Raw genomic sequence first — 144,179 nt, 5'->3', positions numbered from 1 at the left:
CAGAGAGATGGCTGTTTCTCACTCACCCTTCTTAAATCTCAACAGACCTTTCATACAGTATATTTCACTCCCTTGTGCTCACCTCTCTCTCTCTCTCTCTCTCTCTCTCTCTCTCTCTCTCTCTCTCAACTTTTCTTTCCTTCACATTGTAAAGGTAAAAAAGCAGCAAAACTCTCTCTCTCTCTCTCTCTCTCTCTCTCTCTCTCTCTCTCTCTCTCTCAACTTTTCTTTCCTTCACATTGTAAAGGTAAAAAACCTAGTGAAATCTGTCTGTCTGTCTGTCTGTCTCTGTCTGTCTGTCTGTCTGTCTGTCTGTCTCTCTCTCTCTCTCTCTCTCTCTCTCTCTCTCTCTCTCTCTCTCTCTCTCTCAAAATCGTATATAACCTAGTGATATCTGTCTGTCTGTCTGCCTGTCTCTCTCTCTCTCTCTCTCAAAATCGTATATAACCTAGTGAAATTCTCTCTCTCTCTCTCTCTCTCTCTCTCTCCCTCTCAAAATCGTATATAACCTAGTGAAATTCTCTTTCTCTCTCTCTCTCTCTCCCCCCCAGCCAGGAGGCAGGGAGTGCGGGGCGGCCCAGGATGCAAAGAGCAGTGTTAGTTGCAGACAGCCTTGAGAGGAGAAAGAAAAAAATGACAAGGAAGGGGCAATCTTGAGAGTTGAGTGTGTGTGTGTGTGTGTGTGTGTGTGTGAGAGAGAGAGAGAGAGAGAGAGAGAGAAGGATAGTCTTACCTTCTTTACTTCCCTAACCTCCTCCTTTCCTACTAAACTTGAGAGAGAGAGAGAGAGAGAGAGAGAGAGAGAGATTTGTTGCTTTTTTTACCCTTACAATGTGAAGAAAATGAAGATTGAGAGAGAGAGAGGGAGAGAGAGAGAGAGAGAGAGAGAGAGAGAGAGAGAGAGAGAGAGAGAGAGAGAAGGGGGAAGGGGCACAAAGGAAGTAGTGTGCTTATGTTACGAAGGTTGGTGTGGGGTGGAGCAGTCTCTCTCTCATACTTCTTCCATGAGTCACCTCTCTCTCTCTCTCTCTCTCTCTCTCTCTCTCTCTCTCTCTCTCACACACACACACACACACACACACACACACACACACACACACACACACACACACACACACACACACACACACACACACACACACACACACACACACACACAAGTCCAAGATGCAGTGTGGGAGGAGGTCCATCACTCCGATTTACCTAACACATTCTTACCAGCGAATTACTTTACACCCCCAGTAATACGAAAAGGATAGTAATCACGTGCCGTAGGGATGCTGTGGTATTATATGCAAAATGAATCGCTATGAGACAGGTGCTACGGAGCTTCCTATTTGCACACGAGAAAGGCAACGTACCCTAATGTGCTTCCGCGTGGCCCCACACCCACGCCCACGCCCACGCCCACGCCCTGAGACCAGCTGTGTGGTGTGGTGGTATCTGTGGGTGTGGTGTGGCGTAGTGTGGTGTGGTGTGTGGTGTGGTGTGGTGTGGTGTGGTGTGGTGTGGTATTGTGTTTTGTTTTGTGGTGTGATGTGGTGTGGTGTGGTGTGGTGGTGTGATGTGGTGTGATGCAGTGTGTGGTTTGGTGTGGTGGTGTGTGGTGTGATGTGGAATGATGTGGTGGTGTGGTGTAGTGTGTGGTTTGTGATGTGGTGTGGTGTGGTGTGGTATTGTGTTCTGTTTTGTCGTGGTGTGATATGGTGTGGTGTGGTGTGGTGGTGTGTGGTGCGATGTGGTGGTGTGGTGTAGTGTGCGGTTTGTGGCGTGGTGTGGTGTGTGGTACTCGTATTATGTTCTGTTTTGTTGTGGTGTGATATGGTACGGTGTGGTGGTGTGGTGTGGTGTGGTATGGTGTGGTGTAGCGTGGTGTGGTATTGTGTTCTGTACTGTCATGATGTGGTGCACTGTGGTGTGGTGTGGTGTGGTGTGGTGTGTGGTGCAGTGTGGTGTGGTGTGGTGTGGTGTGGTGGAGTGTGGTGTGGTGTGGTGTGGTGTGGTGTGGTGTGGTGCAGTGTGGTGTGGTGTGGTGTGGTGTGGTGTGTGGTGCAGTGTGGTGTGGTGTGGTGTGGTGTGGTGTGGTGTGGTGTAGCGTGGTGTGGTGTGGTGTGGTGTGGTGTGGTGTGGCCTGGTATGCGGGTATATTAACTAAACCATCCCTTCCTTGAGATTACAGGCGTCATCCCAGCTATTGTCTTCCTCATTCAATCCACTATAATTCATTCCACGGCACTTCTTCGTGACTAGCATCAATTTTGAGTTAATCTAATGTAAAAATCCAGCAATGCAGATAAAGAATTGGAAAATTTTAGCCAAGTTTGAGTGAAAAAGGTGTAGGTCTCTCTCTCTCTCTCTCTCTCTCTGCACTTATTCATTTTTTCTTCCTTGCTTTAATTCTCTCTTTCTTCAGTAATTCCTCTCTCTTTCTTTCTCTCTCTCTCTCTCTCTCTCTCTCTCTCTCTGCACTTATTCATTTCCTTTCTTACCATCTTGCTTTAATTCTCTATTTCTTCAGTAATTCATAAAGACAAACCGATTATTTTTGAAGACTAAATCGCACATTATAATTCGCTAGGAAAAAGGAAAACTGGAATACCAATTAAGCCTTTTTCGTGTGTTAAGACAGAAAATATCTTGAAACTATAGACGAAAGCGCTGAGTTCCACTTTTCTTATTTCCTAGTTCCCCAACGCCTCTTTGTAAGCGATTCATTTTGCTTATTCCATCTCATTATCCTCGTCTGTCATAGGGAGCCTTCTAAGATGACCATAGGCTCCATATTTACCCCAGGATATTAACCAACCACGTCCAAAAATAAATCACTAAGGAAGAGGTGTTAGGGAGACTCTTTACCCGACGAGAATAAGTTTTTTTTTAGACTATAGCATCATTCCATTCAAGATAATATAGATAGCATAGGAGAGTTCGTAACACTTCTTCCTAGGCGAGTTATTCTGGGCCGTACTGTAGGCGGCATGGGAGGCTTCCACCTCTTCCTTGGCGTAAAACACCTCCAAGAAAATATTTAGGTTTAATGTGGAAAGTAAATCGCCGAGGAGCAGGTGTTACGAAGCCCAATGCCGAGACGCACTACGGAGACGGAAGTGACTGATCAAGAAGGCATTCCTGTCCAAAAATGGTGCATTGATTAGCCACTTCCGTCGATTTTTTTTTTTTTCACAGCTGACTCACGTACTGCAGTGCTGTATATGCTGCTGCACGCTTTATTGTAAAATACTTTGAGCTTTATTTATTTATTTATTTTTTGTTTAAACCACTGACACCTCCACTAGGCTCCTCTTAGCTAAATAAATTTTGTTTGGCGTCATCTGGCTGAGGATACTAAGGTTAATAGTAACGGTATTACTCGAGTCAGGATCCTGTAGTATAGTTAAAGGTGGCGGCAGACGCATGAGACGCTCTGCCACGGTGCCCATCTCCGGAACTTAAGCCTTTGAGCCTGTGGCTGGTGTTCGCTCCCTATCCTGGGATACAAGGCCGCTATATTATCCAGGTTACCACAGTTACTTTCCGCCAGGTGTTGCCCTAGTTACTCCTTTGTCTTACCGACCCTCAAAGGAAGCATGCAGATCTGGGTCGTGTGCCGCAAGCTGCCCTTACGTACCAATATTCGAACCCTGGCATTATCTGCTAGCTAGCGACACTAACCATTTAGGTGCCCAGGCTCCTGTGACTCATAAATAATATAGTCTTGCATCTGCTGATATAACTAAATTAACAGTTGTCAAAACCTACTTACTCCTGTGTGTAAACTACTTTATACATCAATTTTCATCTTTTAACGGATATAATAGCTAATAATGATTGTAGAGAGTGATTTTATGCCCACTTATTGTATAAAAACTAGTGTTTTTTTGAGGGAGGTATGTGACAAAATCCACCACCCCTTTATGTTAATTTTATAACCACTGACTGTATCATTTTTGTTATGCAGCGTATTCTGGGTCCAGCTCCTTAGACTCAGATACGGGCATGGCCTTGGGTTCTTTTGTTCTGGACCGGACTAGAGCATGCAATCAAGGGATAGGGTACAAACACGGGCTAACCAGATTCACACGTATATTACCTTATAAACAAATACAGTGGACTTTACACAGTACATGAACAAAACAACACTATATATGGTATAAGTATGGCATATGACACAACACTATGTATATCACGAACGAGATATAGTACACAACACTATATACGACACAGGTATGGTATATGGTACAGCACTATGTATATCACAAACGATATAGTACACAGCACTAGATATATCGCAGACATGGTATACTGCACGAGTCTATGTATATATATCAAGGGAGACAAATATTCCATAGGACTATGACACTGTAGGTTACCACAAATATTACACAGGGGTAATGATATAACAGTAAAGGGACGGGCGAGGTATTACACAGGACAAGTATGACATATAGGGGTCACAGACATTACACAGCAGTATGGATAGTACACACAGGGCACGGTGGTACACGGGGGTGTCGGGCAATATACAATGGATCACGAGTAGGGGTGATGCGAGGGGGGTGGGAGAAGCGAACACTACACAGGGGCAGAGTATGAATATTGCACAGGGGAGGTATATGCCCGGGGTTGATGACACGTCACGGGGGGGTGGTTGTATTTTACAGGGGCACGACACTCTGAATGGAGGGAGGTGGGACTTACCCAGGGTCTATAGCACTACGGAGTGGATACGAGTGTTGCACAGAGTTGGTAATGCCGTTGGGGGGCGCCGGGGCATGCAGAGGGCTAGGTCACAAATAAACACAGGTGACGGCCTGGTGTGGGAGGAGGGCTGTCAGGAGTGCACTCCCGATAGGGGCACAGGTCTCGGGCGGCGTATTCAGGTGTCCAGAATAAGCTAGAGGGCGGTGCGGTGTGCGGCCCTTTCCTGGTGGGGGCCCTGGGAGTGTGGTGGCTCTCTGGACTGGGACCGAACAGGGATAAGAGGCGCACTTCACGGCGCCTGCCCTTGGCTGTGGTGGGAGTCCTGGCGGCAGGTCCTTGCTGGTCCGGGCCTGGGGTCAGCTGCAGGGAGTCCCTCGAGTTCTGAAGGGTGCGGTCTCGCTGGGAGGGGGAGGCCGTTGGGGATTGGCTGCAGCCGTTCGCCCTGGGGGAGTCCGTTAGCTGCTGAGGGCGTCGGGGGCTGGGGTGCAGGGACAGAATGCCTAGGCTCGTGGCGGGTCCGCTCCTGGTACTCTCTGATAGGGGCCCTGTTGGGCAGCAGTCTCCACCCTTTGTAGAGGAGGGGGAGCACGAGAGGCATCTCGCTCGGCCTCTGGAGGGGCGGGCTGAGCCAGAGACTGCACCCTCGTAGAGAGCCTCCGGGGTAGTGGAGGATGGACGACCGGTGCTCTGTCCCTCAGCCTGGCGGGTCTGGTGGACCCTGCCGGAGCTCCACTCCGGGGCAGAGGAAGAAGATCCGGGGGACATTCCTGGCTGACAGGTCCGGGGGACACTGCTGGGGGACCACTCGTCCCGGGGACATTAGGAGGGGAAAGCTAGACGGGTTTTCTGGCTTCTGTGGCAGGTCCGATGGACTCTACCATCCTCCTGCTGACTGGGGAAAAGTGCAGCTGGGGGATGACTGGTGGTCTCTCCCCCGGTGGCAAATCCGGTGGACACTACCACGGGCCCGCCGCCCTCCTGGGGACTGCAGGCGATGGTCGTCTGGCTGACAGTCCGAGACGCCTGCTCCTGAAGGTGGGTGGCAGAAGGAGGAGATCCGGTGGACACTCCTCCTACAGTAGATCCGGTGGATACTACCGTGCCGATGCTCCCCTGGGGTAAAGTAGGGCTGTGAGCACCTGAGGTCACTCTTCCTCTTGTGGAGGCAGGTCCGGTGGACACTGCTACCGAAGGCCTACTTGAGACTGTTGTAGGGCAAATCCCACCCCGATTCTGGCGAGCGTTATCCCCGTCAGAGGGTAATGCACTTGGTTGGTGCACTTCCCGTGGGTCCGGCTGAGTGAAAGAGGGGCATAGGGTCACGGGGAAGATGAGTCGGTGTAGCGCAGGACACCTATGCGTCTCCCCGTCGCCTCCTCTTGAGGTGGGGGTCACCTCCCCATGTCCTCCTCCAGGAATGGTGCTGTCGGGGTCGCTCCGCGGGTGGGTATTTCAATTTTACTTGCTGAAGGAGGTGTGTGGCAAGATCCATCACCTTCTTTTGTTGTATGAGTACTCTGTAACTTTCTCAGCAATAAATATTAGCAAATCAAATCAAAACCATCAGAGGATTAAAAGTAAGGTTCTTTTGCTTCGCACTCAGCTGAACAAAATGGTCTGGTGTTAGCTGGAGTGAAAATTTAAGACTTTTCTCGATCATGAAAAGGGAATCATGAAGACAAAAATTATAATAAACACTTTTTGCAAGGGATAATGAGCTGTCATAGGGCTACAAGATTCATTTCGCCACCCCGCAAATAATATAATATCTTGATTTCTGAATCATTGACATGGTGTATTAGTGTATTCTAGAGAGGTTAATTAAAGATATTAAGAGTGAACTGAGCTATAAAATGCGGCATAGCGTTATACCGACAGTGTATGGCGGTAGGCGGAATAGACAGAATCGAACTCTCCACTACGGAGGTAAACATTACAACTTGGCGTGACGTGTGTTGTTCGGGTATTGACTGTTGCCATCAGCTGTGACGTCTGCAAGTTATCCCTGGCCCCGTAGTCTGAGATGGCCCAGGCGAGGGTGAATTAGAATTTTGACTACAACGCCCTTTAACTCAAGATGAAGAAGACTATTGCCAGTTGCTGTAAAGTAAAACTAATGCGTAATGAATTTTAGTGCCAACTCTTCATTTTGTGTGTGTGTGTGCTCTCACTCTTGACACAAGTCAAGAGTGAGAGCAGTGGAAATGAGTTATTTAAGAGGAGCCTGTGGAGTCACGTGGAGAGACAGGCTGACGAATGAGGATATAAAGGAGCGTTGTGTTGTGGATGTGGATGTGATAGGAAGCGTTATGAGGAACACACTGAGGTGGTTTGGCCATGTGGAGAGGATGGAGGGTGAAAGACTGACGAAGAGAGTGTATGTGAGTGAGGTGGAGGGGGGAAGAGGGAGGGGGAGGCCGAGGATGAGATGGAGGGATGGGGTGGAGAGGTATATGAGAGAGGGGGGTGTGAGTTGGGAGCAGGGCAGTGAAATGGCGGGGGACAGGGCGACTTGGAGGCGATTTGTTTGTGGCCACCCCAAACGGGATTGAGGCGTCTGGCAATAGATAGATAGATAGTGTGTGTGTGTCATGATTTTCAGGTTTTTCATCATCCAGTTTAGCTAACACTTTTTTTTAAAAACCTATTGTGTTCGTAACTGTACAGTTTAGCTACCGGTAGGTATATGTATGGGATGAGTCCGCCAGTAGCTATCGTGGATTTTGGTTTGCGTCGTGTTCAAGTTTGAATGAGTTATTCAAATTAAGGAAACTCTTTGGAAGTGGTGGGGTTAGTTAGAGCCTTAAATTATGAAGAAACAGGGTGAAACTGCAGGAAAGCCTTCATTCATGAAATGTACTGGTACAGTTGTATTTTTCATCAATAAACTCTAAGTTAATTATCATTGTGTTGCAGGAAGGCATAATTATGAAGACATCAACTGTAAAACCACTAGATTTTTTACACACAAATTGTGGCAAGCGGCCGTCCACCATGTCAGACTTTGAGGTTGAATAGGCTCTAATGTCAAGCCGTCAATAATTGTTCGTCCCTGCTAACCTAACCTAACAACTCTGACCAACCCTAACCCACCTTGAGCAAACCTAACAATATAACCTAGCCTAATTAACCTTAACTGTTTGGGGACGGATGAGTTTCAAGTTTGAATTGACCCATTGCCCTCTGTTGAACACTACTGCGGCTGTCAGTGAACCTGACTTTGTGCTTGAGTAACATGTTGTTTTTGCAGAATTTGTATGTCTTGAATGAATTATACAGTCTTGAGTAACGGATGATATTTCTGCAGAATTTGGGTGTCTTAAATCGTTCATATCGTATTGTTTATTAAAGGCTCTGACATGCATGCATGCATTGGCCTGAGACACCTAGTGGTGGCTCTCCATGCAGCTCAGTCTCTGGCAGCCTTCCTACTCAGCCCATTGTCCTTGAAATCACACTCTATGACCACTTCCTAGGTCATTTTCAATCTGCCTCTTCAAGTGTTCACACTTGTCACTTTCTGCACCCAATTATCATTCCCCATCCTCTCCACATGCCCAAGTCATCTCACTCTACCCCTCCTGATCATAACACAAATACATTCCATTCTCTCAACATGCCTAAACCATCTCAATCTGCCCCTCCTCATCACAGCACTAATACATTCCAGTCCCATCCTTCCTCTTAATTCTTCAGTTGCAGACCTATCCCCACCAGGCCTCACTTTCAAGCATGCACTACACATCCATCTAATCATTGTCATTTCTGTATTTTTGAGCCTATGAGTATCCTCCTCATTTACTGCCCAGAGATTAGAAATTTAACGAACCCATTCACACTAAGAGGGACACGTTTGTATAGTGGCCCCAATATATAACAATGTTGCTCCACTGCCAGGTCATACAAATGTCCCTCAGTCCCTCCCTGTCCACCTAGAGGATGATTGGGAGATCCTGGAGGACAGCATCAGCCTGCAGTCCATTGGGTTTTCATTAGATGAGCCTGGGGTTGCAGTTACTACGACTCCCACTCCAAGACGTTATCCTCAAGCCATTTCACGTTTTATGATGGTAGCAAGAAGACAATAAAAAAAAAAACATAGCTTGGCCCATATTCTCGTAGGGTAAGGAAGCTCTTCAACAACTTTTCTTTACCAGCTTATTTCTCCATGTGCCATTTTAATACCATAATTGCTTTTTCGCATATTTGTGCAATCAGTGTTGATAATAAAAAGGAATAAATAAAATACAAAAGATTTAGTAAGGTGCAACATGCAAAATAAACTGCTAAGGAAGAGGTGTTCCTCATCCTACAAGAATACAGGCCATGTGATAAAGTTCTTAATTATTGTCCCAAATGAAACTCAGAGACCTGTGCAACCATTTTGTGGCAGTAGGTATTTCAGAGCCAAGTCAAACCAACAGATAATAACTGAATCAAAAGCTAAAGTAAGTGTTGTATTTATGGTTCTGATGATTGTTTCAGGGTTGCCATGAGGTGAACTGGCATACCTCCCCTCGCCAGAGCTGTCACAGGTGTCATACTGTTCAATAAAGAGGGTAGAGAACACAGGCACAACACTCCACTCCAACCGGCTTGTTTTTGGAATGTCACCCCGTTACCCACCATCTGAGACTCATGGAAGGTCAGTGTGATTAATAATAATCATCATCATCCAGATCATTAGAAAAAAGCTAGAATGAGATGCTAACCAAAGTTTGCCCAGTTGAATGAGCTACATTCCTATTCACTCACCAGTTCTTGGAAAGGAATTTGCTAGTGCTCAAGACTCAGTTGATCCGTGACAGCTACAAGCATTGTGACATTATTTATATACATAAGCAGAAATGTTAACAGTTAACCCTGCCATCATCCATCTCAACACCTCTCTCAACACTAGCCTCTGAAAGAGAAAGGTGCTGAGCTTCATCTTAAAAGATTCAACCGAAGACACTGTCTCATGGATAATGGCAATCCTTTATGTAGCCTAAAGGACACATACAAATATGACCAGTCAGAGAAAGATGACTGGTGAATAAATGTGAAGAGACTGTGTAACACAGATCACCAGTTAATTAATAGAATGAAAATAACTTTAGTGGTAGGTTGGGGCACTCACCATCCACTCACTCAGTGTAGTGCTGCTCTTGGGTGACCAGCCTTTCTTCTCTTCCTTTCTTCTTCCTTCCTCTTCTGTCTTTCTTTCCTTCATTTTTCCTCTTCCTTCTGTCTGCGGGTGACCCTACACTGAGTGACAAGCCAAATGGTTTCCTGTACACCAGCAAACCATTTATTACACTGGGTGGTAACCATATGACCAAATTATGATGCCTGATGGCTTGGTGGGTAATTAAGGCCCTCCAGTTGGATTGAGCTGGTGCAGGTTTAAATTCAAGGGGTGGTTAGGGTTTATTGCTCACATAAGGCCACTCAGGGATGAGTGAGGCTGGTCACCCTCATCTTAAATGTCAGATCCAACTTGCCTAGCCTGGGCTCCTACACTCCTCATGGGGCAATACAGGATTAGATGATGAATGGGTGAAAAGAACTTAGCCAGTCAGAGGCTGTTGTTGTTGGCCCAGGCTCATCTGAATATATACCTGGTGAATGGCAGGCTGAGTGTGTCTTCCTGCAGTCCACCATCCTCCTTGTTTTGGGGGCTAGGGAGGGAGTTCAGGGCTGTTTGTATTACTGGGCAGTGGAGCTGCATGTACACTCGCTCCAGAAAGTATCAGTGCAGAATATGCGTTAAATATTATGACACACGGAACAAAGGAAACTGGATATTGCAGTTCAGTCCTCCCACATGCAGACATCCCAGATGATAGATGACTGCCATATCAGATACCTCTTGTGTCCTTCATAATGAGTAGGGAATGACTGTAAATGTTATATACAGGTATTAACAGGCTGTCACTGCCTCATGGTCGAATATTTCCAGATGGCATCGGACCCACAGTGCACCGATACTTTCTGGAGCGAGTGTGCATGTTAATGTTATCATATGAAGACATTCCTCTGCAGCACTATATAGAGAAGATTAATGTGCTATTCAGTTCACCTGAAAACAGTAACTTAGTTTTTAATGTTACTCAGGCCTCTGTCTATCTATCGCCAGACGCCTCAGTCCTGTCGGGGGTGGCCACAAACAAATCGCCTCCATGTCACCTGGTCCCACACCATTTCACTGCCCTTTTCCCAGCTCACACCCTCCTCTGTCATATACCTCTCCACTCCATCCCTCCATCTCATTCTTGGCCTCCCCCTCCCTCTCACTCACATACACTCTCCTCCTTAGTGTCTCGCTCTCCATCCTCTCCACATGGCCAAACCACCTCAGTGTATTTCTCCTAACACTTTCTATCATATCCACATCCACACCACAACGCTACTGCATTTCCTCATCTGTCAGTCTGTCTCTCCATGTAACTCCACATGGTCCTCTCAAATAACCCTATTTCCACTGCTTTCACTCTTGACTTGGCCTTCCAACAAATCACCACCAGATAATTGTAGTCAAGTTAAACATGGCTGTATCAGTGATGGAGTCAGTGAAGGCCACATCTCACTTTTACTATTTCAGTGGTCACTTCAGAGTCAAATAATATCATTTGGTAATACAAAGAATAAAATATAAATGTATGTCATTGGAGTAAAGTGGTTAGTAGCCTCACCTTTGCTGTATTTTTTTTTCTGTTTGTTCGGTTTAACAAGGTTTGATGTAGAGAGGAGTTACCATATTTTAAAACTGAATCATGTTTGTTGTGGTGATGGAGTTGGTGATGTTGATAATTTTCATTTTGTTGGAATTATGGGTTGGATGATGATTGTGGCTCACACCCACTTCTTTGTAAAGCAGAAAATTTGGATTCGAAGGTGATAATAATTTTTTTCTTCTGGGAGTTAAGGTTGTGGTGTTGATGTTTAGTGATAGTACTCACCCATTTGTATTATGGGAAACTGGGAGAGTGTCTGTGGTGATGCTGATGTAGATGATACATTACTATCTATCTATCTATCTATATACCTAGGCTGCTTCCCCCACGGAAAGGGAGGTAGCCGAGACAGGACGACACACTCCCCATTTACTCATCCATTCAAACACATTCATTCGCATCTTAGCCCCAAAGGGGAGAACGGACAGATCCTCACCGCACCACACCGCACAAGGGTCATCTGCGCAATGCAATCATTACCACAAGTGGAAATGTTGGGTGGGAGAGACAGGTGAGAGCTTGAATTCTTTATTTTCACTAACATTTTAGGCCACACAGACCCCAAACTCTCTGAAGAGGGTTCTGTGTAGCCTGAAACATTAGAGAAAATTAAGAATTCCTCTCGATGATGCTGATAGTAAAGATGATGATTTTGTTTTGTTTTTCAGGTGTTGAACCATCAGATAACCATCACAAGAATGAGAGTACACTGCCAAACAAGTCAGTAGTTGGCAAGTGCATCATTTATTTGTAATCCTAATTTCTGCCTCACTTCTCACCACACCCTGCTGGAGTGTAATGGACAAAATGTGTTTTGACACCACTAACCCTGGGATGTGTTGTTGGTTTGTTTGCATCTTATGGAACTGGGCCACTCACAGTTTAAATACCATCTTGTGGTTATATGAAATTTGATGATCCTTCGTCATGAGTTTGGAACGAGTCTCCTTGGTTACTAGTCAGATAAACACTCCAGTCTGACTACACATAGCCTTTAACTGAGCTGAAAGGGGCAAGGTACCTTTGTCAGGTTAAATGTGCTATAGCTACTATGAGAGTGATGTGTGGCTTTAAGTTTGTTGAATGCCCACACTTATGTTGTGGTGCCGTGTTGTGTATTCGGTCAAGGGAAAAGCTGCATTTACTGATGTAGCTTCCCAATGTCACTCATGTTGTGTAATTGAACAACTGAAAAATTTTTGCAAATTGGCTGTGCAGTTTTCACTAACTGACCTGTTGTCATGGTGTGTTCACATGGTTTAGCTCCCAGTCCATAGAAAACACCTGCTGCACCATGGCCAGTCTCAGTTTGAGTATTCTTTAAGAGGAAACATGGTATCATTACTGGTTTTTGTTTGATCTGTTGCTTATTTTGTGGTGCTTGGATGAGATCTGAAGCTATATCAGGAGGTGGGGAAAGGAGTAAGGGGGCCAAATTGAAGGCAGGGACAGGGAAGGAAGAGAGAGAACAAAAATACATGTGCGTGAAGAAAGAGAAAGAGCGGAGATATGAGTGTGGTGAATGCGGTAAACAGTTCCTTATGAAGAGCCACATCACCCAACACATCCTCCTTCACCTGGACATTAAAAATTTCCAGTGCCAGCAGTGTGGGAAGCGCTTCTCTACCAAAAACAATCTTAATCAACACTTGCTAATCCACACGGGCATAAAGGACTTTTTATGTGACAAGTGTGGTAAGAGGTTCACCAAGAAGTCGCACCTCCAGAGTCACTCATTCACCCATGAAAGGAAAAAGAAATTTCTGTGTGAGGAATGTGGGAAACAGTTTTTGCATCCAGGAGGCTTGAGAAGACACAAGGACATCCACACACATACAGAAAAGACTTTTAAGTGTGCACACTGTGGTAAACTCTTTGCGCAGAAACAGTACCTGCTCCGACACCAGAGTTGGTACAGAAAGGACAAGGCTTACCAGTTTGAGTGTCAGGAGTGTGGAAAGCGGTTCGCACAGGGGGGCCACCTTAGGGTCCATCTCCAGTCACATACTGGTGAAAAGAACTACAAGTGTGAAGTATGTGGTAAGATGTTTATGAGGAAAAGCAGTCTAGCTAATCACCAGCTTATTCACACTGGAGTTAAAAAGCATAAATGTTTGGAGTGTGGCTTGCGTTTCAATCTGAAAGCCACACTTGACCGCCATCATTTAATTCACACTAGGAGAAACGGTATGCTTGAGAGGTTTGTGGGAGGGCATTTGGCAGACCAAGTGATGTATAGAGACACTTCCACACCCACACCAAAGATAGGAGTTATATGAGTGTGAGCAGTGTGCCAAGGCATTTGTAAGGACACAATTCTGTGAAGTCAGCCTAAGTATCAGATAAATATACAGTACAGAAAAATAATGCTGTACCGTAATATTTTCTAGTCCATGAAAACCACTAAAACAAGAGCATTCAGAGAACACGTACCTCTTCCATGGCAGCACCATCCTCCCTTTTGATCTTTTGCACTCAAAATTTAGCCAAATGTTCCTGTGATGGTTCTCAATCATTATGCCAAATTTGGTGCAATTCCAATCAGCAGTTTTTCCATAATGGTGCTAACACAAACAAATTAAGCTCAAAACATAATCTCCCTGGTGGAGGTAGAGACATAACAGATATTCATAGGTTTTGTACTGAGTGAGAGGCCATCAAGTGTACAGCCATGTGTTGGTGTGAAAGATATGAGTGAGAAACCAGCTGGCTATAAGTTGGTCCACTCTTTTAAATGTGTGCTGGTTAACAGGCTTTCCAGATTTGTAAAAATTTAATTATCAGATCTTGCCTCTTGTGTATCAAGTTTCAGACATGAAGGTATTAATTTACGCCATTTTGTATTTTCTTGTATGTAACTAGTCCCTTCCTTACTTTAACATTAAATAGGAAAGTTTGAAGTGAGTTAATCAGTGCCAGAGTTTGAAAGCTTGTGGTCCACTTAGGCAGTTTTATATTGTTTTCCTTGTAATGTCAAGAGAACACATTCAGTATTAATAAATATATGATTTTGTTGAATTTGTCAATCCCCTGTACTGCACTATATTCTGTTCACTTTAAGTAGGCATAAAACTGTCATCTCAGTCTTGAAATTTGAGCGATAGCAAGAGGTTACCATTCCTGTGTGGTCCTAGTCACAAAGAGGTGGCATGGAAAGGATGTATACCCATAGTATTGTGTTTTTCTGTCACTGGGCATTGTAATCTTTTGATTTCACCCAACTAATATCTAAGCTGGTAACAGGAGGGCTAGATGATGTCCTGATCTAAGCCTAGCTAGGTTGAACTTGATCATCTCAATTTATTGATACCTCTGATGAGTGAATGTCAGGTGTATTGCCCTGCATGTGAAATGAGTATATACAGTAGTAAGCCTCATAACGTCTTTTCCTCATTGATTTATTTTCATTATTACATCTTTCCCTCCTCTTGTACGTCAGTGAGGGAAGAGCACGTCAGTAATAAAAAAAAAAATAATATAAAATAACAGAACTGAATATCAGAGTGTAAACTACATAATAAATCGCCAAGTAAAATGTGCCACACCCACTGGCCTTGTATCTTTATTAATATTTCAGACACAAAGATGTCATTAATTGTGATGATCGCTCTTGTAGCTGAATGTGTGTTTATTGCCCGCCATTTTCGCACAAATATAACATCTTGGCACCATTGTATTCTTATTTCAGGCACAAATATATGATTGAAAGACAACAAAAGTATCGTGCACGAAAATATAACAGCAACAATGAGCATTTATATCCTCTTTGTAAAGGACCCTTTCTTATCTTGAAATATTCTATGTCTAGTTTTTCTCAACTTTTTCAGTGAGAGAAGAAAATATGTGTTGTGCATATCAAAGTAACATAAGCAAAGATGATCATTTACATAATTAGTTTTTAGTGAGGCCTTTACTTTCCTTCAAATGCTCCATATTGACTTCTTTATCTAAGACTTATAGATACTAGTGAGAGAACCAAAACTCTTCCGCAAATCAACAGAACAGCAGCAACAGCGAGCATTCACAAATACATTATGTCTTCAGGTGTTAGGTTGTTATGCTGGGTGTTTTTAGGTCGACTTCTCGTCCTAAAGACACCAGCGACTGAGCGGGGTCCTCTTTCTGGACCGGATATAGGACACTTACAAAGGAACAGGGCATAAAAACTTGGCAAGACACCTTAACACATATATTACCTTAATCCAGTTTCCCTTACAATATACATACAACGGTGCACTAGATGTGGAACGGGTATAGTGACAGGCTAGTTAACAATAATATGTACATCACGTCACACAGACACTGATTATACCTGAGTTAGGGTACAGGAGAATATTACATAGGTATGGTGAGACTGTTCATACAGTTTATCTCCTCGGTCTTTATGTAGTACAATGGTCTGCTGCACTTAGGTATCGCCACACAATTGTATATTGCTCTAGTCCAGGGAACTTAGGCACTGACACAGCACACTGAGTACGTTAGGTTAGAGACACTTTACAGGTGATGTTCCTGTCTCACTGTCTTTAGAATACACAGGCACTGTCACTGCTAAGTCTCTAACGCAACACTGGGATCTCACTGTGTCGTCACTGCGCTGCCGAAGTCTGGGCTTAGTCGAGATGGCGCCCGGGAGTCGGAGGGAGCCCTACCGGTGAGCCCTCCTGCAGTTGGCACAGGATGGCTCTTGGGGGCGTCATAGTCCAGGCGCGTTTCTGGTCTGCGGTGCAGGGAGGCCCCTTCCTCTCAGGGCCTCGACCTGGTGAGGGGCACTCGGGGCTGGGGCCATACAGCATCAGGAGTCGGGCATGCCACTTCTTACTCCGGGTGGAGGGCCGACGGTGAGTGGGGCCAGGGCAGTCCCACCCTAAGGCCCGAGGACTGGCCCTGGGAGGCCTGGGACTGCGGTTGCCTCTAGGTTGGGGCGCCGTGAGGGGTTGGCTGCGGCACCTTGTCCGTGGGGTGTCCGTCAGGACCCAGCGTTGTCCAGGGGCAGACTGGAGGGCGCGGATCCCACCTTCAGCGACTGGGCCTCGCCACCACTCCTGGAATGGCAGCACCTCCAGGGAACCATACCTGGAGGGAGAGACAGAGGGGCGTCCCGCGTGGCTGTAGGGTGGAGAGTGGGCCGCACAAGGGACCTTCTCCTCCAAGAGAACCCTCAGGGCTGTGGACGAAGGGCGTACAGTGGCTGTCATCCCTTCCATGACACGTACAGTGGCCATCGTCATGGTTCCACAGGCCCTTGGGACGGAGCCCTCGGGGAATACACCACCCCTCCGCATTACTCTCGGGCCAGGCCAGCACTCTCCAGGATTGGGGTGGGACTTGCTCTTCGCCAGTCCCAGGTAGAACCACGATGATGGCCACCATCTGCGCTGGGGAGAAGTCGGCCACCGTACGCCTCTCACATACCACCCCCTGCAGGACGGCGGTGACGGCCACCGTCTGTGCTGGGGAGAGAACGGACACTGTCCTTCTCTCACCTGCTGTCCCAGGCTCAGGCGGATCCATAGCGACGGTCGCCGTCTGCACCGGGGAGGAATCAGTCACCGTCCATCCCTCATCTGCTACCTCTGTGATGCCCCTCAGGGGGAACGTCCCTTGCTCGCCTCACCCCTCCAGAGGACGGGTGGGACATCCTTCTCACTCTCCCCACAGAGCCAGCCCCCCCGGTGGAGTTGCAACTGGAGAGGATCTGGAGCGGCCCCATAGTGAGTCTGGGGATCTGTGCCCTGCAGCCAGAGCCCTTATGTCACCCCTTGCTGCCGGACTCCCAGAGAAAGAGACGCCACAGGCAACCCCTGATGGCCTCTTGACCCAAGTGAGGCTGCAGCCCCCAGCCACCCAGGGGCATCCCCAGGACTCCAGGTCGAGACCTCCCCAGCCCCACTGATGAGCAGTCCTCCTCCAGGAGCAGGCACAGGGAAGCAAGCCTGCTCACCCTGTTCGGCCCTAGTCCTGAGGGCCGACCTACCCACCAAGGCCCCACCAGGGAAAGGCCTCCCTCTACACAGCCCAGCAGCCCACCTCAGGCAACCTGGCCCCTGACGGTGGTCCCGTTTCTCCTGCGGGACAGTATGCCTAACGGGACCTCTCCCACACCAGGACAACACCTGTAGCAGCCCAGTCACCAGGAACCCAACCTGAGGCCCCCCTGTCTCAGAGAGTGTGTTAATCTGTACATTGTATTGTGTTTGGCATTATGTATCATTGTAGCAATATACGTGTAAGGTTGGTTAACATTATTTTTTATGCCCCGTTCCTCTAGTTGCATGCTCTAGACCTGGTCATGAAGGGAACCCCACGTCAGTTGCTCATGTCCAGAGAACAAAGAGTTGAGCTCTGGACTGGTAGCATAAAAATAGCAGAAAAAAAAAAAAAGGGGGGGGACTGAAATAGTCACCCCATGGAGGAGCCATGGAAGGGATAGTGCAACACCCACCCCATGGAGGAACCACGGGGAGGCACACAGAGCAATTAAAGGGCCTGGGTCAGATGGTCGTATGTCCCCCGCCACCTTGCGCCTCTCTTCCTCTCCAGCAGACCCAATGAGAGGTACACAGCGCTGGTACAAATACACTCCAGCCAGACCAGCACTCGTCAGAATCAGGGTGGGACTTGCCCTAAGACAGTCCCAAGTGGGCCTTCAGTGGTAGAGTCACTGGACCTGCCTCCAAAAGAGGAAGAGTGACCTCTGGTGCTTGTAGAGCTACTTTACCCCAGGGGAGCAGGGGCACAGTAGTGTCCACCAGATTTACTGTAGAAGGAGCGTCCACCCGATCTCCTTCATCTGCCACTCACTTTTGGGAGCAGGCGTCTCGGACCGACAGCCAGACGACTTTTGCCTGCAGTTCCCAGGAGGGCGGCGGGCCTGTGGTAGAGTCCACCAGACCTGCCTCCGAGAGAGAGACCACCGGTCGTCCCCCAGCTGCACTTTTCCTCCGGCGGCAGGGGGACAGTAAAGTCCATCGGACCTGCTGCAGAAGCCAGAAATCCACCAGACTTTCCCCTCCTACTGTCCCTGGGACGAGTGGTCCCCCGACAGTGTCCCCCGGACCTGTCGTCTCGGAGGATTGTCCCCCAGATCTCCTTCATCCACTACCCCGGCAGGGAGCCTGGGTAGCGTCCCTCGAACCTGCCAGGCGGAAGGAGTGTCCCCTGGACCTCCTTCCTCTGCCTCGGAGTGGAGTTCTGGTAGAGTCTGCCAGATTCGCCAGGCTATGGGGCAGACCACTGGTCGTCCCTGCTCCATTACCCCGGAGGCTCCCTGCAAGGGCGCAGTCTCTGGCTCAGCCTGCCTGTCCAGAGGCCGAGTGAGATGCCCCTCCTGCTCCCCCTCCTCTAGAACAGGACCCTGTCAGAGAGTACCTAGAGCAGACCCCTTGTGAGCCTGGGTGTCCTGTCCCTGCAGCCCAGCCCCCAACGCCCCCAGCAGCTGACGGACTCCCCAGGGGCAAGCGACTGCAGCCAACCCTGGACGGCCTTCCCTTCTTGGCGAGACCACAGCCCTCGGACCTCAAGGGGTGCCCCACAGCTGACCCCAGGCCGGGACCAGCCTGGACCCTCCTCCAGGACTCCCACCACGGCCAATGGCAAGCACCGTGCAGCACGCCCCTTAGCCCTGTTTGGCCCCAGTCCAGAGGGCCACCACACTCCCAAGGCCCCCACCAGGAAAGGGCCACCCACCACACCGCCCTCCAGCTTACACCGCCCGAGACCTGTGCCCTATCAGGAGTGCAACCCTGATGGTTCCCCCCCTCCCACACCGGGCCGCCACATATGTTTACCTGTGACATGGCCCTTTGTGCGCACCGGTGCCCACCAGCGGCGCCACCAACACTACAACACTCGTGTCCCATCGCTAATGCTATAGCCCCTGTGGGAACCCCATTACCCCCCAGAGTGTCGTGGTCCTGTGTAATACTGTAAACCCCCCTTAACGTATCATAGATCCTGTGTGCACACATCCCCTGTGCAGTACTTGTACTCTGTCCCTGTGTAATACTTGCAACCCCTAGCATCGCCCCTGTGTGTGATCTATTATGTCGTGCCCTACACCCCGTGTAATACCGTACTTTATGTGTAACGTCACGACCCCTGTGTTATATGTGTGACAACCTACAGTGTCATAGCCCTATGGGATACCTGTCTCCCCTTTATAGTGTTGTGCAATATACCATACGTGCGCCATGTATAGTGTTGTTCATGTACTGATTGTGCAAAGTCCACTGTATTTGTTTATAAGGTAATATACGTGTAAGATTGGTCAGCCCGTGTGAGCCCTGTCCCTTGTTTGCATGCTCTAGCCCCGTCCAGAACAAAAGAACCCAAGTCCATGCCCGTATCTGAGTTCAAAGAGTTGGACTCAGAATACACTGCATAACAAGGAAGTTAATGGGTAGTGATATGCAGCGTAATCTGCCCCCGACTCCTCAGGTTCAGATACGGTTCGGGCCTTGGGTTCTTTTGTTCTCGACCATGTCAAAGTATGTAGACAAGGAGGGGAAGCCCAAACACCAACTGATCAAAGGCACACATATTAAACTCAAACAAATTATAGAGACAGATATAAACAGCAGTACGTAACCAAGCCTATCAATCTATCTATCTATTGCCAGACGCCTTATTCCCTTATGCGAGGTGGCCACAAACAAATCGCCTCCACGTCACCCTGTCCCTCGCCATTTCACTGCCCTGCTCCCAATTCACATCCTCCTCTCTCATATACCTCTCCACTCTACAGTATCCTTCCATCTCATCCTTGGCCTTCCTCTCCCTCCCCCACCACCTCACTCACATACACTCTCCTCGTCAGTCTCTCACTCTCCATCCTCTCCACATGCCCAAACCACCTCAGTGTGTTTCTCCTAATGCTTCCTATCACACCCACATCCGCACCACAACGCTCCTTCACATGCTTATTTTTTTTTTTATGTGCACGACTCTGGGCATAGGCTTCACAGCCTGCTCCCAAGGTCCAGTAGTCCTCCTACATATACACCTCTACATGTCACCACTTCGGCGCTAACACCCACCGTCGATATTGAATATGTGCTAGGGCTGTCTCATACAGGACTGGTGTACTGGTATTAGAGGGGGTATTTTTACATGTCGGCGGGTCTTCTGGTAGATCGGTAGAGTCTGGTTTACATGAAATTCAAATCATTAAACTGTTCCCTGCCCCAGCGGGGATTTGAACCTGGGTCCGGTAGGCCCGCAGCCCACCTCTTTACCGATTGAGCCACCGCTTCCCCCAGTCAGTCTGTCTCTCCACATGACTCCACAGGCTCCTCTCAAATAACTCATTTCCACTGCTCTCACTCTTGACTTGTCCCTCCAACAACGTCCAAGCTTCACTTCCATACTTTAGAGTTGGTATCACAATACTGTCATGTAATAACTTTTTCACTTCCATGGCCACTTCCCTGTTTCTTATCACTGCATTCAAGAAACCGCAACCTTTCTTCCTTGTTGTACCCTTTCAAGCACTTCACCCTCCAAACTTCCATCCTTACTCATCACACTACCCAAGTACTTAAACGTACTCACATTTTCCATTTCCTCATCATCCAACCACACTGTACAGTACATTCACTAACTTCATCTCTCTCAAAGACCATAACTTTACTCTTCCCTACATTCACCTTTAGATTCTGTTTCTTACACACTCTCCCAGACTCATCTACCAAGCCTTGCAGTTCCCCTTCGTCTTCACTTAACAACACAGTATCATCTGCAAACAACAGTACAGGGAGTTTCCAAACACTGCCCTCTCTCATTAGGGCAACTTCAACATCCACTGCCCTACCTTGTATCACTTTTATAACCCCCATCCATATACAGAATGAACAACCATGGAGACATGACATCCCTGTTTCAGCCCAACCTTCAAATAGGAAAACTCACTCAGTTCACTATCCACATGCACTGTAGTCTTAGCACCCTCATACGTACTCTTCACAGCATTCAACAACTTCCCATCTACTCCATATATTCTTAATACTTTCCACAATCCTTGTCTATCCACCCTGTCATATGCATACTCCAAATACATGAAAGCCACATACAACTTCTTTCCCTTCTCTAGAAACTTTTCCACTAAAGATCTAAGAATGAATATCTGATCTACACAACCTCTCCCCTTCCTAAACCCTCCCTGTTCTCCAACTAATTCCTCTGTTATTTCCTTAACTCTGTCAATAAGTATCATACCGCATACTTTTCCTATTACACTAAGAAGACAAATGCCCCTATGATTACCACACACTTCTTTTTCCCCTTTCCCTTTGTACAAGGGAATAATTATACCTGACTTCCAATCCTCCGGGACTCTACCTTCCTTCCAGGCCAGTCTGCACATCTTCCACATCCATTCTACTACTATCTCTCCCCAATGCTTCAGCATTGCACCATACACTCCATCAATTCCTGGGGCTTTCCCCATTTCGATTTTCTTCATTGCTTCCACAATTTCCATCCTACTGGTTTCTTCCTGTCTTCTCACCTCCCTCCTTCTCCCAGCCATTCCCCAGCCACTTACACTCGCATTACCTGATTCTTCTGAATTCTCTACTCTCTGGCTTCGGCTGTCCTGTCATTCTCTGACTAAATACATCTGCGCTGTTTACTTATCTCCTAATTTTACTGACTAACCAAAATTCTTTGACTATCTTATTTCTACGATGGAACACATTCTATCCATTTCGTCTTTCTCTGAAATATCCATTCTAGGAGATTTCAATGTTCACCACCACTTTGGCTCTCCTCTCCTTTCACTGATTCACCTAGTGAACAAGCCTACATCTTTTCTATCCTTGATGACCAGAACAGCTTGTACAGCACCCTACCCGTATCCCTGACCGCCCTGGAGAGAGCTCCAACATACTTGACCTCTTCCTCACAACTAATCCTCCAACATACTTGACCTCTTCCTCACAACTAATCCTTCTGCTTACACTGTTAATCTTTTCTCTTCGTTGGGCTCCTCCGATCATAACCTTATTACCTTAGTCTGTCCTATTGCTCCGGTACGGCCTGTGGACCCTCCAAAGAAACATCGTCTGTGGCACTTTGGAGCTGCGGATTGGGAGGCCCTCAGGCAGTACTTACTTCATCTTCCCTGGAATGCTTATTGCTTCCGTGGCTGGAGGTCATCTGAGTGTGTCTTGCGCATTACGGAGCTTATTCTCTCAGGCATGGAGGCATACATTCCTTTCATATCCTCTGACTGATGCAAGAAAGCCTTGGTTTAATCACGCTTGTTCTAATGCTGTCCGCAATAAGGAGAGGGCCTATAAAAGGTACTGGAGCCAACCCACCCCTGAATCACATCTTTTTTATGTTTCTGCCCGGAATCGTGCTAAGTCTGTTCTTCGCACTACTAAAAATAATTTCATCCGTACTAGATGCTGTCAGCTCTCCAACTCGACTTCTTCCCGCTCCTTCTGGCACCTTGCCAAGAACCTTTCTAACAACTTTACCTCATCATCCTTCCCTCCTCTTTTCTACTCTGATGGCTCCGTAGCCATTTCTTCTACTGATAATTCAGATCTCTTCGCTCAGACTTTCTCCTCCAGTTCCACCTTAGACGATTCCGGTGCTGTTCCTCCATCACTTCCCCCCTCTGACTTCCTAATGGCTAACATTAAAATTTTTTCAGCTGATGTATTTTCTGCCATCACTGGCCTCAGTACTAACAAGGCATATGGGCCTGATGGAGTCCCTCCCGTTGTCCTCAAGAACCTCGCTTCTGTGCTTACACCCTGCGTAGGTAAACTGTTTCGCCTTTGTCTTTCAATTTGTACCTTTCCTTCTTGTTGGAAGTTTGCTGTCATTCAGCCAGTCCCGAAGAAAATTGACCATTCCCAACCCTCTAACTATGTCCAATTGCTTTTAACATCCTGTGTTTCAAAAGTTTTTGAGTCTATTCTTAACAGAAACATTTTAAAGCATCTTTCCTATCACAACCTTCTTGCTGAGCGTCAGTATGGGTTTTGTCAGGGACGCTCCACTGGCGATCTTCTCACCTACCTTTCAGACTCCTAGTCATCCTTCTTTCGAGTCTTTGGCGAAAGCTTTACAATTGCACTTGACATCTCAAAGGCTTTCGATCGAGTCTGGCATAAATCTTTAATTTCCAAGCTGCCCTATTACGGTTCCTATCCTTCTATCTGTGCCTTCATCTACAGCTTCCTTTCTGGTCGTTCTATAGCCGCTGTTGTAGGTGGCCGTCGTTCTTCTCCTAGATCTATCAACATTGGTGTTCCTCAGGGCTCTGTCCTATCACCAACTCTCTTTTATTCATCAATGAAATTCTAAGCTGTACACCTAACCCTATCCACTCGTACGCAGATGATTCCACCCTTCACCTTTCCATTCGGTTTCCACAACGACCATCTCAGCCGTTACTTCAGCAAACAAGGGATGAGGCTATGGCTGTAATGCTGAGTAGAATTTGGCTCGACTTCTCGTCCCAAATCAACTCAACACTGAGCGGGGTCCTCTTCCGAGACCGGAGCTAGTGCAATGAAGAGAGGCAGGACATAAAAACTTTCGGCAACACCATACACGTGTATTATTTCAGTTAGACACAAGACATTTCAGTAGACATTACATCACAATATAGAGCAATACAAAACCTTATCTAAAATATTGTGTATCTCGCAGGATACTAGCTTCCTAGATATTAATGACAATACAACAAATCTTAGTACTAGGAGTACAGTAAATACCCGTGCGCGCGGAGCGCTTGAGGGGAGAGGGGGGGGGTGTTGTGATGTTCAAGGAAGGGGGGAGGTAGGGAGACACGGAGAGTGACTTAGAACGGCGAGGGGGAAGTTATGGTAATATTTAATGAGGCCCGATATTAACAAGGGAGTTTAGGTGTTTTCTGTTGGCAAGAATTCTTTGACAATTAACTCTGGTTCTTATTTGGACTTTAAGAGCGGGGGTGAGGAATGGAGAGAGTTTCTAGGGATAGCGTGCGGAACAGGGGAATATAGTTATTACTCGCTGTCCTCGTTGTTTTGGTGACACTAGATTTCTGTCGGCACAACTTATATATTACACATCTCCCCGGTAGGTTATATAGACTTGCACTTCCCAACGCGTAACAAGGTCGGAACCCTCGTAATTTCTATTCCACTATATTACTCAGAGCTTAGTCAATAGCACTCCAATAATGTGTTATTCTTTCTTTGGGCTCTAGAGAGAAGTCCTTAGTAAACTCGGGATGACACTCGCTCGTATCTTCACTTCAGGTCTCTACCCATATTCTCGCCCGTTAATGGAGCATTAAGTCCTGGGTTACCCCAATGGAAATTACATGAAATTACTGCACTAGTCTTATTCTAAGAGAAAAGGAGTCACACTTAACCTACTTCACAATTACAGGATCACTCGTATCTCTCGTGGAGAGAAACACGGTTACCTCAGTGATGATCCGGTCGGACTGAGGGCGTCGTCAGGGTAGGGCGAGCCGGGAGGGCACGGGGCGATTCACTAGGGCGTCCTCTCACGTCCGGGGGTTTCCGGACTGGGCTCCGGACTGGGCTCCGGACTGGGGCCGAAGAGGGCTAGGAACCTCTGGGTCAGGTCCCGGCGTCGCGGGGGCGTGGTGAGGTCTCGCCCGGGTGTCCTGGGGCGGGCCGGAAGAGGCGACGGACTGCGGTCTCCTATGGGCAGGGGCGCCGGCAGGGAAGGACTGCGGCAGCGGCTGTCACGGGGGCCCGACAGGTGGGTCTTCTCAAGGGCCTCGCGCAGGGAACAGAGGCCGGGGGAGACAGGGAGGTCTTTCCTCCTCACTATACCCTGGGAGCGACCATCGATCGTCTCCACCGGGGTGCTGAGGGAGCGACCGTGGATCGTCTCTACCTGAGCTTTCAGGGAGCGACCATTGATCGTCTCTTCCTGATTTTTATATGAGCGACCATAGATCGTCTCTATCTTTTTTTTATGGGAGCAACCATTGATCGTCTCTACCGGTGTGCTGAGGGAGCGACCGTTGATCGTCTCTACCTGAGCTTTCAGGGAGCGACCATTGATCGTCTCTTCCTGATTTTTATATGAGCGACCATAGATCGTCTCTATCTTTTTTTTATGGGAGCGACCATTGATCGTCTCTACCAGTGTGCTGAGGGAGCGACCGTTGATCGTCTCTACCGGAGCTTTCAGGGAGCGACCATTGATCGTCTCTTCCTGATTTTTATGTGAGCGACCATAGATCGTCTCTATCTTTTTTTTATGGGAGCGACCATTGATCGTCTCTACCTGGTTTTGAAGGGAGCGACCATTGATCGTCTCTACCTTGACACTATTAGAGCGACCATAGATCGTCTCTACCTTAGGGGCGCTGCCTGGAGTACAGTTTCTGACTCCACCCCTAGCCAGGGCTTCCATAAGTTCCGCTCATCTTACCCTAGAGTCAAGTCACTTTTACCCTATATTTCTATGTTTTACCCTAAACAGTTGGCAGCATTGACTTCGAATATATATATATTTTTTTTTTATGTGTCCGACTCTGGGCAAAGGCTTATATATATATATATATATATATATATATATATATATATATATATATATATATATATATATATATATATATATATAAAGAAGAAGGCAAATTGGATGAAAAATGTAAAGAACTCCATAGTTTTATTTAAAGAAATTTTTTTTTACATAAGTAAAAGGCACTCTGGATGAAGTATGTAAAGAATTCCATATATCTGATTGAAAGAAAGCAAAAATAAAGTAAGAATAAACAAGTTTCTCTATGTTTTATCTCATTTCCATTAGTAACCCATTTCTGGTTTAATCAGAACACACATCTGAGCCAGTCTCGCCCAATCGTTCCGGAATTAATCGTGGTGGGCAATTTGAAATTTTAGTTTTGTGTTCATTTCTACTGTATAATAGGTTTGCCTAATATTCTTATTTTTCAACTGATTGTGATACATATTTTGTTGCATTTTGGTTAAAAATTACCCTAAAATTACCCTATGCTAGGCAATACCCTAAACACTATCCTGGAAGGGGTCTGATTACCCTAGTTTAGTGTATTTTACCCTTTTTTTTTTTTTTTTTTTTTTTCCGGCCTATCAACCATTGGGGCCGAAGCCCCTGGTTATTAAGGCCATGAATATATACATATGTATATACATTTAAACATATATACATATATATACAAACATATATATATATATACATACACACACACACACACACACACACACACACACATACACACTTCCATGCATACATACAGACACACTTTCATGCAAAGGTACATATATATATATAATAATTTTAATCTTTATATTTTTTTTTGTATTTTTATTTTTTAATTTTTTCCTGGTTTTATATTTTTTATACCTTATATTATAAAGACAAACTAATCTAAAGACCCTAAAACTAATCACCTAACAGACAAATCGCTAACCTATACTAAATCCTACAGAGACAAATAGCTAGACCTACACTAATGGTAAAAATACCTCAACTAACAGAACACCATCGACTGCAGATATGTAATGCCTTTCTACATGACATACCTGCACTCATCACCTGGTGATTGTCAGTCGAGGCACAACCTAATATAGGGGACATCAATATATGAAAGGGAACCAGACGAGTCAGGAACATTTCCATATACGTCAGCTGTCGTCCCTAATTAGAATAACTTAAGCAAGATAATATAATATATTTACATAATTTGTACAAAAAGTTAAGAACCTCGCCCAGCAGACCACCATCGACTGCAAGTGCCCAATACCTTCCTATATTGCACACTTGCACTCATCAGCTGGTGACTGTCAGGCGAGGAACTTGGCTTAATGTAGGGGACATCTATATTAGAAATAGATCGGTGGGAGGAGGAACTATTTAAAATATGTCAACTGTCAACCCTAATTAATATTACAATATATACATATTTATTGTTCATAAAAACCATAACCACGCAGTAAAAAAGTCACATCACTCTGATCAGTCCGGTCTCTCTCAAGAAAGCCATCAATTTATCAGTCATAACAATGTCCCCATCACCCAGGATGGTGGAAAGGGTGAAGGGGACGTCTACTGCGCCGCAGTAATTTATAAGTGAAGCACGTTCACGAATAAATCGCCGACAGCGCAGGATGATATGACTAATAGATAACACCGCATTACAGATGTCACAGTGCGGTGGGAAGCGTCTTTCCATATATGGTTTTATGTGGGTTAAAACGGTGGCATTAAGCCGTAATCGTGCCAACACTTTTTCTTCTAGGCGACTGGGACGGTTGGCAGTGTCCCAGTCGCCCAGGTACGGCTTACAAGTTGGAATATTTAGTCTGGTCCACTGACCTTGCCACAGAAGATTTATTGATTTCTTTCCGAGAGATAGACTCGACCGTAGATCACGAGGAACGTCCCAAGTCTCCTCGAGCTCAACAGCCGACTTTGCAAGTAAGTCAGCCTGCTCATTGCCGTAGATACGACAATGACCAGGCACCCAGATCAGCGTGAATGACTTGTTGCATGAATGCAACTTATTAACGATGCGGCCCTGGATCTCGTGAGAGTCCGTAGTACAAGATGCAATTGCCTGAAGGGCTGATTTTGAATCTGAAAATATGACAAATGAGTCATGCCTAGAATTGAGAGCATAGTCTATGGCTTTGTCAATAGCAAAAAGTTCTGAAGTAAACACAGATGTATGAGTCGGCAACCGATACCTGAGGGCACATTCAGTCGACCACACACTTGCACCCACACATTCACTCGACTTGGAGCCGTCGGTGTACAATTGATGGGACCCCAAGTGACGAATAATGATGTTACGAAACAAGTGGTGGACCTCCGCCTCCGGCGCCTTGGCCTTTGGTACTGGGAGCCATGTAACATCGACTGTAAAGCCGGGTGGCTCCCAAGGCGCTATATTTTTAAGCACCAACTTGTCACAGTCACTGGGGTCCACATCAAGCTCCTGAGACAGTAAGTGGAGGCGAGCGGCAAGTGGCCGACGCACCCCCCGCAGAAGGTGGTGGTATTGACGTAGGGGGTACAGGCCACATTGCCGATATTACTTTTCCTTAAAGTTCTTAACCCATACGATAATGCCAGGTGGTCACGGCGAATACGGAGGGGAGGCACATTCGCCTCCACTTCCATACGAGCCACACGGGTACACCGGACGGCTCCAAGACACATTCGCAAGCATTTATTCTGCAACACATCCAATCCTTTCAATGTGGCATCAGATGCCGAGCCATACACCTGTGCGCCATAGTCTAGCTTTGATCGAATAAGGGACTTATACACCATTAATAAAGATTTTCTGTCGGCACCCCAGGTAGTACCCGCTAGGTACTTGAGGACATTTAACGGTTTATCACAACGAGCAAGCAAAGTATTAACATGAAGTTTAAAATTCATTCTACGATCAAAATGTATTCCTAAAAATTTTACAGAATTTTGAAAAGGTACCGCCTGATTATCCAAAGTTAAGCACAAATTAGGTACGTTACGATTAGTGAAAACTATAGCGGCACACTTACGTACGGAAAACTTAAATCCCCACTGCAAGGCCCATTGGTGGACGGAGTCAAGGGCTGCTTGAATCCGCCCAGCCGAAAATTGTGCATTACGGGAAGAGTGCCATATTGCACAATCGTCAGCGTAGAGTGAGTATTTAAGATTCCTCGGGATGGGAGCTGATGACAGAATATCATTGATCATAATACTAAATAAAGTAGGACTAAGCACACTTCCCTGCGGCACCCCGTTTTCCTGGATAAATATATCCGATGTTACGTTACGGGGCAATTTGACAGAGAAAGTTCTGTCCCTTAAGAAATTTGAAATAAAAACAGGCAAATTTCCTCTTAAACCATAAGCATAGAGCTTCATTAGTATACCGTGTCGCCATGTCATGTCATAGGCTTTATGGATGTCCAAGAACACCCCTATCATGAATTCTTTATTGGCAAATGCCTCTGCAATACAATGCTCCAAATTCATTAAATGATCTAGTGAACTTCTGTATTTACGGAAGCCACATTGTTGATCATTTAACAAATTCTTCGACTCTAAAACAAAAAGAAGCCTATTGTTAACCATTCGTTCCATGACCTTACATAGACAAGAAGTCAACACAATAGGACGAAATGAAGTGGGATTCATAAGACGACCAGCCTCTTTGGGTATCGGTATGACGTGCGCAAAGTGCTATGAGTTTGGGAATGTTCGAGACGCCCAAATCTCATTGTACAATGCTAACATCTTAATCAGGTTGTCCTGATTAAGATGCTGGATCATAGCGTACGTGATGGTGTCTGGTCCAGGGCTGGTGTCTTTACAGGATTTAAGGGCAAGGAGCAGTTCATCTAGCGTAAACTCTTGGTTGTACGGGGAGTTTACGTCTTCTGTGGCAAAGTCTAATATCTGTAGCTCAGCCGTGCGTTTATGATGTTGGAAACGCGGGTCATAATTGGCTGAGCTACTTACATGAGAAAAACTCCTGGCGAGGATGTTAGCAACGTCCACGGGCTCGTCATAGATGTTATTATTCACCTGAAGGGTGGTGACTGGGAAATATGGGCCTTTATTATTTAATATTCTTATGGTGGACCAGACTTTACGTAATGGTGTTGTACGAGTCACCGTGGACACAAAGGACCGCCAGGAGTCACGTTTGGCCCTTCTTATTATTCTCCTTGCCTCAGCCCGTGCCTGTTTGTATGCAATAAAATTTTTCTCAGTGGGCTGACTATCAAAAATCCTGTATCTCCTATTGCGTTTTCTTAATGCTTGTCGGCAATCCGGCGTCCACCAATGTGCTCTATGCTTCGCATGAACTGTAGAAGTCTTGGGAATAGCAGCCTCAGCTGCGTGTAATATGGAAGTAGTTATATTTTCGACCTTAACATCTATGGTCTCCCCAGATATATCTAAATTGGCGATCCTTGAGAAGGATCCCCAATCTGCTTTCTTATAGTTAAATTTTGGAGGTGGAGGGTCCGAAATGATGTCGCGTGTATAAGAAAGACAGATGGGTAAATGATCACTTCCCAAGGAGTCGTCGTAAGGGTCCCATGAGAGATCTTGATGTATACCAGGGAGGCCAAAGATAAGTCAATGGCCGAAAAGTTACCAGTACGATCATCTACACGAGTCGCTCTACCATCGTTCAGAAGACAGAGGCTGGACTGTAGTATTAGGTCGGCTACTTGCTCCCCACGACCATCGATCCTCAAGCTACCCCATTGATAGTGATGGGCGTTAAAATCGCCCAACACTAACTTATTCCCAGGGAGATGTTCAACTAGTGAATTTAAAGCATCACTATCAATGGGGCCATGTGGAGGACAGTACAGAGAGCAAATAGACAGATACGTGTTATTAAATTTTACTCTGCACGCGACAGCTTCCAGAGTAGAATTTAGAATCACTTCCGTTTGTGGGTGTGATTTATGTGTGTATATGGCTACTCCGTGACCTTCATATCTTCTATACGAGTGGTAGTGTTTGAACTGTGGAGGATCAGGGTGATCCTCCAGGCGCGTCTCCTGTAAACAAACAACGTCTGGCCTGTGTATAGAAAGCAAGATTGCTATATTGTGTAACTTATTCCCAATACTTCTACAATTCCACTGTAGTATAGTGAATGCGGCGGTTTAAGATTTACGGGGGCCAGTGTGTTTAGTTTTTATGCCCCCGCGACCAGGCGAGTGGCTACCGGGGGACCTTTCCCGGTGCTTGCTGACGGAAACCTCCATATTTTGGTCAATAACAAGGCTCCCAGATTCCACCGAGGAAGAGCTATTCTTCCTCCCTCGCTGGGCTAGGAGCAGGGAGGACATGAGGACGTGGCTTTGAAAGGGTGGTGAAGTTATGTTTTACAGTCTTGTCAGGCTTCGATTTAGGCTTGACTGACTGAGAAGCAGCAGCGGCCTGTGAGTATGATGAAGCTTTAGGGAGGTCAGTTAGAGAGTTGGATCGTACAGGAGGTTTAGAGGTGGAGGTGGAGGTAGAGTGAGTGACTTGATTAACAAGCACGAGATCAGTCTGCGTCTCCACAGTGCACATCACAGGGCGGGACATCACTGCCGAAGCATAGGACCTATTCGGTGTGGGAGTTGCATGCAACTCCTTCACCTTTTTCCTTGCTTCGTAGAAAGAGATGCCCTCAGTCGCCTTCACCGCACAGACCTCTTTCTCCTCCTTCCACTTGGGACAATCCCTAGAGGAAGTGAAGTGAGCACCCTTGCAGTGAAAGCAGCTGACACCCTCTGATGTGCAATGGTCAGCATCATGTCCTTGTGTTGCGCACTTGCCACAGACTGATTGAGAAGCCCGACAAGACTTTTCATGGTGTCCATATAACTGACATCGTAAACAACGAAGTGGGTTAGGGATGTATGTCCTTACGTTAACAATTTCATACCCCACTTTGATATGGGTTGGGAGAGTCACTTTACCGAAAGTCAATATAACCGTTGCCGTTTTCGTCCTCCTGCCCTCGGAAAATCTCGTGATGAAACGGGCTTCAATTACATCTTCATGAGCAAGTTCATGTACGATGTCGTCCTCTTCCATGGCCATGAGGTCCCTGCAAGTGATGACTCCCTTGCAGGAATTCATGGAGTGAGGGATCGTTGGCACAACATCATAGCAATGGAATTTGCTCATCTTCATCAAATCCTTAACCTGGGACGAATTTGCAGTCTTTACTAGGAGATCTCCGCTAGCAAGTTTTTTTACCTGTTCCACCTCTCCTGCACATCCATCAATCACCTTCTTGATAATGAAGGGATTGAGGCTGGACAGGGGAGTGGAACCAACCGCATGAATTAAAACAAACTCGGCGTTTTGTACATTAATGTCAAGGCGGGTACGTGTCTGTTGCCGTTCAGTCTGGGGGTAGTCAGTCCGTGAGACAGTCGGGGGTCGGTCAGGACTACCTCCCCCCCTGAAAGGGAGGGAGGCAGCAGTGGCGTCCGCCATAGTTACCACTTCCCCCTTACGGGGTAAGTTGTAAGAAATAGAAAAACAACCAAGGGAGAATTTGCCCGGGGAAAAAACACCTAGTCTGAGATTACCCTCTCAAACCACTCTCGGGAGGACGCGCCCGTGTGTAACTCACACCCCAGAGCGATCAGTGGGGGGTACACTCCAGAGGTGAGTAAGCAAAGGCAATCTCAGGAAACAGATATAGACACTTACTATATCTCTAAAGGGCTGGGAGGAGAATTAGTACTAGCTAACCTAACTTTATTGAAAAACGCCCTAGTGGCGAAAAAGAAAAAGCTAAAGCCGGTGAGGCAACCCTGCAGCTAGAGGAGAGCCAGAGAAACACGTCTGTACACTCCACGACCATCCATCCAATTCATTTTACCCTAAAATGGAAGCCCAGCCCCTAGCTGACTCGGTGATTCCGCCACGCGAAGGTAGTGTCTTTCGCCTACGGTGGCGGCGGCGTGGTGGTTGAATGTCACAGGGGCGCACGGCCCGGGCTGACATGCGTCGTTGTTGCCTGGAATGGTGGTGGCTGGTGGCGGCTACCCCGTGGGGTCCGAGTGCGGGTGTCAGCATTCTCGTGGGCGAACTCCGTTGTTTCTGGTTCGCCTCGTTGTCGGGGATACTATGGTATTCTCCGGAATATTCTGGAGTACCGTATGTGTGTCTGTTAAAGCCACGCATTTCACCAATAATGTGTTAGTCTTTCTTCGGGCTCTAGAGAGAAGTCCTTAGAAAACTTCGGGATGACTCTCGCACGTATTTTCACTTGAGGTCTCTACCCACATTCTCGCCCTTTAACGGAGTATTATGTCCTGGTTTACCCCAGTGGAAATTACATGAAATTACTGCACTAGTCTTATTCTAAGAGGAAAGGAGTCACACTTAACCTACTTCACGATTATTACGGGATCACTCGTATTTCTCGTGGAGAGAAACACGGTTACCTCAGTGATGATCCGGTCGGACTGAGGGCGTCGTCAGGGGAGGGCGAGCCGGGAGGGCACGGGGCGACTCGCTAGGGCGTCCTCTCACGTCCGGGGGTTTTCGGACTGGCCTCCGGTGTAAGGCCCTTGGGACTGGGGCTGAAGAGGGCTAGGAACCTCTGGGTCAGGTCCCGGCGTCGCGGGGGCGTGGTGAGGTCTCGCCCGGGTGTCCTGGGGCGGGCTGCAAGAGGCGACGGACTGCGGTCTCCTATGAGCAGGGGCGCCGACAGGGGAGGACTGCGGCAGCGGCTGTCATGGGGGCCCGACAGGTGGGTCTTCTCAAGGGCCTCGCGCAGGGAACAGAGGCCGGGGGAAACAGGGAGGTCTTTCCTCCTTACTATACCCTGGGAGCGACCATCGATCGTCTCTACCGGAGTGCTGAGGGAGCGACCGTGGATCGTCTCTACCTGAGCTTTCAGGGAGCGACCATTGTTCGTCTCTTCCTGATTTTTATGGGAGTGACCATAGATCGTCTCTACCTTGTTTTTATGGGAGCGACCATTGATCATCTCTACCGGAGTGCTGAGGGAGTGACCGTGGATCGTCTCTACCTGAGCTTTCAGGGAGCGACCATTGATCGTCTCTTCCTGATTTTTATGGGAGCGACCATAGATCGTCTCTACCTTGTTTTTATGGGAGCGACCATTGATCGTCTCTACCGGAGTGCTGAGGGAGCGACCGTTGATCGTCTCTATCTGAGCTTTCAGGGAGCGACCATTGATCGTCTCTACCTGATTTTTATGCGAGCGACCATAGATCGTCTCTATCTTTTTTTTATGGGAGCGACCATTGATCGTCTCTACCGGAGTGCTGAGGGAGCGACCGTCGATCGTCTCTACCTGTGCTTTCAGGGAGCGACCATTGATCGTCTCTACCTGATTTTTATGGGAGCGACCATAGATCGTCTCTACCTTGACACTATTAGAGCGACCATAGATCGTCTCTACCTTAGGGGCGCTACCTGGAGTATAGTTTCTGACTCCACCCCTAGCTAACTCGGTGATTCCGCCACGCGAAGGTAGTGTCTTTCGCCTACGGTGGCGGCGGCGTGGTGGTTGAATGTCACAGGGGCGCACGGCCCGGTCTGACATACGTCGTTGTTGCCCGGAATGGTGGTGGCTGGTGGCGGCTACCCTGTGGGGTCCGAGTGGGGGTGTCGGCATTCTCGTGGGCGAACTCCGTTGTTTCTGGTTCGCCTCGTTGTCGGGGATACTATGGTATTCTCCGGAATATTCCGGAGTACCGTATGTGTGTCCGTTAAAGCCACGCATTTCAATGGCACACCTGATGTCTGACTTGGCTTGTGTCTGTGACTGGGGTAAAAATAATCTTGTTGTTTTAAATGCATCAAAGACTCAGTTTTTACATCTATCAACCCGTCAAAATCTTCCACAGGAGTACCCACTAATGTTTAATAATATCCAGCTCAATCCTGCATCATCCTTGAACTTGCTTGGGGTTTCATTCACTCAGGATTTATCTTGGAAAGATCTTATTGCATCTCTTCTAAAATCTGCTTCCAAGAGACTAGGTGTGCTAAGCCGACTCCGTGCCTTCTTTACCCCTGCACGGTTGTTGACTCTATACATGGGTTTTATTCGCCCCAGTTTAGAATACAACTCCCATGTGTGGGGAGGCTCCCTACATACAGCTCTTCTCAATAGGGTGGAGTCAAAGGCTTTTCGTCTCATTAACTCTCCTCCTCTTACTGGCTCCCTTCCACTTCCGTCTCTTCGCCTCACTGTTGCCTCTTTATCTCTTTTCTATCGCTACTTCGAGGGTCACTGCTCCTCTGACCTGTCTGCGTGCATCCCTCCACCTCTACGACGAGTGCAAAGCACCTGTTTAGCAACACACTCTCATCCCTTTCCTCTCCAACTCTTTAATGCAAGAGTTAACCGTTACTCCCAGTCCTTCATTTATGCAACGGCTCAACTTAGGAACTGTCTCCCTCTGTACGTATTTCCTGCTTCCTATGATCTCCAGTCTTTCAAACATAGTGTGTCCACGCATCTGGAAATGAACAGATCTTGAATTTGGCTCACTTTTGTGTTGTTTTTGTTTTTCTTGGAAGGAACTGTTATCTGGACTCAGCCTTTGGTTCCTTCTTCCTCACATAAAAAAAAATCTCTATGTTCAACAAGCCTACTTAGTACAAATATATTAACCAATACAAAATAATACAGTTCACACTTACACTAAATATTTCCACGTTACAATACACATATGGCATATACAGCACACTGGATATGCCTCACTATAACACACCCAGGGGTGATGGGCACAACAGAACCTCTAACACAGTCTATCTCGATATGCACACATACGCGTGACAGGGACGGGGATATTCCTTCACTTCACAACACAGTCGGGTGACATAGACGCAGCTTTATACCACATTATAATACACTCACGTGACATAGACAGGATATGGGCTGTCTTATGCTACACTCGTGTGACATGGGACGTGGGGATATATCACTTGTCATATGCTCGTGTGACATGGATGCACAGAATATTACCCTTGGTACGCTCGCGTGACTTAGACGGGATATCACTATGGGGTACATATTGCACACAACAACCCGTGAGGTGGAGGCATTACACTTATAAGTCTACAGAGTTAACTGTGTACTGCATGGGAGGGGAGAACACACGCATGACGGCCGGGGTTGGCGCCCCTGTACCACATTTAGTACTCAATATGGGTTCTCTACTGAGTTCACAATTCACTATATGTTGGGGCTGAAATATCACTTAGGGTGCTGGGGGGAAATAACTTTCCACAGGGGCTTATGCTGCGACACGGGGGGGAGGGAGGAACACTGACAGGGGATATAGTAAGAGTCTAGAGTACTTCTACTGACAGATACAGGTGGCGAGAAGCGCTAGGGCGCGCCTGAGTCAACTGCGCTGGCAGCCGCAGGTGGCAGCCGGGAGTAAGGTGTGGGCTGTCAGGAGTGCGCTCCCAGTGGGAGTCACTGTCGGGGTCACCTGGGGTCCGGGTCGAGCTGAAGGGAGGAGTGGTGGGCAGCCCTTTCCTGATGGGGACCCTGGGAGAGGAGTGGCCCTCAGGACTAGGGCCGAACAGGGCCAAGAGACACACAGCACAGTGCCTGTCCTTAGTTGTTGTAGGTGTCCTGAGGGGGGGAACCTGGCCAGGTCCGGGCCAGGGGTCGGCTGCTGGACTATCCTGGGGGAGACAGCCATCAGGGGATGGCTGTGGCCACTGGCACTGGGGGAGGTCCGACAGCTGCGTCAGGTGGCAGGGGCGGCTCGTTGGCATCAGGGGCTGCGGTCTTGCCTAGTGGAAGAGGCCGTCAGGGGTGGTCTGCGGCCATTCACTCTGGGGGAGTCCGTCAGTGGCTGGTGGCCTTGAGGGAGGGTGCCACAGTGACAAGACACCTGGCCTTGGGATGTCTCGCCCTGTCTGGTTTCTGGCGGGGTACCTGCGGGGGAGCAGTCTCCACTCTCCGTACGGGAGGGGAGGGGAGAGGGGTGCCTCACTCTGCTACAGGAGGGGTGGGCCAAGCAAGCAGCGTCACCCTCACAAGGAACCTTCGGAGTCACGGAGGGGGAGTGATCAGTGGTCTGCTCCCCAACTTGGTGGGCCTGACGGTCCCTGCCGGGGCTCCATGCTGGGGCACGACAGGAAGGTCCGGAGGACGACCCTTTGGCCAGGCAGACCCGGTGGGCACAGCCTAGGCTCCTGCCCGGGGTAGCAGTCGAAGGAGATCTGGTGGATACTCCTCCAGGTGACCACTCATCCCGGGGACTACGGGATGGGGAGGCCTGTGGGGTCTCCTGGTGGGTGCTGCAGGTCCGGTGGACTCTGCCCTCCTGCCGTCGTGGGATGGTGCACCTGGGGGGCGACCGGTGGTCTGCCCCCCCGGTGGTAGATAGGTGGATACTACCCCTGGGCCTGCCGCCCTCCTGGGGAGTTCCAGCAAAGGTCGTCTGGAGGACGTGCCAACGTGCTGGCTCCCGGAGGTGGGTGGCAGAAGGAGGAGAACCAGTGATCACTCCTCCTACAGTAGATCCGGAGGACACTACTGTGCCGCTGCTCCCCTGGCGTATAACAGGACTTAAAAGCTCCGGTGGAGTCTCCTCCTCTTCTAGAGGCAGATCCGGTGGACACTGCGTCTAAGGGCCTGCTTGAGACTTGGCTGTTGCAAGTCCCTCCCTGATTCTGGCGAGTGTTCTCTCCGTCGGAGAGTACAGTATAGTGCAATCAAACTGAATACTGCCTGATGGTCCGGCTGCGTGGAAGAGGGGCGTCGGATCGCGGGGGATATATGTCGTTTCCGCTCGGAGCGCGGAAATACCTCCCCATTGTCTCCTTGTGGGGTGGGGGTTGCCTCCCTGTGCCCTCCTCCTGGGGTGGTGGTGTCTGGCTCATTCCGCTGAGCGGATATTTCAGGTAGTCTGGAAAATAAATCGTTAAGTGGTGCTACGGAGCCTCGATCTTTACCCAGCGAGAATACGGTTCTGGGCGGCCAACTTGTCAATCTCCTTAACTAAGCTCTGGGCACGTATGCTTGTGATGGGGTTATAGAAGAGGCTACTAGGCGACCGATAGGTGGATAAGATTTCAGAGAGTAGTTTAATATGTTTTCCCTGTAGCGACAAAAAACCGCAAATTCGTGACGTGTATGACACTTCAGGGACAAAATAACCTCAGGTGATACCAAAATAATTATTGCATCATGGTTTCCGGAGCCCCAACGATATGATATCAGACACTCATCTGGCGAACGTTTAAAATAATGTCATCGATTATCATGACTGATGTAGTGCATCTTTACTGGAAGATGTTGTTAATGGGCTGTGTGTGGAGACGCCGCAGGTCGCGCCAGTAATAAAAAAAAAAAAAATCTTCCGTATACTGTATGGAGGTTTAATTAGCATTCGAGGAGTATTAAAAGGACATGTTGGGTTTATTTAAATTACGACATGACCTTTATATGTTTTTTAAAAGGCGGGCGAGTGTTTGTTTACAAGTTGTGGTGTGGGTAGTGGAGTGTTGGCAGGCTGAGTGGTGTTGGCCGTGACCCCACTACTGTACTGCCACCACTATATATCAGTCGGGCTCCTATAACCCCAGGCAGCGGCAGGGAGGCGTGTGTGGGCGTGTGGGCGTGATGTGAGGGGGAGGGGCGGCAATATTGAAGAGCCTGGCAGTGGGCTGGCAGACGGGGCGGCGGGGGGAAGATGGCCGACTCCATCAAATATGTAAAGTTAAAGAGAAGTGAGACGTGTGGCTTTGGCTTCTCCATCCTGGGTGGTGCCGGGTCAGAGCTGCCGCCCATCATTTACGACATCATTGAGGGTTCCCCGGCCGCCAACAGCCACCAGGTAACACGGGAAAAGTACTAGCGGCCAGGTAACAGGGCACCCTGGGACATTGTCGTCGCTTTAAATATACGCACATTTCCTTCGCGATTTGATCGTTTTTGACCCTTGGCTTGGTGTTGGCGTGCCTTTTAGACCTAATTGGGCATTTCACAACCACCAGGCACCTAAGAAAAAATTAAATAAGGCCAGGCACCGGGGACTTACAAGACACAGTAATAGCCAATCATATCTACACAGCTTTTACCAGGAATTGATTATTTTCCCCCTACATTTCGGCTCCTGGGTGTTTCTTTTATTTGTCTTGGGTATTTTAGGGATGTGAGAGGATGGGTATGTGGGGCAGAATAGGAAGGACCAGAATATTCCCTATCCTTGTGTTATGATGATTTTAGGAAGATTTTTGTAATTTTGGGATTTGGGATGGTTTTGTAGACATTTCTTGGGTATTTTGGGTAAGCTGTGAGAGGGAAAGAGTATCGGCAGCATGACAGGAAGGACCAGAGTGCGGTGAACCTGCAAGACAGCTCCCATTAACAAATGATGAGAATTTTATGATGGATTATCATTCACAGTTGTAAATTCATGTATGACACTCAGATTCTGCAGAAATAGCATGTGAGGTACTAAAGACTGTATAATTCATTCAGAACACTTATATTCAGCAAAAATAACACGTTACTCAAGAGCTTGAAGTTAGGTTTGTTGATGTTGGCTGTGCCATCCTACAGAGGGCAATGGGTCAACCCAAACCTGAAACTCATTCATCCCAAAATCATTAAGGTTAGTTAGGTTAGGTTAAATTGTTAGGTTTGGCTGAATTGGTTAGGTTATACTGGGTTAGGTTAAGTGGTATTATTTTACAAGTTGCCAGTATGCGGTTTAGGAATATTACCACCGTCAGTGCATAGTATGATACCTAACTCTTAGGTAAGCATTCCACTGCAGCAGGTTAGGTTAGGTTAAGTTAGGTCCAGAAAAATATATTGCACATTCTGGGGGTGTATTGGCAATTTGTAAAAATTTACCTGTTAACCGTGAGCTAGTGGGGATGAATGATAAGTGATGGACTGATTTTAAAGCTGGACCATCCAGGAAGTCCAGCATGGTGGATGGCCACGTGCCATAGTTTGGGTGTAAAACTGCTGATTTCATAGTTGATATCAAAATCACACCTTTCTGCAACTTTTTAAAGCTGTCACATTGATAATTACCTTATACCGGTAGTTTATAGAAAAAAATGCAGTTGTAAATTTTATGTGTGGTAATTCAGCAGTTTCACCTAATGTGCTTTCCATCCCTCTGTTATGTTGGCCTAGTTTATGGAGATTGTTCATGATTCTCCCCCCCCCCTTCCAAATCAGTCTGGGCTTTGGGTTAGATCTGAGCCTTTCTGCGAATTTTGTGTGGGAAATTAATATTTGATGAATTATCGCAGAGTTTTTTGTGCCCAGTATTTTTCCTGTGTGCTTTGAATGGTTTTGAGGCGATTTGTTTGTGGCCACCCCAAACGGGATTGAGGCGTCTGGCAATAGATAGATAGATAGATAGAACTAATTTTTGCTGTGTTACCCGCAGGGTATCATAAAAATCTTGTTTAAACTACAGCATCTCCAAAGTTCAATAAAATCAAAGAGTATAATTAAAACTGTGTGGCAAAATACAGAGTTGGTGGTCATTTACCATATTGGTACATTCAGTAAGAAAATACCTGGCCATGTGGAGAGGATGGAGGGTGAAAGACTGACGAAGAGTTATGTGAGTGAGGTGGAGGGGGGAAGAGAGAGGGGGAGGCCTAGGATGAAATGGAGGGATGGGGTGGAGAGGTACCGGTATATGAGAGAGGGGGGTGTGAGTTGGAAGCGGGGCAGTGAAATGGCGGGGGACAGGGCGACGTGGAGGCGATTTGTTTGTGGCCACCCCGAACAGGATTGAGGGGTCTGGCAATAGATAGATAGATAGATAATTTCAGCATGGATGGTGGGTGTTAGCACCGAAGTAATGACATGTAGAGGTGTATGGCACGTAGGAGGACTACTGGGCCTTGGTAGCAGGCTGTGAAGTCTATGCCCAGAGTTGGTTACTTAAAAAAAAAAAGAAAAAAAATTCTAACCTTTCCAGTTCAGAAAGTGCCCAGTTCAGAGTTTTATTAAATCACTAAGTGCTTATACAAACAAACTAAGAAATATGTCATGTCAGTAAAATGAAAGACGAGGGATAAGAGATTGAATAGGGAGTCTGCCGGAGATCGAGCAGCCTGGAAAGCTGCCACTAGGTAACCAAGGTCAATGCATTTAAGTATGATGGAGCCTTTACAAATGTTACAATGCGATATACTGTATATGTCAGCAGACTGAAGGGGTTAAGGTTTAGCATACTGTATAAGAATACATACACACCAAATGCTTGTTGGCGTATGTGGGCATGAGTGGGAGTTCTGCATCGCTTTAGCCTGTAGAAGTTCTTGCCTGCACCTGCTGAAGTCTAGTGGGGCCACTTTTAGCCATGAATTACAGCGATAAAAAACTCACCCACACCAGCACACATTTGGTGTGGATGCAGCCTGGCGGGTGATAATCAGGTAAAATAATTCTTTGTTAGAGTGATATTCTCCCTTGTATTCCCACTGATAACACTTGGTACTCTTTCTCCCTGCAGCTGACCCCAGGTGACATAATATGGGAGGTGAATGGACAGGAGGTCATCTCTTACACCACTAAAGAAGGTTGGTCCAGTGTGATATAGTTATATATTCAATACACATTTCATTATTGTTTGTTTCTTCTCTTTCTCGTCTTATCTATCCTCTTTTTCCTTCTCTTTTGTCTCATGTTGTCTCTTCTCTTTTCTTTTCTTTTCTGCTCTGTTCTGTTAGACTCTTCTCTTCTTTGCTTTTCTTTTCTCTGTTCTCCCCTCTTTTGTTCTTTTCTCTTTCTTATCTTATATCTCCTCCTTTACCTTTGCTTTTCTCTCTTTTGTTCTTGTCTCTTCTTATTTTCTTTTCTTCTTTTCCCATCTGTTCAGTTAGACTCCTCTTCTTTTCTCGCCTGTCCTCTTTTTTCTTTTCTCCCCTCTCCTCTTGTACTTTCTGTCATCTCCTCTCTTTTGTTTTCTTCCCTTCTCTTGCCATCCCTCTTATAACCACATGCTCCTTCCTTTACCCCACCAGTCCCATTCAAACTCCTTCCATCCCCCTTCTTTGCTCCCCTCCTCACCACATCCTTCCCCCATCAGGCCTCTGTGCAGGGGGATGGAAAGACTTGCGCATACACCTCTTCCTTCATCATATACCTTCCCATTGGGAGTATCAGAGCAACAGTATAATGTATGCCCAAGTGAAAAGCAAATCTTGTTGACTCGTTGATAAAATGCTACTGTCTGCTGTGTGATAGCCTGAAGTAGTCTGCATCATCATTGCATCATCATCATCATTACTTCAGTTTTTATTCCTACACAAAGAGATAAAGTCATTTTTAATATACAGTACAACAGAAATGACAGTGATTAGATGGATGTGTAGCCCATGAATGCAAGACCTGGGGGGGTTGGATTTGCAGTTAGGGAGTTGAGAGGAAAGATGGTACTAGAATGTGTTGGTGTTGTGATGGGGAGGAGTGGATTGGGATGGTTTGGGCATGTGGAGAGGATGGAGGATGACAGTTGGGCACAGAAAGTGAAAAGTATGAGCTTCAGGGGTGGGGTTGCAAGAGGCAGATCGAAAAAGACCTGTGACAAGGTTATAGAGTGTGACCTTGTAGATAGAGAAGTGACTGGGGGGACTGCCGGAACGAGCAGCATGGAGGGCCGCCATTAGGTGACCAAGGCTGATGTATGTTGAGTATGTTGGAGCCTTTATAAACGATACAATAGGAACGAAGATGTCATATCACGTGTCTGATATTAACCATATTTGGTGACATAAATGCTTCATTGCTTTTCACCAGACTAACCCTGACTCCTCTCTCTCCCCGTCTAGTGCTCAACTGCCTGCGCCTCTCATCCTCAGAAGTTACCTTAAAACTGAAAACTGGTGAGTCTGTTTTAACTTGGACCTTGTGTTGGCTGGATGTGTTTGTAGGCAGATTCTTGAACTTTATATCGGATATTTACCACAGGGCAAGATATGGTGATGTTTGGCTTTTTTTTTTTTTTTTTCTTTTTTAACCACTTTAGTAGTACTAGTAGTAGTTGCTCTCATCTGTGTATTAGCTTACCAAACCACAGGAAACTCGTCACTTTCTCTAGGTACTCCCAGCAGTCTTTTGTTGAGGTTTTGTTCAGTAGCTTGTGATACTGAGGTGCATGAAATTTTACATTGTACAATAAAACATCACTGTTGCAAAATAATTGAAGGATGAGGCAAGGCAATAAAGTACTCTTGTAACTACAGTGCCTGTATAATGTTTTTGCCCTCCCTTCCCTTTTTTTATTGTATTCAGCAATATACCACTAAGTCCAAGTAATTTATAGAAAAATTATTTTATTAAGGTTGCATTGTTTCTTATAAAGCCTGTTTGCCAGATACCACTGATTTACTATACCAGTTGTGTACAGTAGACCACATCATTGGCATATATTGAGAACTTTAATCCATTGGAATTTTTCTATGTTTATGGGACTACATTCCAATATATCAGAAAAAGTTTGTTTCATCATCATGTAAATCTGAGACACTTGGTTCTTACTAAGTGCTGGTCCTAAACTACAGTAAATAATGCAGAAAGAACAATATTTTTTTGTTTGTTCTTACAGAAGATGAACAGTGGAAAAAAAAGTCCATACACCAGATTACAGTTGTCCCCTAGTCATGTATGTTATGTCTCTTAACTCCTGTGAATGTGGACCAGATGGATTGCAGGATGTAGATGCCCTTTTCCTTCAGTCCACCATCTTCTTTTCAGGGGATGGGGAGAGAATCAAGGGTCATTTGTAAGGCTGGACAGTGGTGGGGGTTGTCTTAAGCCCCTGAAGCATGATAAATTTTGTAAAGCCGAAAATATTGAAGTTAAAGGTTGGTTGCTCCGTATTGTTAGATTATTAATATGAGTCAAAAGAAAGATAAGGAAGTACAGTTTCTTTAAGATAACTGATAACAGAAAAAAAAAGTCTAGCAGATAAAGGAAAAAAATCTACCATAGTAAAGTTTTGTAATTCCTGTAGTGATGCGTTATTGTACTGTTTTACTTCATGGTTGGAGTGTTCACATTTTGATTTGAATTGGATGTATTTGTAAGTTGCTGATAAATTAACACTTATTTCTTACATGAAGTTTTTTACTGTAAAGTTTGATTTGGTGCCAGATATTGATGAGTATTTTTTGTGCTTCTGGATGAATGGAATGAGCAGTGTCTTATGTGCCAACGAGGCTTCCTAACATCTCGTGTAGTGATTTATTTTAGATACTACACCTCAATATTCACTTGTATGTAACTTGTAAATATCTACAAAGTTTTCATTGTATGTAACTTGTAAATATCTACAAAGCTTTCCTAAGTATATTACAATACAATATGAACCTTTGTTTCTGCCATGGATGCATGTTGATATTTATTTTGGGCTAAATCCAGGTTAAGTTTATTCCACTGAGGATACTTTTTAGAAACCCACTGATTGATCGAGATAGGTAGCCAAATTATGGGGCCTGGTGGAGTAGTGGGTAATTAAGGTGCTCCAATCGGATTGAGCCTGCGCAAGTTTATATCCAAGGGATGGTTGGGGATTAGTGTTCACGTAATGCCACTCATGGATGAGTGAGGCCGGTCACTCTCATTGTAAATATCAGGACCAGGTTGCGTAGCCCTGTACTTTTATGCTCCTCATGGGGTAACGCAGGATTAGATGATGATGATGATGATGAGTTTTCAACCCTTTCAGTGCTTAAATTGGCCATAGTTGAACAAAGCAGTCTTGAAGTAGCCAGAATAATATACTGGTTCTGTATAATGTAATATATCCACAGAAGGTCTATATAAGTAGTCTAGTATGGAAGAGATGCCGTGGACTCCTTGGCTTGTATTCTCTCTGGTTAAGGAAGCTCTGTAACACTTTTTCTTGGGTAAATTATTTTGCTTGCTATACCTTACTCTTCTGTGTTACATAAATTCTTCCAGTATCACCCTCCTTTGCATAAATAATGTGCCGAAGGATATTGGCCAGTCATATCTAAAAATATGTCGCCTAGGAAGAGGCGTCAGGGAGCTTCCTTACGTTTTCGTTTTCGTTTCCGTTTTTAAAGGCTCCAACATGCTTGCATGTGTCGGCCTTGGTCACCTAATGGCGGCTCTCCACGCTGCACAATCCACTGCAGCCTCCCTGTTCAGTCCCTTAACCCTAAAGTCACACTTAATGACCTCGTCCCATGTCTTTCTCGGTCTACCCAATGAGAATATGGGCCAGAGATGCACTGACTCGTATTCTCGTCAGTTAAGGAGCTCCTTAATGCCTCTTCCTTGGCAGTTTATTTTTTGATATGGCTGGTTAATATACTTTTTTTATGTTATTTATCTAGAGTATGGTGATATTTGAAGGATTTATATAACAGAAAAGAGAGTAAGGTATACTGTATTAAGCAAAATAAATTGCTTCGACAAAGGTGCTAGAGAGCTTTCTTAACTCGTTAACTGCTCTGTACAGACTGGGCTGTTCCGAGTGTGACTGCTCAATACAGCCCTGGCTGTGCTGGTGAATTTCGAATACAGTACCTTGGTGACCAAGGCCGACCCATGCAAGCATGTTTGAGCCTTCAAAACTGAAACCGAAAAAGAAAACGAAAACCATACATTCCAATAGGGAATCAGACACTTTGATGTTCATCCATGGCTTTACCAAGGTAAATATTGAGCAAATATTTTGTTACTATATACTTTGGCACGTGTTCTCTCAATTCCTAAGACAAAATTTGGCCTTTGGGAAATTTCATTTTTACCCGCATGTCTGCGCACCACGGACACCTCCAAAAAACCGTTATGCGCAGTTAACGGGTTAACTGATGGAAATACAGGCCCCAGGGTTTTGAAGATTCAGGGTCATACTCCTGTACTCCTTTCACCTTCACTTGGCCCAGATTATCATTTTCAGCATTTTTCATGAATGCCTAATGGTTGAATAAGTCTATACTACACATCTGTATTTGTTTCATAGAACTTCTACATGGCTAGCATGATTTCCTAGTGATAGTCTATTGATACATCTGAAAACACACACACACACACACACACACTTGGTAAGCTGCTGTACTCACGCAGTTGCAAGCGCTGGTTCGAATCCTCGCAATATTTCATTTGGGTGCCACCGCTCGCTGGTGCAGTGGTAACGTTCCCGCTTGCCAACTGGTGGACGGGAGTTCGCGCCTCGCTCAGGTTGCGAAAAGTTTCACTGACGAAGTGGGTGGTTACTGTCCCCCTTGAGCAAGGGGACGGGTGTGTGCTTGTGTGAAGGTCACAGCCTTGCCCTTAGATCGGACTATATGAGCTCTCAGCTCCCTACCGGGAGGGTAAAAGCTGACGATCACGACCATCAAGTGATCCTGACCGACCCGGTGAATTACACACACACACACATATCTGTGTCCTATTGGAAAAAGTGATCATGTGGTCATTGAGTTCCAGATGATAACAGGGAACGTGGAGCCAAGAGATGAGCTTTATAGGCAGGAAAGGTACAACTTTGGGAAAGCAAACTTTACAGGATTGAGAAAATTTTTCAAAAATGCATATTGGAGAAAATTCAGAGAAACAAGAGAGATACAGAGGAAGTGGGATATTTTTCTAGGCTTCTGTAATTCGGGAGTGGAAAAATTTGTGCTAAGAGTAAGGGGGAAAGAGAACAGAAAAAAGGAGTGGTTTAATAGAAGGTGTATGATAGCAAAAAAAAGAGAGAGATAAGGCGTGGAACAATTGGAGAAAGAGAGGTAACAACAGAACAAAGGAAGAATGTAAAAGAACTAGAAATTATTACACAAGAATACGTAGAGAGGAAGAAAGGAATTTTGAAAAAGGTATATTCTATCCATCCATCATCCAATCCTACGTTGCCCCATGAGGAGCGTAGGAGCCCGGGGCTAGGCAGTTGGTCCTGACATTTAAGACGAGAGTGACCAACCTCACTTATCCCTGAGTGGCATTACGTGAGCAATAAACCCCAACCACCCCTTGGATATAAACCTTCACTGGCTCAATCCGATTGGAGCACAATAATTACCCACTGAAAAAGGAATAATAGATAAATATAAGGATGAACCCAAACTGTTTTATAGATATGTCAGTGGCAAACTGAAACAAAAGGAAGGAATCATTAAACTGAAAGTAGAAGGAGAGGTCTCTAAAGATGTGGCAATGCAAGCAGAAATAATGAACAAATGTTTCCAGTCAGTTTTCACTAATGAAAGTAAGTTTGTGGAAGGGGAGGGAGTGACTAGAAATGTAGTGATAAAAGATATAAAAGTGGAAGTACAGGAAGTGTATAAATTATTGGAAACTCAAGATGTAAGGAAAGCCCCACGACCAGATGGAATCTCTAATTGGGTACTGAAGGAATGCAGAAAACATCTGGCGGATAACATTCACAGTTTAATTGTGTGTTCTCTGGAAGAGGGGAAAGTCCCTCAAGAATGGAAGAGGGCAAATGTGGTACCAATTTATAAGGGGGGAAACAAGGAAGAACCCCTGAATTATAGACCAGTGTCCTTTATCAGCATGGTCGCAAAATTATGCGAAGGAATTCTGAAAGACAAATGGATAAAATATCTGGAAGAGATGAATATTTTGGCTGATAGTTAGTTTGGATTTAGAAGTGGAAGGTCATGTGTGTCCAACTTGTTGAGGTTTTACTCAAGAGCGATTGATGTGCTACAGGAGAGAGATGGTTGGGTGGATTGTGTGTATTTAGATTTGGAGAAGGCCTTCGACAAGGTACCCCATAAGAGACTAATGTGGAAACTAGAGTATATAGGAGGACTGAAGGGAAACCTCCTGGAATGTATGAGAGACTTTTTGAGAGACAGACAAATGAGGACAGTAATAAAGGATAGGATGTCTGGATGGAGGGAAGTAGCAAGTGGAGTCCCCCAAGGCTCGGTGTTGGCTCCAGTAATGTTCCTGATTTATGTAAATGATATGGTAGATGGAGTGAACAGTTATGCAAATCTGTTTGCTGATGATGCATAGATCTTGAGGAAGGTAGAGGTTGAGGAGGATTGTAAAATGCTGCAGGAGAATCTGGATAGGATACACAAATGGAGCCGGACGTGGGAAATGAAATTCAATGCAAAGAAATGTAAAATATTGGAAATGGGTAAAAGTACCAAGAGGCCATCATTGAATTATTTGATGGGTAATGAACCAATCACAAAAGCAAGAGAAGAGAAAGATTTGGGAGTGCTGGTCCAGGATAGTTTGTCACCTGAAAAACACATTAACAAGGCAGTTAGAGAGACATATAAACTCCTGACTAATATAAGAGTAGCTTTTCATTATATGGATGAGGAGATGATGAAAAAATTGATAGTGGCCATGATTTGCCCCAGGTTAGAATATGCAGCGGTGGTGTGGTCCCCACACAAAAAGAAAGATATAAATAAGATTGAGAGAATACAAAGAACAGCAACCAAAATGGTCCCCAGTCTGTCTTATGTGTTGTATAGAGAGAGGTTGGAAAAGCTGGATTTGCCTTCCTTAGAAGAAAGGAGAAAGAGAGGAGACATGATTGCAGTGTTCAGGACCATGGTGGGAGTAGATAAAATTCACAAAGAAGACCTGTTTTTATGGGATAAGAGAGTAACAAGAGGACACGGAATGAAACTCAGGAAACCAAACTGCTAGAAGGATATCAAGAAATATAGTTTTCCTTATAGATGTATAGACCTGTGGAATAGTCTGGACAAAGAGATCGTCCATTCTAAAAACTTAAACGAGTTTAAAGCTAAATTTGACTTACTGAGAAACAGAGACGTGACCCCCGGAGCGTAGCTCATTTCCTGTATATCACAATTAGGTAATTCAGTTAGGTAAATACACACACACACACACACACACACACACACACACACACACACACACACACACACACACACACATTTGTTTAGAGAAGAGAAACACACTTCATTGAAAGGGATCATATTAGCATAATGTACATCAATAACACACAAGATGATATGGAGGTGTAAGGTGCAGAATAAATCACTAAGGCGGAGGTGTTTCACAGTCTTAGAATAGGTCTTTTAGTTTCTCGCTTCATAGTTCGCATATGGTAGAAGAGTCACTTTGCATCATTTATAACTCCTTCTGTACAGGAGATCTTGCTAAACCTGAACAGAATTATATAGTAGTTGCAACCCCAGGCTTATCTAGACGTGAAACCTGTGTACTGCAGGCTGATGTATCTCCATCTCCATCTCCATCTCCATCCTCCTTTCATGGGGTAGGGAGGGAGTTGAGGAATGTTGATATAACCAGACAATGGAGCCAGCCAGTTTTATTAGTGTCATTGTGAAAAAACACCCCTCTTCAACACCATATGGGATCAGCAGGAGTAAAATGATAATCATTGTACTGAAGGAGTTAATTCTGCATGTTTGGTATTGATATGTGACTTGTGATAGTGTTATGTTGTTATAATTTTTGTGATGTCATGCGCTTACTTGTGGAGTGGCTGAAGGTTGTGTGTAGGGTGAGTGTGCTGGTGTTTTGTGAGTGTATGGGTGTAATGTGAGTGTGATGGTGTAGTGTAAGGGTAGTAAGATTGTAATGGTGTACAGTAGTGATGAAAGAGTGTTGTTGTGTAATATGTATTATGGTGATGTGGAGGAGTGTTTGGTGGAGTGGGTATACCTGGTGTGGTGGTGTAGTGAGTAATGTGGTGGTGTTGTCAGATGGTGGAGTGCAGGAGCGAGTGCGTCAGTACCTGGCTCGGCCGCACAACCCTGAGGTGCTGCGAGGGGCCATCACCCAGGATGACCTGGCTGGGGTGAGGCACATCAAGGCCAAGCGGTCCTCTCGCACGCCCCCAGAACCTTCCTCGCGGTCGCCCCCATCCCTGCCCAGCCCCACCCTGTCTGATGCATCGGATCGCTGCTCCCTGGGACGTGCCGAGAATGGGGTGCAGGAGGACATGTCCCCCAAAGAGTGTCGCAGCAATGGCAGCGCCGCGCCCGCCTCTGAGGCATACCTCATGACAGGTGACCTTATCCTGAACCTGTCGCGGACTCCCCACAGCCCTGCTTGGCTCCCCCAGCAGCGCACAGTGGATGACCTGCGTAAGTCTGGCAGCGCCAGCGTGCCCACCAGTCCCAACGAGGTGATCGGCTGCGGGGGGAGGCTGGCACGGCCTCACGTGGGGAGTCCGCACAGTCTGTGTTCCCCCGTGTGTGATAACAACGCTACCAGTGTGCAGTTTACTTACCCGCCGACATCGGCCGCCGTTAGGATATCAAAGTCCGATGACCAGCTCCAGTACCGCAAGGACCTGATGTGTGCCGTTAACATAGAGCTTGAGGATGATGTGACATCCTCACTTAACACTCTGCTAGATACCTGTGATAACCCCTCCCCCTCCCCCACTCACCCGTGTGCACCCTCCCAGGACGAACCCCGTGACAATAGGATAGTGTGGAGCTTCAATGCACCCCCCACCACTTCCTCCCCCCCGGACAGCATGCGGTCCAGCCACGACTCGGACAGTCCGCTGATCCGGTCGCCCTCCCCCACGTCCCCCCAGTCCCCCACATCATCCATGCAGTACTCCTGCAGTGGGGTGTATGACAAGATGTGCAGCGGCCGGGATTCCCTTGGCAGTTCTAACCGCTCAGAGAATGTGCTCTCTAACAGCTCCAGCCTGACCAGCCCAGACACAGATGTGCCGGATGAGCTGGAGTGGGACGACACCACCCCTACCTATGGCCATGGAGGGGCCGGCCGGGACCTGCTGCCCAATGGCCACGGCGCGGGGGACCGGGTGCGGGTGCGGCGCCAGGACGACAACCGCATCGTCATCAAGGTGGAGGGCCCTGAGGGCAGGCCGCGCCCCCAACAGCTAAGCAGGGACAAGGAGCCACCCCTGGAGGGTGGGGGCGAGACCGGCCGAGACCCAGACCTGACCCCCACCAACACCCGGCCCCCCACGCCTGGTTCAGGCACGCTGTCCCCCGACACCCTGGCCTACCAGGAGCTGCGGGAGTCTGAGGATGAAATTACCTGTCTTTCAGAGGAGGACGGGGGCAGTCGGTCCGGGCGCACCCCCACCACTGCCTCACCCCCGCTGAGCGAGGACGAGTCGGACATCGACTCACTCCACAGCTTCCACTACAGCCCCAAGGCCGTTGACATACCATCGGCGGTCAGGCTGGCAAAGAGGCTTATCTCACTCGATGGATTCAAGAAGACTGATGTCTCCAGGCACCTCTCTAAGAAGTAAGCCACCTCTTTTGTATCAATATTATATGCTTTTAACTTAATAATCAACAGATTATCTGGCAGGTAATATGAAGCACACCTGGAAAAAAAACTATGTTTAATTGGTTAGTCTTGTGAGGTAGAGCCAGGATTTCACTGTCTTGACCGGTGAGTGAATGAATGTCTGACCCATTTCACTGGGCATGCTCTTGAAAGTTCTCACTGTGATGCATTTTCTCTCCTTGTTTCCTGGACTTTACTTCACCCAGTTTGTAAATAAAAAGAGGTAATGATTATGATGATGATGATGATAAATTCTGTAGGTAAAAATTATAGTCATGGAGGGTATAAGTTGGAGTGACCATGTTGAGATGACGGGGAATAAGAGACTGACTGGGAGAGTGTATGAGAGTGAGGTAGAGGGGTAGAGGGGGAGGGGGAGATAGAGGATGAGAAGGAAGGATGGACTAGAGAGGTATATGAGGGAGGAAGTGTGCGTTTGAGATAGGACAGCTTGATGACAGAGGACAGGGGTGACATGGAGGCAGTTTGTTTGTGGCCAACCCTTACAGGATTAAGGGATCTGACCGTATACAGTATAATAGATAGATGGAAGGAATACTGTATTGTGACTAGCTTTATAGTGGTTCATGAGTTTGAGTCCATTTTATAACAGTGTGACCCAAGTTTGATGCCAAAGTTAACAGAAGAGTTGAATTACAGTAGATCCTCATTTTGCATGGTTAATGTATCTGTCAAAATTCTGTCTGTCTATAGCCAGATGCCATAATCCCTTAAGGGGTGGCTGTTTGTCTTAGAGTTAGTTGTTTTATGGGGAGGGACACTAACCCTCCGCCAACCCACTTGCTGACACGTAAGGAACACGTGTGGATTGGTTATATGGTTACCACCCAATGATGTAAATGGTTTCCTGGCTTACAGGAAACCATTAGGCTTGTCACTCAGTGTAAAGCTGCATGAAAAGGAAAGACGAGTAATAAAAAGTGACAGGAAAGATGGAAGAAATAGGAAGAGAGGAGGGCAGACACAGAAAAAAATGATAAAGGTGAAGGAGGAAGTAGGCAGTACTACAATCAAGTGAGTGAATGATGGTCACCACCATCTGCCACAAATTTGTCAGAATTGCGGCACAGATTTAATCATGGTAGTTGATCCCTAAGCTCCATTGGTATGTGGCTGATGTAGGAATGAAGATCCTAAAATTTTCCTAAAGCCCTCCTTGCCCACTTGAGAAGTGTAGCTACACCACCATACATGCACAAATACGCACTGATCATCATTAGGTATTAGAAATACTGTAGTGAATGTTTGTTGGTCAGTAATGGTACTTTTTCTGCACAAAATGTGTTGGTCACCTCACAGAGTAGGTTTGGGGTAGAAGTAGATAATGCCACATGAGCATGTTTTGTTTAATTGGAAGGCATGTTTAGTAATATTCTTTTTTAGGGGGTTTGTGTCATGTTTGGCCACCCTTTTTGAGATTAAGACTTATCACTATAGTAGATAGATAGATCACATTTTTACCTTATGTTGCTGATAATTGATGGATTAGATGTAGCTGGGGTACGTATACTCCATCATTGTAAGAAATTGTCCTTAAGCTGAATAAAATAGTTTGGAGGTGGCAGAAGGAGGCCAGTAGAAAACATCTGTGCATTCAGGGGAACTTAACATTTTTGGTAGGATGATGTCATACTCTAATTTACTGTTGTTGCCTCCGGATCATTTCTTTCAGTTTAGGGGAAGTCTTTTATAGTGAATGAGTTAGGAATGACCGTATTCAATTCCTCTAGTTTCAAAGTCCCTCCCTATGCATTAGTTTTGTCAGGGTAGCAAGTACAGAATAACATAATTGTAGTGTAGGGATTACACCACTCATCTTTGTTTAGTTGCCCTTTTCTCCGTCTATACAATATTTGGTACCTTTCCACCCCACAGATTTCTCTCTCTCTCTCTCTCTCTCTCTCTCTCTCTCATTCTTCCTGTAATAATGATTGATAGATATTAGAAGTATTAAATGTAAGTGTCAGAATATCTGGTCAAATTTAGATATGTATTAAAAGTAAGGGTAAGTAAATGCCTAATAATTTATAGTTCTTTCACCTTAACTTGGCACAGAGGCTTGTCCTTTTGCAGCTTAATTCACATAGCTGAATAACAGGAAAAGGCAGTGCTGTGGCCGTATATCCTTTCCATAACTCATCTTCGTGGCTGTATCGTATTCTAATTCTAATCTGCTACTACAACTTGGCATTCAAAAAGGAGAGATGGCAGTTTGAGTCCAAGTTAAGTAAAAAAAGATTATAGTGATTCCAGCACTTTTCAGGGGAAAATGTTTATAGTACATAGCGGTATATGTATTTTTTTCTAATGCAGAATTTATATATGTGTACTTAGTCTTTTTTTTTTTTTATTATTGTAATTATTTTTTGTTGTACCTTTTTTTCTAATACAGCTGCCACCAGGGGTAATCTTACTGTTATTGAGCTTCAGGTTAATGTCTGGCTGATGTAACATAATTGGAAAAAGGTACTGTGTTTCTTAAGAAGTCTCCGTATTGAATCACTGCCTGACTTTTATTTGTTAACTGTATTTATTTATTTATTTGTGTATTTGTCTTATTTATATAATGTGGTAAGTGGGAGTAGCCATTATCCGCCAACTTGATGTAGTGCCTCTTTAGGATGACTACACTTGGGTGATGAGCCAAATGATTACTTTAAACCAGGAAATCATGTACTACATTGGGTGGTAACCATGTTGTGAAATACCTGGTAGTTTAGTGAGATGAACTGTACACGTGCTCATGGTTATGCTTGTGAGGTAGAGTTGGGGTTCCAAGGGCTTGAATGATGAATGAATGTTTGGCCCATTTTCATTAGCTATGCTTTTGGTTAGTTTTCTGTTTCATGTTTTTCCTTTTCCTTGCATTCTGGACCCTAACTCACCTCACTTTTTGGTGGGAAAATGAGGCTGGATGATGATGATGATGATGATGTCAATGATGATGATGATGATAATGACAGTGATGATGAGGATTATTATTTTTTTCTTGTTAACACCTGATGGTATAGTGGTTAGAATGCCTAGGTGGAGTGACAGTGTAGCTATGTTCGTAATTTTAATCCCCAAGAGGTGACTAGAGGTTTAGTGGTCTGGTAATACCACAGAGGAAGTGTGTCGGTCATCCACCCTTAATCCCTTCAATCCACGGACATCGTTTTAATCTTTCTTATTATTTCTGGGTGATTTTGTTAACCTTAGAAGGGATGTCAATTACTGATGGGTTCAGTGAAGACTGTAACTAACCCCTCCTGTTTAAAAAGCCCTGGATGAGATAATTACAATCATCAGATGATGGTAAGAATTATTTTAAGACTCTGTACATCACTGGATTAAAGGGATTGGTAGTAGTAATAGTAGTAACAGCAGTAATAGTAGTAGCAGTTGTGGTAGTAGTAGCAATAGTGGTAGTAGTAGTAGTAATTGTAGTCCTGAGTTGATCTTAAACTTAAACTTGGTGGACTGCGGGCTGAAGGTGATTTTTCTCTGCAGTTCAGCATCCTCCTTTTGAGAGAGAGGAAGGAATGGGATGTTTGTATAACCAGTAAGAGGAGTTGCTCAGTTAAATCAGTGTCACAACATAAAGGCATCCCTCTCCATCACTGAAAAGAGTAATTATACTGGACTTTTTTTTTTTTTTCCCATGTGGAGAGGATGGAGAATGACTGACTAGGAAAATGTATGTGAGTGAGGTTGAAGGTGGAAGGTGAAGGGGGAGACTGAGGATGAAATGGAGGGATGGGGTGGAGGGGTATTCAAAGAGGAGGGTGTGAGTTTCGGAGAGGGCAGCCAGATGTTAGAGGACAGGGGGACATGAGATGATTAATTTGTGACCACCTCTCACAGGCCTAAAGCATCTGGTGATAGGTAGGTAGATAGATGGATAGATATATAGATAGTTAGTCATAGAAGCCTGAGAAAGTTATTGCTATGAGGAGAAATCATGGATGGCATGATGGTTGTGATGTCAGGTCAGAGTGAACCTAGCAGTATTTGTTTCACTTCCATCACATCCTTTGCATTTCATTCTTGCTGTCTCCATTATATTCAGCTTGAGGTAGATATAGTCAGTATATTTTCATCTGATGAAACTGTAACCTCTTTCAGTGTAGTTTTTGGCCATCTGTAGTCAGATTAGAGGGTTGATTTGACTATAAACCAAGGAGTCACTTTCCTACCTCATAACTGAAACTCTGAATTTTGTACAACCATCACTCGGCACCATGTGCAATTTCTGTGAGTAACCAAGTTGGGTGGGTGGAAAGGTGGGTTAGTGGGTGGGTGGATAATGGTGAAAGCAAACCAGCTATAGTAAATTTTGTACCATGTTCCTGTAGCAACGAGTTCAGTCGGGCGGTGGCAGAGGAGTACCTGAACTACTTTGACTTCCGTGGTGACACCCTGGACATGGCGCTGAGGAAGTTTCTGGACAAGTTCTGCTTGACGGGGGAGACACAGGAACGAGAGAGGGTCCTGGTGCACTTCTCACAGCGCTTCCTTAACTGCAACCCAGGCACATTTAATTCTCAGGGTGTGTTTAATGTATTTTTCTCAGTCTTTCTCAGGGTGTATGTTTAGTGTGTCTGTCTCTCTCAGGGTATTTTTAGTATGTCCCTCTCTCTGACTTTCTCAGGGTGTTTTTAGTGTGTATATCTGTCTTTCTTAAGGTGCATTTAGTGTGTCTGTGTCTCTCTTTCTCAGGGTGCATTTAGAGTGTTTATCTCTCTTTCTTAGGCTGTGTTTAGTGTGTCTGTCTCTCTCAGGGTATTTTAAGTATGCCACTCTCTCTGACTTTCTCAGGGTGCCTTTAGTGTGTGTCTTTGTCTTTCTCAAGGTGCATATAGTGTGTGTCTCTCTCTTTCTCAGGGTGAATTTAGTTTGCTTATCTGTCTTTCTGAGTGTTTGTTTAGTGTGTGTGTCTAATTTTAATGTATGTGGGTGAGGTGGAGGGGGTGAGAGGGAGGGGGAGGCTGAGGATGAGAGAGAGGGATGGAATGGAGAGGTATATGAGAGAGAGGGGTGTGACCTGGGAGCAGGGCATTGCAGTGGCATTGGACAGGGAGACATGGAGGCAGTTTGTTTTTGGCCACCCATTACGGGATTGAGGTGTCTGGCAATAGGTAGATAGATAGAATTTATGATAACTCTCGTTATAAGTCTCTCTCTCTCTCTCAAGCTGATAACTCCACCATTAGTTGTGTAATAATTGCATATCATGTTGTTATTGTTACCTATAAATTTGACAGTTTGCCCCTATGTAACAAACCAGTTGTATGGAGAAAGTTGCATAATTCTGTGATATAGTGTAATGAGGATGGCCTGTATGTTTCACTCATTCTTCATTGCTTGGACTTACATTTTTTCCAGTGCTTTCTTATATAATTGAAATAATAAAAACAAAAATTATTCTGATATAGTAATAGATGTAATGCCTTGAAATTCATATATGAAATATTAGTGTGGTACGGTACTCGTTTCGTTTTCGTTTTCTTTTTCGTACTGATAATAAGACTAGATGTGTTTTGATGTCCTGTATTTGTGTACATGAAAGCCTCATTGTAGTGGATGTTTTGCCTGTCCATAGAATACACTGTGCTAGGTTGTGGTCAGTGTTAAGAATATTTTTATTTACTATGGTATTTGTAGTTATTTTACCACACACTGGCCACTGGCATTCTCTTTGATACAGTTTATCAAGGAGGAAAGTAACAGACATGTCCCAGGTGTGAAGGTACACTGAATTAGTAAGCAGGATGGAGGGTGAAAGACTGACGAAGAGAGTGTATGTGAGTGAGGTGGAGGGGGAAAGAGGGAGGGGGAGGCCGAGGATGAGATGGAGGGATGGGGTGGAGAGGTATATGAGAGAGGGGTGTGTGAGTTGGGAGCAGGGCAGTGAAATGGCGTGGGACAGGGCGACTTGGAGGCGATTTGTTTGTGGCCACCCCAAACGAGATTGAGGCGTCTGGCAATAGATAGATAGATAGACATTTGTGTTTGATTTTACTGCAGAAATTTAGGTTCCGTGTAAAAATGGATGCTGCTTTCTGCAAAAATTTATGCTGTCTTCTCTCATTACGTACAGATGCGGTGCACACGCTGACATGTGCACTAATGTTGCTGAACACGGACCTACACGGGCAGAGTACCGGCCGCAAGATGACGTGTGGGGAGTTCATTGACAACCTGGCTGACCTCAATGACGGAGAGAACTTCCCCAGAGATGTCCTCAAGGCACTTTACCACGCCATACGCACTCATCCATTGCAGTGGGCAAAGTGAGTCTAGTGTGTTGTGTAGTGATGATGATGGTGATGATGATGGTGATGAGTAATATGTGTGATGAAGGTGATGATGATGAGTAATATGTGTGATGATGTTGATGATGAGTAATATGTGTGATGACTATGATGATGGTGATGATGATGAGTAATATGTGTGATGACGATGATGCTGGTGATGATGATGAGTAAGTAATCCCTGTACTATCCAGACGCCCACTTTTCGGACTCCTCACTTACCGGACATTGTGGGCCTTGACCTTCGGAACCCAAAATGGCCAAAAACGAAAAAAATCCCCCCAAAATACGAATTTTTTCCCACACGTAATTTGAAATTGCCGCGTGGCACCGAACAGTTGTTTACACCATGGCTCCTTAACCCCCTCCTTCCTCCCCTCTCCCCCCCTCCCTTGTCAGGGTTGCCATTTGGTATTTTTCATTACCAAATGTGCGCCAATTTGGTAATGAAAATTTTGTTTGGTAATGAATCAGAATAATGCATTACCAAACAGATTTTTCATATGTATGAGGATACACAGGATGGAGATGATGGATTGTCTGCTCTCTCTGATTAATCTACTAGCCTACATAGCGTGAAAATAACCAACATACTGTTAATTATAAGAAGAGTGATTATTTCCACTTGTATGTATAATTAGTGAAAAATAAATGCTTGCTTTATGAATTTGGTAATGAAAAGTTAAATTTGGTAATGAAAATTGAGGAGTTTGGTAATGCTGCCGAGTTCCCATCTGGCAACCTTGTGCCCCCTCCACCAGTTACCACCTAACTGCCATCACAAGTGGATGCTTATCACAGTGGATGCTGCACGTGCTCGTTTTTGTGAATAAACAGTGATTAAACTGCATTACCTCGCCACTAGACCACACGGGAATTTACAGTGTTGTGCAGTGTTAAGACATTTAGAATTTAGAGTGCAAAGGATTAACTGGAGTGCAAACTGGCAGTTGAAACTGGCGTGGTGCAATTAAGAACAGAATGTGCAGTGTTAAACAATTATAACTCACAGTGTAAAGAATTACTGTAAGTGCAGCACAACACTTGATTATTGTACATGCTTCAAGAGCATTTTCACCACTGCAAAAGCCATAGAGAAGGCAGCCACAGATGTGCTGTAAGTACCCTGTACACTGCTGTTTTCCATAACCACTTCTAATTCCTCACTCTCTGGTTCCTTTCATTTATTTCATGCTTTATATCCATTATTAGTGTGAATAGGGTCTTAAAATGGTTTAAATAGGTGCTATGCATGTCTGGTAGGGAGTTATTTAGGTGGCTTTCAAAGGTAGACTGGGTTAGGGTCCTTAACCCTTAGGTTACGCAATTCTCCAGCCTGCCGCCCAGGTCGCAAAACCAGGCCTATTTTTTGACTTTCTCAAAGGTTAAAAGTTTTATGCCCAATTTATATAGCTTCAATTTATGCACCTGAAAATGCAAAACCCACCCTCCTAGACCCAATAGTTGCTGAGCTATGGCCCGTCAAAGTTGATAATAGTTACCCGTCATGGCCCCGGCGAGAAAGAAAATATGCCGCTCGCACCTGTTTTCTTCACAAAAATACGTACAAAAATCACCAAAGTCAATTTTTTTTGGTATGTATTGATGTTATAAACCATTGTAATGTGCTTAGAAAAAAATAAAATGGTGACAAATCCCCCAGTAAATATGATAAATAGTAAAAATTATCCTCCCCTCCTCTCCCCTCCCCATACCTCCAGTCCCCTCCCGCCCCTTCCTTTCCCTCCCTTCCTCTTTCCTCCCTTCCCTTTCCTCCCCTTGCCTAATCTCCCCTCCCCCCTTTCTCCTCCCTCCTCCCCTCCCCTCCGAGCTGTCAAATCTAGCTAGTTTTCGTTTTGTCTCTTTTCGTTTTGAAGGCCCCAACATGTTTGCATGCTTCGGCATAAAATAAATGTTTTTTTTTTGAGTGGGTTTCGAATAAAGACAGCTAAAATAATTGTGGTGTGCATATCCGTAAGCAAAGACTTGAATAAATTGCAGGTAATGATTCAAAAACACGCTTCATAAAGCGTAAAAAATACACAACATTCGAGGCTGGGGAGGTAAAGATACTGCATGCTAGGGGGTGGGGGTGAGGGTAGGGGGTTGGGGTGGAGGGTTGGGGGTGGTGGTGGGAGGTGGTAAGGCCAGGAGGGTGAGTATGGGGATGGAGGGATGGGAGAAGCCACCACAAGACCCAAAGGAAGGGCCCCAGTGGAGTACAGGAACATGGAGGGAGAGTAGGGGGGAAATACCCTCCCCCAGTCATGGGGGGATCCACATGGGAGGGGGGGGATGGATGAGGAGGGTGTTGGAATGGTGATGGTGGTGGTAAGAGCGGTGGGAGGAAGGGTAGTAACAAGGTACTGGGGTAGAGGGATGTGGCGAGAGGGAGGCGGGGGTACACCCCCCACCGCCTGGGTTTGGGCCTGGGTCCCCCCTCCGGTGTGTCCAACACTTATTTCTGATTGGTTAGAAGCCATCTGCATCACAGTTGGGGTGGAGCCAGCTGCTGCCAGTGGGTGTTGCATGATTGGTGTTGCTCATCCATTTAAGAAATTGCGCAGAAAGCCTGATTGATGAGATTAGTACTTTAGGGGTTAAGTAGCAGTCCAGGAGCCAGGGGCCCACTCTCCTGATGGGACCACTTTCCGGACATGCCTCTGGCTCTATTACATCGGATAGTGGAGGAATGATTGTATTTGGTGTTTGCTTAACCCCTCAGCTGCGTATCGCATTCTGGAAATGCTAATCGCTGGACTGCGTTGTACATTCAGGAAGAGCCATGTGAAGTATTGTGAACTTTTTGGTCATTTTTTGTGCCTACTGCATGCTGATGCTCGATGAGTGTGTCGCAGATTGTCAGTGTGGAGTGTAAACTTTGTCTGACTAAAATGTTATCATGGTTGGTTAGGTATAAGTGGGTCAGAACACATGGCCAGTTTTCCCACACCACAGACATAGGAAGTGTCTAGGACTGCTGCATCCTAAGAGTTAAAACTGTGACTGAGGTGTGTACATTACAGAGACGAGGAAGGTGATGGTGATGGTAGTGGTGGTGGCAACGGTGGTTCGGGTAAAGGTGGCGGTGGTGGTGGAGGTGGTGGTGCGGCAGGTGAGGCGGCAGTGGCAGTGGGCAGCAACCCCTTCCTCACCCCACCATCAGGCACCGGCACACAGTACAAGAAGGGTTACATCATGCGCAAGTGTTGTACTGACCCCAATGGAAAGAGGAGTATGTATACACTGAGGTTTAGGTGCCACACACACATAACACATGCACACGCACACACACAGATGTGAATACTGGCTGGTAAAGTTAATAATAAGACGTACCATTGTGCATTCACACACTCGTAATTGCAGCAGCATTTTGGAAACAGTAGTGGAATTTTCATCCGCTTTTACACCGTTGTCTGTGCTACCATGTGTATGCTTTTTCCCTTGATGGCAACTCTCCTTATGTCATTCCCCTTATGAGTCCCCTTTCTTGAGGTCTCCGCAGATGACTTCATCCCACGTCTGCTTTGGTCAGCCTCCAGGTGTTCTTCCCTCCACATTCATGACTGTGGTTCTCCTCAGCCACTCACCCTCACCCATCTTCTAAACATATGCAGACCATTTTAATCTGCTGTAAAGTGGGGTGACTTTGGACGATTTTTACCTATTCTAAGTCATAACTCATCATGTTAAGCATTAACAAGATTATTTCTTGCATGAATGTGTGGCTTAAGAACGTAGCTTTATGGTGAGACAGGTGAAAAAAATTCAGGTCTTTGCTTGTATTTAAAAAAAATATTTATAATGCTGTCTGAAATCGTAATCGATGTGGGGTGACTTCAGACAGTCAGTGTTTTTGCCCATTAAATGGGAGTGCGTGTATTTGGCGATGGCTTCGGACACTGCTGAGGTGACTTCAGACACTGACGGAGGGTTTAAAAAAAGAAACTGTGAAAAACATATTTTTTTAAACTCCTATAGGACTAAATAAAGATTATAATTTATTTTACACTCCTTTTCTCACACTGAACACATACACATATGTGTGTTTGAAATAAAGTCACGTAAGTGTTTATCACAATTGAATTCTGGTACACAGAACGTGTAGGAACTTTTCTAACTTAAAAAAATATATGACTTTCTTTGTGAAATACATGTAATGACGCCTTGAAAATGTAAGGCACACCTGTGACACAACTTCTTATAAAAATAAAAGTAATATTCTTGAGATAAAGTAAATAAATCTTAATTAGGTAAATATAAGTATCACAAGTAGCACCAGACTTAATACATTACAGCCTGAGTAATTTATGGCTCATTGTGCCATTTTCTGTCTATCTATCTATCTATTGCCAGACGCCTCAATCCCGTTTGGGGTGGCCACAAACAAATCGTCACCAAGTCGCCCTGTCCCCCGCCATTTCACTGCCGTGCTCCCAACTCACACCCCCCTCTCACATATACCTCTCCACCCCATCCCTCCATCTCATCCTCGGCCTCCCCCTCCCTCTTCCCCCCTCCACCTCACTCACATACACTCTCTTCGTCAGTCTTTCACCCTCCATCCTCTCCACATGGCCAAACTACCTCAGTGTGTTCCTCATAACGCTTCCTATCACATCCACATCCACACCACAACGCTCCTTTATATCTTCATTCATCAGCCTGTCTCTCCATGTGACTCCACAGGCTCCTCTTAAATAACTCATTTCCACTGCTCTCACTCTTGACTTGTGTCCTTCCAACAAGGTCCAAGCTTCACTTCCATACGTTAGAGTTGGTATCACAATACTGTCATGTAGTAACTTTTTCACTTCCATGCTCACTTCCCTGTTTCTTATCACTGCTTTCAAAGAACCAGCAACCTTTCTTCCCTGCTGTACCCTTTCAAGCACTTCACCCTCCAAACCTCCATCCTTACTCATCACACTACCCAAGTACTTAAACATACTCACATTTTCCAATTCCTCACCATCCAACCTTGCTGTACATTCACTGACTTCACCTCTCTCAAAGACCATAACTTTACTCTTCCCTACATTCACCTTTAGATTCCATTTCTTACGCACTATCCCAAACTCATCCACCAAGCCATTTTGCTATAGTAATGATATGCAAAATAAAAGCCCATAAATTAAACAAATATTTGTATCACATGATTATCACTTTTCTTATTCATCCCCTTCTTCTACACCTATTAATCTAAACTAACTAATGATGTTGAGCCTCATATTACCCAATAATTCTCTCTCTCTCTCTCTCTCTCTCACAGGCCAGGTATTGACATCCACATTAAATATCATACGACATTTTCTGTCAAGTGTTGTCTCTGGCAATATTTTAAGAATGTCATCGTTGTACTTGGGTAGTGTGATGAGTAAGGATGGAAGCTTGGAGGGTCAGGTGCTTGAAAGGGTACAACAAGGAAGAAAGGTTGCTGGTTCCTTGAAAGCAGTGATAAGAAAGAGGGAAGTGAGCATGGAAGTGAAAAAGTTACTACATGACAGTATTGTGATACCAACTCTAACGTATGGAAATGAAGCTTGGACGTTGTTGGAAGGACACAAGTCAAAGAGTGAGAGCAGTGGAAATGAGTTATTTAAGAGGATCCTGTGGAGTTACATGGAGAGACAGGCTGACAAATGAGAATATAAAGGAGTGTTGTGGTGTGGATGTGGATGTGATAGGCAGCGTTAGGAGAAACACTGAAGTGGTTTGGCCATGTGGAGAGGATGGAGGGTGAGAGACTGATGAGGAGAGTGTATGTGAGTTAGGTGGAATGGGGGAAAGGGAGAGGAAGGCCAAGGATGAGATGGAGGGATGGGGTGGAGAAGTATATGAGAGAGGGGGGTGTGAGTTGGGAGCAGGTCAGTGAAATGGCGGGGGACAGGGCGACGTGGAGGCGATTTGTTTGTGGCCACCCCGGACGGGATTAAGGCATCTGGCAATAGATAGATAGATAGTCATCCTTGTTTACATCACTGTAATCATCTATGGAAAGATTAATGAACATGTTACGTGTTCCATTGACATGTTTGAGAAAACGCTCAATGTAATCATTCTGTCACAAAGGTATTTCTCTTCTACTGATGACAACACAGTCTGTCCACCAGCTGCTTTGGTGTGCTTTCCCTTTAGACAGTCATATAAGGTACTTTTACTTAAGTTCCATTTTGTAGCTGCCTTACACACACTCAGGTGTTTTTTTTCAATGTCATCTTTGGCTTTTTTTATGCGGTCTTTATCTACTTTGCTAGTATAGTTCCTCTTTTCACTTTGCACTTTTGGGACGTATTTCCCTAGGCATTTTGCCTCCTGTAAAAGGTAGACAACTTTAATATACAGTAATTTCACCTAGTAATGCACAGCAAACATCCCCCAAATCATGTCAACATCTGTCGCCTTACAGAGTTAAGGTTTCTTAAGAAGGGAGTGTGACAGATGTTGTCATGATTGAAAGGATGCCTGTTATGATTAGTTAGATAGAAATACTGTCTGTGTGCTTCTGTGTGTCTGCGCATGCACGCACGCAGGTTGGAAGCTATATTTTTTTCCTTTCCCTGTCTGAAGTAACCCCATTGAATCTAAAAAAAAGAAGAAAATTTGCTTTTAGGCCTGTGGACCTTGAACTACAGACACTGAGGCCAAAGTAACTGTATGTATGGTATCGCAAGTGTTTTTGCAACATTCTGGCGATGGTCACATGTCTTCACACCTTCCCATCCTTTACACTCAGTATAAGTTTGACCGATACAAAAAAGCATGCCTTTTTTTATGATGTATTCAATGAATATTTACACAAATTGTGTGAATGGGATTACATTATTATTTTATCTAAGTTATGGCTACAACATTCCTCTTTAATAATACTTATATTTTTTTCATAACCAGATTTTCATTTCTCTGTATTTTAATTGGTTACATTTTTTCCCGAAATGTCCAAAGTCGTCCCCAAGTCCGAATTCACCCCACTTTACGGTACCAGTACATGCCACTTATGTAGTATCTGTTATCTCAAATCTCTTTCACAATACAGGTACACTATTTACCATTTTGTCTCTCATGGATGCTCTGCTTATCCATTTCAGCATTTTCATTTCTGTGCATTCTAGTCTGTTTGTATTCTCGTCTGTCGCAGGCCAAGCCTCACTGCTAGACAGCATAATACTTCTCACACATCATTTGTAGAGCACCTTTGGCATGAAATTACAGCTCTCATAGTCAGGAGAGACAACAGTTCCCTTATCTTCTTCCATGCTTTTCTCATTCTAACATTGGAACTATACCTTTTTTACTCTAACTTGGCCTAAAATTGTCTTCCCTCCACCTTGAACAATGAGTTGTAACAGTAAATTAACATTAGAACATGATGCTAGTCAAGAGAAAGTGCTGTGGAATGGATGGAAGTCTGTAGCATTGTCTTTTCCTGCCACTAAGCTGTGTGATATACACTGCAAAAGGATAAATATATGGGCCAAGTTAGATTACAAGCAGTAGAGTCTATCCTCCTGCTCCTTCTCCTCCTGTCCCCCAAGTAACAGAACTTGTTGCCTTCCAGGTGGTTGTTACCCCCAAACAACACTCCTCATTTTGTCATCCACAGCCCAGGTACCCATACATAATGCACATTGAAAATTTCTCACATCCTGCAGTCTACACTTAATATTACTGCACTTTTATGAACACAGTTGTTGCAAGTTGCACACAGGATAGAATTTCTCCCAGTGTCATGTATGTTTGGTAAGTGCTGATGGAAGGTGTGCTTATGCATCATACAGGACCTTTGGTTTGCATTTAACTTGTGTTTAGTAAGTGTTAATGGAAGATTTCAGTTGTAGAATATTTGGTAAGTCATTCATGGAGGTTGCAGTAATAGGCTAAAACTTGTTGCCACTTTATATTTTGGTTGCATTTGGTAAATGTTATTGGAACATCTTGAAAAAATTTGTTACACACTACTTATATTGTATATTATATTTTAGGTGCATTGGTAAGTGTTTGTGGAAAATGTAATAAAACTTGTTTCTGTTTTGCGTATAATTTGTGTTATATTTCAGCTGCGTTTGGTAAGCGTTCGTGGAAGATGTGGTTCTGTGTAATACAGGATCTTGTGTTGTACCTACACAAAGATGAGCAGGGTGCACGTCGTGGCCCTCAACACGCCCACCCTGGCCATACAGCCATACGCCTCCACCACGCCCTGGCAACACGTGCCAACGACTACTCAAAGAAGGAGCACGTGTTCCGCCTCCAGACTGCTGATCAGGCCGAGTATCTTCTACAGACAAGGTGATGCACTACCTTTCTTAGGGTCATATTCTCACTGGAAAAGGAAGCTCCCTAATACCTTCTCCTTACCAGTTTATTTCTGCATGTGCCATTTTATTGACTGGTTTTATCATGTTTAAGAAATCTGTGTTGATAATACAGTGCAATTAATGTGATAAAAAGAATAGTAAGGTGTAACAAGCAAAGTAAATCACTAAGGAATAGGTTTTAGTGAGCCTCTTCACCTTACAAGAATACAGACCCTACTGTAGAGCATTTTTCCTTACACCTATGCAAGTGTTCTGTCACCATTCTCTTAGCAATAATTTTTTCCTGTTATGAAGCAGAGAAAGATAGATTTTGGGAGGATTTAATACGTGTAGTGGGTGGTATGCGGGATGATGAGATAGTGATTTCGGGAGGGGACTTAAATGGTCATGTAGGTGAAGCAGCACAAGGTTATGAAAGAGTGCATGGGGGATGTGCGTATGGTCTAAGGAATGCAGTAGGGGAAAGGATACTCGAGTTTGGGGAGGCAGCGGACATGATTGTGTGCAACACATATTTTAGGAAAAGAGACAGTAGGTTAATTACGTATGAGTCTGGGGGAAATAGCAGTCAGATAGATTATTTTCTGGTTGGGAGGGCTGATAGGAGGTTAGTGAGGGATGTTAAAGTTATAGAAAGTGAGGAGTGTGTGCAGCAGCACAAACTACTGATTTGTGATATGGTGCTTAAAGAACGAGTGATGAAAAAGAGGACTTATGTACCTAGGAGGAAAATATGGAAGCTGAAAAACCAAGTAGTAAGGGATGCCTTCTATAGCGAGATGAGGAGAGTGGTGGCTGAACAGGGAGCTGTAGACAGACGTGTTAATGAACAGTACAGAGCCCTCAAGAACAATTTCTTGAGAGTTACTGATATAACATGCGGTTGGACAAGAGGACCACCAAGACATAAAGTAACTTGGTGGTGGGATGAGAGTGTAGAAGCTGCAGTTAAGGAGAAAAGAAGGCTTTTCCGGGAATGGAAGGAGGGAGGTAGCAAAGAGGAATACTGTATTTGGCTGCCAAGCGTAGGGCTAGAAGAGAGGTATACAGGGCAAAGTCTGAGTCACAGAGACTATTACTTGATAACCTAAATCATGGAGAAAGGAAAAATATATTGAGTGATGGTTATTGACTCCCAGTGTGATGTTACAGTGAATGGAGAGAGACTGGAATTGGTGATATAGTTCAGATATCTGGGTGCAGTGATAGAGAGGAAAATGTGCAAAAGAAATTGAAAGTAGAGTGACACAAGGAAGAAAAGTACCTGGTGCAATGGGGACCTTGATAGCAGAGGCTTGAGTGTTGCAGCTGCACGAGGCTTACGTGAGGGAGTATTAGTGCCAACTTCAACATATGCATGTGAGACTATGTTGTGGCATGAAAATGAAAAGTCAAGAGTAAGAGCAGTGGAGATGGGACTGCTGAGGAATGTATGTGGAGTACAGAGGGTGGATAAGATACGAAATAATGTGATTCGTGAAAGATGTGGAGTAAGGAAGTCGGTGGACACCAGAATCAGAGAGAGTGTACTTAGATGCTGTGGTCATGTGGAGAGAATGGATAACAACAGAATAGTGAAAAGGGTATATCTGAGTGAATTTGAAGGTGGTAGGAGGCTAGGTAGGCCAAAGAGAGGGTGAAGAGATATTGTAGATGAGTGTGTGAGGAAGAGAGGTTTGGAAGTCGGGGAACAAGCTGGCTGGATGAATGTTGTGAGGAGAAGTGCATGATCAGGGATTTTGACACCCATTTTTAGTGTGGCAGCATCTGGAGTGACTCAATCAGATACGTTTATGTGAAGCTACAGAATGTGGTGAATGTTTTTGGCATATCTGATAGAGCCAGGATTTCAGTGGCTTGAATGATGAGTGAATGGGAGCTTGGCCCAGTGGATTGGGCAAATTTGGGCTGTCTGGACATTGCTACTCCTCACCCTGCTCTTGGGTGGGAAAGGAGATCCAGATGATGATGATGATGATATTCAGTAGTAAAGAAATACATAGGACTCTGTCTTTTCCGTGTGGATTCATACCCATTACATGGTATCTAATTTCTACTAAGACAGCCAACATATTCTTGTATTGTTCATATCATTTATGGGCTCCAACATGGTTTGCGTACATTGGCCTTGGTAACATAATGGCAGCTTGTCCCAGGTCTTTTTCAGTCTTCCTCTCTCAACCCTACTCCTAAGCCACCCTTGTCATGTTATTTACCCGATTATATTTTCTCAGCATATAGTAGTACTCTTGTTTTCTGTTATTCTTAACATTTTACTTAACATTATTTGGATATGAAATGTGAGTTTTGAACACCATCACCATAACTCACTAAGGGTTCAACAGCTGGATGGTTTTCCCAGTCACTGAACAATATCAGCTGCCACTCCCTAAATGTGTTTCCTACCCTCCCGTACTTCTTTCAATCCCCTTTACATGGTCTTATTCACCCTGTCCTACACACAAACTTTTAAGTGTGGTGTATTACTAGGTAATTAAGGTGCTGCAGTTGGATTGAGCCAGTGCAGGTTTATATCCAAGGTGGTTGGAGTTTATTGCTCACGTAATGCCACTCAGGGATGAGTGAGTCTGATAACTGTCATCTTAAATGTCAGGACCAACTTGCCTAGCCCTGGGCTCCTATGCTCCTCATGGGGCAGCACAGGATTAGATGATGGATGAATAATTGATGTACTACTAGGTGCAGAAGGACATAGTGACTTTGAATGCACTCCATATATTATTAGCATAATGTGACAGCGTCCAGATTGACTCTACCAGATACGTTTATGTGAAGCTACAAAACGTGGTGAACGTTTTTGGTTTATCCAATAGAGCCAGGATTCTGGGGGCTTGAATGATGAGTGAATGGAAGCATGGCCATTGGACTGGGCAAATTTGGGCTATCTGGACATTGCTTCTCCTCACCCTGCCCTAGGATGGGAAAGGAGGTCCGGATGATGATGGTGATGATGATCTATTGAAATGCAGATTTCATACAGGTTTTACACATATGAAAGCCCCCAGTGAGAGAAATAGTTCACATACATAATGTGAATATGAAAGCCTTGAGAGTGTCGGTGATACTTGTGCTCTCCACAGTGACAGTAAGGAGCTACAGGCATGGATAGACACTATCAACCTGGTTGCAGCCAGTTTATCAGCGGCGCCACTACCTGGTGCTGTTGGCTCACAGCGACGCTTCCAACGCCCACTCCTCCCATGCACCATCACCAAGCTTAATATGGTGTGTACTCGCTTTGTTTGTGATTGGATAGCCAGGATTTAAAGTCTGTTTTTTAAAATCTTCTTCCTCCCAGTTTTTCTCATCAAGATAGTATTCCTAAGCTGAATCATAGTATGTTTCCGTACTCTAGAGATTTGATATGAAGTGTCAGGAAATGTGTTGGATTTGCCCTAAGTGTGCAGTAAAGACAGTGGCATTTTACACCAACTTTTGTCCTTGACTGTACTGTCCCAGCCAGGTGTACCATAATGGTTTTTCAGGGTGAACAACTGGAGGACCACACTCAGCGTCTGGCTCAGCTGGAGCAGGAGTTGGAGGAGCACCAGGCTCGCCCACCAGATCGCTCCACCAGGGCTGCATCCATGGCTAACTATAAGGAGAAGGAGGCTTATCTCAGCAAGGAGGTCAGAGTGCCTTATATTACACATACAGTAAAACCTCACTATAACAAATTAATTAGGGCTCAAGCTACTCCGAAAAAGGTGAAATTCCGATAAAGTAATATCCGGACTTCCCCCTGCTAACCCGGACTATTTCCAATACATCAGACATTAGTCCGGATCACACCAACGGTTTTTAAACTGTTTTCTTTACCACTGCAGTACTGTGTGTTAAACATTTACTACAGTAATCGAATGGTACAACATATGTAATAATGCTGTACTGTACACTGATAAACATGTCTTTTATTTACCTTATTATGGTGAACATAGCTGCCCTAAACGGACTTCTTCCTATATATGAGAATTTAGTCCGGTCAGCTTCTCGAGTCTGATAAAAGCAAATTCCGGTATATTGAAGTCCGCTATATCAAGATTTTATTGTAGTTTCCATTTACTTAACCCGTTAACTGCTCTGTACAGCCTGGGCTGTTCCGAGTGCGACTGCTCAATACAGCCCTGGTTGTGCAGGTGAATTTCGAATACAGTACCTTGGTGACCAAGGCTGACCCATGCAAGCATGTTTGAGCCTTCAAAACTGAAACCGAAACACAAAATGAAAACCATACATTCCAATAGGGAATCAGACACTTTGATGTTCATCCATGGCTTTACCAAGGTAAATATTGAGCTAATATTTCGTTACTATATACTTTGGCACGTGTTCTCTCAATTCCTAAGACAAAATTTGGCCTTTGGGAAATTTTATTTTTTACTCCTAGGTCTGCACACCACGGACACCTCCAAAAAACCGCCATGAGCAGTTAACGGGTTAATTACAAAGTCTCCAACGTGCTTGCATGCATTGGCTTTGGTCACGTAATGGTGGTTCTCCATGCTGTTGATCTCTGGCAGCCTCTGTTCAGTCCCTGATCCCTGAGATCACACTCAGTGACCTCATCCCAGGTCTTTTTTGGTCTACCTCCTGCAACCCCCCCCCTGACATTATCACTTCCTCACTTTCTGCACCCAATTGTCATTCTTCATCCTCTCCACATGCCCAGACCATTTCAATCTACCCCTCCTTATCGAATCAGCAATATAGTAAAACCTCGATATAACAGACTTCAATAGACCGGAATTCGCTTTTACCGGACTCTAGGAGCTACTGGACTAAACTCCTATATACCGGAAAAAGTCTGATAAAGCCAGAAACAGTCCGAACTGCCTGACCACTTCAGGTATGCTCACCACAATACGGTAAATAAAAGACATATTTATCACTGTACAGTGCAGTGTTGTTATACATATTTTATCATTTGATTAATGTAGTGAAGTTATAACACAGTACAGTACTGCAATGGTAGTCAAAATGGTTTAAAAACCGTTCATGCCACCCGGACCAATGTCCGATATATCGGAGAAAGTCTGGGTTAGCAGGGGGATGTCCGGATGTCGCTTTTATCGGAATTTCGCGTTTTTCGGACTGGCTTGGGCCCCAATTAGTCCGTTATAGTGAGGTCTTACTGTACATTCAATTCCCATCCTTCCTCTCAAATCTTCTGTCACAAACCTAGCCCCTTCAGGCCTTGCATTTAAGGACATACTGTATATTCATCTAATCATTGTCATTTCTGTGCATTTGGGCTTATGAACATCCCCTTCATTTAGTGCCCAGGTCTAGCTACCATACAGCATTACACTTTTAACACATGCCACATAAAAAGGTCCCTCAGCATGGAGGGAGAACCCTCTCAGTGTTAGGAGAGGTAACAGCATCCTGAACTTCTTCCAACCACTTCTCACTCTAGCTGCAGAACTAGCTCCAGCCCCACCTTCAGTGCATACGGTAACATGTCTCCCAGTTAACAAAACTCTTCCACACACTCAGAGACTCACCAGCAAGATCAATCCTTTCACACCCGACGATTTGCACATGCTTTCCCCAGCACACTGCATTCATGAAATTAGCATTATCACGCAGTCTTTCTCTAATACCATTACACCTCTTGTGCACCCACTTGTCACACACACTGCACAAGATGGAATTAATGTATTTTCCACGCCTTTGTGGCAGACTGCACATGGCCGCTCTCTTCTTGACAGTACTGCCACCAACATGAAATATCATCACCTTTGTTTTATCTACATTTACTAGCCCTTGTGCCCCATACCATCTCTCCACTTTCTAAATCTTTCCTCTGCCTTTCTTTCATTATGTGCCGCATTACTTCCATCCTCTATGTTCAACAATTCCTTAAAGTGTTCTCTCCATCTGCTCACTTTTTCTCCCTTCTCCACTAGTAATCTACCATTTTTATCTTTCACTCCCCTGCTAACTTCACTTCCACCCTGTCCTACTCTTTTCACCTCTTTCCAGAACATTTTCTACCATATCATTTACGTAAATCAGGAACATTACTGGAGCCAACACCGAGCCTTGAGGGACTCCACTTGTTACTTCCCTCCATCCAGACATCCTGTCCTCTATTACTGTCCTCATTTGTCTGTCTCTCAAAAAGTCTCTCATCCATTCCAGGAGTTTCCCCTTCAGTCCTCCTGTATACTCTAGTTTTCACATTAGTCTCTTATGAGGTACTTTGTCGAAGGCCTTCTCTAAGTCTAAATACACACAATCCAACCAACCATCTCTCTCCTGAAGCATGTCAAATGCTTTTGAGTAAAAACTTAACAAGTTGGAAACACATGACCTTCCACCTTTGAATCCAAACTGACTGTTAGCCAAAATATTCATCTCTTCCAGATATTTTACCCATCTATCTTTCAGAATTCTCTCGCACAGTTTTGCAGCCATGCTGGTAAAGGATACTGGTCTATAATTCAGGGGTTCTTCCTTGTTTCCTCCCTTATAAATTGGTACCACACTTGTCCTCTTCCATTCTTGAGGCACTTTCCCCTCTTCCAGAGAACACACAATTAAACTGTGAGTCTTATCCGCCAGTTGTTCTCTGCATTCCTTCAGTACCCAATCAGAGATTCCGTCTGGTCCTGGGGCATTCCTTACATTGTGAGTTTCCAGTAATTTATATACTTCCTGTACTTCCACTTTTATATCTTTTATCACTTTTCTTGTCACTCCCTCTCCTTCCACAAACTCCTTTTCACTAGTGAAAACTGATTGGAAGCATGTGTTCATTACTTCTGCTTGCATTGCCGCATCATTATAGACCTCTCCTTCTACTTTCAGTTTGGTGATTCCTTCCCTTTGTTTCAGTTTGCCATTGACAAATCTAAAAATCAGTGTGGGTTCATCCGTACATTTGTCTGTTATACCTTTTTCAAAATTCTTTTCTTCCTCTCTACGTATTCTTGTGTATTCATTTCTAGTTCTTTTATATTCTTCCAATTGTTCCACGCCGTGTCTCTCTCTCTTTTTTTTTTTTTTTTTTATCATACATCTTCTATTAAACCACTCCTTTTTCCTGTTTTCTTTCCCCCTTACTCTTGGCACAAATTTTTCCACTCCCGAATTAAAGAGGCCTAGAAAAATATCCCACTTCCTCTGTATCTTTTATTTTTCTGAATTTTCTCCAATCTGCATTTTCAAAAAATTTTCTCAGTCCTGTGAAGTTTGCTTTCCCAAAGTTGTACCTTCCCTATCCATAAAGCTCGTCTCTTGGCTCCAGGTTCCCTGTTATCAACTGGAACTCAGTGACCACATGATCACTTTTTCCAATAGGACACAGATACTTCAAGGATTTTCTTACATCGGGTTCTTTGGTAAACAGTAAGTCTAGTCTTCCTGGTATGTCCTCACCTCGAAACTGTGTCTCTTCTTTGACCCATTGCATCATCACATTGTTCATTGTTATATTTAATAATATAGTGCCCCACGAATCTTCGCCGCCTCCTGAGTCCCATTCCTCCCAGTTCACCTCTTTACAATTGAAATCACCCATTAAAATCATATTGTTGCTTTTCTCAATATTTTTCTGTAAAAAACTAGCCATGTCTGACAACATTTCCTGGTATTCATCATCACTCCATGCTCTTGTCTTAGGGGGAACATACACTACTGCCACATCTCTCTTGTTATTCTCTCCAGTTTCTAATTTCCTATTTATCACTTCGGTCCTGCCTTCTCCCATTTCCACGGTATCTGCATTTATGTTGTTCTTCACCGCTATCATCACTCCTCCTCCTGTTTTTTCTTTTCTGTCTCTTCTCCACAGTTTGTATTTACCATCTCCCATATGAACATTAATATCTTCCTTAACTTGGTCTCTACAAAGCACATAACATCAGGTTCGTGTACCCTCAAAAAATCGTTGATTTCAAGCCCTGCCGATATTAAGCCATCAACATTAGTATATACCACCTTCACATTATTTTTGATGTTTTATGTGTGTGTGTGTGTGTGTGTGTGTGTGTGTGCACATGTATATATGCTTGTGAATAGGTGTGAGAGAGCAAGCTACTGAAATGTGTCCTTTTCAGGTAAAGCGTTACCGTACCTATGTGTTCCTGTTGCGTTCCCGCCTGGCCACCCACACCCAGCAGTCAGCCAGCGCAGGAGTGGAGCCGCCCCAGGACCTGCCTGTGTTTGAAGCCAGGGTGAGCGGGGAAGGGGCAGAAGGCGGGGACCGGGGCGGGCGAGTGGTGCCCCCGCCCATTCCAGAGCGAGCGCGACCAGCGGACAGGTACAGTTACCAGCAGGCAGTTCATCACAATGCCTTCCTCTGACCCTCCACCCTCCTCCACCCTCACACCAAGCATCCTTTACCTCACCTCCACCCTCTCCTCTCCCCATTACCAACCTCCACCCTGGCCCTGCCATACCTCGGCCTCACGCGCTCACTCTCCTAGCTCTCCTGGGATGCTCTCATGACAAGCTTTAATGTTTTGTACCCCAATGCTACTGCTTCCATAAATACGAGAAGAGATCAAACATTCTTACCCAGGTAGTAATTTTAGAGGAGAGGTATGGCTATGGGGTGAGGTGGAGGAGAGGGAGGGGAGAGAGAGGAGGGGGGAGGGGGGAAGGAACTAGCAGAGGGACAGTGGAGGGGAATGGTACCTCCTCTGACATCCCTCCAAGACGGGCCATTGGAAAGGCAACCAGTTCTGCTTGATTATCTTCACATGCTTCCCCTAACCCAACTCACTTGTGCTGGTCTGGTGTGCTAATTTAAACATTCACCGCTATTCTAAATGGCTTGGGAGATTCCCAAGCACCTCTTCCTTAGTGATTTAGTCATGAGAGTGCACTTCCGTTTCTCTTGTATACTGTATTAGGATTGTAAATTATGTTGATGTTAAAGTTTTATAAAAAATAGAAGAGAATGTTAAAGTGTAATATGGTAAATGTGGGGAGTCACTAAGGAAGAGGTGCTGCAAAGGCTCCTGTGCTAGCTAGAATGCAACCTTCAGTGAGGCAGGATTGAGATTGTAGTGAAATTTGGTGTGTCCACTCTCTGGATCATATTCTTGATGGCACAGAACACTTTGTAGCACTTCTTTGCAATATTTTATTATATATTTCCCCTTGATTTTGGCTTATGTGTTGCTTATGTCACACTAATATCGACAGAGTTTGCATCAGTGCCATATAAGAGGTTATTAAGGTGCAAGGCAGGAAATGTATTGCTAAAGAAGTGTTGTGAAGTCCCCCATGCCAATGAGAGTATCGCTGTCTTTACTGTAGCAGAATTGAGTATGTCTGCTCTCTATGCTATGGTGGAATTGGGTGTGTCTACTCAATGGTGTGGCAGAATTGAGTGTGCAGACACTTATGATTTGGCAGAGTTGGATGCATCTGCTGTCTACAGTGTTGCAGAAGTAAGTGTTCACTCTCTCTGCTGAGTGTGTCTTTTATTTAATAGCATGGCAGAAATAGTCATGTCAGGTCTTATGATGTGGCTGAGTACTGTACCTGTATGTCAGTTTTTGTGGCATGGCGGACGTGTCACAGTGTGTAAATTGCGAGGGATTATTGTCACTCTTTTTAAACTGCGATGGATTAATGTCATTCTCTTTAAACTGCAAGGGATTAGTGTCACACTCTTTAAACTGCAAGGGATTAGTGTCACTCTTTAAACTGTGAGGGATTAGTCTGCCTTGAACTGACTACAGCCTATGAAATGCTGGCATTGCACAAATTTTTTGTTACCCTGAGGTGATTAGAGTGGACGATGAGGATTAAGGAAACTGTTGTTGTATTTCAATAACAAGGAACACAGATCTCTCTCCCAGTAACTTAAGCATGCATAATCTAAGGTAATAAAATTCTGGTCAGCCATTTTTCAGCTTGTAGGTCAAATTTCCAAGGTTATCTTAAGCCTATTAGTGGTAGATACTGTCCTGAGGGAAGGCTGTAAAGACTGTCTGTTTCCACTCCAGCATTTTTGCTTAAGTGAAGAAAGGATCTGACTTGGTACTAGCAATACAGTCAGCAGAGAAGGATTGAGGCCCCATTATTTTGATAGACTGATTCAGGTGATTTTTTTTTATTTATGCATTTGCTAATTCAGAGTCATGAAAATTCATATTATTTCAAAGATCATTTTCTCCATCTCCATCATTTTGGTGATGTTATTTTACATTATGGATAGGATTTGAAATAATGTGATTCGTGAAAGATGTGGAGTGAGGAAGGTTGTGGACACCAGAATCAAAGAGAGTGTACTGGGATGGTATGGTCATGTGGAGAGAATGGATAACAACAGAGTGGTGAAAAAGGTATATCTGAGCGAATTTGAAGGAGGGAGCAGGCGAGGTAAGCCAGGGAGAAGGTGGAGGGATGTGGTGGATGAGTGTGTGATGAAGAGAGGTATGGAAGTTGGTGAGGCTAGGGGACTGATGTGAAATTGAGCTGGCTAGATGAATGTTGTGAGAAGAAGTGTATGATCAGGGAGTTGGCACCCCGTTTTAAAGTGACAGCCTCTGGATTGACTTTGTCAGATACGTTTATGTGAAACTACGGAACGTGACGAATGTTTTGGGGGTATCAGTTAGAGCCAGGATTCCGGGGCTTGAGTGATGAGTGAATGGAAGTGTGGCCTACTGGATTGGGCACACATGGACTGTCTGGACGTTGCCACTCCTCACCGTGCCCTAGGGTGGGAGAGGAGGTCTGGATGATGGTGATGATGATGATGAATTTTTACATTTAAGTCCTGCTACCTCCAGACTATCGTATTCAACTGAGGAAGAATCTGTTAGTAGTGAAGGAGTTAATAAAGCCTTTATCTCTCCTTTCTGTTTTAAAAAATGATCTTCGAGGCTGAATGAAACAGTGTGGAGATACCATACAATAGCTAATAGAAAATATGTCACTGGATTTCATTTTGTTTCATTTCAATTATAAAGGCTCCAACAGGCTTGCATGTGTCAGCTTTGGTCACCTTGTGGCAGGTTAATGAATTACATGGTAGATTACAAAACACTGTTGTTGAAATGGATTTAATCACAGCACAGCAATTACTCACTAAAGACTAGACGTCCTCCTCAAAACTGCTGTGCTGAACGAAGATTTGGTTATGTGAGGGTTGTGTTCCAGTTAGATCCAGTAGATTGTTAATTAAAAAATAATATTCAGGCCGTAAATAATTATCAGAATGGATAATATGTTGTGGCTGGAGTTACCATTGTATTAAATGTTAAAGTCCATAAATTAGTTAAAGTAGCAGTGATATATTGAGATCTGTGCTGGTGCGAGTTATATTCAGTGCACATCCTGAATAGTGAAGTGTTAAGTGAAACTCCTACTGTTTTTATTTACAGCTTTGTAGTGAAAAACATGTTATATGAACAGGTGTTAAATGAGTATTATTTTTTTATGCAAGGAAGAAGGAACCAAAGGCCAGGAGCGTGCAAAGTGTTCCCTTGAAGAAAAAAACAAAAATAAAATAATAGAGCCAAATTCAAGCTCCGTTCATTTCGAGATGCCTGGACACGCTGCATTTGAAAGACTGGAGATCATAGGCAGTAGGAAATACAGACAGAGGGAGACAGTTCCAGAGTTGACCTGTTGCATACATGAAGGACTGAGAGTACTGGTTATCTCTTGCAGTAGAGAGTTGGACAGATAAGGGATGAGAGTTTTTTGCTAGATGGATGCTGTGCGCCCACCGTAGTGGTGGGGGGATGCAAGCAGACAGTTCAGAGGAGCAATGACCATTGAAGTAGCAGTAGAAAAGGATAAAGATGCAAAAGTGCAATGAAGAGACAGAGGTTGAAGGGAGTCAGTAAGAGGAGGAGAGTTAATGAGACAAAAAGCCTTTAGCTGCATCTTCTTGAGAAAGCTGTATGTGGGGTGCCTCCCCACACATGAGAGTTGCATTCCATACAGGGACAAATAAAACCCGTGTGCAAAGTCATCAGGTGTTCATGGGTAAAGAGGGCACAGAGTCTCCTTTGCACACCTAATCTCTTGGAAGCAGCTTTACAAGAGAGGTAATATGATCTTTCCGAGACAAATCCCGATAGAATGAAATCCCACATATGTTTAAAGGTGTTGTAGGATTGAGTTAGATATTGTTAAAAATGAGAGAATACTCCTGCAGAAGATTTTGTTGGGTTGATAGATGTAAGAACTGAGTTTTTGATGCAGTAAATGCAACAAGATTATTTTTACCCCAGTCAAAGATATGAGCCAAGTCAGACATTAGGTGTGCCATAGCTTCATCCCATGTTTGTTGAAGTAACTGCTGAGATGGACTTTGCAGGAACCGAGTGGAAAGGTGAAGGGTGGAGTCACCATCGTATTAGTGGATAGGGTTAGATGTACAGCTTGTAAGGTCACTGATGAATGAAAGGAAGAGAGTTGGTAATATGACAGAGCCCTGAGGAACACCACTATTGATAGCTCTTGGAGAAGAACGGTGGCCATCTACAACAGCAGCTATAGAACAACTGGAAAGGAAGCTAGAGTTGAAGGCAAAGACGGAAGGATAGAAACCATAAGAGGGCAGTTTGGAAATTAAAGATTTATGCCAGACTAGATCGAAAGCCTTTGGGATGTCAGGTGGAATGGCAAAGCATAGCTAAAGTTCTGAAAGGAGGATGACCAGGAGTCTGAAAGGTAGGTGAGAAGATTGCCCAGTGGAGCGTCCCAGACGGAAGCCACACTGACGTTCAGAAAGAAGGTTGTGATAGGAAAGATGCTTTAAAAATTTTTTTGTTAAGAATGGACTAAAAAACTTTTGAAACACAGGATGTTAAAGCAATTGGACGATAGTTAAAGGGTTGGGAATGGTCACCCTTCTTTGGGACAGGCTGAATGAGAGCAAACTTCCAATAAGAAGGAAAGATACAAGTTGATAGACAAAGACGAAAGAGTTTACCTAGGCATGGTGTAAGCACAGAAGCACAGTTCTTGAGGACAACAGGAGGGACCCCATCAGGCCCATATGCCTTGTTAGTATTGAGGCCAGTGATGGCAGAAAATACATTCATTGAAGAAATTTTAATGTCAACCATGAGCAGGTTTGAGAGGGGAAAGTGATGGAGGAACTGCACTGGAATAATCTAAGGTAGAATTGGAGGAGAAAGTCTGAGCGAATGGTTCTGCTCTATCAGTAGAAGAAAAAGCTACAGAGCTATCAGATTGGAAAGGAGGAGAGAAGGATAATGAGGTGAAGTTGTTAATAAGGATTTTGGCAAGGTGCCAGAAGGAGTGGGAAGAATTCGAGTTGGGAGTTCAGAGTATTTAGTATGAATGAAATTATTTTTAGCAGAGCAGAGAACAGACTTAGCACGATTCCAGGTAGAAACACAAGAGATGAGATTCAGGGGTGGGTTGGCTCCGGTACCTTTTGGAGGCCTTCTCCTTGTGGACAGCAGTAGAACAAGTGTGATTAAACCAAGTTTTTTTTTTCATTAGTCATAGGATGTGAGAAATGAATATATGCTTCCATGCCCGCAAGAATAACCTCCATAATGCGCAAGACTTATGCAGATGGCTTCCAACCATGGAAGCAATAATCATTCCAGGGAAGCTCAAAGAGGCACTGCCTGAGAGCCTTCCAATAAGCAGCTCCAAAGTGCCACAACCATCACTTGGTAGGGTCCTTAGGCCCTACTGGAGTGATAAGACAGGTTAAGATAATAAGGTTGTGATCGGAGGAGCCCAATGGAGAGGAAAGATTTACAGCATAAGCAGAAGGATTAGTTGTGAGGAAGAGATCAAGTATGTTAGAACACTCTCCAAGATGGTCAGGGATAAGGGTAGGGTGCTGTACAAGTTTCTGTAGGTCATTAAGGATAGAAGAGATGTAGGTTTGTTACGAGATGGATCGGTGAAAGGAGACGAGAGCCACCGGTGGTGGTGGTGAACATTGAAATCTCCTAGAAAGATGATTTCAGAGAATGGAGAAATGGCTAGGATGTGTTCCATCTTAGAAGTAAGATAGTTGAAGAATTTTTCATTGTCAGTAGAATTAGGGGATAAGTAAACAGCACAGATATATTTAGTCAGAGAATGACAGGAAAGCCAAAGCCAGAGAGTAGAGAATTAAGTTCAGGAACACGAGAGCGAGATAAGTTGTTGCGTACATATACTCAATATCCACTTTGGCTTTGAAATGAGTATAGCGAAAGTAGGAGGATACAGAGAAGGGTTTGCTATCAGCTGCCTTGGACAGTTGAATCTCAGTGAGGAAGAGAAGGTGAGGTTTAGATGAGGAGAGGTGGTGCTCAACAGAGAAAGTTAGAGGAAAAGCTGCAAATGTTGCAGAAATGAAGAAGAATTGAGTCAGAAAGTGGTTCTAGGCATCTCACTGGGTCATCACCGGGAGAGGGGTTGATGGTGGGGGCTTTGATGGTTCCCCCTCCCCACCCTAGGACTCCGAGGCTTGGTTGTTAGATGCCATTTCTTTTTGTAAAATTTTTAACAGGAAGTGAAGAGTGGAATGTGCATGTAGTTTGGTGTGACAGTTAGAGGAACTTGTATTGCACAGCATGCTGGCCTACTCTCTGTTTTACTGAAACACTGAAAAAGTTCAGCAGAGGGGGATGGTCAGAAGCTAGTCCTGAGGGCTGATGTAATGGGAGTTCCAGCTCTCCCTGTCATCAGCTTACCATCCACCTTTGGAGTACTGCCATGACTGGTGCTACAGTCTACTCCCTTGTCATCCTGTATTTCAAAGCGTAATTCAAAACTGGGGTCTCAGTGCTTCATTTGCTGCCTGTACGTGAATGTAGGAAAACATAGATATCGGAAACTTGGATGGATTTGCCAAGAGCATTGCCAGATTACCTGTTCTGGTGTTGGAGATTCCCTAAGTGCAGAGAAGAGCAAGACTTCCAATGTTTTTGTTTCCTCTGCATTTGAGTTTTATGTAGGTAATGATTTTTAAGTTTCCTGTGCAATCTTATATTTCATCCTTCCTTTCATCAGTCGCTGGAGATTGTAATGTGTGTATATGTGTGTGTGTGTGTGTGTGTGTGTGTGTGTGTGTTTGATTCTTCAGTTTTTAAAAATTACAGTAAATGATTCATCTATGTCATAAATCTGTATGTGTGTATGTGAGTATACTGATGTTTTTAATGTGTGCATGAATGATCTGTGTATGTGGTAAACCTCTTTGTGAATGAATTTGTATGCCTGTGTATACATGTATGTTTGTGTATGTATGCACATATGTATTTATGTATATATATGTGGGTGTGCATGTACAGTCGACCTCATGTCACAAACCACGTGTAAATATAAGGCAGTGGAGTTTGACCTATACCATCTCAGCAGCATTGAAGATGGGTACCAGCGTTTTCCCCTTCGGACCAGTGTGTCTGTAACGTTAGTAAAGAAGGCTCATCATACCTACCTTAGCTATTAAGGGACTGGTGTCATGTATGTTTGTCTGTCTTGTCAACCTCATGCTGTGGACTGCATTCTTGACAATTTGGGAAGCCCTATAGCACATCTGTAACCATCTATTTTCCATAGTGGACATTTATACAGAAAATCCTTTTTTATTCAGTATGTACCCTTTTATTTATTTTCTTATATTTCTACCATTATTCCTCAGTAATTTACAGAAAACTGACCCATTAAAGTTCTGTAGCTTAAAGTTGATTATCCATTTGGTGCAAATTACAGTATCAGTTGTTCGGATAAAGCTGTGATATTTAGGAACATGTCACCGACACAAAAACTTCCTGCATAAATTTTATACAAGAGATTATTAACCTACCAGTTACATAAATAAGCTGGTAAGGAAGATGTGCTTGGGAGCTGCCTTGATTGTTGAGAATGTGGATCCACGACCGCTACTTTTACCTTGTTGGGAAACGTGATAATCTACCAAAGTGGTCACATGTAATATTAGTAATTATTCTTGATATATGTAAATACAGTATATATATATATATAAATAAATAAATATATATATATAATTTAATGATATACCTCTACTTAAGGATATGCTCTTATCACCAGACACAGCACTTTACCCCTTCAGTCCAGTGACTTAGTTTCTTCCAGTTTATTTTTGCTATTTTCAGGTGATTTTATGCAGCTTAGGAAGATTTATGAACAGGAGGGGTTGCATTAAGAGAGATGCTGAAGAGGGCTGCCTTCATGTGGTGGCACTGACGTATCAAGCTGCTCCACTGCCCAGGTATACAAACGTCCCTCATTTCCCTCCTTACCATGCTGAAGGAGGATGGTGGACTGCAGGAGGAGGGCATCTTCAGCCTGCAGTCCACCAGGTTCACATTTGGTTCAGCCTAGGATTGTAACTACTACTACTACACTCACTACGAGACCCGTCCTAAGTCCAGTAAAATCATCCGGTGGTAACTTAAAGTGAAATACACATAATGGGAAAGGAGGCCTGGATGATAAAGATGGTGGTGGTGGTGGTGGTGGTGGTGGTGGTGGTGGTAATGGTGGTGGTTGTAATGATGATGGTGGTGGTGGTGGTAATAATAATGATGATGGTGGTGGGTGGTGGTGATAGTGAAGATGATAGGAAGGCAGGGGTTAGTTTGGGGTGTGAATATTGGTCGTGTATTGTGGCGAGTGATGGCGTGTACAGTTGTGACAGTAATATGGCTTCATTTTTTACAGTTATGAAACTCTTGCCTGATATTCCAAAAAGTTTATCAGGCTCTGGAGATTGCAGGTTACAAAAGTCATTTGGAGCTAGAGAAGGATGTGTTCTTGTGATGGCACCAATATACTGTAATCATATGACTCAACTGCTGGGTTATGCAAATATCCCTCAGCTCCCTCCCTATCCCCCTAAAGGAGGATGGTGAATTGCAGGAGGGGGCAATTGGCCTGGAGTCCACTGGGTTCAAATTTCAGATGAGCTTGGGGCTACAACTACTGCTACTATTATTACTCACTGCCCTGTTAGGTATGGCATTGAAGTGAGTTGCTATTCATGTCAGCACTGATACCCAGCCAAGTATAACTTTACTTGTTATTCTATGCACTGCTGCTGCCCCAACCCCATCCCTATCCTGGCCACCACTGGGCATCTCTCACCTCATACCAAAATCAAGAAGCTCTCTCTTTTCACGTGTGAGGGATTTTGTAACTCCTCTTCTGTAGTCATTAAATTTTGCTGGAGAGGCATGCCTTCATGTCGTGGCACCAATATGACCAGGTGGCGGAGCTGCCTAAATATTCAAACATCCTTCGGTTGATGCTACTGACGCTTTGTTTGTTTGTTTGTTTTTTTTCTATTTCTCTCATTTTATAGTAACTTTCATTCTGGCAACAGATGGGAATACAGGGAATCAGTTTATGTTATATTTTATGCCGTGTAATTTTAACAGCCATTATTTACCATTTCACATCATATACAGCAATATCTTGTACAGTGCTTTTTGATATCAATAAGTAGCCAGTAGGAACAAGGATCAGTGTAGGTTACTGTATAGTGTGGCTGGTAAATAGCACTCCATTAGAATCACTTCTGGTGGTATCTTCTGTGTTGTGGGCATAGTTCAGTCTGCAGGTGTGGGCCTGGGTCTGGCAGTGGGAGTAAGAAGTAGGCGATGCTGGTTAGAGACTGGTGATGCTGTCTGAGCTGCCCCTGTACCACACAAGAAATCATCTGCTGGAGTGAAAGAGCAGTGCTGTATATGAACCACCCTATATATGTATGGATATAGGAATCATCATGTTGAAAAAAAAATAATAATATACGATTCACAGCAATGGTAAATGGTGCCTGATAAACTGTAGATTTTTATTATAATGTAATTTTATGCACATCTCATTTGCAGACTGGATTTGTTTGGTGGTGACCCAAGTTGACGGTTAGCAGTGTTTCACAGACACTGAAAGACAGCACACTATTATTGCACCCAAACTGACCTGGTGGAAGACTGGGGCCATCATCATCATTGCCATCATTACCATTATTGTCATTGTCATCATCATCGTCGTCATTGTGATCTTCATTACCATCATCGTCATCATTGTTATTATTGTCGTCATCATCGTTATCATCATTTTAGGGTCATCATCATCATCATCATCATCATTGTCATCGTCATCTACAGGTTATACCAGTACCATCCTGAAGTTACTGTATAAAAACTTGTGATGTAGGACCTCTTCCCTGAACCTTCAAGTTAAAAACTTAAAAAGTGTATCTCCTCACATATTTAAAATTGAGTCTGTTAAATAAGTCCGTACTTCCTCGTAAAGATAACTGCATACAGTATTGTGGTTAGTCATGGTACAGCTGATGTTTTCTGGGGAATGGGAGCTAACCAAAGTGCCAAAACCAGCTAATTATTTCCCAGCATTTGCTGGAAATCACTGGGGGACAAATAAGAGCTGTGTAATAATATTTGGACCATTGTGTGAGTTCCATCTTGGACTTTGTTTACTTATGGCTGCATTTCCTGTCTAAGAATAATGTTTGTGTGGCTGGCTACCAAGCTGAATGCTGCACTTCACTCTCCTGGTAGTAGCTCCCAGGCCTTATGACAACTACATATATACAGCACGTCATTAATACTGTAGTTTCACGCCACCAGTAATGTCTTTAACATTTTACCTTGTCATGACTCTGTATACATATTTTAGGTTATACTGTATAAGTTTTTGACTCAAGATTACTGTACTGTTTATTGTTGTTGTTGTGATCCAAGGCTCATCTAATATGAACCTGGTGAAGTGCAGGCTGAAGTTGCCCTTCTGTAGTCCACTATCATCCTTTTGAGAGATGTTTGTTTAACTGGGGAGTGTAGCTCCTCAGTTACATCAGTGTCAGTGCGTGAAGACATCCCTGTGCATCACTAACACTTTATATCATTATCATAACCATTGTCATCTTCAACATAACCTCTTTCTCATGTCCTTCTGGAATAGGGAGAACTAGAACAAACCTGTTTGATTTGTTTGAAGACTTGAATTGGAGATGATAAGCCCAGGCACCATTTACCTGTGCTGCACCTGTATTCGTTCTGATACTTCCAGACATTGGGACATTGGCATTTAAGTTTATTCTTTCGTGTGAATGTGGTTCATGGTTGATGGAAATCATTTATATTCAATAAACTATTTAGTGACCACAATCTAAATTATTTTATCAGCTCAGTTGCCGATAGTTGCCCAAGCCTGACCATAGGGTGGCTTAGGGAAAACTCATGAATGAATCCAGGTGTATAGCCTCAGAAATTTGAGATGGCTCGGTATTTATTATGTGGCCAGTGACACCCCTGCCCACCTCTTTGGCAACACCACTGTAGGAGAGATGTCTCATAATGACATGCTTAATAACAACCATCATACATCATTGGAACAAAGCTACTTAAAGTAAAACATCTATAAAGGAGGAGTATTATAGTGAGATGTTTGTATGATAATGTAACTAGTCTGTAGATTTTTTGTTATTTTGTACCGACTGATTTGCATTCTGTAGGTTCTCTCTGTTGCCAAGTAATTAGATATAGTGCTGGGTACTGTCATTCACTTGATGTAGGTTGTATTATTGTACATATTATTTCCAGGTGATGTTATTGACCTTATAATAGACTTTTTGAATTAGTGATGTTAGAGATAGCCTTCATTAATTTTTTCAGTAAGAGTCTTTATATATATATATATATATATATATATATATATATATATATATATATATATTTATTTGTGTGTGTAAGTATATGGAACCTCTGTGATACAGTGGTAAAGTGTGCATTTTCGTACACTGAAGAACGAGGGTTCGTGCCCCGCCAGGGTAATAAACTTTGGGAGTGTTCACCCGGCCACGTACTGCATTGGCGGACATAAGGGGTGCTGTGGTTGAACCAGTGTCGCTTACTATAAAGTATGCTTGCACCCAGTTGGCTTGCATGGGCCGATTACACTTGGTTCATAGACTACACACATATCCAAAGCCACTCCAACACTACAATTACACTTTCAAGCACTTCTCACCCTACATACAATCTCTACCAGACAGCCTAAGCCACTTGTTAGAGATACATTGGCTGTATTGTCCCCACTTTGGTCAGGATAGGCCGGTCCTGTGGTGGACACTCAAACGGCTGATGAGATGAGATGATTACACACACACACACACACACACACAGTATATATAAAGGCTCCAACATACTTGCATGCAATGACCTTGGTCAACTAATGGCAGCTTTCCATGCTGCTCAGTCTCTGGCAGCCTTCCTATTCAGTCCTTTATCTTTGAGGGCACACTCGATGACCTCGTCGCAGGCCTTTTTTGGTCTTCCTCTCACAACCCTGTCCCTGACATTCACACTTCTCACTTTCTGCAAATAACTGTCATTCTCCATTGTCTCAACATGCCCCAAACCATCTCCATCCCTCACAAACCATCTCAGTCTACCCCTCCTCATCACAGCACCAATACATTCCAGTTCCATCCTTCCTCTCAACTCTTATCACAATCCTAGTTCCCTGATGCCTCACATTCAGGGACACATTACACACCCATCAGGGTCTAATTATTGTCATTTCTGTATGTTTAAGCCTATGAACATCCACTTCCTTTACTGCCCAGGCTCATTACCAAACAGCATTCCATTCCTAACACATGCTGCATACAAAGATCTCTCTAGCATGGAGGGAGAGCCTTCTTAATGTCAGGAGAGGCAGCATCTCCCTGAACTTCCTCCAACCACTCCTTACTCCAGGCCCACCACTGGCACATAACATGCCTCCCAAATAACAAAACTCTTCCACATTCTCAGGATTATCTGGAAGTGACAAGAATCTGTTTATCTTATTGATCAGTAGCCAGACACGATAATCCTGTAAACTGTGGCCACGGACAAATTGCCTCCATGTCACCCTGTCCTCCTCCATTTGGCTGCCTTCTCTCCACCTTGCACCATTCTCTCTCATGTCTCTTCAGTCAATCCTTCCATCTCATTTCTCAGCCTCCCCTCCTCCACCTCATTCACATACACTCCTCCAGTCAGCCTCTCACTCTTCATCTTCTCCACATGGCTAAATAATCTCAGAGTATTTCTTGAAATATTTTTAATCAAAAGAATAAATAATTGAAATGTCATCCTATTGAGAGTTCTTCAGTCTGGGTGACATCCTTTATAGTTTATTATTATTACTGTACCTGGAGGGATGGGATGGAGAGGTATATGAGAGGAGGGAGGATGAGTTGGAGAGAGGACAGTTTGATGGCAGAGGACAAGGTGACATGGAGGCTATTCATATGTAGCTACCATAATGGGATTAAGGCACCTGGTGATAGACAGATAGGCAAAGAGAGAGAGAGAGGGGAGGGGGTTGTTGCCACCACTGGACAATTTTATAAAACTTGGAAATGACATCTAGTGCAGAAGGGATCAGGAAAGGCTGTGTGCATAATCCCTCCTGTTTAAAATTTCTCATACAGTGAATATGAATCATTTGGAGATAGTGAGAAATAAAGTTAAAAATATATAATTGAATTGAAGGGGATAAGTGACTGTGATATTATTTAATTTCAGGTAGGTTGTCTTTTGTACCAGAGATCTTTTCTATTTTTGTTTATGAAGTACAGTATTGTGATTTTTTGTTGTGAAATTTAGGGAAGTACTGGAGGCTTCATAGCACCTGTTTGTGAGTGAATTATTCAAATGTAGCAGCTGTTCCTGAGTGGTTTATTCTGCACATTACACCTCAGTATTCTCTTGTTTGGTACTAACTTCCCCAGATTAGTTCACCCCAAACCTCAACGCACAGCAGTTCAAGTCCAGCTGTTACTGAATTTTTGTTCATGAATGGAGGACACCTGTAGTCTGATACCTGTATATGGATTTTTTTTCTGTATTTAATAAGTTTTTCTTCCTTTGTTCATCATCTGTAAAAAAAGGAATAATATGAAGACCATCCCAATACCAAAGCAGTGAAAATACTGAGGAAATGTTATAATGGATTTTTTATTTATATATTTAATTGGGATTTACATCCCTTGTTCATCTTAAAAAGAAATATGCAGGTAACAAAACAATATAAGTAACATACACAGAAATGTTGAGCTGTGATTTATACAGAACATTTCACCCTAATATCCCTCTGCATACATGTGTGTGTGTGTGCATGTGTCATTACTATGACTAAATATCCATACACATACGTGGGTGTGTGGATACACGTCATTACTAAGACTTAATATTAAAATAATACAATGCAAGGAAATGTTCAGGTGTAATACACAAAATATATCACTGAGGGAGAGTTGCTATGAGGCTTCCTTTGTCCACCTGGAATATGGATCTAACCTGTAATATAACATGAAGGAAAAATTGCTGTACAGGATATCCTGCAAGTCACGCACCATAGGGAAAACTGAAGTTTCGAGTATTTGTTGGAAGTGCTGACCGCCGTGCCTCATACAAATATTCAAACAAGTGACCTGCTCATCGAGGACATGTCGTAAGATGTCAGGGGTTATTTCTCTGCATGGAGCTGTGATTATTGATTTCAGATGAGGCAGTGACATTATTTTCTCTGCGTACACAATGGCCTTTATATGACCCTGTAGGTAAAAATCCAGAGGTGTGAGGTCAGGGCTACAAGGGGGCCATTCCACAGGTCGACGTCGAGTAGGTCACCCATCTGAATATTTGTATGAGGCACAACGGTCAGCACTTCAAAGAAATACTCTAAACTTCAGTTTTCCCTATGGTGCGTGACGTGCAGGACACCCTGTATAATGAAGTGTTGTTTTGAGTGGATGTCATAATATTTAGAGGACATTGTGGTGTGTGTGTGTGTGTGTGTGTGTGTGTGTGTGTGTGTGTGTGTGTTTGAGAGAGAGAGAGAGAGAGAATCACTGAGGATATAAAGGCACAGTCACATTGTTTCCATCTCATAAAATTGGCTTAACAAGTAGTTGCAGCAAAGGCAACTATGGGATTGACGTATTTGCATATTTTGTAGTTTGGTAATTTTAATAGGATAGGAGTACAGGGGGAGTATCATTCAGTAACTTACCTTATAGGGTGGTCCACATATAGCACTCATCTTATTCTCCTCTTGATTTCTTTTGTGTTGTGGGGATAGCTCAGTTAACTTTATCAATATCTACCCTGCATCCTCTATTCCTTTCGCACTCCCATTGCCACTCCCTCACCCACACTAGCAGACTGGCATCATTTATTAATTTCCCCTTGCCACCCCCACCCACACCAGCAGACTGAATTAGTTATTGTTGAAGCATTATTTATTTAACCACCCTTAATTTATTTTTTTTTGTCCATTAGTATTGTAGGTTTGTAGGTAAATTAATAACATAGAGTCCCAAAAGTGGTGAAGGGATCTGAGGCTGAAGTGGGGTAATTTAGGACATTAACCCTTTAACCGCGGGCTTGTTTTGCTTCTTCTTGCGGCTCCCGCGGGCATATTCGCACTCCGACAGACTCTCTAAAAATATTTTGCCAAATATCAGTTATTAGTCTTAGAATATTAAAATCACATATGCTTATGGCACATACCTTCAGCTTTCTCCTGGGGTGTTTGTTGAGCCTTCGTCGAGTACCGTAGGACATGTGGAGACCTCTGAAGTTGGGTAACAAAGTCTCCACTGTACACTTCCCGACAACCCGTAATATGATTACCACAGCCTGATATTATCACTAGAAACACTATTCTATGATTCTTAAATAGTTTGGAATCCATACTCCAAAAAAAAAAAAACACTGTGAAAGCAATGAAAATTACGAGGGTGTATGTCCTTCCCACTTGCGCAAGTTCGCCGCTGGTGTTCTGTCATTTGTTATTCATAAAAACACTCACAGTTTATATTTCTATTACTATATAACACTTATATATATCTACAGTCTTTATCCATAAGTTTCCTTCAGTAATAGTAGTTTATTGTCACTGTAGGCATTCAATTTCTTTCAGTAAAATACGTAGGAGTCACTTTCTCGTCCTGTATACTAGCATTGAGAGTGAATGTCACTTTCACCTTCACTCTCATAACTCATAGTATTCATACATGCTAGAGTGAAACTTTCACTTTCATTACTCCTAGGGTATATACTCGTATTCTTATAATACTACTCATTTACATTTCTATTTACGTTCTCTATTTTATTTACATTATTTACATTTCCATTTTATTTACACTGTGTTATGCACTGTCACTTGAAGTAACTTATAAAACTATTTTCCACTATTCACTTATATTTACATTCATTGCTTTCACTTGCAGTTTACACATTATTTACACATTATTTACAATTCCACTTGCCCTGTTTTACTCAATAGAAAGATCGTAGTCACTCTTTATCAATTGTCAGGCCTTTACCTCTTTCCACACGAGGTTTAGTAAGGGGTGAAGGTCACAGGGCCCTTTGCATGGGGCTAAAAAGCGGTGGAAGTTAGCAGGAGCGAATCAGACATACCTTCACCTTGAAAGATGACAGTGAACTGATAGTGGTGGCCTCCTGCCGCCTGGCTAGGGTGAGTGCAATACTACCAACTTCAGCCTTGTGAGACCTGCTAATACATAGCAATAAATGATTGGCAGGAAACCAAGACAATACATAATAAATTAGGTAGTTCCAGGTGAATGTAAATATCACTTAGGCTTCTCCCTTCCCTCCTTATATGTATATTTATTACGAAAATAGATTATACGGCATATTTCAAGGGGAAATAAACTGCGAAAATTAGCGAACGAGTGCACGTGAGGTGTTGTCAGGTGATACTTAGCCAATTCTAGATGCATGGCACTCTCACTTACCTTATTTCTTCCTTGTATATATTATTTGGTATAAGAATAGGGCATAGGGCTTATTTCAATGGATGAAATCAGTGAAAAATTCCAGGGAAGATTTACTTAGCGTAGAATACAGTGTGGTGACCTGCAATAATTAGGTAGTTCCAGGTGAATGTAAATATCACTTAGGCTTCTCCCTTCCTTTCTTATATATATTTTTATTACGAAAATAGATTATACGGCATATTTCAAGGGGAAATAAACAGCGAAAATTAGCGAACGAGTGCACGTGAGGTGTTGTCAGGTGATAATTAGCCAATTCTAGATGTATGGCACTCTCACTTACCATATTTCTTCCTTGTATATATTATTTGGTATAAGAATAGGGCATAGGGCTTATTTCAATGGATGAAATCAGTGAAAAATTCCAGGGAAGATATACTTAGTGTAGCACGGCCGGGCAGGCGAGAGGATAGGGTAATGGAGGGGAGGTAGGGAGGGGAGTCAAGAACGGGGAGAAATGGCTAAATTGTCAACAATGGATGAGAGTACAGATGAGATTAGGAGTGCTGACTAGTGTTGGACATTGGCAGTACTGTTAGATGATACAAGCCACCACTTGAAAGCCCGGGCGAATTCAAAATAACACAGAATCACAAAAGTGACGCCCCGCGTTATGATCCCTTGCTCCCAAGTGTCACAAAAGTGACGCCCCGCGGTTAAGGGGTTAAAGGATATTTGTCCAGCCCACACCCCTATGTATGTATATATGTGTATGTATGTATGGTATGTACTGTATGTATGTGTATATATGTCTGTATGTATGTATGTTGGGCAGCTCTACTCTAGTTCATTTACTTTGACATGATCGGGACTTTCACACAGCTGCAGCCAATTTCCTTTAGCCCAGTGATACAAAAAAGGTAGTACTACAGCCTTGCATCCTTTCCATAGCACTTCTTCATGACTAGCATCATAATCTAGCATAGATCACTTACCATAGCTCAGCATTCAAGATGGAGAGATGGCAGTTTTACGTGTAGTTAAAGTGAGCAGAGCATCTGACTATCTATAGCCAGACGCCATAATCACGTAAGGGGTGGCCGTTTGTCTTTGAGGAAGTTGTATTATAGGGAGGGGCACTAACCCCTCCACCAACCCACTTATTGACACATAGGGAACATGTATGGGTTGGTTCTATGGTTACCACCCAGCATTGTAAATGGTTTCCTGGCTTACAGAAAACCATTAGGATTGTCATTCAATGTAAAGCCACCTGAAAAGGAAAGAAGAGTAATAAAAAGTGACAGGAAAGGTGGGGGAAATAGGAAGAGAGGAGGACAGACACAGAAAGAATGATAAAGGTGAAAGAAGAAGTGGGCAGCACTACATCAAGTGAGTGAATGATAGTCCACACCACCCACCACACAGCAGAGTACAGTATATACACATTTAAATTAACCCTGGTGGTGTTCCTTTTAGTTTATTCTTGTTTATTAAGTCTGCATTTAACCCTTCCAGTTTGAAAAGTTTATGCAAAATGATATAATTGTTTGGATATGCCATGATTAAAAAAAAAAAAAAAAAAAAAAAAGTCTCAAGCCTCATTGACTTAAACTGTATTTTTTTATGGGTCCGGACTGGCAGTTGATGCATAGGACTGAGGAACACTGCCTTCTGACTGGTATTCATGTCAGTTAAGGAAGCTCCCTAGCACCTTTTCCCCAAGTAATTTGGCTTATTACATCTTACAGTCCTCTTCTGCATTATGTAAATCCTTCCCTAACACCTTTTCCTAAGTAATTTATTTGGCTTATTACATCTTACTGTTCTCTCCGAAATTATATAAATTCTTCTGATATCATCAGATTCTACAGAACATACAAAAAGGATGTCAACAAGCCATATCCAAAAATCAGTTGCTAAGGAAGAGGCATTTAGGAGCATCCATAAGCAATGAGGATACAACTTCTGTCACTCTAATACCACTGTACTGTAGTTGGTTTATTTTCAGACCACCCTCATACCTTGAATGCTGAGTTGTAGTTCCCTGAATTATGATAAACTGTAGTTATGAGGTTGGAATGAGTTTCTGTGGTTACTAGTTAAATTTATCCTCCAATCTGACTACAGTTGGCCATCAGTTGAGTTGAAAGGGGTTAGGGAACTTTGTCAGGTTAAAGCTTGCTGACTATAACCCTCCAGGCCAGTGATATATGAGCATCCATTATATGAGAAACCAGTGATGTGAGAATTGGCAATTTAGACCCAAATTCAGTGATACGAATGGGGCCAGTTAACCAAACCCTATTTTTCCCATGAGTTATGAACTCGGTTATACAAGTTTTGTGTGCATGTGTTGCTGTCCGAGCGGTTTCTCCCACTTGTATTACAGGACCTGCCTGTACAAGTATTTGTTATTATATTCTTGTTACCGCCAAAGGATTATTGTAGATATGGAACTGGAGAGGGTAGATACAGCCTTCATTAACCCCTTCACTGCTACAGATCCTTACTAAATTAGTAGATAGCTGGTGGAAGTAATAATTAACTGAAAAATGTGTAATTGGATTGTAGGGGGTTGAAAGGACAATCTCCAGTGGCCTCTTAGGGACTCAGATCTTGACACAGAACACCCCAGCCTTCAACCCAACCAGTGCATTAGGTTACTCCACCAACAGCTAAGTAGGTGCTAGTAAATGGGAATAGTCTTCTGAGATAGGACAGACAGCTAATGTTTATCATCATCAGCATCATTATCATCATCGTCATCCTGATTGTCATCGTCGTTGTCATCATCATTGTCTTCGTCTTCATCATCTTCATCTCTGTCTTCATCATCATCATTGTCATCATCATTATCATCATCATCGCCATCATCATGTGCGTATAGATGTATTGGCTTTTGTGTGTAAAGGTATGTGTTATCTTTATTTCTGTAGAATGTAGGGACCTTTGTACCTGACTTTCTTGCCTTTTGTTGTACTAGAGAGAAAAGGTGTGATGGTTTTACAGTTTTTGGTAGCTATAATTCCTCTTAGTTGAACAGACTGATGTGGTGTATTATGGTATGATGTGGTGTTAGCTGGTTATGTCAGTATGTTGGGATGTCTACAGCAGTGCAAGGGCTGACAGTGATAATTTTATACCTATACAATGCTGTGATTTCTCCTTGGTTAACAAATTTACCAGGTAATGAAAAGAAAAAGTGGAGGCAGACACCATGAGGTACTTACCTGAAGTGCTTATCTGTGCAACTGATGATATATAGACAGACAAGCCAGCCTATGCCTGTGACAAGTTATTCATCCAGCGTCATGAGATACAAGGCTCCCACATCATATAGGTTACCACAGTCATCCTCCCTGGGTACTTATTTTACCTATCAACCTACAAAGGGTGGATGGACACTGAAGTAAGTGGCACAAGCTGCCCACATCAGGATTTTAACCCGGGTGTTAATGGGCTGGTAACTTTGTGGACAGTATTGATAACCACTGGGCTAGTGCGGCAGTGATACAGGGAACAATTTTTTTTTTTTTTTTTTTTTTTTTTTTTTTTCCAGAGAAGAAGGAGCCAAAGGCCAGGAGCCTGCAACTTGTTCCCTCCAAGTAATAAACAAAAACAAGAGAACAGAGAACCAAATTCAAGATCCGTTCATATTGAGATACCTGGACACACTATGTTTGAAAGGCTGCAGATCATAGGCAGTAGGAAATACAGACAGAGGGAGACAGTTCCTGAGTTGACCTGTTGCATACATGAAGGACTGAGACTGTTAACTGTTGCATTAGAGAGTTGGACAGAAAAGGGATGAGAATTTGTTGCTAGACGGGTGCTGCACACTCACCATAGTGGTGGGGGATGCTAGCAGACAGTTCAGAGGAGCAGTGACCATCGAAGTGGGGATAGAAAAAAAGATAAAGGTGCAACAGTGCTGCGAAGAGACAGAGGTTGAAGGGAGTTAGTAAGAGGAGGAGAGTTAATGAGGAGAGTAATGATATGAGGGGTGTTCTGGAAAGTAAAAGAGGTGTACGAGAGTAAGCAGCCTGGAGGCATTTCTGTTGTGGCCGTCTTTGTTTGGGATTCCCAGGAGGGAGCAAGGTGCCAGAGATGATAAATTGTATGAGGAGCCTAGGTGGGACTTGAACCCTTATTTGTTGTGGACTGTGCCAGTGTAGCCCTGGGTCCTAATGCAGTACCTCAGTGTGGATTATATAGGATTGGCTATTGCCATTACTAGCATAATGTAATTTATTGTGATGTGAAAGAAATGTTACTCATTCCAGTCTTCCTACATTCCATTGCTTCCTTGTTCTGTCAGCTTTGTTGTTGTTAAGGGAGGAACGTGATGTTAACCCCCTGACTTGCAGTATTCTGTTAAACAAAATTGTCAGTTACTGGTGTGAATGAATGTGGATGTGCACCCTTTAATGGATGGACCAGGTTAGGTATTGTACATTAATTTATAATTGTTTGAATGTTAAAATTTCTCCTAGCAGATTTAAAAAAAACAAAAAACTTGTTCTGGCATGAAGAAAATTTACTAGGTGTGTCTGTAGAAGCAGGAGAATTGTTTGAACAAAGTTTTAATAATTTGACTTGCCTTTAAGGCAGTTCATAACACTGATAGCTAAGATTATTCTCAGTTGAACAAAATCATTGAGCACAGCACAGTACTTAACAGTATTACCTTGAAGGAAGTATGTATAGGTGCATCAGTAGCAGTGGGAGGGGTGAGACACAGTAACATTTAGTTGCCAGGGTTAGTTGTGGCTAAACAATCATTTACTACAGTACAAGTATTAGACTTGGTATGAATATAATACATGGGTTCACCCAGTGCAGTGAAAGGGTCAGTTTAAGGTGATTTTGTTTGACTGCTGGCATGTCTCTCAGCTGAACAGATCATATAGTATTGGTTTGATTAAAATACCTGCCTGTGTCACCAGCATTTTCAAATTTAAAGACATAAGGAAAATCCACAGCAGCCAAATTTAGTCCAATGTCTTCCCAACTTAGGACTCCAGTTGGCTGAATGGCTATGGGAGGTATATAGATTAGCCTGGGAGGAAGGTAGATTTCCAGAGAACTGGAAGTCGGGTACAGTACAGTAGTTTCCATATGCAAAGGAAAAGTGGGAAGAAACGTGTGACTGTCATTTGCCGTCTCAGTATAACTTGAAAGATGTGTGTAAGTATACTTGTTGATAAGAGTTAGGAGGTAGTAGTTGTAAAGGAACAAGGGGTGAAGTTAACCTGGGGTGGAGGAGACAAAGGAGAAGGCCACAGAACTCATGGCTGGAGCAGATGAATCATTCATGTTGAGAGATGCTTAGAGGGGGAAGAGTTGCTGCCTGGAGGGTAGCATGAAGGGACCCTCATGGGTGGAGTTGGAGGGTAAGTGAGGCTATGCACTCCATGCTGTTGTCCCTCCATGATGGTGTTGATGAACAAACGGGTATTAGGAAGGGGAAAGGGTGTGTAGACCAGATATTTATTCTAAGATGCTTTGTGGAAAAGTACAATATTTGGAGAAGGGAAAGAAGTTGTTGGCTTTCGTCTTGAATCTTGAGAAAGTATTTGACAGAGAAAATAGATAAGTAGTGTGGAAGGTGCTGCAGTTATATGGAGTAGATGGGGAAATTATTTTATGCTGTTAGGTCTGTGTATTATTATGCAAGATCAGCTGTGTATGTGAAAGGTAAACCAAGTTTTTTTTTTACGTAAATGTTTGACTGAAATAGGAATGTGTTATGTGGAAATGAGTTATTTAAGAGGGGTTGCGTAGAAAGACAGACAGACAAATGAAGAAATGAAGGGCTGTCATGATGTTATTGTGGATGTGCTAGAAAGCATTAGGAGAAATACTTTGGGATGGTTTGGCCATGTGCAGAGGTTGGATAATGAGAGTGACTAGGAGAGTGTATGTGAGTGAGGAGGGGTGAAGGGGAGACTGAGGATGAGATGGGATGATGGTAGATATAGTTGGTGTCGGTACAGATATCAGGGTTTTCTTTTGTTTTTTATTTATTTATTTTATTTTTTTTATATAATATGCCGTAGTGGCATGGTGTTAGAATACTTATCTCATGATGTATGTGCTGGGAGTCTATGGTTCAAGCTCTTGGTGTGGCAGACATTTAAAGTGGATGCATGTGGTACATCATTTTGTATACAGTACTTAAATATGTTTTCACACTGTTAGTTCTATTGATGATGTACATAGTACATGTTGTGACACACATAATCATAGCCAATACACTGCTTCCACCTTCACATGCATCACTCATTCTACAGACCCATCTTCATTATCCAGGCTGTGCCCAACATAGGGAAATATACCTCTACACACCTTCCTTGAAATTCAGTGTCAGTTTTGACTTTGGTTGCAGAGGATGCACTGCATTTGGGGTAATGGTTTAGTTTAGGATGTTGGTCATATAAAGTCAGGTTAAAAAGTCTGTTTGCCTCTCCTGCCCCTATTTTATTGCTGGGGCCTTAGAGGCTTGAATGTAATGAACAAAGGGGAGTATTATCATGGACGATAGTGTGCACCTCAGTCTGCTGTGTCATACTGAAGCCTATGAATCCAGTGATGAGAGACAAGGGGGTGAGCAAACTTAGGTATCGTAAATTACTATGCAGCAGTCTGAGTCTCTGAAAGGTGGCTGGAGGTTTTTCATACACATAATGCCAGTAGGGGTGTGGGTCAGTCATCTATCTGTAAGTGTTCTGAAATCTACTGTCCTTAAAGATTCTGAACTCTTTAAGGCTAGCCATGTGACCAAACTCCATTTGTGAGGGTAATACGGGATTGGCATATACCATTACTGCTTATTTTTTTTATTGTTAGTTATTTTTAGTCATTATTGCCATTTCAGTCATCATTTTCATGCTCATTTTCCTCTTTCATTTTCACACCTCTCGTCTTTTTTCCTTATATTGTGGATAGCCATCTCCTTCTGGCTTCATTTCTCTTCTTTTGTCTACTCTGCTTTCCTCTCCCATTTTCTCTCCTCTCTTTTCCTCTCCTCTCATCTCCTTCTCCTCTTCTCTCCTCTCCAGTCCTCTCATCCCCACTCTTCTCTTCACTCTCTTCACTTCTCTCCTCTCCTCTTCTCTTCTCTTCTCTTCTCTTCTATTCTCTGTTTTCCTCCACTCTTCTCTTCTCTCGTCTCCTTCGTGTGTGTGTGTGTGTGTGTGTGTGTGTGTGTGTGTGTGTGTGTGCTAGTACCAAGTGTTCCTCAAGTATTTCCACATTGTGATATGGGTGAGAGCTGTGTACTGTACTGTATTAATTACTATAACAAAGTTGCAAATTACCAGTACCATGATGTCGTTGTTGATATTGTCAGTTACAGACAGTCCTTCTTATTAGTCACTTTTTTTTTTTTTTTTTTTTTTTATTTAGCCTTTCACTGTGATGACATACTTTTTATTTTATTCTTGCTGTTTCCAAATTATTTTTTTGCGTCTTAAGGGAACGTTAAACTGAGCAGGTTAAGTGTAGCCTTCGAGATATCCCTTCAGTGGGAGGGGCAGTATAAATTTCATAATATAGCAAGAATGAATTAACAAGATGAGCCAGAAATAAAAGGATAATCCTATAGCAAAGTAAGAAAAGTTAAGGAAAATATTTTAGAGGTAGCAGGAATAAAATGAAAAAAAAAAAAAAAAAAACATCATGGGATTGAAAGGGTTGAGTTCCATTGATACAGCCATGACCAAAACATCACTGACATGTCTCTGTTGAAAGTGTGGCATGAAAAATGTATGTGACAGCAATATGAAGCACACAGCAAAGGCTATGGGAAGGAACGATACTGTTGCTTTGGGAGAAGTGAGAAACAGGGAAGGATGGACACAGAGCCAACAGAGAATTGTCATTGAATTTTCACTTCTGGCTATGTATTTAAAGGTGGTAAGCCAGTTTCTTCCGTTATTCAGTACCAGATGTATGGGTAGTGTTGTGATATTTTTGAACACTTGCCTGACTTGTAATGAGGACTCACATTATATCTTGTATAGGCAGTCCAAAGTCCAGGATGGGCCAGTGACAAGCTTGACATCAGCAGCTTCACTCAACAGCAGTAGTAAGAATTGAAAAAAAAAAAAAAAAAAAAAAAAAAAAAAAAGTAACACTCAGTGCCACACTACCCCTTTCTTATCCTACAGGCCCAAGACTTGGCTACAGTAGTTTTGTATCTTCTTATTTTGTATCATTTATAAAGGCTCCAACATGCATACATGAATTGGCCTTGGTCATCTAATGGCAGCTCTTCAAGCTGCTTGATCTCAGGCAGCTTCCCTACTCAGTCCCTTATCCCTGAGGTCACACTCTAGTTCAGAACATTTAAGGTAGGAGGCTGACCTACCTATGTCCTTGGTGCTATTATCCATGATGGGAAAAAGTCTTTGGCCACTTTGGAGATCTGAGCTGTAGCATCTGGTGTATAAATTTTTTTTAACATGGATGACTCTACACTGAGTGACAAGCCAAATGGTTTCGTGTACACCAGGAAACCATTTACTACGCTGTGTGGTAGCCATATAACCAAATTATGGTGCCTGGTGGTTTAGTGGGTAATTAAGGTGGTCCAGTTGGATTGAGTCTGTGTAGGTTTGTATCCAAGGAGTGGTTGGGGTTTATTGCTCACGTCATACCACTCAGGGATGAGTGAGGCTGGTCACTCTCATCTTAAATGTCAGGACCAACTTGTCTAGCCTCGGGCTTCTACGCTCCTCATGGGGTGACATAGGGTTGGATGGTGGATGGATGGATGGATATATTTAATTTGCTTTTCCTTCTTCCTTCATCTTGTATTTAAAAAAAAAAAAAAAAAAAAAAGCCACATCGCCTTCCAGTCCGAGCTCTGCCATCAGAAGCTAAGGTACATGATAAATATTGTATGTACTATTGTGGACATTAATACTGTATTAATCCACTTTATATCTGAACAATTATGGAACTCTTACGTAACATTTTGAAAAGTTGGTTAGGTGCCGAAGATGGAAATACTGGGTGTCAAAGATCTTTGCCCACTGTCTCGTTATTTATGATTAAGGAAATGGATTGAGTATAGCATCCACAATAGAACAAGGGCTAATATCCAGTCTGAATAAAATTTCTTGGTGGTAATGAGAATGAAAATAAAGAATGTCGTTGTACTAAAGTAAATATTTAGTTTTGAAGATGTAATGAAGAGGTAAATGAAGATCATTCCTGACCCTTTCAGGATAAGAGGTCCTCTCAGCTGAATAAAATAATCTTGTGGTACCAATAAGACAGATACCAGTATCACACTTTGAACCTCACGTGCTGCACTTATCCTACAGACACCTCTTCTCCACTCATACTTCACCAGCATGGGGTAGGGCTACTTCTGACTATCATTCTCCCTCGGGGTAAAAGATCCGGTGCTGTAGTGGAGCTAATATAAACTGATAGTGATTAATATATAGATATGCCACACTTGAGTTGCTTTGGGCATGTGGAAAGGATGATGACAACTAGGTGTGGAAATTGAGAAATGTGAATGTCAGGGGTAGGGTTGTGAGAGGCAGACCAAAAAAGATCTGGGACGAGATCATAGAGTGTGACCTCAGGGAAAAGGGACTATTGTACTGTAAATAGGGAGGCTGCCAGAGATTGAGCAGCATGGAGAGCTACCATTTGGTGATCAAGACTGATTCATCCAAGAATATTGGAGCCTTTATGAATGAACTAAGGGTAGTGTAGCTTGAAAAGTCTCTCCTAAGTTTTTTTGGGATCATGTGGAGGTAGCAAGGATAAAAGTACATCATTATATTGAAGGGGTTAAGTAAATGAAACTCACTGTAGGCATCTGGTGGTCAGGTGGTAACAACACCTAATTGGAGTGATGGCTTACCTGGCTTGGGTCCACAAGAGGTGACTGGAGGTATTTACTTATATAAAGCAAGAAGGCAGATTATTTACCCATTAATACCACGAACCTCAGTAGTCTAGACTCAACCCCCTATACCTAAAAGGGGTAATATTTTTGTTCATATTATATCTTTATTTCTTTTTAAAATTCATCAGATTACTGTAGCCTAGCATTGGACCCCTACACCTTAAGGAGTAATGTGGTATTGGCTGTTATTAATTTGTTTATTTTTTTGATGATGGTAAAGATCGATAATAATGATACTGATAGTGTGTGGACTTTGGACTGTCCTGGAAGTCATGAATAATATCCTGGCTATAATAACACTGATATTAATGCCTTGTGTACATAATGTGTGACCTAGAGCCTTACAAAAAAAACATTATTGTAGATAGCGATGTTTTTTTCCTTGTAAATATATGAAACATTTTGTGATTGTAACTTGGTGTTTGACTACTGACCCTTATAATGTTAATCTGTATATTATTTGGATTTATTTTTCACTACTGACCTCATAAAATTAACTTGGAGATTTCTCGTATGTATCTCTCTCTTCTGATCTTCATAATATTAACCGGAAAGTTTCTTGGATGTATTTCTGTCTTCATATCATAATATTAACTTGACTACAGGTAATTCTTTATCTGTATTTTTCGCATCTGACCATCATATTTACCTGGGATTTTTTCGGGTGTTCTTCGCTGATTTACAAGGTTGTGAGCAAGATTAATGTTCAAGACATAAGTTCACCCAAAATTTAACATATGCTTGTTGCTATCCTCTGATGGCTAATATTCCTAAGTTAAGAGAGACCTGGTATGTGTCTCTGCCCCTAGATGATTCTCAGTGATATGTTACATCATGGAGGAAAGTGACAAACATGCCCCAAGTGTAAAATAGACGCAGTGGAATAGTAGGCCAACTTTTTTTTCCCTGATGATGGTTATGTGATTGTTTTTATGCTTGGTTATTGGCCGTTACATATGTTCATTGTTAAAATATATTGTTTCAAGTAATCATGGTTGAAGCAGGTTTGTTTTGGTGGTAAGTTTGAAATATTTGTTTGTAGCTTCTTTGTGCTTTGTTTTAAATGCTTAGCCTTTGCTTTCAGTTATAATGTATCCTACCTTATTTGTTTTCAGAGCTTATTGAGACCTTTTTCTATTTACTGCACATTGCTTACACAAAACCTCCAGGCATTGTTTTTTTTTTACTGCTCAGTAAGAACCTCAATCCCATGTTTTGTTCAGCAAGCCACAGAAGTCATGTCACATGTGTCTTTTTTTCCTTAACTTTGAAAATCACTTTAGTGTAACTGCAGCAGTTAACACTTTTAACTATATTTAGCTGCATATCAAAGTTGTCAGTGTTGGTTGGTTCAGATTAACCCTTTGTATCTAATAACATATTTTAAAAGTTTGTTCTTGCCAACTTCAGATGATATTGTTAACTTTGGAGAAATAATTTGCTGTGATGGAGGTGGAAAGAGCCTCCTTTACCTCTTCACAACCTGATTTCTTTTCTTAAGCTAAATAAAATTATCTTAAGTTAGCAAGAATGGCATTAAAGGTACATAATTGGACTGAAGGGTTGAACCGCACTGATTTTCAAAGCCGATGGAGAGAGAAGCATAAGAGGGGACAGGGCTTTGATGGAAGACTGTAATGACTCTCCTCATACCTCCTCTGCATTGTTATTATTTTACTTCCTTGTACTTGAGAAGGATCCCTTCATATGGTGGCACTGATATAACCATGTTGTCCCACTGCCCGGTTATACAAATGTTTCTCAACTCGCTATCCTCCAGCAGGAGGATTTGGACTGCAGGAAGAGGGCAGCTTCAGGATTCAGTCCACTTGGTTCAAAATTCAGATGAACCTGGGGCTATAATTAATACTACTACCACTGCAACTTCTACTACTACTATTACTTTTTCTTTTCAATGCTTAGTCTCACTTCCAGTCACAAGTACTGTATGTATTTTTTTCTTTTTAGGTTTATTTATTCAATTTTTTTTTCATTCTCTTCTTAAATTGGTGTAATATATAATAATAATGTATTACAAAGTAGATGTAAATGAGGAGAAGCCCTGAAATCAGCGAAAGCACTCTGACTGTTTACCATGACCCGTGGGTGTGGGGTGGTGGCTGAATAATTAACGTATTGAAACAGCCGATTGCTTCTTCGTACAGCTAAAACGCCAACTGCTTTTTGGTCACCTTATTTTGGGAGATTTTTGTCCTTTTACAGCATATTTCTTGTAAGTCAGTGGTACAGAAAGAAATACAGTAACACTACATCCTTTCCATAGCACTTGTTCATGACTGTCAACATGTTGTATTGTTAATCTCTTGTTATAGCTCAGCACTGAAGATGTAGAGGTGGTAAATTTAGGCCAAGTTAAAGTAAACACAAAATAGGGCACAGTTTCAAACATTACTTTGATCTACAGCAGTTAGAATAAGCATTTTTCCCTCTCATTACACTGAACTGATTTTTCTCCCATAGTAACCAAGAGTTTTGATAGCATGTTTACTAATGTGGTTGATGTGTATAACCAGTCTGAGATAAAACTATTAGACTCAAATTCTCATTGGTTTAGGAAGCCCTCAGCACCTTGTCCCAAACAATTTGTTTCTGTATATGGCATGGTGTTATTATCTACTTCATGGTAATACTCTCTGTGCCAGGGTAATGGTCTCTTGTATGTACATTTATTATTTGCAAACAGTGCTCATAGGAAGAAGCTATAGATGACATAACAAGGAGTGACAAGCTGCAATAAGCCAAGTAATTGTTAAGGAAGAGGTGCTGGGTAGCCTTCATAAACCCTTCACCATGATGATGTATTTTCTGTTATATTCTTTCTACTTAGAAAAGCCTTCTCATACAGTGGGGTTAATAAAGGCTGTCTCAAACCCCTGTAGTACAGAAAGTTTCTCCTAAGTTGAATAGTAATGCTTTTAGGTGGCAAGAATAAAGTGGAAAAATGCATCATCTGATCTGGGTTAACTGATGGGAATGTGACTTTGGCACACAAATGTAATGATTAATATAATTATTCCTTTTTTGGTGTAACATGAGGTTTTAATGCGACTCTTGCACACTAATGTAATGTTTGATATAATTAGTCTTTTTTGGCGCGACTGAGTTTTAACATGACTTGCACACTAATGTAACGTTTGATACACTGAACATTTTCTAGTGTGGCACAAGGTTTTAATACAACTCTTGCTCACTAATGTAATGTTTGATACGATTACTTTTTTTTTTTTGCTATGAGTGAAGGTTATGTTAAGGGTACATACAGTAGTTGGCTGGTGGGGCGTTGTGGCTGTTTTGATGAGTTGATGATGACACTGCTTTACCCGATGCTGCCCACCCCAGGAGGTAGAAAAGGTAATCCTGGCTCATGAATACAACACACTTACAAGGTACACTGATACACACAAATTTACCACCCATACATACTGCACACTCACACATACATATTGACACTAGGAAAAATACAGAAATTTAACACACACACACACACACACACACACACACACACACACACACACACACACACACACACACACACACACACACACACACACACACACACACACACACACACACACACACACACACACACACAGGGTTAGATAATACATTGTACAGTACAAAGCTTTAGATGTTAAGATAAATGGAGAGTACTGATGAAGAAAAGCAAATTGGAGAAAGCAGAAAGAGGGAAGGAAAAGTGCCTTCTGATGCACCGTATCTATGTGTTGTGCAATAATAATTAGTCTCTTCAGTTTGTGGATGTAATTTTGGTATTCTTGCTGCTGACAGACTATTTAATTAGAAGAGATTTTTTTTTTCAACTAGAGGGGTTAGATAGAGCCTTTATTAACCCCTTCACAATTAGAAGCCTACCCTAAGCTTAAATAGTCAGGAGGCAACAAGAATGAATATATAAAATACATTTTGGACTGAAAGTGTTACTGAAATGTCTGATGGTACAAAATGGCGTCATGTTTTGATTCACAGCAAACTAGGAACATTGTTTAACCCTGTGCACATCCACACACGCACATATGCACACGTATGCACACGCTGCTTCTCTGTATCCCACATATAGTGTTTTTATTAGGCTATCTTTTTTTTTTTTTTTTTTTTTTTTTTTTTTGAGAATAACAATTAGCACTCCCCCACCCACTCTCAGGTCCTTTCCTGAGAGAAATTTATATATATATATATATATATATATATATATACACAGTATACACAGTATAATCACAAGAGGCTTCCTCTTTTTCCATGGTGTTATATTTTGCATTGTGCTTGTGGTGTTTTTCTTGAAAGTTTGAGATAGACCTTTTGTACAAGCTGTTAGTAGTTTAGATTACACAGTCTTAGCATGCACCACCATCATCTAGACATCCTATAAGATAAACAGATATGGGATAACTTCTGCCATTTTGTTGCTTACAACCCTCTGGTTCTGTGGTGGTTCAGTCAGTAGCCTACTCATCTTACAATGCATTCTCCCCAAGACTAGGGTTCAAACGCAAGCCATGGTGCACATTTAATTCATAGTTTGTGACTTACTTGTTTTCATATCAGGTTGGTGTAATGGACTGCTATGTACCTCATGTGAATGAGATTTTCAACCTTGTATCACAAGGATTATGGAAGGAGCAGTATTATGCAAATTTTATAACATGTTTGGCTAACTGGCATCTGTCATCCCTCTCCAAATCTTTAGCCCAGAGTTAAAGGAACAGCAGCTACCATGAGCAAACTTTTCATGGACTTCCTTCCCGATTTACCCACCTGAAGTAGGACACTCATGGCTCCAATCTGTTTACACAAATGTGGCAGTGGATAAGGGAGGAGTTGGGAGGGAATGTATCTGAAAGTGCATGTCACACATACTGTATTTTATGGCATATTAGCCTAACAGGCAGCCCACTTAGAATCAGTCAGTACTCTGTCATGCTTGGGGAGTTGCTGGATTCTCACCAGTTGGGAACCTCTAACCACAATAATTCCATAACTATGGTGAATTGAGGAAAAATATTGTATGGATAGGTGTGCTATAACATTTCCAAGCACTGATTGTATCTCAAGGTATTTTGTGAGGGTTAATAGCTCTGCCATATTGTCACACCAGCAGATATATTGCTAACAGAGTATGCCAGAACTAATGGGTTAAAAGTGGATGCTGGTACAGTAGTATGCCATTTCTTATGCTTACATATACTTGCACCAAATTGGTACTGCTGACGTCATATACAAACTCTGATGCACACAAAAATACCCATTACAACACTTTTGACTTTCACATTCAAAACTTCTCCAACAGACACCCCTTCCCCATTAATACTTCACCAACTTTGAGAAGGATTAATCATGGCTATCACTCTCCCTCCCACAAGAAGGATGGGTTCTGCAGTGGACTTGATATGGACTGATAGATATATATACAGTCAGGCACTGAGTCATTATAAATATTCAGCCCTTTGCCTACAACTTCTTCATTTGTATTTTCTTAATGACTCTGCCCAGACTTTGTTATCAGGCTCTGGAAAACCCACAGCAGCAGGTGTGTTAATGACTTGATTTAAGTCATTAGCTGGTTGATTACAAACTTTGCCCTGCATTTTGGCTGAATAGAGACAGTTATACTCTGCTTAGGAAAATACAGAACAAAGGGCTGGTTAACTTAAGATTCATACACACATCTATCTATCTATTGCCAGACACCATAATCCCTTAAGGGGTGGCCATTTGACTTTGAGTTATTTGTTTTAAGGGGAGGGGCACTAACCCTCCACCAACCCACTTGTTCACACGTAGGGAGCACGTATGGTTTGGTTATATGGTTACCACCCAGCATTGTAAATGGTTTCTTGGCTTACAGGAAACCATACATACATAAAAATTCTTGTTGTTTCCTCATAAGGAATCCATTTATTGAGGTTGATTATCCTACAGCTGATATTTTCTTTGGACTGGAAGCAAAGCCAAGTACCAAAGCCAGCTGATTACTTCCTAATAGTTGCTGGAAACTGTAGGGAGAAAAGATTTCCGAGATGTGTAATTGTATTTATACCAATGCTGGAGGCCTTGTAAACGATATGAATGTCGGAGTCTCTGATTGGACTTTGTTTGCTTGTTATTGCATTTCCAGCTTGAGTGATGCTTGTATGGGTAGTTATCATGCCTTTAGCCCATGGTGGTGCCATCCAGAGATGATGGTAGCCAACTGATCAACAAATAGATGCCAGGTGGTCTAGTAGGTCAAGGCATTCCGGCCTCATGTGGGCAATGAAAGGTTTAAATCCGAGGAGTGGTTTAGGTTTATTACTTACATAATGCTACCCAGGGATGGGCAGCTGGTCCCTCCTGCCCTAAATGTGTGGACTTGGTTACCTAATCTCAGGCCCGTATACAGCTGATGGGTCAAAAAAGATGTAATACCATGTTTTTATATGGCTTACTGATCCAAAACAGTATTAAGGCAGCCAGGTGGTTTGTTTTTTGTGTGGTGGTGGTCCCAAGCTCATCAGAACATGAACCCAGTGGACTGCAGTCTGAAGATGCATGACATCAGGTCACCATCCTCCCATTGAAAGATAGGGAGTTGAGGGACATTTGAATAACTGAGTCAGAAGGGCCACTTGGTTTTATCAGTGCCAGTGTGTGAAGGCATCCTTTTCCAACACCTCCAAGCACTTTAAGCCAGCCATACAATTACAAGGGCTTCTGGCCTTTGATTCCTTCTTCCTGGCATTAAAAAAAAAAAAAAAAAAAAATACATAGTGGGGTGACAGTCACAGCAAAATGGCAGAAGTAATCTCAGCTCTTGTTTACTGTCGGGTCTCTACCGTCATGTAGCTGAGATTTAAAAAAAAAAAAAAAAAAAAAAAAAGAGGCCAATTTTAGCCCATTTTAAAAATAATCTCCTCTAGTCAGCACTGTATAGGCTATTTCTCCCTCTCGGCCCTGGCTTGTACAGTATTCTAGGTGACACTGGAGTGTTTGTTGCACCACATCCTTAGTGATTTATTTTACATATTACACCTTAACATTTTCTTGTATGCTACTTACATGTTTTAATATCAACACAAGTAACATACATGACGTGTAATGTGCTGGATAAATCACTTAGGAATAGGTGTTACACAATCTTCAAAGCCACTTAGAATACACTCCCTAACTTCATACAGCCACTAACACACTCAGCCAGCTGGGAATAGTATTAACTTTATTAATGCATCTCCTGGTCCTCATCTCTCTAATATCTCCAGTCTTTTCCACACTGTAAGGGGCATTCAAATATTAAGTGAAGTATTATTAAAAAACCTATGAACTGAAAAACCAATCAACAGATAGTGAAGAAACAGAATAAAACTGACGAAGAAAGTGAAGGAATTTGCGGCCAAGAGTGTTCATGTTATAGTTCTTGTTCAGCTTGACATTGTAGTATGGTGGATTCTTGATGTGACATTAAAAACCATGAAGGTTCAAGTACAAACGCACAAGTATAGTTTGAAAAGTTCCCAAACTAACTTGCTCTGCTGGATCTTTGGCAGTAGACGTTACCAATAGTGAATTAATATACTTAAATGTTCGTACCTCAGTGAGTTGTGATATTCAATTTGTCACTGAACTATATTGTTTTTAGTTTTACTCGGCCAAAAATTAACATCTCTCTGTCTGGAGTGCTGAGTTGTGGCAGTAGATTAACACAAGAATATGATGATAGTCATGAAGAAATGCTGTTAAAAGGATGTAGAGCCATAGCATTTTCCTTTGCCACTGAGCCACATGGATTAAACTACACAAGGACAAAAATCTGGGCCAAGTTAGGGTAAAATCAGTATAGTTGATCTGCCTATCACAGATGTAGTAGGGTTACATGGTTGGGAATGTTTCTTAGGTTTGCAACTGCACATGTAAAGAAGAAATTTTGATTGAGATTTATGAAATGAAATTTCAGGTCTTCAGTTTCAGAACCATTTTACCCATAACTTTCTGGACAATGTGTGTTTTGATTTTCCAGTTGTCACATGCAAAAATCAGTTGTTATGGAACCCTGCTATATTTTCAAGTGTATCCAGTGATTAGATCTTTATCATATCAAGAAATTACCATAATACTTTGTCATAAGGTCTGAAAAATCCTGTCAGTTACTGTATGAGTCAGTATCTAGCAGCAAATTAGAGAACATGAAGGTCAGCATATATAAAGTGAATTCCAGCCACAGTTGCATACTCTTTGAAAGCCCCCCGACACCCACATTCTCCCGCAGCCATAGTACTAATGGTTTTTCCTTAACGAGTGATCACTTATGGGCCGCCAGCATGAAGACTACTTGCTTCTGTTGCTCGTTGAAGCTTGCCAGAGTTTTCCCTCGTGTTGTGACCTAGCGGCGCCGGAAGGTAATGTGCCTCTTGTGTTCACTGCATGGGGGATCAGGGACTTGAGCTAGGCATAGGACTGTGGGAATAGAGTAGGGGTAGACAGAAGGCCTGGAACCAAAGCTAGACAGAGAACCAGGGAACAGATAATGGGTAGACAAAGAAGACTAAAACTAGTTAGGGAACCACAGAATATACCGGGGTCCAACATAACCAGGCAACAAACATGGGTAGACAGAGAACTGCAATTGAAGTCAGACAGAGACCAGGACATGGACCAAAGATGGAGAGAGCAAGGGAATATATCACTGGTATTCAGAGAACCAGGAATCAAAGCCAAGCAGAGAACCAGGGACCAAAGATGAATAGAGAACCATGAAAAATTCCAAAGGTAGATGGAGAGCAGGAACCAAAACTAGACAGAGAGCCAGGAAACAGACTGAAACTAAACAGAATCAGTTGATAGACCGAGATCCAGAGCTGAGGTAAAGGTGTGTTGGACATGATTTCAGACAGCAGACAATGACTAAAGCAGTGGGTGGGGGGAAGTGAGATCATACTGAAAGCTGATAATTGAATCCACTTTCATAATCTAGGCCAAAGAAGTTACGGCAACCTCAATCCACCTCCAAAATGATCATAGCCAGTTTTGGATGTGAAAGAGATGACATGGCAGAAATGATGAATGAAACGGGCACCAGAATATAAACGGATAAAGATGAAATTATTCGTATTTACTGTGCAAGCTCAGAGCGGGGACCACTAACTTGTAGCACTAGCTTAACGACTCACTAACTTAAACTACTAACCAGTGACCAAAGCACCTTTCAACCCATTTAGCATCTGGACATCTTTTTCATTTTATTGTTGACTTTATCCAGACAGATTTAATTGGATTATGGTAGACTTTTCAAGCTGGAGGAGTTAGATATTGACCGATGGGGCATCTTAGTTTTAACCCAATAAAGCCGGGGATGTCATTTGTTTTTTGTTCCTACCAACTCATGATGATGTTAGTAATCTAATGAGAAACTTTTAGAACTGGAGGGGTTAGATGTAGCCTTTATAAACCTCTTCAGTATAAGATGCCTTTCTTAAGTTGAATAAAACTGTCTGGTAGCAACAAGAGCAGACATATGACATTACCTGACTTCATCGGGTTAATGGACATTACTTTGGGATGTGGCACCTGTGATTCATCTTCAGCTTCTTGTAAAATGCTACTCTATTAACCATTTTGATTAGATATGATTTAGTATGATGTGAAGCTACGCTTAGGTTAAAATATATGAGTCAAGCTAATTTTTGACCTACAGTGTATTTTAATGTTTTATAGACTAAAACTGTCAGTATTCAGTGCTTGTTTAGTCCTTCATACTCCAAACTGCCTTTTGTTTTACCTCTTAATTTTTCTCAAAGTTAGAAGCTTACAGTCTGCTTATAGCTCATTGCTGTATTATATACAGTGTAGTGGACCTCCCATTCTCCATAGAGATCAAAACTTCCTGAGACCTTTTGGATTATTTGAATTTTGGATAATCAGTTCTGGTTCTGCCTAAGATAAATATTGTGGTTATATCTTCAACATGTGAAAGTTATTAGCAAGTAAGTCAGTATAAAAAAAAATGATTATGCTTTCAGTTACTCTTGGCCAGCGACAGTACATTCATGTTTGAATATTGGAATAACAACAGGGTAAACAACAGGGTAAACATGAGGCCTGACCAGTTTTTCAGCCATTGTTCTGAGGATAATTGGAGTTCTACTGTATCTGTACATTTTTTTTTAATAGGTTTCAGGTCCATATGCAACCAAGACGCCAGTGCTTTTGATGTTGATAATGATTTTTTCAACTAAAACAACGGGTTAATTTTGAGTCGTATTGCACTTAGTCTACTTCACTGTTAATTTGATTAGTACTCTGCACTTCTGTTAATTTGTCATTGTTAAAATATAAATTCTTTTTGCCAGAGGAACTAGGCTAATTAAAGCTAAAAAGTAATCATATCTGTTGGTAATAGTTGGTAAAATTACCTTACTTTGAATAGGAAATGAGAATGATTGATAACTAAATGGAAAGTAAGGGGTACACTAAGCCTTCAGTTATTCTCTGGTTACATATCCAAATTGATGATGTAGTTGATTGTTATATGTTTTGTTTGTAAGTATATTCGAGTTACAAAATTTTCATTCATGCAATAACCAAGAAATGAATGTACTGTAATGTATTGTAACATTCATCAAGGGTGTCATTATTTATTGTATCAGCATCAGTAAGATTTACTGATATTTTATGATACACAATACTGTACTGTGATACATCTTGTTGTTGTGACCCCAGGTTCATATTGACATAAACTCAGTGGGCTACAGGCTGAAGTTGCCCTCTCCTGCAGCACACCATCCTTCTTTCAAGGGATAGGTGTAGAGGTGAGAGACATTTGTATAATCTGGCAGCAGAGTTCCCCCATTATGTCACCACAGCCTCCAGGAGACATCCTAATTCTAGTGCAGAGCCTTGGAGTGAGCAAAGCAGTGGATATGGCAAATGTTCCATTTGCAGTATAATATTTAAGTGTGCTGACAGTCCCAGCTCTCAGGCCATTTGAATAACTGAAGTGTTTGTGTACAGTACTTGAAACATGTAGGTGACAGTGAGGCAGCGCAGGTTGTTGTGCGAGTGACAGTGGCAGTGACCTGGGTGGCTTTGGAGATTTGTAGCTCTTCTTCCTTGGAGATTTATTTTCATGTTATACCTTATTATCCTCTGTATGTTAGTGATTCAAACTATTCCATATTCAAGCAGTATAAGTCACATACAAGAGAATGTAACATGCAAAATAAATCACTAAGAGGAAGGTGCCAAGAGAACTCCTACACCACCCAGAATATGCCCCTTTTTGACCTGTGTGACCTTTGTTTATGTTTTGCAGCCCATCACTCTCGGACAAGTGCGCCCACAACCTGATACTTCCCCCAGTTGGTGATCAAGATTCGCCAGCTCAAGAGGCTAAGGGAAGCAGCAACGAGGAGGACACAAAGAGTGAAAAAGGCACGCTGAAGAAGAAGAACAAGGAGGAGAAAGAAAGGAGGAAGCTGGAGAAGGAGAGGGAGAAGTTTGTGAAGGAGGTGGAGAAGAAAGAGAAGGAGGTGGAAAAGAAGGAGAAAGCCAGGGAAAAGAAGGAAAAGGACCAGCAAAGGAAAGAGAAAGAGAAGGAGAAGAAAGGCCAAGACAAAATGGAACAAAAGAAACAGAAGGAGGAGAAAAACAGGGTGAATAACAAGGAAAAGAATGATAATGAAGCAAACGAAATTACTGATGAGGGAAAGACAGATGATGAAGTAAAACCAAGCAAAGATGAGGAGAAAACTATTGATGAAAATAAGACAAAGGAAAGTGAAGTAAGTATTGAACAAGAGGATCCAGGTGTGGGCACAATTAACAGACTCACGGCACTGTTCAAATTCAAACGACTTAACCGTAGGAGTTATACAGTTAAGGAAGGGGATGAGGGGAAGGGAAAAGTGCAGTCAGAGGAGAACGCCCCTCCTTTACCCCCCAAACCTCACCCTGACTCGCCTGTCATGAAGAATGTTGGAACTCGTGTCGATATCTAACATCAGGTAGAATTTTCATACAGTTTCTCCCCTAGTTATGAATTTTTGAGTTACAAGCAATCCTTATTATGGGTAGCCATTTTTACATTTTTTTTTACTGTTACACTCCCAACACATTAATGAAATATTGCCTATTCCATTGCTGCTGATAAAGTTGATTTGCCAGTGTCCCTCAAAAAACAGTAGTACTGTATGTAAAAAGTTTGATTAGTTGGAACTCAGCTCTGAACTTATAACAGGCTGTCTGTGTGAATTTTTGGAGATACAAACGTTTTCTGAGAAACATTTATTGGCATTTCTCAGTGACATCTGCAATTGCTTATCAAGATGTATTGACAGTGGTACAAATGATCAAATTTTCCTTGAAACATTTAGCACTGTGCAGCAGTGGTACTTCAGATTCTGCCTGTCTTCATTAATGTTCACCAGTGATTTGTGTATATTTGGCATGAAGTATTAGCTAATTTTGACTAAAAAAATCTTGAGGGAACAAACTAATTCGGGCAGCCAATTAAGTTCATAAGATGGGGAGGAACTGTGCTTGGAAAATGAGGGAATTGCGAGCCTTTTAAATTATTGATGTTTCTTTGTAAATACTCCCTAGTTTTTGTTCGTTGCATTAGTTTGCCAGTGTTTTTATGTTGTTTTTACCCATTCAGTATTTATTTGCAGTGTATATACTGTAGAATATGTAGATACTCTGTGTTATAATACTCAGGCTGTATATGTGTTCTTATGCAAAGCTGTTTCCCTAGTACAGTTAGCCGTCTTTACGCTATTGTGGTCCCCAGTGCTGGAGGGAATGCCTTCATCTGGTGGCACTGATATGACCAAGTGACTCAACTGCTTGGTTATACAAGTGGCCATCCGCTATTGCCCTATCCCTGGAAAGAGGGGTGATGGAGTGAAGAACAGCAGCATAAGCCTGCAGTACACTGGGTTCATGCTGCAGCTGATGATGCCCCACTGGAGTCTACCATCATCCATTCAGAGGATAATCAGAAAGTTGAAGGACATTAGTATAGTAGGTCAGCAGAGCCATCACCTGTTATGTTGGTGCCACTATGGGAAGGCCTCCTTCTTCAGCACCCCACCAGTACTGCACTGAAGTTATGTGTAAGTACTGCATAATGAAGAGTTTCAAAGTTAAATGATATAATGTGGATTGTGGAAATTCAACATGCACTCCATACATATATTTTGCAACAGGTTGCATTATGCCTAATAATGTATTTTTCGGCTATAACAGATTCATTCCTTTATTGACCTATCAGCAGAAATAAAATAGCAGCAAAGGAGGCTGACTATATTGTGAAACAGTACAAGTTGTGTTGCAATGGTACTAATGCTCTAACATCTGTCTTTCACTTGCTATGGTCATAAGCTGCAGTGTCTTATGTTTGTGTACAAGGCATCAGGAAAAGTGTTGTGTGATCAGAACAGGTATGGTATAGATTGAGAGAGAAGACATGGTATTAGCCATTTATTCATTTGTCAGGTTCTGAATATTCAGAGAGCTCCAGGCATCATTTCTCTCCTTATATCTCATTTATCTCTGTGTTATTTTGTATGTGTTTATTTTCCTGTCTTTTGAACAATACTGAATCTCATAAATATTGCCTCATGAAAATTACATTTGAAAACATCACACTTAGCAAAATGACTCTTAGTTGGGAAGTTATAAACCCGACATATATAACATCTAAGTACTATTGAAGGGAAGCCTAAGCAATTTTAAACATATCAAATTATTATCAGTGTTTAGGTCTTAATGTTAAGCTCAACTTCTCAAAGTGAATTCCTTCTTAAATATATCAATTTATATTGAGTCATGTCCTCACTTAGTCCAGATTAAGGTATTATTTTCCAAGACTGAGGAGGTGGGTGGAATGGGAGAGAAGTTTCGTATACAGGAAAAGGATAGATAGTTGTTGTTGTGGCTCCAGGGTCATCAGAATATTACCCCAGAGGAATACAGACTGAAGTTACTCATCTCCAGTAGTCCACCATCCTCCTTTCAGGGGTTAAGGAGGGAGGTGAGGGGCATTCAGTGTCACTACATGAAGGTGTCCCCCTCCAGTGCCCAAAAAATGGAATGCAACATGTCTCAATGAGTGCAGAGAGACAGTCTTTACCTCATGTTCAAGTTGATGATGATGATGATAATTGAAGAACTGAGAGGAAGGAAGGGACTGGAGTGTATTGGTATTGTGATGAGGAGGGGTTTATTGAGATGGTTTGGGCACGTCGAGAAGGTGGTGGACGACAGTTGGGTGCAGAAAGTGAGAAGTGTGAATGTCAGGGATTGGGTTGTGATAGGAAGACCAAAAAAGACCTGGGATGAGGTAATAGAGTGTGACCTCAGGGATAAAGGGACTGAATGGGGAGACTGCCAGAGATTGAGCAGCATTGAGAGCCACCCTTTGGTGACGAAGGCTGATGCATGCAAAGCTTGTTGGAGCCTTTATAAACGAAATAAGTGACATGATGATGACGAATAACGTGCTGGAAATGATAAGTATGTTTGGAAAATTGGACAGTGTCTTCACTACGGATTGATTTGATGGATGTGAAAGTGCTCTTAAATGTAATAATTTACCTTTACTTTCTTAACCATAATAAATAGATGTTGCTCAGTGAGTTTCCTGGATATTCAGGTGTGAAGGATAGAGTATATGTTTATATAAATGATTGAATCTCATGTTGTATTTGTCATTGTATGCCTGCAGTATCCAGGCACTTTCATCCAGCTTAGGAGAGACTTTTCAAAGTGGAGAGGTTGGTTATAATCTTCATTTACACCCTCATTGTTGCTGGTTTGTTTTTGTCTGAAAGAAATGGGCATCTCGCACAATTATTATACTGATTTATGATTTTATGAAATTTAATGAGCTTTAGTTATTAGGCAGGAATGAGTCTCCTTGGGTAACAGTCAGATCAACTGTTTAATCTGACTACACTTTGCCTTACACTAATCTAATAGGGTTAATGATCTCTCTTAGGAGAACCAATCAACTACTGTATACAAGACACCTTCCCAAAGCTGAATGAAATTGTGTGGAGTTGGTAGGAATAAATTAGTGAAATATGTCACCACAACAAATACACTAGCCATTGTGGTGAGTGTGAAGCTGGTTTAGTGTGTGCCATCAACAGGTTACATTAGTATTATTTTCTCTCTTCCTGACTGTGGACATAGATTAAATAGTCTGTTCCCTGAGGCCGTGCAGTCCTCTTACATGCCAGCTGCCTTCATGTCACCACTTCATTGTTAATACCTGTACTGAGTCCATACTGAATCCATGTTAGGGCTGTCTCATTCAGTACTGGCGTGGTGGTATTAATGGGAGTGTTGGTGGGATAAGATCAGTTAAGTATGTTATAATGCAATTAAAATTGTCAGATAGTTCCCTACCCCAGCCTAGAATTACACTTGAGTCCCTGCTAAACAGCAGATCGGTCCCCCTACCACTTGACCACAATCTCCCCAGCCTGGGTCACCTTTTCAACCACTTAACCCCTACATCTGATAAACAAGTGCCAATAAACTGTGAAGTGTGGTAGGGTCAGGTTTTTATCTTATAAGGTGGGCAAAGTTCCCTATTATATTTTGGTAATGTAGTATATAGACTGGCCTCACCCCATCCTTATAGCCCATTCCATATTAGAAGTACACTTGGCCATCAGGCTTACACTTCCACACCCCCCACACTCAGCATTTTTCGTTATCGCATGCTTTCTCAGTTTGACATCCATTTCTGCACAGGATGGGTGACATAGGCTCATGTCATACCACTCCTCCATTTTGTTTTCTTCTGTACAAGCTCTTTAGTAGTACAGTAGTAGTAGTAGTAGTAGTCATAGTAGTAGTACATGTAGTTGTAATATAGTAATAGTAGTAGCAGTTGTGATAAAATAGTGGTAGTAGTAGTACAGTAGTAATGTAGTAGTCATACTGTAGGTGTGTTTAGTAGCACTAGCAGCTGTAGTAGTAGTAGTAGAATTGTAGTAGTATTCTACTAGTAGAAGTTACGTCCCCTGGCTTATCTTTATGTGATCCCAATGAACAGCAGGATGAAACTGCCCTTTTCCTACAGTCCACCTTTATCCTATCAGGGAATAGGGAGTTGAGGGATGTTGTTATAACCAAGCAGCAGAGCTGACCAGTTATATTAGGGTCACTGCATGAAGGCATCCCTCTCTCTAGTAATACCTCTAAGTCTAGGGTTGGCACACACTGGCCGGTATCGTGTTTTGCTTGGTCTACCTCTCTATCGATGAAGGCCCCAGCACCTCAAAATATCTAACTGTAATTCCTGTGAGTGAAAACGAAGAGGAGCTGCAAGGCTTGGTAGATGCGTTTGGGAGAGTGTGTAAGAAACGGAATCTAAAGGTGAATGTAAGGAAGAGTAAAGTGCTGGTCTTTGAGAGAGGTGAAGTCAGTGAATGTACAGCGAGGTTGGATGGTGAGGAACTGGAAAATGTGAGTACGTTTAAGTACTGTACTTGGGTAGTGTGATGAGTAAGGATGGAGGTTTGGAGGGTGACGTGCTTGAAAGGGTACAGCAGGGAAGAAAGGTTGCTGGTTCTTTGAAAGCAGTGACAAGAAACAGGGAAGTGAGCATGGAAGTGACAAAGTTACTACATGACAGTATTGTGATACCAACTCTAACATATGGAAGTGAAGCTTGGACGTTGTTGGAAGGGCACAAGTCAAGAGTGAGAGCAGTGGAAATGAGTTATTTAAGAGGAGCCTGTGGAGTCACATGGAGAGACAGGCTGACGAATGAGGATATAACGAAGCGTTGTGGTGTTGATGTGGATGTGATGGGAAGCGTTATGAGGAACACACTGAGGTGGTTTGGCCATGTGGAGAGGATGGAGGGTGAAAGACTGACGAAGAGAGTGTATGTGAGTGAGGTGGAGGGGGGAAGAGGGAGGGGGAGGCCGAGGATGAGATGAAGGGATGGGGTGGAGAGGTATATGAGAGACGGGGGTGTGAGTTGGGAGCAGGGCAGTGAAATGGCGGGGGACAGGGCGACGTGGAGGCGATTTGTTTGTGGCCACCCCAAACGGGATTGAGGCGTCTGGCGATAGATAGATAGAATTCCTGTGATTATAGTTCATTCCACATCAGAACTGTAGTGGCTGGTGATGGAGTCAGAGTGTGGGAGTGTGGGTGGGTGTGGAAGGGTGTGAAGTAGATCTGAGTAGAGTATAAAATCAGAATCTGAATGTACTACAGGTGAGGGAAAAGAGGTTAGGATGATAATGATGATGTGATGATGTATATACTGTACAGTACACACAGTTTGTGTTACCATTTGTGTTACTGTGTAGGGGAGGTCATGTGTACTGTAAATGGTACAGTTTTAAGTGCAGAATTATTGTTGAAGATTAAGGAGCCTTTTCTTGTAGGGTTAAGTGGGTCTCTAATACCTCTTCCTTTGGGGTTTGTTCAGAATATGACCCCTCAAAAATCTTGAGTGTTATTTTGTATTTAATATTAGATACATTTTGCATAAAAAACATGTGAGAATGTGTTGTTGTTGGCTCAGGTCCATCAGGATGTGAATCTGGTGGACTGCAGGTTGAAGTTACCCTTTTCCTGCAGTTCACCATCCTCTTTTCAGGTGACAGGGAAGGAGTTGAGGGTTGTTTGTATAGCTGGTCAGTGAAGTTGCTCAGTTATATCTCATGAAGGTGTTCCTCTCCAGCACTGTGAGAATGGGAAATATGTCCTATGCATAAATATAGTGATAAGGAAGAGGCGGTAGTGAACCTGCAAAGCCTACAAGAATAGAGGTCATAGTGTGTTCTGATACTCTACTGGTGCTATTGTTCATATCCTTTGTTAGTGTAGCTGTTGCTAATTATATTATTTATCCAGCTCAGTACCATGATGTCATTTTATTTTTTTCTTGGTATCTCTAGATCACTCCTCCAAAACCCTGTCACTCTGTTACCCCCTGGGCACCCTCAGTCTGCCTATACACTACCCAGTGTATGTTAGCCTAGATTTCATAAAAGTAATACTTAATTCCTATCATGAGATGAACGGAATTCCTCTAATTTTCTAATTGCTTGATCACTTTGACCGTGGTGGTTGAGTGGTCAGCATTACTGACTACAAGGCTGCAGACTCGTTAGTGCCAGGGTTCAAATCTTGGTGCAGGCAGCTGGTATCACTCAACTCTTGTGCACATTCACCCTTTGTGGGTTGGTAGGTAGAGTGAGTACCTAGGGGAGGTAATTGTGCTAACATGGATGATGCAGTGGCCTTGTTTCCCAGGATATCCAGTGAATAACCTCCCATTGGCTTAATGGTCCTTATTGCAGAGATGAGCACCATGGCTCAGCACCTCATGGCATCTACCCCTACCTTTACCTTTAATGAATGATTTAGCATGATTGCATCAGCAATAGCACTCTTATGAAGTAGTCCACACTTCATTAGCTAAACTTAAAAGATCTTTGACAAGTGGGTAGAACCAAACATATTTCATTATTGCGGATTTTTTTGTTTCCAACTCTTAACAGCCCACTGTTGACCATAATTTTGGACCCATGCTCATGGTTGTTATATCCAGCTTTAGAAAGAACCACTGTCATCAGACTGAATGGAGTTGCTACAATTTCTAACTCCTGGTATGACAGTTCTTTACAAGAGTCCACATCTAAGATGAACAAAATCATTTAGTGGCACCAAGAATCAAATGAAAAAGATGTCATGGTACAGAAGAGGAAGATGAAGTCTTGTGTATGACATCAGTATTTTACATAATATCCATACACCATCCATCACATTATGCACCTTTGTATTTACCAATGATTGAACACATACTCAAGCTGTGGTATTCCATTGGGTAAAGAAGCTCCCTAACACCTCTTCCTTAGTAACTGATTTTTGGATATGGTTGGTTACTATCCTTCTCCTTAGTAATTGATTTTTGGATATGGTTGGTTACTATCCTTCTCCTTAGTAATTGATTTTTGGATATGGTTGGTTACTATCCTTCTGTGCATTATTTATGCAGAGAATGGTGGTATTAGAATGGTTTAAGTATCACAGAAGAGGACAGTAAGGTGTAATAAGCAAAAGAAATAGCTTGGGAAGAGGTGTTAGGGAGCTTCCTTACCTGAAAAGAATACCAGCTAAAGAAACAAAACATTCATGTGATAAATTTGGTCTTGCAAACCAATGTAACATAAGTAGGAAAAAGAAGCACATTTTTATGACTTGTAGACTGTATTATGTACATTTGAAATGATAACTTATATATAACAGAGGTTCCAAAAAAATGTAGCTACTATACTCTTTTCACTTTAACTTGGCCTAAACTTGCCATTTCCTCATCTTCAATTCTGAGTTCTAACAAGAGATCAATACATGGTGCTAGTCAAGATGAAGTGCTATGGAAAGGATGTAGAGCTGAAGTATTGTCTTATTCTGCCATCAAGATATGTGAAATATGCTGCAAAAGGACAAAAATATGGGCCAAATTAAGGTGAATGAATTATAGTATGGAGTGGAATGGTTTTGTCAGAGATGCAGTGAAGGTGAGGATGGTGTGGCCTGCACTGTAGTGTGAAGGGTATTTTTTTGTCTTCCAACATGTTATATACATGTCTAAGAATCTACAACTGGCTGACTTACTGACTTAATGTGAAGCCTGAGAGACCCCTACTGGCTGATGAGTTATTTATAAGCATGTAATTGCCTTTATGGTTATAACCACCCTGAACAGTTATGTACTATACCCTTGTAATTGGGAAAAAAAATGCATATTTTTCATGGATGGGAAGAACTACCTACTTCTTTCAAAGAAAATCATGGTTCCCACAACAATACAGTTATAAAGCGAGATTATCTGGCAACATGTTTTTGAGGAGGAATGAGTTGTATTTTTGCACATCTTGCCTTTTACAGGCTCTACAAACTTTATCTAAATCTGGTGGGGGGAGAGAGAATGGTAACTATAGTTTTTCACACAACTGCTGTTTGAGCAAGCAAACAAGAACTCTATCAGGCATGTAGTAAGGTGTGGATGCCTGTACCATGCACAGCACCGACAGTGTGTTATCACAAAAACTATTAAAGCTACAATGAACCTAAATACATTGCTTTAAAGCTTATGGAAAGTTATGGGTGTTACTTAAGTGATGTAAAACTTGCCACCTTATAAAAGCTACAGCAGACCTATGCACACGATTGGAAACCTAAAATATCATTTGCAAGCTTGCTTGCTCAAACATATTCCAATTTTTCAAGTGTGGAATACTGTATTCATATGGATTTTTAAGTACTCTTGCCTGTGAAGGCATAAAGAGCTTATGTTTTTCTTTCTACTCAAGAACATTATAGTACTGAACAGTACAGTACAGTAGAAGACAGGTGGTTCCACACAGACACAAGATTTGCCACAAACCTGTTGTTTGCTCACAATACTTTGCTGTCATATTGATGCCTTTGCTACTTAAATAGCCACAGTTAAAGATGCATTACTGTATTAACACATCCGTGAACCTACTGATGTTTACAAGGTTTTTATCTAGATAATAGGGCTTGACCAAAGAGCACTGACGAGTAACACTGATAATTTATGATGATGTGCAAATGCCTTTGCTAAGTGTATAATAGCCATGTAAGGTTCCTAGAATGTGAGGTTGCAGCAGCAGAGGCTCTTAACTTGTATATGTGTGACTGCAAGCTGTGTACTGGCTGCCATGCTTATGGACAGCAGTACAGCATAGTACAGTAATGCTGGGACCATGGCCTTGTTAACACACTACTCTTAATGCACTTCTAATTCCTAATATAATGCGCAGATATAAGTTATATTGGGGGCTACTATACTATTAATACTGAGATCACTTTGGGGAAGAGAACTTCCAAACTTTTTACTTTATTATTGGAGCACGTAAGGAGTTTGACCTTTGTGTCTCATAACCAACTGCTTTATGTAATGAGAAATGCTGGTTGGCAACAACTCTTCCTCACAGGTTTTCTAGGCACAGTCATCATACTTCAGGGGTTTGCCTTCCCCTTCATGACCTCAGATATTAAAAGTAACAATTAATCCTGTCTCAAGGTAGATTTGACCCCTTCAATCCAGGTGATCCTCTTTTTTGTTCACCTTTACTGCTGCCAGATAATTTTATTAACGTTTGGATAGGTATCTTATACTAAAGTGGTTTGTTAAGACCGTATGTAATTACAGTTGAAAAATGTACTCTGTGCTGAATATAAGCCTGGGGAGATGAGAACAAAATATCCATGGTCTTTGTGTTAAAATTACCTTTGATGGTTATAAAAGCAGTCTTTCATAATGACATACTTATCTCTGTTAGTCAGATGTAGAAAGCTGAGCGATTTTGACCGAGATGTTTGCAACTACAATTTATCCCCTTCATACTAATTGATGCGTTAGTCGTCTTTTGGGTCTGGCTGTGAAAATACGCATTGACACTTTTGGCATCTTTAAAGCAAAAAAAACATTATCCAGGAAGTAAGTTTTTAGCTGATTGGTGTCATTTTTGGAGGTGTCATAGCTTGCCCGGAGCTCGTCTGAAGTAATGAGTTGGCAACTGTGGGTCCCGATACTGGCAAGAGAGTGGACAGGTTTTTCAGTACCAAATGAGCTGTGAGTGGGGAAGGTACTGTGCAGTTTCGTCCCTTTAAATCTCCTCTATAACCCCCGTCCCGGCTGTGCAACATATTTCACTATACCAATAGTGCTTCTGTATGGTTTTTGGGCACTGTTGTGATTAGATTTGGAGTTTGCAATAGGAAATTTGGTGTTTGTGAAGCATTCCTGGTCATTATCAGCCTTTGGCCCAATGAAGTTTGTGCTACTGTTTCTAATCAACCACACTGCCTCTACCCTGCACCAAATGTGAGTATTCAACAATAAAAATTGTGACAGTGAATCATGTGAATATAGTGTGCATATCTGGTGTACAAGGAATTGGTGAATTATGGGCAGGAGCTTAGAGGGAGGCAAGAAACCACCCTACAGTCATGACACAGCATGGGTACACTGTAGTTTTTTGCATTTTTCTCGAAAACTATGAGGCGTAGGAGAATCGTTCTGATCTCAAATGAAAGCCCATGAAATTCTGCATAAGATGATGAAATTAAGACATTAACTGCTGAGAAAAGTTTCTTGTTAGAGCTTCCCGAATAAAAACTCTGTTGTCTGTCGGAAATAGGTTTTACTCTTTCGCTTATTACTCGAAGACCATACCTTGCATCAAAATGCCACCTACCCCAATCGAAAGCTAATAAAATTCTCTTTCCAGTGATGGTATAAGATTGATAAGTAAACATTCAAGTTATGATGGTGGGAAGTGAGGTGAATGTTCCCGAATGTTTATTCACATGGCCCTACTGTACGTATAGTGTGTTTTTTTTTGCTTATCGTGTAGAACAAACATTGACAAACAGGAATACGTGGGTTTTGTGGCAAAATAAATATGTTAGAGTTGTGAAAATAAGCTGAGAATACACTTTTTTGGAGTGCGCGGTGGGAGGGGGGAGGGAAGAAAATCTGGTGTGTCGTGGAACATGAAACTTTTTAGAACTTACCACACGCAAAAGGGTTAAGATTGCCCTTTTTTGTGCATTACAGAGAAATTAATAGCACTCAGTTACCTACAGCATAAACACTCAGATCAGAAATGCGTGGATTCAAAGGCTTTATGGAATAATGATAATTGTGGGAAAATTATATAAAAGTGGGGTTGGTGGAGGATTAGTGCCCCTCCCTGTAAAACAATTAACTCTAAGCCCTTGGCCACCCTGTTTGGGATACATGGCATCTGGCAATGAATGAATGAATGAAAAATAGTGTAGAGTGCCGTGAACTGTAAATACAGTGAGTTGCCTTGCATCAGTGATTTATAATTTGCTGTTATACATATCTGCAAAAAGACTTTGTCATATACAATGATTGCATGAGGACATGCAATATTGACACCCTCTATGACATGGTAAAATATTTTGGAAAAATTAAGGTTTTTGGCAATCAGATGTTTGGATTTGGGAGTTTGTACTGTACTGGTACTTCATTGATGTGAAATACATCAGTTGACCACTATCTTTAATCCTCAAAGCTTGGCCTTGGAATTTCAGTAAATTTGGTAGGTGGGGATGCTCGTCATCCACTAACTCGATGCGGTGCTGTTCTCGGGTATCTGCTCTTTCCTCTCCTCCATCCTCTTCTGTCTTTCTTTCCTTCATTCTTTCCTCTTACTTCTGCCTGTGGGTGACTCTACACTGAGTGACAAGCTAAATGGTTTCCTGTACACCAGGAAACCATTTACTGCGCTGGGTGGTAACCATATAATCAAATTATGGCACCTGGTAGTTTAGTGGGTAATTAAGGCGCTCCAATTGGATTGAGCCATTGGAGGTTTACATCCAAAGGGTGGTTGGGGTTTATTGCTCATGTAATGCCACTCAGCGATGAGTGAGGCTGGTCACTCTCATCTTAAATGTCAGGACCAACTTGCCTAGCCCTGGGCTCCTATGCTCCTCATGGGGCAACGTAGGATTGGATGATGAATGGATTATCTATTGTACAACTAACTCTCTAGGCCAGACTTATAAAGATATATTTGTAACCCTTGACTCTGATAACTGAGGATGAGATGGAGGGTTAGGGAGAGGTATATGAGTGGGAGGGTGAGGAGGCTGAGTTGGAGAGGAGGCAGCCTGTTGGTGGAGGGCAGAGTGACATGAACTTAGTTTGTGATATTTTGACATGCATTTTTAGAACATAATGATGAATTCATGTACTGACACTGTGTTTACTGTGAGGATGTTTTGAAAAAGCGAATGTTGGAAAATGGGTAAAAATATCAATGAGTGTGAATGTGGAGGGCAGAGTTGCAAGAGGCAATATTTAAGTCCAACTGTTACAGATTTTTTTAATGAATGAAGGACACCTGTACTCCAGCGTATGGAATTATTTTTTCATTTACTTTGTTTTTCCTTCCTCAGGTCATCATCTGTAAAAAAATAAATAAATAAATAAATAAAATGACCTCAGGGTTAAGGAACTGAACAGAGATGCTGCCAGGGATCAGATGACATGGAAAGCTGCCTTAGGTGAACACAAACACAGCCATGTACAGGCAGTCATGAAAGTATGGTTACAGCAGGTCCCATGAGTTTCATACTGAACAGCCAGCAGTGTCAATAGATTTGGCAGGCATGAATGTATGTGAGATGCCAAATTGGACTATCATATCATTTCATATTGTTTGTCAAGGCTCCACCATCCTTGCATGTGCCGGTCTTGATCACCTAATGGTGGCTCTCCTTACTGTTTGATCTCTGGCAGCTTCTCTGTTCAGTGCCTTATCTCTGAGGTCACAGGGTATGACCTCGTCCCAGATCTTTTTCGGACTTCCTCTCGCAACCCTAACCCCAACATTCACACTTCTTATTTTCCGCACCTAATTGTCATCCTCTATCCTCTCAATGTGTCCAAACCATCTCAGTCTACTGTAGATTTAAGCACTGGAGTGTTCATGGATACAGCACAGATATATTTATTTTATTCCTGTATTGTTGATGGGCCTTTCATCAAACCATTCATTCATCATTTCAGTTTGCTTCACATAAGAGTTGTAACAATGTTTTTTTTTTACTCTGTATACAAAACATTACAAAACAAATTGAAATGAATGAACAGAGTGATATAGCAGATAAAGTGAACATAAAATAGTTATGGTCTATCCTCACAGTAATAAAGACTCAGTTTGTGTATGATTTGTCCAGCTAAAAACCCATGGCCCAGTGAAACAACACCCTGACAATTTTCTTTCAAGGGTCTAATATACTTGTAACAAGCTTGTTCTGTCTTGTGGTTAATTTTCTTTTCCTAATAACTTGTATGTTTGTGCATTTTTGCAATACAGCACAGTACCATACTCCTTTACAAGAGATCTCCCATCCAAGTTGAATAAAGCCATCTGGCGGTAGAAAGAAATATTGTTGATGTGGCCCTAGGCTCATCTGAGCATGAATCCAGTGGACTGGAACCTGAAGTTACTCTTCTCCTGCAGTCCACCATCACCCTGCTGAGGGACAGGGAAGGAGTTGAGGGATATTTGTGTTACTGGGCAGCTGAGTTCTCCATTACATTTGTGTCACCACGTCCAGACACCCGTCTCCAGCACTTGTCACTGTACTGATTTGATTTATAAAATCACTGAGTGCTAAGAACATGAAAAAATAATCACTGGTTGTGTTGGGTTGCATTATTGGGATGCAAAGAGTGTGCCCAGTGTTGGTTGTTTATTTATGTTGCTTGTGGTGTGTCTGTGTCTCCCCTGATACAGCCAAATTGGAAAGTGAACAATGTGGATTAGAAATTTATCTGTGCCATCACCTTGCTGTTGTTATTCCTACAGAGGGGAAAAAAGTTATGATGATGATGATAATCTCTGCCATCTCCCAAAGCAGCTATAGTCAAGTTGTTTACACTTGATGAAATCCAGTGAGCCCTTATGAGGTGTGAAAGACTCTCCTTGGTTACTATCTAAACTGACCATCCAGTCTGACTACTATTTGCAGTCAAGGCTGAAACTAGTAAGGGATCTTCATCAGGTTTGAAAAATGCACTACAGAGGTCTCGCAGAAGCCGTATTAGAATCATGCAGTGTTAGCAAAAGGGTGTGAAAGACATTTATCATAACTGCAAGGGTTCTGTGTAGTTGTTGACTCTTGTATGTAACACTGAATACCTTGTGGCGTGATGTGACACTTAGATTACACAGCCAGTCCTTGTTATAAATACCTAGTTCTGATTTTATAATTTGATTTAAGTCCTCGGTATGTGGAGAGGTGTAAGAGGTATCAATGTTGGGATTAGGTTGTGACAGACAGACCAAAAAAGCCTGGGACAGTGTTATAGAGTGTGACCTCAGGGATAAAGGAATGAATAGGGAGGCTGCCAGTGATTATGCAATTTGGACAGCTGCCATTAACTGACCAAGGCTGACTCATGCAGGTACTGTATATTGGAGCCATTATAAGTGATACAAAATATGATATGATATGATTAGATGTTTTGTTCTCTGGTGGTTAGAATGACCGTCATGTGAAGCTTACATAAATCTGATTCCTAAAAGGTAACTACAGGTTTTTACATCATGTAATAAAGGTGACTTAAGTCTTTCAGTCCTGATAAAGGTTACTGTAGGATTTTCAGTCATGTAATGAAGATGTGGATTTTTCAGTACTGTAATGCCATCAAGGGAAGTAGACTGGTTATGTATCCCTAACTGAAGGGAGTGGAACTGGCAGTTTTAAGTCCTCAGTAAATTAAAGAAAAATTGACTTTTTAAAGTTCCATAGTTACCTATGAAGTTGATTTCTCAGTTTCCCCAATTTTACAGTAGCATGTTTATGTAAAAACTGTAATATATTGAGAATTATTCCTTACCTATAACAGGGACTGGCTGTGTTCATATGAACTAATCTTACACTTTGCTTCACGGAACTCTTTGTCCCGGTTTTCAATTTTTGTGCTTCATTAAGGCTATTTGTTCTGTATCCTCATGTTCTGAATACAAGCGTGTGCAATTAAATGACTAATGAGGCCTTTGAGGTGTTTTTTTCATTACTTTAATAACCTTGACTAATTTTCCAAATGTCAGCTGTTTTTTACCTTAACCTTGTGAGCCTGGGAATGCATTTTTCATTACATGCCTGCCAACTCATGATTATTTTATTCAGCTTAGAATGGATTTTCTGAACTGCAGAAGTTAGAGATATAAAGTCTTTCAGTACAAGATGCCTTCGCTAAGTTGAATGTTATCAGCATAGGATAGGTTATTTTTGTTAAAACTGTAGGGGTTAGATATATAGTAGGTGGGGGTGCCCATCATCCACCCACTTAATGTAGTGGTGCTCTGTTTTAGGGTAGTTTTACAGGGAGTGGCAAGCCAAATGATTTCCTGTAAACCAGGAAAGCATTTACAACGCTGGGTGGTAACCTTATAACCAACCGACACGTGTTCCCTACGTAACAGCAACTGGGTTGGCGGAAGGTTAGTGCCCCTCCTTGGAAAACAACTAACTAAAAATACGAATAAGAAGCCTCGGACCAGGACTGACCAAAAGATGACGACTAAGGACCGAACAAAGGATATGGTATGGATGGCGACGTGGAATGTAAGGAGTGGAAATGATGAGGTGAGAGAGAGAGATGCGAAAGTGGATGTATTTTTTTTTTTTTTTTTTAAACAACGGAGGAAGGAAAAACAAATGAGTAAAAAAAAAAAAAAAAATCCATACACCAGATTAAATGAAACTAAATGGAGAGGTGGGAGTGTGAGAGAATGGGAGTACGGATGGGGTATATGTGCAGGAGTAGGTGAGAACAAGAAGGCAAAAGGAGTGTGTATTGTTGTGAGCAACGGATGGAAGGAGAATACAGGAGAGTATGGATCAGTTGGCTCAAGGATTGTGTGGGTGTTATGCTAGGTGTTTTAGAGGTGGCTTCCCATCTCTAGAATGCCTAGAGTTTAGCTGGGTTCCCTTTCTAGACTGGAGCTTAGACAAATAAGAGAGGAACACGGCATAAAAACACAGGCCAGCAACCTTACACGTATATTGACAAATCCGATACTGTGGAACAGGCAGTCTTACACAATATACTAGTCAAATATAATACATAGGCTGGTATTTGGGAATCGAATATCACACAAGACAAGGAAATATACCGAACCACAGTTAGTTTAGGAATATTAGTCAGCAGAGGAAACAAACAACTAGGGGTGAAATATTGGGAGAATTTTTGTCTATCTAGCGAGACTGTAGCGTCTTTTGAGTTTAGCCAAATGATAAATATTTTGTTTGGCATCTCAAGCATGTGGCCTCCGCAGTCCGCACTGAATGGCTACGCAGTGGCGGTGGTTGGAATGGCAAGCACGAATTTTCTAGATGCTGGTGGTCTGCTGGCTTCAACTACCAACAATCATCATTAAAATACAGTAAGTCCTTGTTATATGTGAGGCATTGTCCCAAAATATTATAACGTTCATGCAACCACTTCTGTAAGTTTGGAGGAAATAAGTAAATTTTAACTTGTGAGTAGTTAGTGGACCTTCAATAGGTATTTTTTTTATGTAATTTACTGTGGTGTTAATTGCAATAAAGGCAGTAAAAGTGGCGACACGTAATGAGGACCGTATTAGTGTTAGTTGTAGAGGCAACACACAGGATGCAGTAACCTTGGGGCAAAATGGTTGCGGTAATTCAGAAATACAGCCCATGTTTCGTAGAGTACACTTGGCCTTTGAAAGGGTAAATATAAGGCTAAGATTTTGATATGTTTAGCCATATATTTGTAGAAAAAAAAAATGATACCTTTAGGAAAATACAAGGGTCAGTGTGTGGCTTTGCTCAGTAAAAAAGTTGAAGTTATAGGCCTAATAGAGGTTTATCTTGGGTTATTACAGTAATAAACTTTTGTTACTTATCGTAAAATTGTAGTCTTATCATCTTGGGTGCTGAATTTTAATAATTAATTAATTTTAGACTATGCTGCTTGTTAGTTGGGTTCCATATCTGAGGGAATACCAACATGCAAACAATATTTTAATAAGCAGAAAGAAAAAGTACTGTAATTGGACAACTGCCAGAAAGTGTTGTCAAGCCATTACACAGCTTCTGTTACTGTTATATGATTATAAATGCCAGTTGCTGGGAGTTAGGCAACACAATCAGAAAACGACATGTTCAGTCAGGGTTAAAATTCATCCAGTCTACTGCCCAGGTATTCTTACCAGTATTCTTACCAGCTCCACCTCAGCATCAGTGTGCTTGAGGTGGTCGGTTCAGGATTGGGGCAGTAATTTTTCTGAATTGAAATCCTGTAATTTCCTCTTTACTCCCTCGACTGATATATCTACGGCATCCAACATGTGTTCCCCATCAGACAGTTGTCTGGGACTCGTTGTTTACTAATGTCCCCTCGGTATGTACTGTTGAAAAATATCTATTCAAGATCTCTCCCATTCTCTTGTCATCGCGTACAATATTTCCAATTTCATCCTCCAGGGGCCCGACACTTTCCTTTACTTTCATTTTACTGTTGCCATATCTGTAATATGCTTTTGGTTTTGCCTTTACTCTCCTAGCTATCCATTCTTCACACCTCCTTTTGGATTTCCTTATTAGCTTCCTTGCTCTGTTCATTGCATTCTTGTAACTCAGATAGTCTATGTATCTATTATACACAGGTGTTTAGATATTTTTTTTTTTTTTTTTAATCAGACAAAGATGGGACAGCACAGCTGCTGAGGGCAAGCTGTTCCAGACACGTGTTACTCTGACTAAGAAGAATCCACCATGCATCTCACAGTCTTTATGAGGTTGGAAGATCCCTGGGTTTTGGTGGTGGGTTGGGGCTCAACGATGTCATTAGGTTTGATAGGTGACATTTTATTGAAAATCTTCCACACCTTAAACAAGGTCAGCCCAAAGCAGCCTTCCTCATGATGAGTGTAGATCCAGAGTAGCAAGAGATGCAGCATAGTCCAAGTTAGATAGACCAGAGATTTATCTGTTCTGCCGATGCTGCACCCCCTCCAGCAAGTTGTAGTCCCTTTCATACCCAGTGTGCCAAACTGATGATGAAGATTCCAGAACTGGACGAATGTGAGTGGAATACAGCTTAACCACAAACACAGACTTTCAGTTTACCACACACTTCACCACACCAGCTTTGTTGGTGACCGTGCCAATGTGCTGGATGAACTTAAGTGACAGTCAGCCAAGACTCCCAGGTCAGAGGCAGTGACAAAGAAGTGTTATAGAGAGGATATAGAGCCACAGCATTGCCTTTTTTTTTTTTTTTTTTTTTTTTTTTTTTTAAGGAGCAGAAAATAAGCTGCAAATTAACAAAAGCCTGGGCCAAGCTAAGGCAAAAGGAGTCTAGTGAACGTTTTAAAAATATGTTCTCAAAGTCATTCATACATGAACTCTTAAGTGATCAGTTTGTATATATTTAGCTTGATTTTAGGTTGTGAGAAGGACCATAAGATGTTTATGGCATTCATGGATCTGGATAAAGCATATGACAAAGTAGACAGAGAGGGATTGTGGAAAGTTTAGTGCATGAATGGTGTAGATGGTAAGCTGCTAGGTGCTGTCAAGAGTTTTGATGATGGTACCGAAGCATGTGTGAGGGTTAATGGGCATCAAAGTGAATGGTTCACGATCGGTGTGGTCGTGTGACAAGGTTGTGTGATGTCCCCATGATTGTTCAATATATGTATGGATGGGGTGATGAGAGAAGTAAAAACACGAGTAATGGGGAGAGGGATGGCATTGGTATTGAATAGTCAGGGATGGAATGTCTCAGATTTGTTGTATGCTGATGATGCAGTTCTGCTTGCAAGTACTGGACAAGAACTTGGTAGGCTAATGCAGAGTTTTGCTGATGTCTGTGAGCATCGTGCCTTGAGAGTAAATGTAGAAAAGAGTAAAGTGATGGTTATTGAGAAAGAAGGTGACTCCCAGTGTGAAGTTACAGTGAATGGAGAGAGACTGGAATTGGTGAGAGAGTTCAAATACTTGGGTACAGTGATAGAAAAGAGAGGAAAATGTGCAAAAGAAGTTGAAAGTAGAGTGACACAAGGAAGAAAAGTAGCTGGTGCAATGAAGGCCTTGATAAGAAACAGAGGCTTGAGTGTTGCAGCTGCACGAGGCTTACATGAGGGAGTGTTGGTGCCAACTTTAGCATATGGATGTGAGAATATGGTGTAGCATGAAAATGAAAAGTCAAGAGTGAGAGCAGTGGAGATGGGACTGCTGAGGAATGTATGTGGAGTACAGAGAGTGGATAGGATACAAAATAATATGATTCGTGAAAGGTGTGGAGTGAGGAAGTCCGTGGACACCAGAATCGAGGAGAGTGTACTGAGATGGTATGGTCATGTGGAGAGAGTGGATAACAATAGAGTGGTGAAAAAGGTATATCTGAGTGCATTTGAAGGAGGGAGGAGGCGAGGTAGGCCAAGGAGAAGGTGGAGAGATATGGTGGATGCGTGTGTGAGGAAGAGAGGTTTGGAAGTCAGTGAGGCTAAGGAACTGACGAGAGATTGAGCTGGCTGGATGAATGTTGTGAGGAGAAGTGCATGATCAGGGATTTTGGCATCCCTTTTTAATGTGGCAGCATCCGGATTGACTCAATCGGATACGTTTATATGAAGCTAAAGAATATGGTGAATGTTTTTGGCGTATCTGATAGAGCCAGGATTTCGGAGGCTTGAATGATGAGTGAATGGAAACATTACCCATTGGATTGGGCAAGTTTGGACTGTCTGGACATTGCTACTCCTCACCCTGCCCTTGAGTGGAAAAGAGGTCCAGATGATGATGATGATGTTTGTGGTTACCATGTCCTTGTGTTACTGATGGCCAGACCTTGTAAATTTTTACTTTTGGCCAATCTCAAGTTCCGAAAAAAAAAAAAAAAAAAATCTGATGCCTTTTAATGTGATTAATTTGATTTTGACCCTCATTGTTCCAACATGCTTGCATGTATTTACCTATTTGTATTTACCTATTTGTAGTATACAGGAATTGAGCAATGCTCGTGTTGTCCTGTCTCCATATCCACATTTATCAAGTCTACCTTTACACACATGAATGTTTTTCTCATGCACCACCTCTTTGTCTAAGTCGTTCCAAATATTTAAGAATATACCTAATTGTGATATACACGGAATGTACTATGCTCGTGGGTTTCCGTCGCTGTTTCTCAATAAGTCGAATTTAACTTTAAACTCGTTTAAGTTTTTAGACTGGACGATCTCTTTGTCCAGGCTATTCCATAAGTCTGTACTTCTGTAAGGAAAGCTATATTTCTTGATATCCTTCAAGCAGCTTGACTTTTTCATTTTCATTCCATGTCCTCTTGTTGCTCTCTTATCCCATACAAACAGATCTTCTTTGTCAATTTTATCTACTCCCACCATGGTCCTGAACACCGCAATCATGACTCCCCTCTTTCTCCTTTCCTCTAACGAAGGCAAATCCAGTTTTTCCAGCCTCTCTCTGTATGACAGGTCTGTCAGACTGGGGACCATCTTGGTTGCTGTTCTTTGTATTCTCTCAATCTTGTTTATATCTTTCTTTTTGTGTGGGGACCACACTACCGCTGCATATTCTAACCTGGGGCGGATCATGGCCACTATCAATTTTTTCATCATTTCCTCATCCATATAAGGAAATGCTACTCTTATGTTAGTCAAGAGCTTATAAGTCTCTCCAACTATCTTGTTAATGTGCTTTTCTGGTGACAAACTATCTTGGACCAGTGTCATAAATGACTTTGTAGTTACTTGTAGAGAAGTATATTTTAGACTTGTGGTTGAGCGGCTTTTATATCTTGTAGTAGTTTCCCCACCAGATGTCATGTAGTGACGGGAGAGGTAAAGAATAGTATGGGACTATTTTTATTTGTCTTGGAAATATTAAACAGGTCTCTCTATGGGAAGAGTATAAGTCCCGGGTAGCTACCTCCCTGTCTCACTATCTCTCTCTCTTTCTGTTCTAAGGCTAATCTCCGTCTCGACCTCTCTCTAGGGTCGCTTGTCTCCTTCTACACTCTCTTTCCTAAAATCTGGTGTAGCAGGGGTGTGTCACGTGTGTTCCTCGTGGATCTTTGTTCACGAGAGGACTGCTGACAGCTAACTGCATCATCTCCTTACTGGCCGCTGTCGTCAGCTTTCCTCAGTGTTAAGAGTGTGTAAGCATGCTTAGCACTGCTCGATTCTCGCAGACACAACACCTTCTCATCATTTGACTTCCTGCTTCTGTCTCTCTATCTATCTATTTATCTATCTATTATGATTTGCAATTATAATATGGAGACCTACCACACCAGCACTCCCAAATCTTTCTCTTCTCTCCTTTTTGTGATTAATTCATTACCCAAAAAATAATTCAGTGATGGTCTCCTGGTACTTTTACCCATTTCCAATATTTTACATTTCTTTACAGTAAATTTCATTTCCCACGTCCGGCTCCAATTGTGTATCCTATCCAAATCCTCCTGCAGTATTTTACAATCCTCCTCAACCTCTATCTTCCTCAAGATCTTTACATCATCAGCAAACAGACTCGCATAACTGTTCACTCCATCTACCATATCATTTACGTAAATCAGGAACATTACTGGCGCCAACACTGAGCCTTGAGGGACTCCACTTGTTACTTCCCTCCATCCAGACATCTTTTCCTTTATTACTGTCCTCATTTGTCTGTCTCTCAAAAAGTCTCTCATCCATTCCAGAAGTTTCCCCTTTAGTCCTCCTATATATTCTAGTTTCCACATTAGTCTCTTATGAGGTACCTTGTCAAAGGCCTTCTCTAAGTCTAAGTACACACAATCCACCCAACCATCTCTCTCCTGTACCACATCAATCGCTCTTGAGTAAAAGCTCAACAAGTTTGAAACACATGACCTTCCACTTCTGAATCCAAACTGACATTCAGCCAAAATATTCATCTCTTCCAGATATTTTGGCATTGGCCTTGGTCACCTGATGAAGGGTCGCCATTAGGTGATCAAAGCTGATGCGTGCAAGCATGTTAGAGCCTTTGTAAACAATGTGACATTGTCTTTCAGAAATGCCTCCTATACAAAATCGGTTTGGCCATGTGGAGAGTACTTAAACGTACTCACATTTTCCAGTTCCTCACCATCCAACCTCGTTGTACATTCACTGACTTCACCTCTCTCAGAGACCATCACTTTACTCTTCCCTACATTCACCTTTAGATTCCGTTTCTTACACACTCTCCAAAACTCATCCACCAAGCCTTGCAGCTCCCCTTCGTCTTCACTCAACAACACAGTATCATCTGCAAACAACAGTACAGGGAGTTTCCAAACACTACCCTCTCTCACCAGGGCCACTCCAACATCCACTGCCCTACCTTGTACCTCTTTTATTACCCCATCCATGTACAGATTGAACAACCATGGAGACATGACACATCCCTGTTTCAATCCAACATTCAAAGGGCTTAAAGAGTTGTTGCTGTTCATGAGAGTAACCCAAGGAAAACACAAAACTGCATACCCTGTGTTTGTCCATAAGTAAAATAATACCCCCAGACCTGTGTACAGTACACTATAGGCTTGACCTTTTAGGGGAGTTGGCTCATTCTGCATGCTTGACCCCATGGGAGAGGCATGGATTTCAGAAGGCATTTCGGTAATTCTTTGGAATTACACCCGACAAACAGACACTGAAATTAATATGCTCATTCCTGAACTTAAGCAGTTCTAAGCAGTTTCTCCTGAATTAGTGCCTTTTTTTTTTTTTTTTTTTTTTTTTTTTTTTTTTGGTGGTAGGTGGGGATGCTTACCATCCGCTCACTTTGTGTAGTGCTGCTTTGGGTGTCTATCCTCTCGTTTCTTCCCTCCTCTTCTGTCTTTGTTTCCTTTATTCTTTCCTCTTCGTTCTGCCTATGGGTGACTTTACACTCCCTGTTCTGTCTTTTGTCCCTTCATTCTTTCCTCTTCCTTCTGCCTGTGGGTGACTCTATATTGAGTGACAAGCCAAATCGTTTCCTGTACACCAGGAAACCATTTTCTACACTAGTTGGTAACCATATAACCAAATTATGGCGCCTGCTGGTTCAATGGGTAATTAATGCGCTCCAATTGGATTGAGCCAGTGCAGGTTTATATGCAAGGGGTGGTTGGGGTTTATTGCTCACATAATGCCACCGTGGGATGAGTGAGGCTGGTCACTCTCATCTTAAATGTCAAGACTAACTTGCCTAGCCCCGGGCTCCTACACTGCTCATGGGGCAACACAGGATTGAATGATCGATGGATGGATGGACATATGAAGTAAATGAGGAGGTGGAGGAAGATTCTCCTGGTCTTGTATCCGTCTTCTAATGCATCGTTATTAAAACAAACTATCCTAACGGAACTGAACTGGACTGGTGTCCCACAGCCTAGGGACTAAAGTTGTTGCGGTGCTGAAAAGAAAAGTCTTCTTATAATGAGGACTGAGTAGCACTGTAGATGGCTGGGTACCATTGTCATTGCAAATCACTACCGCAAAAGTGATGTATGACTGAAAGTTTGGTATTTGGCACTGGAGAGGGATGCCTTCTTGTGGTACCACCATTGTAACCAATTTGTTCTGTTGCCAAGTTGTACAGGCTTCCCTCAGCTCCCTATCTCCTGAAAGGAGGGTGGATGATTGAAAAAGGACAGCTTTAGTCTGCAGTCCACAGGTTAATGCTCAGGTGAGGTTGGGATCAGAGTACCAAGAAAATTTATATTTAGCTGTGTATTTCTTCCGAGGCAGGTCAGTTAAAGGTACACAAAGTCTAGACTGCCACAGTCCTTCAATCACATACAGTAAACATACATATCTGATACTGTATTGTTCCCTCTGATTACAAGGGAGGTGGCATCAGTTTTGGGGCAATGGCTTTTGATAAACCTGTCACAGTTGGCTGATGGTATGCACTACATTATTTATTTCCACCATGTAGTGGTGTGGTGCTGTCTGTCGCAAGGGAGCATCGGATCACTGCACAGAACCAAATTGGAGTATTGTATAAAGATGCCTGTTGTTTATTCGTGCTGTCACCAGATGGTTTACTTCAACTTAGCAGTGACCCCTTGAAGTGAAAAAATGTGTTATTTTAGATGTTTATTGCTCTGAAATTCTGGCTGATCTGGCTATGAACCTAGTGTGCTGCAGAACACCATCCTCATTAGCTGCTGCCAGAGATAATTAGTTGAGATTATGCTGAGGTACTGTCTGTGTTGTGATGTGGGGGTGCATGAAGTGAGTTTGTGTCATAAATATACCGGTACCCATTTTACTCAACCTGGCCTAAAATTCCCATCTCCCCATCTTCATTGCTGAGTTTGAAGAGTAGATGAGCACAAAAAATTTATAATGGCCATGAAGAAGTGCTCTTGAAAGAATGTAGACACATAGTATTGTCTTATTTTACCACTGAACTTCATGAAATAGACTGCAAAAATACAACAGTCTGGGCCTAGTTAAGGTGAAATGAGTATAATGGGCTTCTCACCTTTTATCATCTGTGTTGTGGGAAAGCAAAACCAACCACTTCAGCTTTGTTCCCAGAGAGCTTTAGTGGAGAGCATGTTGGTGCTGGAGAGGGGTTCCTTCATGTGGTGGCACTGTTATACCCAGATGGCTCAACTGCTTGGTTATACAAACATCCCTCATCTACATCCCTGTCCCCACAAGGGAGGATAGTGAACTGCAGGATGAGGTAACTTTAGCCTGCAATCCACCAGTTTCATGTTTCAGATTATCCTTGTGTTGCAACTACTGTACTACTGTTACTACTGTTGAGATTATGTTGAATGATTGTTTGTGTTGTGATAAGGATGTGCATGAGTGTGGAAGTGTGATAATTAATGTGCTTCTCATCCTTTTCAGCTGTGTTGCTGGGAGGATGTTTAATACCACACACGAACCTGATGTCGCCACTGTCGACTGGCCCTGAGAACACATCTTGTCTCCATGTTTAGAGATACTGTACTGTATTATAAGGATTGACAGATCCACATGACGTACAACCCACAGCACTGTTAACTTATCAATGCTTACCTAGTCTTGTCTCTGCCACTCCAAGTCTTCATTTGACAGATGGACACGCACTCAGCATTGTTAACATATCAGTGCCTGCCTCATCCCATTTTACCTAATCCACGTATGTCTAACTCATGTAGATCAGGCTGGTTGTCTCACATACTTTGTATAGCCCAACTGAACCTAACCAGCCTCATGTAGCCAAGCTTAATATGATGTGAGCTAGCAAAGCTTCACCAAGCTTAACCTCTTAGGGAAGCTACCCAGGCAAAACAGTACCTTACACTACACAGTTCAACACACTGCACTACAGAATTCAACGAACACCACACTACACAACTCAACATCACACTGCACTGCACCACACCAAATTGCTGCACTATTCTACAGTACAGTAGACTACTCAGCTACAGTAAACTACACTACTGCATTGTTCTGCTACACTGCACTTCGCTGCACAAAGGCACAGGTCATGCTTGATGACAATTTGGCAGCTGTTTGTTTAATTGTACTTTGGTGCGAAATGCAGAGGGAGAATAAGAAGTTGAGGAGAAGGAAGAGGAAGGAAGTGAGGAAAATGAGGAGGAGGTGGAAGAATCTGAGAAAGGCTAGGATGCGGAGGAAGGAGGCGGAGCGAAGAGGTGCAATGACATGTGCCGTCTTGCAGTTGTCCAGCGATTGGAGTGAGACCAGTGAGTTCAGCTCAGAGACGAGTGACTTCAGTGATTCCAGCGGGAGCGATTATGAGGAGATGGACCACAAGATTAGCGAGCTTGGTACAGGGGCAGTTGATCCAAGTAAGATCAGTGCAAGGGGAATGGCGCCAGGCAAAGTTAGTACAGGGGCATTCGAAACAAGTAAGATTAGTACAGGAACAGTTGAAAAGGGTAAGAGGAAGATCAGTGAGGTTGAGGGAAATAAAAAAACTATACACAGGGGGAAAGCTGAACCCAGAATGCAGAGTGATGTGGTTAGTTCGGAGATGGACGAGCTGAAAAACTTACCATTGAGTGAGAGCACAGAGAGTGAAATTGGTGAGTCAGAGATTTGTGAGGTGGTGGAAAAGGAAACCAAGATGTCTGGCAGAGCAGCTGAACCTAGAAATGTGCAAACTAGGGAGCTCAGAGTAAATGAGATCAGAAATGTACAAATTAGGAAGTCTAGAAAGGAGAATGATGAGCTTAGGAACGCACAAATGAATGAGCTTAAGAAGAACGGTGAGCGTGGAAATGTACAAACTAGTGAGCTCAGTAATGAGACAAGTGACTCCAGTAAGAGGAAGAATAATGAACTTGAAAAGAGAGTAGTGAAGGTGTGCAAGGGAGAAACTAAGCTCGAAAGGGAGACAGGTGAGCTGGGAAACATAACAAATGAATACAGTAAGAGGGAGAGTAGTGAGCTCAAGGAAGAACCAAAAATGTGTGGGAGAAAAACTGAGCCAAATGAGATGGGAGATTCAGTTGATAATGAGCTCGTTAGCGGAGTCAAAAATGAGAAAAATGAGCCCAGTGAGGGTGAACTCAAGGTGCCTGCAAGACAAACTGAGATGGGGGAGGTTAGAATGACAATCACCAGGGCGTTTGGCAACACAAAACCTAGCAACCTCGATGCAGATACAAGTGAAAGCAGCGTGAGTGAGATCAGCAAGCCAGGGAAACGGAATGAAGCAGATGTGAGAAAAGCTGATATCAGATTGTGTGGTGAGAACAGCACCGATGCTAGTGAGCTTAGAAACACACGAAGCAGAGACAGTATAGGTACAAGTGTTAGCAGTATGGAGAGTATAGAAACAGGTGTTCACAGTATGGAGATAGGTGAGGCGAGGAAGAAGAGGACAAATGTATGCAGGAAATGGGCGGAAATGCGTAGGAAGGAGTATTTTGAGATGCGAGAGAGAAAGACCCACCCGTTTAGCCGACTAGTGCACGACATGGGACTGAATGACAAAACATTCGTGGAGATGATGCGGCTGAACAAGATGCAGTTCTACCAACTCCTGCGCAGAATACGTCCCCTCATCACTAAACAAGAATCCAACATGAAGAAGAGTGTCTCGGCAGAGGAACGGCTGGCCATGACTCTCTACTATTTGGCTACAGGTTTGTTGGTTTAGGGTTGTTGTCGTTGTTGTGGTCCCAGGCATATCTGGATGTGAACGCGTGGACTGTGGGCTGCAGTAAAGTTGTCTCTTTCCTGCAGTCCACCATCCTCATTTCAGAGGGTAGGATGGGAGTTGAATGACTTTTGCAGAGCTGAATGGTGCTGCTGCTGCTGGTTTATATCAGTACCACCGGGTGATGGCATGACCCTCAAGCATCTGCTTTGGATTATGAGTAAGGATAATTTTTAAAGTGCCTTTGGAGAGTTTGTAGCACATGTCCATTAGCAGTTTATTTTTTGGCACCTGTCCATTAGCAGTTTGTTGTACAGTATACATTACTCTTAAGTATCCTATTGTGTTATATTTGAGTTAACTGTAAATGCTGAATCCAGAGTAGCTTTGGGGCTTTTTCCTATTACTGGTGGATAATGATGTAGCTTGAGATACTTCATGTTTCCGTGAATTTCCTTTTTACCATGTTGGCCTCTTTTTAGATGTTCTTCCTTCTATAAGACATCTGTTTGACCTGGATGACCCCTTATAGTAAAACAAGCCACCATTTATCCTATCTTTAGTATGTTGTTCTTTTAAAATGTTGTATGTGTTATTGTTAGATGATTTTATCCACCTCGGAGAAACCTGTAGTAGTGAAACAGCCAGTAGCAACACATTAACTTTTGGTACTGATATTTTAGAAGGTTGTTCTTGCTGTCTTGATGGTTTAATTACCTTAGGATTTTATGTGAAGCTGATTGTTTAGGTTCCTTCAGTGTGGTGTGGTATCAGCTAGTTTTCTTGTCGCAGATTATTTTCTTCAACTTCGGAGCATCCCTTCACATGCTAATAAAGGGTTTAGAGCTGCACTGCAGGGGGAAAAAATCCATACACCAGACTACAGGTGTCCCTGTTCATAAACAATATGTAACAGTTAGGCATGAATTGTGGTGGGTTGAAGTTAGGAGGGAAAGTAAGTTTTTTTTTTTTTTTTTCATAGGAGAGATTGCTGCTAATGATTTCCACCACTCATATTGCAGGAGAGTCTCAGTCTGTAGGATAGTTGGTCTCAGATTTAGGTGTTAGTATGTTTTGCACCATTGTTCAGGAAATGCATCATGTGATTATCAAGTGGAGACATGCCCCTAATGATATCCACTCTGTGAAATGCAGGATAATATGTTGCTGATGGGTCTCGGTTAAAGAGTTAGCCTTTTTGGTCAGATAAGTTTATTCATCTACCACTAGATGATTTTGTTCAGTGTAAAGGGAGGTATGTGGTAGTGAAGGAGTTTAGTAAAGGGAGATATGTGGTAGTGAAGGAGTTTTGTAAAGGGAGATATGTGGTAGTGAAGGAGTTTTATAAAGGGAGATATGTAGTAGTGAAGGAGTTTTTTAAAGGGAGATATGTGGTAGTGAAGGAGTTTTGTAAAGGGAGATATGTGGTAGTGAAGGAGTTTTTTAAAGGGAGATATGTGGTAGTGAAGGAGTTAATGAAGGCTGAATTGAACCGTCCAATTTGAAAAGTCTGTGCTAAAAATGAACTTCTGAAATATGTCCTTGGAGCTCAGGAGTAAAGTTGATAAATTGTGAGTACAGTAGCTAATGATTTCTTTTTTCCACATTGCAGGTGAATCTCAGTCTGTAGTTGGTCTTCGATTCCGAGTGAGTCAGGATATGATTCGTTCCATTGTTCCTGAAGTTTGTCAGGCAATCTACCGAGCGTGGCGGACAGCATACCTCAGATTCCCCAGTGACCAAGAGGCATGGAACAAGATTGTGGAAGGATTTAACCATGTGTGGAACTTCCCTATGTGTGTGGGGTCCGTGGCCGCCAGAAGTGTGGCCATTGAGGCACCCGAGTCGGAAACTGAACTCGTATGTGATGACAGTATCTATGGTTTGTTTATGTTCAGCCTGGTGGATCATGAGCACAAGTTCAGGTACATCCAGGCTGGGGTGCATGAAGAAGACGATTTTGTGTGGAGCAACCACCAGCTGATGAATTACATTGAGGATGACCTGCCAAAGCTGCTCCCACGCCAGCCTCTGCCACCCTCTGGTGTGGAGTGCCCATTTGTTGTGATTGGTGACCAGTCCTGTCCTCTGGAACCATTTGTACTGAAGCCAGGATGGAAGGATGTGCTCGATGCCAATATCTCTCGGGCCATGACCAGCGATGTTTCTTTGAGGCGAATGATTACTTGGTTTAAAATTTACCAGCAAAAAGCTATACCAATGCCCTCGAAGGGTGTCCAGTACATCATCTTAGCCACAGCAGTGTTACATAATTACCTTCTCACACAGGCTAACCCATCTTCATTGGCAGATATGGTGGATTGGGATGGTGATGATGGTGATGGCGCACAGGGCGTGCTGCAAAAACTTCCGGAAAATACTGTGCCACCATATTATGACAGTGTGGATGAAGTGCATGATGCATTTTGCTCATATTTCATGGACAAATGTGTGGTGACAGAGCAGGAAGGGGTGATAAGCAAGCAGAATGATACGTCTGTTGCAGGTTATTTAAAACCAGAGATTACTGAACAGTAACTCTTATTGTTCTGTCTGTTTAACTGTCTTTGTATATGTCTGTCTTTCCATGTCTGCCTGGCCTCCCTCCATCCCACACCACCCTGAACAGTAACCTCTGCTTTGTAACTAATCTGCAAGGTTTGTAATTGTTGAACTGCCTCAGTGTTCAGCATATTAGGGAAAACTTTGACCATTAATTCCCTGTAACAGTGTTGACATTGTTTTATGTTTGACCATACTTTACTCCATTCACTTTATCTAGGCTTAAAAAATTGCCATCTTTCTGTCGTTAATGCTGAACTACAGCAAGAGACTAACATTGAAATATGATTCTAGTCAGGAAAAATTGCTGTGGAAAGGAGGCAGTGCCGTATAATAATAGGGAGAATGTACTGTAATATGGAAATATTGTTCACCACGAGATTGAATGGATTAGCAGGCAATGTTACTCTAATTTACTGTGCACTTCACACTTTCCCTTCCTTTGAATTTGGTATTGTATCCAAATAGAAGGAATGATACTAAGATATGGAAAAAGAAAAATGCCTTTACTGTGTTTGCCTGGATGTCTGTCCCTGTTTGGATGCAGTATCCCACCCAAAGAATCTGTCTGTGTATCTATAGCCAGGTGCTGCAATCGTTTAAGGGATGATCACAAACAAATGACCTCTATGTTGTCCTATCCTTTACCATTTGGCTGCCCTCCCTCCAACTTACCTCTTCTCTCATATATCCCTCCATTCCATCCCTGCACCCAAAGAATGGTTGTGCAGAGAAAAGTAAAATATTAATAGCACAAAACAGAGTGCAAGAAAGGTGACTTACAGGAAGGATTTAATTTACAGGGCATTCAGTGTGATTTGTTAAGGAATTTTTAGAGGTTAGGATCATTTTTAGTTTAAAATTTCTATATTAACATGGACATGAGGCCTGTAATTTTGTCAGCTAAGAGAGTGTACTGAGATGGTATGGTCATGTGGAGAGAATGGATAACAATAGAGTGGTGGAAAAGGTATATCTGAGCGAATTCAGAGGAGGGAGGTGGTGAGGTAGGCCAAGGAGAAAGTGGAGAGATATGGTGGATGAATGTGTGAGGAAGAGAGGTTTGGAAGTTGGTGAGGCTAGGAAACTGACAGGAGATCGAGCTGGCTGGATGAATTTTGTGAGAAGTGCATGATTAGGGATTTTTGGCACCCCTTTTTAACGTGGCAGCGTCTGGATTGGCTGTTGGATATGATTATGTGAAGCTACAGAACATGGTGAATGTTTTTGGCGTATCCGATAGAGCCAGGATTCCGGGGCTTGAATGATGAGTGAATGGAAGCGTGGCCCATTGGATTGGGCAATTTTGTGCTGTCTGGACATTGCTACTCCTCACCCTGCCCTTGAGTGGGAAAGGAGGTCCGGATGATGATGATGAAGAATGCTTCCTGACGCCTCTAACTTAGTTGATAAGTTTTTCAATATGGCTGATTAACATCCCTTTTTACGTTATTTATGCAGAGTATGATGGTATTGGAAGGATGTATGCAGCACAAAATGACACCTGTAATGAACAAAATAAATTGCTTAGGAAGAGGTGTCAGGGAACTTCCTTGATTGTTGACAATACATACCCAGTGTCACTCATGAGGCTACAGTTTACTTACTGATGACCAAATGGATCAGTTATGAGGGAGACCATTTTTGCCCATAAGGACATTGGTAATTGTATCTCTTGTGGTCGAAAATTGGATTTTTTTTTTTCTTTTTTTAACATACAGTATACTAAAATTATCCCCAGAATAACGTGCTGAAATTTCTCAAGAATTTCACAGGGCTCCCTGGATTTTTAAAGAATGCCCATAGAGTATACAGATTATAAAGTGAGGCCTCTGGGTGTATGCTGGTCATCTGCCCTTAACCCCTCTGCGCAGTGATTGTGTGCGTGTGTGTGTGTGTGTGTGTGTGTGTGTGTGTGTGCTATGTTTTTGTTTAGTCTCACTACCATAAAAGCATTATTACTCAGTTTAGAATGGATCCTTGTAATACCCTTTTTACTCTAACCTGGCCTAAAATTCCCATCTCATGATTTTCAGTCTTCGGTGCTGAGTTGTAGCACTAGATTAGCATTAGAAACTTGTGCTAGTCACAAAAAAGTGCTATGGAAAGGATGTAGAGCCATGGTACAGACTTGTCTTTGCCTTTCACAGAGCTACAAGGTATAAGCTGCGAAAGGACAAAATTCTGGGCCAAGTTCAAGTGAAAGTTGTATAGTGAAATGCTAGATTAAGGCAATGTCTGATCCTTCCAGTTAAAAAGTATCATCATCATCATCTCCACCACCACCACTACCATTGTCATCATCACCACCACCATCATCCTCACAATCATCA

The 144,179-nt window shown here is 42.9% G+C and overlaps 1 protein-coding gene across 2 annotated transcripts; it reads left to right on the top strand.

Annotated features, from left to right (window-relative positions):
- Positions 1-38,611: 38,611 nt before the first annotated feature.
- Efa6 (Exchange factor for Arf 6) lies at positions 38,612-112,629 on the top strand. 2 transcript variants are annotated; one of them, XM_080269636.1, is made up of 13 exons: positions 38,612-38,755; positions 41,411-41,477; positions 42,729-42,782; positions 49,620-49,925; positions 50,952-51,156; positions 55,560-55,753; positions 57,305-57,497; positions 60,545-60,753; positions 65,576-65,807; positions 68,938-69,082; positions 69,343-69,486; positions 73,921-74,123; positions 111,854-112,629. In XM_080269636.1, exons 1-13 carry the CDS (start codon positions 38,612-38,614, stop codon positions 112,536-112,538), a joined length of 2,781 nt encoding a protein of 926 aa, XP_080125762.1. In that variant the 3' UTR covers positions 112,539-112,629. The 2 variants fall into 2 exon arrangements, with proteins under 2 accessions (XP_080125762.1, XP_080125761.1); XM_080269635.1 differs by having other exon boundaries at positions 49,620-51,156; positions 60,545-60,594; positions 60,634-60,753.
- Positions 112,630-144,179: the final 31,550 nt, after the last annotated feature.

The sequence above is a fragment of the Coenobita brevimanus genome, chromosome 35 (assembly GCF_032717465.1).
Source record: "Coenobita brevimanus isolate Jiangsu-jjx chromosome 35, ASM3271746v2, whole genome shotgun sequence".
NCBI lineage: Eukaryota > Metazoa > Arthropoda > Malacostraca > Decapoda > Coenobitidae > Coenobita > Coenobita brevimanus.
This window is presented reverse-complemented; position numbering and strand designations above follow the sequence as displayed.

Bases quoted from the DNA above. Each gene is read 5' to 3' on its own strand.
- Efa6 (XM_080269635.1), top strand. From the start codon at position 38,612: ATGGCCGACTCCATCAAATATGTAAAGTTAAAGAGAAGTGAGACGTGT. The intron at 55,754-57,304 runs GTGTGTTTAATG...CATTACGTACAG, and splicing joins AGGCACATTTAATTCTCAGG to ATGCGGTGCACACGCTGACA. The intron at 57,498-60,544 runs GTGAGTCTAGTG...TGTACATTACAG, and splicing joins CATCCATTGCAGTGGGCAAA to AGACGAGGAAGGTGATGGTG.